The sequence below is a fragment of the Ananas comosus genome, linkage group 10, assembly GCF_001540865.1.
Source record: "Ananas comosus cultivar F153 linkage group 10, ASM154086v1, whole genome shotgun sequence".
NCBI lineage: Eukaryota > Viridiplantae > Streptophyta > Magnoliopsida > Poales > Bromeliaceae > Ananas > Ananas comosus.
Window position 1 is genome coordinate 3,739,536 of NC_033630.1, and position 143,809 is coordinate 3,883,344.

At 34.8% G+C, this 143,809-nt stretch overlaps 12 protein-coding genes across 17 annotated transcripts; 4 read left to right on the forward strand and 8 right to left on the reverse strand.

Annotated features, from left to right (window-relative positions):
- LOC109716141 lies at positions 1,572-12,208 on the forward strand. 2 transcript variants are annotated; one of them, XM_020241462.1, is made up of 12 exons: positions 1,572-1,713; positions 2,090-2,322; positions 2,448-2,502; positions 4,637-4,694; positions 4,885-4,979; positions 5,114-5,217; positions 5,818-5,946; positions 6,321-7,734; positions 9,080-9,336; positions 10,295-10,418; positions 11,372-11,602; positions 11,896-12,208. In XM_020241462.1, exons 2-12 carry the CDS (start codon positions 2,216-2,218, stop codon positions 12,028-12,030), a joined length of 2,709 nt encoding a protein of 902 aa, XP_020097051.1. In that variant the 5' UTR covers positions 1,572-1,713; positions 2,090-2,215; the 3' UTR covers positions 12,031-12,208. The 2 variants fall into 2 exon arrangements, with proteins under 2 accessions (XP_020097051.1, XP_020097052.1); XM_020241463.1 differs by lacking the exons at positions 1,572-1,713; positions 2,090-2,322 and having other exon boundaries at positions 2,449-2,502; positions 4,627-4,694.
- Positions 13,153-17,766, reverse strand: LOC109716671 (eukaryotic translation initiation factor 3 subunit L-like). Its single transcript, XM_020242217.1, has 7 exons — positions 17,193-17,766; positions 15,827-16,158; positions 14,652-14,991; positions 14,267-14,415; positions 13,970-14,063; positions 13,571-13,642; positions 13,153-13,448 (listed from the first exon to the last, which is right to left on the reverse strand). The coding sequence occupies exons 1-7, from the start codon at positions 17,559-17,561 to the stop codon at positions 13,404-13,406; spliced, it is 1,401 nt and encodes a 466-aa protein (XP_020097806.1). The 5' UTR covers positions 17,562-17,766; the 3' UTR covers positions 13,153-13,403.
- Positions 18,736-22,490, reverse strand: LOC109716806. Its single transcript, XM_020242384.1, is given in 4 exon segments — positions 18,736-19,436; positions 20,578-20,658; positions 22,003-22,241; positions 22,243-22,490. Coding segments are annotated over 4 exon segments (840 nt in total). The 5' UTR covers positions 22,344-22,490; the 3' UTR covers positions 18,736-19,017.
- On the forward strand, positions 28,745-35,867 carry LOC109716810 (target of Myb protein 1-like). The gene is made up of 10 exons (XM_020242386.1): positions 28,745-29,052; positions 30,057-30,135; positions 30,586-30,687; positions 30,775-30,888; positions 31,530-31,690; positions 32,225-32,306; positions 32,667-32,752; positions 32,925-33,110; positions 33,823-34,367; positions 35,024-35,867. The coding sequence occupies exons 1-10, from the start codon at positions 28,952-28,954 to the stop codon at positions 35,575-35,577; spliced, it is 2,010 nt and encodes a 669-aa protein (XP_020097975.1). The 5' UTR covers positions 28,745-28,951; the 3' UTR covers positions 35,578-35,867.
- On the forward strand, positions 53,443-64,083 carry LOC109716412 (peroxisomal fatty acid beta-oxidation multifunctional protein). Its single transcript, XM_020241841.1, has 18 exons — positions 53,443-53,717; positions 54,599-54,670; positions 55,167-55,229; positions 55,324-55,380; positions 55,471-55,538; positions 55,619-55,700; positions 55,789-55,844; positions 56,545-56,847; positions 57,319-57,405; positions 57,521-57,695; positions 57,980-58,101; positions 58,586-58,749; positions 59,806-60,060; positions 60,676-60,797; positions 60,877-60,998; positions 61,112-61,260; positions 61,753-61,891; positions 63,703-64,083. The coding sequence occupies exons 1-18, from the start codon at positions 53,624-53,626 to the stop codon at positions 63,748-63,750; spliced, it is 2,178 nt and encodes a 725-aa protein (XP_020097430.1). The 5' UTR covers positions 53,443-53,623; the 3' UTR covers positions 63,751-64,083.
- Positions 72,893-80,045, forward strand: LOC109716712. Of its 3 annotated transcripts, none has more exons than XM_020242261.1 (5): positions 72,893-73,083; positions 74,224-74,403; positions 75,518-75,954; positions 76,053-77,194; positions 77,988-80,045. In XM_020242261.1, the coding sequence occupies exons 2-5, from the start codon at positions 74,252-74,254 to the stop codon at positions 79,506-79,508; spliced, it is 3,252 nt and encodes a 1,083-aa protein (XP_020097850.1). In that variant the 5' UTR covers positions 72,893-73,083; positions 74,224-74,251; the 3' UTR covers positions 79,509-80,045. The 3 variants fall into 3 exon arrangements, with proteins under 3 accessions (XP_020097850.1, XP_020097849.1, XP_020097851.1); XM_020242260.1 differs by having other exon boundaries at positions 74,229-74,403; XM_020242262.1 differs by lacking the exon at positions 72,893-73,083 and adding an exon at positions 73,108-73,122.
- On the reverse strand, positions 80,260-83,422 carry LOC109716714 (cyclin-dependent kinase F-1). Its single transcript, XM_020242263.1, has 2 exons — positions 82,806-83,422; positions 80,260-81,396 (listed from the first exon to the last, which is right to left on the reverse strand). Exons 1-2 carry the CDS (start codon positions 83,301-83,303, stop codon positions 80,473-80,475), a joined length of 1,422 nt encoding a protein of 473 aa, XP_020097852.1. The 5' UTR covers positions 83,304-83,422; the 3' UTR covers positions 80,260-80,472.
- On the reverse strand, positions 85,555-97,169 carry LOC109716642 (putative E3 ubiquitin-protein ligase LIN-1). Its single transcript, XM_020242180.1, has 17 exons — positions 97,008-97,169; positions 95,973-96,884; positions 95,049-95,384; positions 94,850-94,932; positions 93,447-94,598; positions 93,154-93,298; positions 92,753-93,007; positions 91,356-91,662; positions 90,900-91,024; positions 90,644-90,760; positions 89,793-89,924; positions 89,591-89,713; positions 89,395-89,505; positions 88,564-88,710; positions 87,709-87,954; positions 87,003-87,087; positions 85,555-85,968 (listed from the first exon to the last, which is right to left on the reverse strand). The coding sequence occupies exons 1-16, from the start codon at positions 97,167-97,169 to the stop codon at positions 87,070-87,072; spliced, it is 4,371 nt and encodes a 1,456-aa protein (XP_020097769.1). The 3' UTR covers positions 85,555-85,968; positions 87,003-87,069.
- On the reverse strand, positions 98,315-103,005 carry LOC109716458 (probable inactive nicotinamidase At3g16190). 3 transcript variants are annotated; one of them, XM_020241920.1, is made up of 7 exons: positions 102,757-103,005; positions 101,941-102,006; positions 101,710-101,823; positions 100,607-100,838; positions 99,797-99,913; positions 99,618-99,680; positions 98,315-98,705 (listed from the first exon to the last, which is right to left on the reverse strand). In XM_020241920.1, exons 1-7 carry the CDS (start codon positions 102,970-102,972, stop codon positions 98,632-98,634), a joined length of 882 nt encoding a protein of 293 aa, XP_020097509.1. In that variant the 5' UTR covers positions 102,973-103,005; the 3' UTR covers positions 98,315-98,631. The 3 variants fall into 3 exon arrangements, with proteins under 3 accessions (XP_020097509.1, XP_020097511.1, XP_020097510.1); XM_020241922.1 differs by lacking the exon at positions 101,710-101,823; XM_020241921.1 differs by lacking the exon at positions 99,618-99,680.
- Positions 105,495-117,026, reverse strand: LOC109716793 (bark storage protein A-like). The gene is made up of 5 exons (XM_020242370.1): positions 116,782-117,026; positions 111,567-111,634; positions 110,999-111,154; positions 109,992-110,240; positions 105,495-105,944 (listed from the first exon to the last, which is right to left on the reverse strand). Exons 1-5 carry the CDS (start codon positions 117,023-117,025, stop codon positions 105,603-105,605), a joined length of 1,059 nt encoding a protein of 352 aa, XP_020097959.1. The 5' UTR covers position 117,026; the 3' UTR covers positions 105,495-105,602.
- Positions 122,372-128,507, reverse strand: LOC109716792 (bark storage protein A-like). The gene is made up of 5 exons (XM_020242369.1): positions 128,077-128,507; positions 125,715-125,782; positions 124,579-124,734; positions 123,916-124,164; positions 122,372-122,839 (listed from the first exon to the last, which is right to left on the reverse strand). Exons 1-5 carry the CDS (start codon positions 128,318-128,320, stop codon positions 122,498-122,500), a joined length of 1,059 nt encoding a protein of 352 aa, XP_020097958.1. The 5' UTR covers positions 128,321-128,507; the 3' UTR covers positions 122,372-122,497.
- Positions 132,435-142,938, reverse strand: LOC109716336 (probable tocopherol cyclase, chloroplastic). Its single transcript, XM_020241715.1, has 10 exons — positions 142,500-142,938; positions 141,071-141,315; positions 139,463-139,542; positions 138,005-138,081; positions 136,565-136,734; positions 135,754-135,851; positions 134,039-134,146; positions 133,588-133,704; positions 133,115-133,264; positions 132,435-132,859 (listed from the first exon to the last, which is right to left on the reverse strand). Exons 1-10 carry the CDS (start codon positions 142,709-142,711, stop codon positions 132,686-132,688), a joined length of 1,431 nt encoding a protein of 476 aa, XP_020097304.1. The 5' UTR covers positions 142,712-142,938; the 3' UTR covers positions 132,435-132,685.

Consider the following 143,809-nt stretch of genomic DNA (forward strand, 5'->3'; position numbering starts at 1 on the left):
CACGGTGATTCAATCATCGTATTTATTTAAATATAATGATTCAATTATCATGTTCAATTTAAAATGCCACCTAGGCACTCGCGTGACAAAGAAAGGACTATTTATGTAAATATAAATTTATTAGAACTATTTATAAAAATAAATTGAGCGGGTTAAATACAAAAAAAAAAGCTCCATATTACTTTTTTTTTTTTTTGAGAAATAGGTAGCAAGCTACCTGCTTCATTTATTAAGTAAAATGAATTAGGCATACATGATGGAAGCAACTAGGGCCGCCTGACCGAGCCGACAAAGCAGAAAAGCAGGAAATGTGAAAAACAGGACCGTAAAACGGGAAGCGTAAAACCAAATAAAACAAAACAGAACTAAACAAAACAGAGGGAAGCGAGGAAAACAAGGATAAAAGGCGTAGTGAAAGAGAGTAAAGTTTTAGCTCAGATTCCGATAACGTCAGTCCAGTCTTTGATGAGAGCGCCTACTCGTTCCAGAGCCCGGGAGGCGTCGGGAGACCCATCGCCAAAGATGAAAAGCTCCATATTACACTTCGGAAGAGCATAAGTAATATTGCTTTTTAAAAAATATTATAATATAAGAAATTTTAGGGAACTTAAAACAAAATTATGATTTTTCTACAAAAAAAAATGTGATTGAGAATCATAAGGAACAAATCATCCCTATTAGTCTCTGTAAATAATATAAATTTTCAATTTCCTTTTAGACAGAATTTAATTCATCAAATATTCAAATTTTCAAGGGAAAAAAATAAAATAATTTTATTTTCATTGAATCAAGCACCAAAGAGAATTAAATATTTTTCATGAAAAAAAGGTTTTTCTTTTCTTTTTTGTTTTCCCAATTCCTCCTCGTTGAAATTTTGTTCTTAAAACCGAAATTTCCATTAATTGGAGGCAATAATTCGCATTTAATACCCATAATAATAATAATAACACCATCACATGAATACACGATAAGTGAAAAAAAAAGGTAAAAAATGTATAGAGACCCCCCTCAACTATATGGCATTGTAAATAGATCCTTCAACAAGTTTGTTTAAAATATTTTATTGAAACCCCTATCAAATTTATTGGCAATTTCATCAAATTCGATGAGTTTAATCACCTTTTAGCAAATAAACTAGGTCAATTAATGGTTAGTAGTCAATAAAGTCGTTAAATTTGGTAAAATCAAAATTTTAAACATTGAAAATGAGGGGGCTAGTTTAGAAGTTTCTATAAGTGAGGGGGGTTCTTCATAAAACTACTACCTGAAAAAAAATTTAAAAAAAAAAAAAGAAATTCCACACAGCCGGTCACCTCACCCACCCTTTGACCGGCTACAGCCGGTGGGCAGCCGTTGGGATTCAAATTGCCGAAGCGGAACAGGTGGACGAAAACGCCCCTGGAAAGGAACGGGTAGGATTAGATCATCAACCGCGGGCGCACATTCTCCTCCGTCCGATCTCAACGTTACTCGTCCTGCGCTTTAAAGCGTAGGGTTCGAAACCTCCTCGTCTCCGCCCTTTTTAAGTTCGAAAAAAGAAAATAAAAAGAAGAGGACGAGGACCAAAATAAAACCTTTGCATCTTCACACAGATCTCTCTCTCTCTCTCTCTCTCTCTCTCTCTCTCTCTCTAGATCTCGATCTCGAGGATCTCAGATGCGATATCGATTGATCGAAGGAACTACGTTTGATTCCATCTGTTTCATTCGGACGGTGAGGCTCGATTTCTTTTTCTCTTTTTTTTTTTTGGGGGAATTTTTGAAAATTTGACTTGAATTCTGAAGCGAGCCCTCGCGAATTAGGGTTTTGGGTCGCATTTGAGCTTGTTATGCTTCGATGTTGGTGAAATAGGTGATTGGGATTCCTATTTGCGTGTTCTTGGTTTCTCGATCCAGTTTTTTTTTTTTCTTTAATTGGTAATTTGCTCAAATTGAGTTCCTGTAGTGGTTTTTTGTATTGGATTTGAATGATTTATCTCATATAAATTGCGAAATCGCTTTTTTTTTTTTTTGGAAGAAAAAAAAAATGTTCTTGCTGTGGGCTAATTTAAAACAATCTTCTTTTTCTTTATGTGGCTTTATTTCTCCAGTTTATGATTTTTCCTGCGTTGGAGGAATCTCTTGTTGCCCGCTGGGGCAGTAGATGATGGTTTGGGAATTCTCTTCTGCGGAGTTCTTCTGCAGAGTGGGGATTGGAACCTCGGTCTTCACTCGCCATGGCGAGCGACAAGGGGAAGGGCTCTAAGAGAGGCGAAGCCTCTTCTTCTTCGACGGCTGCTCATGGAGGGAGTGGCCAAGAAGTTTCGAGAAAACGGCCGTTGGGGTAATTCTCTTTGGAAGCTCTTCGATTTTATGTTTGCCGAATAAATGTTGCTTATGCTGGATCGAAAGAAATAAGAAATGGACAAACTGTGGTTTTGATGTTTATGTTCTTTTTATTTTTTGTAGGAGGACAACCGGTCCGACCCGTCGCTCGACCAAGGGGCAGTGGACGCCTGAAGAGGTAAAATTTAGATGCTTATGTACCAGAATGTAATCTCTGTTTCATACTGGCGAATGCACGTCTTCCGTAATTTTCTTGATTATTGGATTATAATGTGAAATTTTACTTAGACAATGTCCATTATGCTGTTTGCACAGCCTCACCCTCTCTACTGGGGTGGCTTTGTGGCTGTTTTTTGACTCAAAGCATGCATGACAAGGGCATTTAGGGCACGCCTTAAGCATCAGATTCTGTGACTATGAATTCTGTCCTAGTATTGAACTTAGAATAGTTGAATTTAACAGTTGCTAGAAGGATGTAATTAGGTTGATCAAATTGATCCAAAAAATGATTCCAAAATTTTGAAGAAGATTTTTAAGTCAAGGACACCTTATACGATTCATCACTTAGTTGTTATCACAATTGACATAGCAAAGGTAATTATGGAGAAGTATTTGCGCTATCTTGTGTTTCTGGTTGACACTTGTAAGGTTTAGTTAAGGATCCAAGATTTTCTCCACATCTGACGCCTAGTTTGCCAATTTTAAATGTATGACACAGAAGTGACGGGATGCAAAAAGGATCAGATGCTTCTATTTTGGGTGAAAAATCTGCTTTCGAACTTCTGTGGATCCTCACTATGCCACTTAATTCTCGAGTGCTTTCTTATTCTCCTGGCCCCGTTTGGATCGCGGGATAAGCGGGGATAACGAAAGTTATCCCCGCTATTCCGCCAAACAGGGTGAAATTTGGCCGGGATATTTTATCCTGGTCAAACCTTGCTATTCCCGGTTATCCCGGAATAGCAAGGGATTTGCTATTCCACCATTTTGATGGAATAGTGCTATTCCAATGTTTAATTTCAAACTTAATTAAACTTATAAATTTAATTAAACTAAATTATATAAATATAATATGGTATATATTATAATACATTATTTTTATTATAAAATTATTAATTGTACTATATTAATACATATTATTTATATTTAAATATTATAATAAAATGTATAATAAATTATATTTAAATATTATAATAAATTCTTTTTATTAAATTTAAATTTAAGTAGAATTTTTAAAAAATTTATAAATTTATTATAATAAATTATTTTTATTAATTGTTCCCACCACTATTCTTATTTTAAAATTTTAAAAATTAAAAATTTAAATTTTTAAAATTTATAATTTATAATCTCAAAATTAAAGTTTAAAATTTAAATTATAAATTTTAAATTTTAAATTTAAATTTTGATATTTTAAATTTTTGAAATTTAAAATTTGATATTTTATATTTTTTTAAATTTAAATATGATCTTAAATTTAAAGTTTGAAATTTAAAATTTAAAATTTTGAATTTAAAATTTGAGATTTTAAATTTCAAAGTTAAAATTTTAAATTTAGAAATATAAATTAAAAAATTTAAAAATTCAAATTCAAATATAATAAGTGGATAATATCATTATTTTTTATTTACAAAACTCATTATCTTTCTTATTCCATCTTACCTAACCAAACGTTATTTTTTTTATTCCAGGAATAACCCAATTTTCATCCAAACACAAAATTGATCTAATCCTCGTTTATACCTCAATTTATACCTATCCCTGGAATAGCCATTTTTTCCTTATCCTCGAACCAAACGATACGAAAAGTAATTTGAACAATAAAGTCAAGCTTTTTACTATCAAGTCTAGCTCGTTAATAGTAATATTCTAAAGTATAAACCACTGCTGGATTCAACTTATATTTTCTGGAAGAATCTCCTTGTTGAGGGAAAATCCTAGCATACACAGTTGTGTGGATAATTAATTTTCATATAATTGTGATGGAAGTTAATTCATCGGAATCTAGCCTCTTAAAGATAAATGGATAGGTCAACTCTTTTCATTCAGAGATGCAGTACATTGTTGAGATGACTTCATTTCTTCATGTCATCTGTGCCAATATGTGGATCTTTCTTTTATTTTATTCAGCTATTTAGGTGTTCTGTGGTGATTTATACTGCTTGCAAGATGCCTGTGTTGATATATTCTACTTAAATTAGCTTTTACCTCTCCTTTTCGTCCTCGGTTATTTGTTTCCTGCAATTTTATCCATGATCTTCATCATATATTGAGTTATATTCCTTAGTCTCATGTATTTTAGATAAATGCAGGATGCTGTACTGTGTAGAGCTGTTCAGCGTTTCAAAGGGAAAAATTGGAAAAAGATAGGTATTTGCTCTTAATTGATGCAGTTGTGTGAACAATTGGAATTTTGACCCAGCTAATATTGATTGATTTTTTACTCTATAGTTATATAATTTTTTCTCACTCACCTAAATGTCTTATTTGATGTATATATGATTTTTTGGAGATTGGTAAGTGTGCTTGTCATTGCTGATGTATCTTTCCTGCATTCCAGCTGAGTGTTTTCCCGATAGAACGGATGTTCAGTGCTTGCACAGGTGGCAGAAGGTTCTGAATCCTGATCTTGTGAAAGGACCATGGTCGAAAGAAGTAAGAAACCTAGGCTATGGCACTTGTACTTGTCAATTTATTATGCTTGTTTTACTTCTTAAGTATCAGTAATATCCCTTGGATAAATCGGATTTTTTAGTCTAATACTTATTTATTTAATTTTATCTTTATAGGAAGATGATATTATTGTTGAAATGGTCAATAAATATGGGCCAAAGAAGTGGTCAACAATCGCACAAGCATTACCAGGACGAATTGGAAAACAATGCAGAGAAAGGTACCAGTGTAGACTAGAAAGGCCTGGCAAGGCCTAGCTTTAAAACTACAGAATTCTTGCAATTTTTTCGGTTAAGCGAATTTTATCATTTCATCAATTCCTCTCCTAATCATTAAGGTTTCTTTGTAGAGAATTTCTACTTGTGACTGTATCGGATAAACAAGTGGTAAATGGTATTTAACTGGACAAATTTGCATGCCATAAGTAAATTATACAAGTATAATACATGAAAACAAGTAAAGCAACCAGGCATTAATTCATCTTCAATATTTGAGTCTTGGAGAATCCCTTGTTGTTTGTCATCTTAATAAATTATTATTCCTTTATAAAAAATACATATTCTTCACCTTTATTGCTCATGACTGTTCTTACATATCTAGGATTCTAGTTAATGCTTCTCGTCTGCTGGATTAGACTGTAATATGCATTGACATTTGTCTTTTAATGCTCTTGTCAAACAATGTCAATCCTCACTCCCTCACTCACTCACTCTCTCTCTCTCTCTCTCTCTCTCTCTATGTTCATGTGTGTGTATGTGTGTGGCTTTGTCTTTTGACATTGAATTTTCATGACACTCATCATGAAAAATAAATTTTATAGGTGGCATAATCATCTTAACCCTGCCATAAACAAGGAGGCATGGACTCAGGACGAAGAGATAGCATTGATTCATGCTCATTCAATCTATGGAAACAAGTGGGCGGAGCTAACAAAATTTTTACCTGGAAGGTGAGGGACCTGGATCTTGCAAACTGCTTGCTAATGAAATGAAAAATCTTTTTGTTATTTCGGAAACTCGTCATTTTTTTCGGGGCAAGTGAAATTTGTTTATTGCTCAACATTAACTCGTGAAATAAGTGCAATTCAGTTGTAAGTCAAGTTTAGCGAGAATATAAATATTACTTGTACCACCGACCACAATGATGTTGAGGAGATATGCTGCCTACTGTTATGTTTATTCTCTAACTAAACTTAACCTACATCGGAATTTCACTTACAACAATCCAAACACCTACTAAGCTTCTGTGATTTTCTAATGCTATTTAATTACATCTGCAATGACTATTGAAAAGTGAAATACCATTGTGCTTTGCACCCATCAGGACAGACAATGCAATTAAAAATCACTGGAACAGCTCAGTAAAGAAGAAAGTGGATTCATACCGTGCAATGGGTTTACTCTCACAGTTCCATGGCCTGCCTCATCCAGAAAACTCGCCCCATTTTATGTCGTTATCTGCTTTGGCTCGGCAGAATAGTGAAGATAGTGGGTTCAAAGACAGGCAAGAAGTTGAAGATTCGTCGGAGTGTAGCCAAGTCTCGTCGATGTTGATGGGTTACTCTCAAACCGATTCTAAAATGGATTTTATAGATCAAATGTGTGATGATTTACAACTAGGTGAGGATGTCAATGAGAACAATACACATATGGATGTTGACATGGCTGCAGATGAACTTCCTGATTATGAATCTTTAGGAGATGAAACCCACACGTCATTGGAGTTACCCGAAGCATCTCACTGTTCCCCTCTCCACTTTGAAAATTATGAAGTTGATTCTACGTTGTTCCCAAATGCTGTTGAACTGAATATGCCTATTCCTGAAGCTGATTTCCCCAGTGAAAGTATTGTTAAATCAGACACATGGCAAGATTCCATGCAAGGTCATATCACTGCAACAAATGTGGTAAATGTTGACATTTTATCAGGTCGGAATTGCCAAACCAATGCATACCAGGTATATGCAGTAAGTTCATCTAGCATGGTGGACATTTCATATTGCCAGAGCTTGATGAATTTAGTACCCCCATCCTTTATTTGTCCTAGCGAAGGTAACTTAGTGAATGACATTAAGACAATTGGTATACCTGTTGGGCCGGAAAATTCAGAGATTATTTGTGTGCCTGCTGACATCGGCCTGGAAAGTGACGCTCCAAGACAGACCTTCATGGAAATGATGGCATGCGGATCTCCCAATAGCTTTGGAAAAACTACACCATTAAATAAAAAGCAAGTTGTGTCAACTGAGGAACAACGGGATGGTGGGTCATTATTCTATGAACCCCCCCGTTTTCCAGGCTTGGATATTCCCTTCGTCAGCTGCGATCTTGCTTTTTCGGGTGATCTTCAGCAGGACTACAGTCCCCTTGGGATTCGAAAATTGATGATGCCATCTACTTACAGCTTGTGGGATTCTCCACCTAAGGATGGAAGTCCTGATGCTTTTCTTAAGAGTGCTGCTAAAAGCTTTGTATGCACACCATCGATTATGAAGAAACGGCAGCGTGAACTATTGTCACCATTGGCAGATAAAAAATCTAGCACAACAAATGGTGAAGCCTTTGATTCTGGACCTTCCTCATGCTCTGCTGATGGGGATGTTCCTTCTTCAGAATACCATAAAAGGAAATCTGAATTATCTTCCATAGAAAAGGGTAACTTGGGTGATGTTTCTGTTTCTGGACATGAAAAAGGACCCAATACTGCTGAGCAAGATGGTAATGCTACAGATAAGGAAGTAAGTACTTCACAACAACCATCCCTTTAGTTTAAGACTTGAAGAGTAGTTACTTGCTAATTTGTATTATACACATTCAAATGACAGAATTTTGCTGTGTCCTTTATTCACTACTTGATTTGAATTAGATATTAGCGGCCATGATAAAAAGGTGGCACAAAAAAAGTCTGTTTTGTCAATTTGAAGCTTTCTCTTTCTAGGATCTACCCAGGCATGAGAAGGCTTTTATAGCTTAACAAAGCTCGAAATTAGTTTTCTTCCCTCTTGTTTGCAAAATCAGAATTTGGTATTCCTATCATTTGTTAGTGCTTACTTTAGCTGACAGGCAAAGTTCCCAGATTGAGCTTGATGATACTGTTTCGTAGCTCATGTTTGCCAAGGTCTGTAGGTTAAATATTTAGCAAGTGATGTAATTTGTAATGTATTCTGGTCTCTTCATCTCTCAATTCAATTTGTTCCACATAGCAAATACCCCTGTTAATCTACCATTTAAAATGTGCCGCAACAACACTGTTGTTTGACTTGACTTTGTTAAGAAACAAAACTCTTGAGGGTGAAAGTCAAACAAGGGCCAAACTTAAGGGGGGAATTTGTTAAAATTGAAACTCTAAAGATGAAATGAACATGGGTTAATCGCACAGATAGCCCCCCAAAATTTTACAAATGTTTCACTTTACTCCCTATTCTTTTGAAATAAACATTATACCCACTTAACTTCTATAAATGGATCAAATTGACCCATACCCTCTTATCTTTCAAAAACTCCAGCGACGAAAAATTGTCACACAGAACTCTGGGGACTAAATCTGTAATTAACCTTGTTAGCACATTTAAACAGTATTCTAGAGTTACTCTTGTGCATACACAAACCGACACGCATGAACTTCAGAAACAAACACGTGAACTTACACAGACTAACTATGGCATTCGAGTTGACGATCTGTACCTTCAGCCAAGTTCGTGAATTTTCTAATGGTGTTAAGCTAAATATTAAATGGTTTTTTCAGTACTATTTATCTGTTATCTTATTTTTATTTTAAAATTTCTAATTTAATCATTTCATCTGATCTTATTCTCATTTATTTTCTGCCACTGCCTTTTGCTTGATTTTGTTTTGAGGGTTAAGGGGCTCTGATGTTTGACAATTTCGATATTGGATCTCCTTCTTGTTATCTGATTTCAATTTGCTTAATAGCTTATTAATATGCTTTAATCAAATTTCTTTTGGCATTTGAATAGGTTGTCTAGTAGGCATTGGATATGAAGTTACACCAACAACTTGATTTTATCCTCCGTAATTTTTACATTATTGACAATTTTACCTCTCACACGATCTTTTATGCAGCAAACAATTGGGATCCTCATCGAACGTAACTTGAATGATTTATTGTTTTCTCCCGGACATGTCGGACAATATTTGAAAGAACAAACTTCAAGAAGTTCTAACAGCAACTCCAACAAAGTACAATCTAATGATAATGACTGTGGGGACCAATCTTCCTTACCTTCTACTTCAGCACATGGCACATCAGCGAACTCAATAGATATCCTAGTTGAGAAGCGTCGCCCATCCATCAATGTAGATTTTGAGAGCTTGAACATGTAAGTTTATTATTGACAATACATTTTGCCATGTTGCTTGCAAATTTTTATATTTTTGTTCTGTATCCTTTTGTCATGTTTATGTTGATGCAATGCATACTAAAAGCTTGCTGTAGTGCACATCTTAAATTTTACAAACGATTGTCAGTACGTCCTCATTGATACAGGTCTGGTAGTTTTCTGACTGGTATTTAAATTGATTGGCATTCTCACAAGGACTGAATTGTTTCTAACATGATTTTCTGACTATGACATTATTTTGTTTACTGTTTAACAAGATATTGACTAAAGATGATAGTTTACAACTTCAGGACAATCACAGAAGCCCACTACTCATATTTTCATACTATTGATATGATCACCAGTGTTAGCTAATTCTCTTATATAGCACTTTCACATTTACCTCTATATTGGTCTCTGTATTCTTTTTTCTTTTATTACCTCAGCAAGGCTTCAATATGTACTAGATGCACTTTTGTTTAATTGCATGATCTTTAATTAGTGCATCTTTCGATAAAAGAATGTTTTGGTGGACAAATTAGTACCTAGAAAAATGGATCACTTTATTATTATAATGCTTTGTTTTGTTGGTACCCTTACTATATCTGCCATTGTTACTGCATTAGTTTTACCTCCTATATTACGCAATTTTCTTGCTTTGAATTATTTCAGAATTTATTTTGTAATTTTCTTGCTTCTGCAAGCATAACCTCCTATGCGGTCTTTCTGATTCACATGCTTTGCTTTTTTTTTCAAAAAGAAAATCAAATTGTAGTCATTCACATCGCCAACTGTGGCACAGTTTTACGAAGAGAAGAACCTAGGGTTAGCTTTCTGCAAGCTATCCAGAAAGAGAATACCAATGAAATCTAACAAGTTCTGATTTTAATACGTTGATCAGTGCATGTCAATCTTTGTGCCGTTTAATTTTTTCTTGGTTTTTCCCCCTTTGTAACAGATTCGCTGATACTCCAGGCATCAAAAGAGGGATAGAATCTCCTTCAGCATGGAAATCACCCTGGTTTGTGAACTCTCTTCTTCCAGTTCAAGGACACAGGATCGACACAGATGTACTGTACCAGGTAAACAATAATGTGTTTCCCTTTTATCTGTACGGTCAAGTGTGCTCTTTTCCAGAATCTAAGTTATTTCTTAGGATCTTCATTCTAAGAGTTAGAGAAGTATCTTCATTCTGGAACCATGCCACATGGACAACAAAGGAAAAAGAAAAAGAAAAATCCATTTGACATTATTAATGCCTTCTCTTTCCCCACAATTGTTCTTAAGATCGCTATATTCTTAGGATTAATCATTTGGAGATTCATTTTCCCCACAATAGTTCTGAAGATTCATTTGGAAATTATGTGGGGAGAAGGTCTCAAGCATTAAAATTGTTTGTCTAGCCCGTGCGGCGCTCTCCTTTCTTCGCGAAGTGAGCAAGCCTACCTCTCTACTTGCTAAGTCAGGACCTACTCGTCCTAAGACTAAGTACAAGAGAGAGAGAAAGAGTTTGAGGAATGTTGTATATTGATAAAAGTTGAGAATACAACTGATTTCCTAATGAGAGGGAGTGGAGGCCACATCCTCATATAGGCCACTCGCCACCCAGACTACAAATAAAAAGACGCCAAGTGGTGCATAACTACTAGGCAAAAGAGGGATGCTACGAGCTCCCAAGAGATTACATTTATTGCCCACCTAGAAACTCTAAGGGGCTCTTGACCCTTCGGCATCGGCGCCATCAATCTTGAGATCCACGTAGAAGCTTCTAGAACGTCCTAGCAAAACCTCCGACAGAACACTCCTTCGGAGATTGGGCCACTGTCAAGGAGAAGTTAGCGGAAAACATTTTGTCTGTGACAGCATGGTCGAGGCCGAACAAGTTGCTTATACTAGTAGGCTAGTTTGGGGCCTTACTTTTTATCATTTAATACAGCATCTTTTAAAGGCCTTTTTGGGAGTTTGTTTCCTACGTTATTTCATGTACTGACATTTTTGCTGTTTCCTTTTTTTTTTTTTCTATTTTCTTTTCTAGGACATGGGGTTGTTTGTGAGCCCTGGAGATAGAACTTATGATGCCATTGGACTGATGAAACAGTTAAGCGAGCAGACCGCTGCTCTTGTGGCCGAGGCCCATGAGGTATTGGCAAGTGGAAACCGTGAAGCCTCTTTGGACGGAAGAAACTCTGACAAGGAAAATCTTCAGAACGAAAATATCGAGCCAGAGAACAAAATTGAAACTCATCAGATGCCGCCAAACGTGATGGTACGTAAAGTGGATATACATCCTTGATGTTATATTAGTTAGTCAAATCTAACTTCTGCACTGTTAGATCTCTTTCGGGTATTTAATCTGCGAAATTCGTTCCATGACACGCCACCTTAAAAGTTTTGAAGTCTGTAAGTTGCAAATCGAAGAGAAAATTACCCTTCCATTACAACCTGTTAAGTCCTGTTACCAATCTGCGAAACATTGGCATGAAAATACGTTCGTAAACTTAAAAAGCCATGTTATTCTGATCTTTCTTTTTTCTCTTTTCATATTTTTCCTGCTGGCAGGCGGAGGCACGGGTTCTTGATTTCAGCGGGTGTGCCACACCTGTGAGACGTGCAGAAACTGAGAAAACAGATTGGGTGGGAACGTCGATAAGCTCCTCGAGCCCATCCTCCTATCTTATGAAGAATTGCAGGTAGCTTGTGATGTGGGGAAATAAAGCAGCAAAAAAAAGAATTTTGTTTTTGATTTGATATCGTCTTTACTTGCGCATAAGATGCCTCTTGTTGTGCCAGTGTTGTATGATTTATGTTTATTCTGCTGTTTCCTCGATCCCTTTCGGCATTGCCGTCGAGTGAAAGCCAAGCTCTTTGTTAGTAGGAAGATGTCTTTCTCCCAAGGGGTTTTGATGAAAAAGTTTCGCAATTCAGGTATGCATAATACTCCTAATTCTGAGCCCTAGCCCTTTGATTTAATATGATATTTACATACTTTGAGTTTTCTCTTCCGTATTTGAAAATGTTCTGAAGTGTTTTTTCCTCACCATTTTATAGAATTCGACAGAAACTCAGCAAAATGCCTTAGTACTTTTAAAGGTATCAAAAATAGTTGTGTATATGAATAATGCATTTTCAAAAGAGAAAAAAAAAAANCCCATCACTCACCTCTCAACCATCCCTGCCAAAAAAAAAAAAAAATATATCGCATTACCGTTAAACTAATTTCTTCAATAAGCTAAAAAATTAGGATAACTGTCTATTTTTGTGATCTGAGAAAACTAGTTTTCTTTTGTAAAAATCCAAATTCAACAGAGATTCTAAATTTGTAGATCTATTGGAGACTCTTGTAGATTGCAAGGTTTAAACGTTTCTTGATTAAATGAAAATAAAACCACGAAAACTTGTTAAACCATGGAATGGCAAAATAAAAATGAACTAAACTATAGTAGTGCAATTTAAAGTTTACCCTGAATTAAAATAGGCCAAAATGCGGTTTTTTCTGTAGCTTTGTCGAATATTTCAGTAACAAGAAGCGAATTAAAAGATTTTCCCCTGAACAAAATATTCAACCCCTTAAAGGTCAAGATTGAGTACTACCACAATTTCATTTGCAGCTCCTCTTGATAAATACTCCAAAACCTATACAAGCATTTGATAATGGAAACATCATCAAACATCAAATAGCCTCATTCACCGAGCATCATAAAGCCAAAGCCTCATTCAACGGCGACGAATGGAAAAAAACACCGAGCATCAAATAGCCTCATTCAAACATCATCAGGGTTCCAAATTTGAGGATGAAATGACTATTAGGAGTCATCATGACAATACGAGCTGTAAATAACAATAAACCTTCTTCGATAAATTGATTGGATTCAAATACATGAAAGAGACAGCATAAGGAAGCTCATCTGGCTACAGGCACAAAACCAAAAAAGTGCAAAGCAATAGGTAAATCAAAATAACTATCACTCATTATCCATGCAGAAGGGTGCAAAAGCATCTCAAAAAGGGTAATAAAAAAGCTGGAATTGCTCTACCCTACACATGCTGACGTTCGGGGACTGGCAGAGTCAGTCTAGCTTTACTCTGTCCAACTCGCCGATCATTTCCTCAAACTGCAGAAGTAATAATGGAAAAACACAAGGGGTCAGATTGCAAACTAATGGACTAGTAACACTGCATAGTTGGCACTTGGCAGTTCTGTAACAGTTTGTAAAATAAGAGTTGTTCAATGGACCTTCAAAATCTGACGCAAAAAGTAGTCGCCATAACGCTTCGTTGTCTTGGACTCAACAACATGGATAATATCCTGCAATCAAAATGATATTAGGAGCAAAATGGTTACAAATCGTGCAAATAAGCCATTAAAGTATTAGGAGTCGAAGCATGGGAGACAAATTCAGAGCACCAATAGAATGCAATTTTCGCCATTTCTAATGTAACTATACTATAGAATTACAGTTCAATTACTATAAATAGCTACAGGGAAGTCATAATATCTCTACAAGCTAATTAATACATATGGCCGAAGTACCAAACTGTATGGCATTTATTTGCAAGTAAATGACTTGTTAACTAAAAAGAGCAGAGCCGAAATATTAGTTCCGTAAATATGGCAAACCCAGAAAGATGTTACCTCATTAATGTAGAAATCCACATCTGCATTCGAGGTGATATTCCCCTTGCTATCAACAGCATGCATTTTGTGCTTGTATGTCATCAGAATAGTCCTGTTGAAACATGACATCTTAATAAGTTACCACAAAATTATTTAACATCAAGGTAATTACACATTGTATTGATTAACAATAAAGTGGAACATGAACTGTCCGTTTTGATCTTCAGTCACACTTAATTCAAACGAAAATTTAAACGAATTATATACTAATTAGCAATTAGTAAGAAGAAAAATAAGATAAAGAACCTTACTGACCTTAAAGTGGATTCATCCACTTCCATATACTGAGCAAGCTTTCCAATTGATATGGTCGAATATAATTTAAGAAAACTGCGAACACCAGAAAGAAGCTGCTGTTGCTTCACTTCATAAAGAAACAATTTCAACTGTAGCCTATAAGCGTCCTGCATCATAGAGAGGATAACTGTGCATAACTGTGCTGGTCCTTTACATTACTGATTTTCCAACGTTGCTAGAATTACAAAACTAGTTCATAACAAATGGTAATTTTCTACTAATTACTAAAGAAATCTAACAGTACATAGTTTCCTGTACTGGCTCCTACAACAATATAGTTTATAACAATATACATGAAGAGGTAAAGAAACAGCCACCTTCCTCATATAAGGTGGACCAATACCTGGTTATAGTTTGTAAGAGGCTCATCTAGAACTGGAGCAGCAGGAGTAATGAATTTGGGGCAAGCATATGAAAAGAGCTCATCATACACAGCATAGGCTTCATCATCATATCTCTGCATCTTTGTCATCTTGTCATTGTACTTCTCTTTCAGCTGGGAGCTAACATTCTCCTCAATAAGTTTTGTTTGTGGGCACAAGGAAAGGCAAATAGCCAACAACGCATACATCTGCTCATTTTTCTTTAATATTTGATCGTACTGTGGGGACTTCTGATGGTACTGCTTATACTTCAAAATATATAGAAGAATCTTATTGAATTCACGTATGGCATCAACGTACCTTAGTACAAAAACAAACCAAAGATTAGAAAGGACTCTTTCACAATGGCAACTAGGCTTCTGAAAAACAAAAGAACATTGCAAGAAACGATAAACTTCAAGGTGTTATTGCTTTAGCAAAATGATTCTTGAAGGAACAAAAAACAGAAGCGAAACTGGATCAGCAGCAAGATATATAAAGAAATAAGAAAGCCTGTCAAAAAAATGAAGTGGCTGGGCGAAAAAGGTGTCGTAAAAGATCACCACGATATGAACAAAGCAGATAAACATAAGAACCCAAGAAAAGGACTTCCATGTTTGAGCAATAAGCATGAGCATCGTAAAGAATTCCTAGTGATTGAGATCAAAGTAACAACTCTTACAGGAAGGTTCATAAAAAATTACTAATGTTTAAGCAAAGAGTTGATCGTCTTGGTTTATTTCTAGTGGAACTATCAACTTTTCACAGGTGTCTTCTATTTTACATTTAGTTGGTTACCAAAAAGTATTTGCACATTTCAGCTTACCAAAGAAAATACCTTAATCTAATACTCCCAATAACAAGACTTCAGATTGTTTAAACAGCAGTAAGCTATATGTAACTGGCGGATCATATATCTTAACCTGTCTGACTCCATAAATAACAAACAAGAAGCATGATTCAACATAAATTCTATAGTTTGGAGTATGTTAAAGACTGAAAAGGAACTGGAATCAGAAGCAAAGACAATGATAAAATACTATAATGTATGCGGTACTTATGGAATAAAAATACAAACACAAAAATTGCATAAATCATCAAGTCTAACAAGATGTAAAAGCCACAAAAATAAAGAAATTGCTCGACAGGTGCCTACCTTCGCAGCATTAGGCTAGCAAATCCATAGTGATATATCGTTGATATATGACTCCCGATCACAATGGTATAAACACCTTGTTGACTAATGTCAATAGGAGCCAAACACTTCAGCCCACTATGGTAGTCCCCAAGGAGACAATGCACTCTAAGCAGTCCAATCATGCTGTAGTACCCCAACATTTTCAAAACATTACTCCCACCTTCATAATCATATCCATCAGTAGCAGTGAATTGTTCCAGGCCCTCTTTCTCCCTTTCCAAGATTTGGATAATCGTGGATTTCTCTACAAGAGCTTGCAAGTAGTTGAGAACACCGTACACATTCCATGCCTACAAGGGTTGGACAAGAAATCATATAGCATGTAACATAACAGCAAGAACATATCATGCATATCATGTGAATTCATAAAAAACTTGAAAGAAGGAATCTTAGCCAGGCTGAATACATAACGATTTTGTCAAAAGTAAATAATTTAATGGTAGAGCAACTAGCGTGCAGTACAACAAATTGAACACACCAAGACATGCTTCAGCAATCAAAATGGACTAAAAGGACTAGATGTGGACTAGGACAATTTGTAACAAAACTATCCTTGAGAATTAAACACACAAGCAAATTACATATGTTAAGTAATATTTCGACAGTAATTGCTCATGCACCTAGTATGGTACTATGGTTACATATGTCAGTTATTGTTAAGCCATAATGCTTCTTCCAAGCAAATAAGCAATGTTCAGGGTCAGCAAAGATGTAAACATAAAAAACACCACATCAGCAAGAAAAGGCCCCACTATAACTATAAGAAAAACAAATAAAACATCTGTCTTAGCTAGAAATGCAGATAATTCAAGCAGGAATTCCTATGTCCTTCAATTCATAGATGTCCAACCTCTAAGATCCGGAACAGTCATCGCAGACTAAAAAGACAATCTAAATCTTCAATTCATAGATAGATCAACCTCTCTGATCCAGCAAAATTATGTAAGACTAAACGCACAGCCGGAACTCCAACTTGAGGCATAATCCACTCATCAATTAATAATGACTCATCAAATCCACACACGAATTACCCAAGAACAAAAAAAAACTAATCTATATATATCAACCATTAAGAGACGAACTGAAAGCAGGCTACTTTCTTGGGCAATCATCCTATATCCTTCAATTCGTGTATGTTCGAACTCTAATGAGATCCAGCACAAACATCGCAAACTTTACAGATAAATCAACCTCTCTGATCCAGCACAATCATTCAAAACCCCACCTTGAGGGGTAATATGAATCCGCCTACGATCGGAACAAGAACTTGAGGGAAAACAGAGAGATTACTAGCCCGAGGCCTCGGGCGGCGGCGAATTGGTACCTGATCGTACTGGCGGAGGAGCTGGAGCTCGTCGTCGGTGCGGTTCTTGAGCTTGGCGCGGTACTGGCAATAGGACTGGAACTGGTAGACGAACTCGTCGACCATGTCCCAGAGCCACTGGTTGGGGAGCTGCATGTTGACGACGCCGTGGAGGACGACGCCGAAGAGGCTGCAGTAGTTGTCCCAGGACTCGACGCGCTGGCGCGCGGTGGGGGAGAGGCGGGCGTAGAGGTGGCGGAACCACATCTCGCGGTAGAGGAGGCAGAAGACGTGGTCGTTGTCGACGTAGGGGGCGATGGCCTCGGCCGAGGGCCAGGGGCTCTCGCGGAACATGCGGTCCGTGAGCCGGTGGAAGCTCCCCTCGTACATCTGGTGGATCTCGTACACGTTCTTCTCGCGGATGTGGCGGTAGAGGTGGACGACGAAGGTCTTCACGGAGTCTGGGACGAGCCGCGAGGGTCGTCGTAGTCGTAGGAGGACGCCATGGACGGGACGGGGCGGGGGCGAGAGCTAGGGTTTTTCTTTTCTCTTTTTTAGGGTTTCGACGCGGTGTGCCGGGGGAAGAGAGAGAGAAAAGTGGGAACGGAAAGGAGATTAGGGTTTGTGTGGGAACGTTACTGGAGTGGATGGGATATTTTGTAAGTTAGTACCTCATTTTTTGAGTATTTAGCGAATGTGTTTGCTCGCTTCTTAGAAAGTTAGATGGAAGAGTGAAATTTGTGCATATATCCTTCGCATTGCTTATATTCGCACATAGACGCTTCTGCTGAACTGCTTCTGTAGAAAAAGAGCTTCGAGTTTTAAATCTTTTAATTTTTTTGTTTAAAATTTTTCTAGACTTTTACTTCATTTTATTTAAATTATTATTTCATAGCATTTAAAAACTATTATCTGCGTGCATCCACACCATCTATACATCACCCCTCCCATCCCCTTTCCACCAAATTATTAATTGTTAAGAAAACACAAAATATATTAAAACGGATGTGGATTGTGGACAACTAATGAAACTGCAAAAAAAAAAAAAATTTATACAATTTTTCACTAAAGTAACTAATATAATTTGATTCTAAAAACAATTAAAAAGTTAAAAATTCTCCATATACCTACGGGTCTCGTAACGGGTAACCCGGCCCGAAATTAACTGTGGCCCGGCCTAGCGTTTGCTAAGATAGCACCTAGGGCATGTTTATTTTTGCGGACCTCAGAGACTGAACTCGTGACTTCGAAAAGAACTATAAGCGGTGTCGGCATTTGTTGCAGTACCGAAATTGTGAGATTATCCAGACTCCCACCCAGAATTACATGAAAATCGGCCATTTGACTTCGATGGAGCATGAAAATCGGCCATTTGCAGGGCGAAGTCGAGTTCATGAAGCTCACAAATTCCAACTTTCCACTTTGGAGCAGTCTCTTAATCTGTTGTTCGTCTTTCCAACCTGACCGTAAACCTTCTCAAAGATAGCTTTAAGAAACTCAAAAGGTTAAGATAAAAAGAGTACAATTTGGATCCACATTATTGACCCAGATGCTTCTTATCACAGAACATCCTTCAGTCACTGCGAACTTTCACTCAGCTGTCAATTTTAGATTATAAGTTTGAAAACAGGGAAAGAAAACAAAGAAGAAAAAAAATGAGATCCCAACAAAATAAGAGATACACAAGACACAAGATACAGATTCACACTATGTTAGCGACCGATTTTCCACGCTTTCATCGTTTATATACAATATACATCGCCCGATCGACTGTCACACGAATAATAATCAAATGTACACCTTAAACACTCTACTGCAGCAACAGTTAGTTTGCCTCAGAATTGACTCACACTCTGTGATCGTTAAAAGTGTTCAAAATTGGATGGCCCTCCTCTAAATAATCATCCGGGCCCTCCTCTTCATCATCGGAGGAGAGAAGCGACGATCCCGCCCAGGCCTTGAACCCTTCGTTCACGCGCCTCGCCATCTCGGGGGTCACTTCGGCGGCCGAGCCAAACATCTCGAGCCCGAGGTTGTGGCCCGCGTAGTTGCCTTCGTCGAGAATGGCCGCAGCTTTCCTCTTAAGGAAGTTGGATGTGCCGCCATACAAGATCACTAGACCCCAGGAGACAATCTCGTAGCACCAGAAGAGAGGGATGGAGCAGCTGCTTCCTTGAGTCAGGAGAGTCGATCCAAGGAAAATCGCCATGAGACCAAAGATCACGGCGAACACAGTGTTGAGAATCGAGAGGCACCGCACCCCACCTGCAAAAAGTGTGTGGAATTGAATAGGTGAAGTGTAGTTAAGCAAAATGAGAAATTGACTACGGAACATAGAGGGCTGAGTTGTGTTATCAGGGTACATATTGATCTATTTTTTTTGTTCATATATTTGCAATTGGGCCTGGATTGTGCTATCAGATCCTTATCTTCTTTGTCAGTATTAGACTGAAATTGCCTCACATTTTTCAGCAAATGTAAAATCATAAGACAATTATCTCTCTTGATAACTGCAGACTGGAGTTAGTCAATAATCTTAGATCACGACTATAATATGTACATGCTCAACAACACACAACGTTTAGGGGCAAAAACAAATTAGTAAGTTCAACTTTTCCTGTTTCAGCTCATCCACCATCTAACATCTTAGACATGGCTTGTACGCATTTCCCGTTCAGCAGACATCACATGTCAATCAGCTATTCTAAATCTTTCATTTGATAACCTCCTTTCATAATCCAGCAGCTATAAGCCAAATTGTACACGGAGTAATCTTTTTCAGTTTTCCTATAAAATCTTGGTCTCATCATCTCCTCCACCAGTCCACAATGCACCATCTTACTGTAATAGAAGTTACTTTGTAAAATATAGGCGAAAATGTATGGAAACCCGTTCAACTATAGGCCATTTTGAAATGGGTACCCAACTTTTTTTAATTTCTTTATTGGTCGACACCCCTCAATTTTGACTTTTTGGAACTCAGTAATTTTAGCCAGGTAATTGGGTAATTTATCAAGTTGATAGGTGATTCATTCAAATTTAACGACCTTAATCACATTAAAGCAAATGAAACTAGAACACTCAACGGCTAATAGCTAATAAAGCCATCAAATAATCAAAATTTTCAGCTTCATTAACTAGGATAAGTTAAACTAAAAACTGTTAAAAGTTAAGGGGGATGTCATCAATAAAAATAATGTTGAGGGGCCTATTTCAAAATGTCCTATGGGCAAAGTCTCAGTAAATGCTCATCGAAATTATAAGAAAGCCATACATGGGGAAGGAAAAGGAAAAAAAAAAAAAGAAAAAAAGGAGAAGATCCAAGAACAACCAACAACCCAGATATGAGAAAACAGAGCATGTCACTGAACAATAGACAAAATTCTGGAAGGAAGCAAGAACCAACCTCCCTTAGATGCACATAAGTTGTTCTCTACTACTCGGAGGCATGGATGTCTTCTTGGAGCAGCCCAAGCAACAGTCAATCCTGCAGCATTACAAATATGCAATTATAATAGCAACAACTACACAATGGCCATCCATTCAAAATTTGCAGAAGTGTAAAATTAGTGACCTTCCACTTAAAATAGTGTTGGTCCAAAGAGTAAGGTGCTGTAAACCCAACATAACTCATACATATAAGCAAGCAACGCCAGCAGAAAATTTTAGTAAGATTATATGAAAAACTGTTGCCGGCAGAAACAATCTGAAAAAGGATGCATCAGATCAACAACTGGGTGGACCAGACGTCATGAAATCATTGTCTTGTACAGTGTGGACTTGCAAAAGAAGGTTAGTCGCCATAGATTACTTCTCCGAACAATATGAAGCTGACTAGAGAACAGGTTAAGGAAGCACACATACGAATTGACAAGTTCTACTAAGTGACAGCTTTATTACATTAGCTATCTAGATTGTAGTGCAAAAGTCTGACAAATGGAACATTCAGACAATAGAAAGCCTCACTATGTGATGCAGATACCAAGTAGCATACTACGATCGAACTAAAATATTAAAGCATTTCTTTCATTTCTGCTTCACAAAAACAACATAAGAATATTATAGAGTGCAGCAGGAATAATTATGAAGAAATAGGGGAAATATTAGACAGGAGAAAGGGAAGAAACATGTGGCAAACCAAGAAAAAAGGACTGAGGGCCAACAGTTCTAACGAAACAAATTTTCTTGAATAAAGAAATCGCTTGTGCGCTGCACAAGCCAAAAACTCATCTGCCCCATAAATCAAACTTGACTGGGTAAGTTGTTGTCCAGGCTCTTCTAAACACAAAGGAAAAAGAAAAGGTCGAATATAGCAATGCCAGCCACAGCTTTACCCATTCAACCAAAACATTTATCAAAAAGCCTCAATCGGAAAAGTATAAACGCCAGTAGATATCCTCGCAAGTGTTGAATTCGTGCTCCAAGTGAGTTCCTTGTATCACAAATTCAACACCTAAAACGATATCTACAATTTTTTCTACTTTTCCGATTGAGGCTTCCAACAAACAGTTTGGAAGCTCTTTAGATGTCCAAACAAACTGTCCAACATGTTACTTCCGAACCATTTTCATGAGAATTTTCGGAATAGACTAAATATCATATTGTGTCCTTAGAACGAACATTAAAATTCTGCGACTTCCGTTATTTTGATTAAACACCGATGTCGATCAGAGCTTCAAAAAAGAGAAAGTTTCGCTAATGATGATTCACTCTACTGCGCCTTCATATTTTCTAATTTTCTATAGAATATATTGTCTCATATTTCACAGAATTAAGAACTCTACTAATCCAAGAGCACAAACAAGAGTACAGAAGCAAAATGGCGGCTCACCGGCGAAGAGGAACAAGGCGGAGGCGAGGAAGACGACGGCCGAGGGAACGAACACGACCATCCAGTAGAACTCCGCCGCCTCCTCCTCCGTCATGTAGAACGCGCCGTGGAACGGGTACATGTCCGGGTCCCGCGTCGCGTTCGCCGGGAGCGCCTCGAGCATCCGCCGATCATGGCAGAACGGCCGCCGGCTCGGATCGCCGGGGAAGACGATGCCGAGGCTCACGGCGGCGGCAGCGAGGACGCCGCGCGCGGGCCCACGCCCTCTCCTCCTCCCGGAGCGCGTCGTACTCGTGCTTCGGCATGAACGCCTGGCGAAGCGCGTCGCCGATGAGCGCCATTGGCGACAAGGCCGGAGAAGAAGCGATCTTCGGATCGGGTAGGGGAATTCGAGAGGGGATCGTGGACGGGAGCTTCGAATGGGCGGAGGAAACCCTAGTTTGGAGGAAGCGAAACCATGGGAGGCATCTCGGAGCATGCGATTTCGAGGGTTTCGGGCTCCGGTTTGATATAAAACCCTAACCCTAGTTTTTTCGCGATCGCGGGGAGGACGAAGATCGTTGGGTGGGTAAGGTATCGGGGCTTCAGTTAATTACAAAACTGTTTGTATATATATGTAAAAGATAAATTTTTTATATAAAAAAAAACCACTAGTATTAGTAATTAATTAACTTAATAAATACATGTCTAAGTTAATAGGAAATTTTGTAAGGAGATTAGTGATAAGATATTATGAACACCATTGAGGTTTATAGGGTGAGATTTTCGCGATTTATAAAGTTCTATGCGCATTAATAAAATATTAGACAAGTTTATAAGACTATAATTAAAATAAGGCCAATTTGCATAAAAAATTCACTTATTTTGGGCTTTTGCAAAATCGGGCCACCTTTTTTATTTTTGCAAATTTGGTCCCTTTTTTTAGCAAACTGACGAAAATACCCTTATACATTTTTCTCTCTCCTCTTTTTTTCTCTCATTCTTTTTTTCTTTCTCTTCCCAGAGAACGGCGGAGACAGAGCGGAGGCGACCTGCTTCGATTTTGTCCGGCGCATTCTTACCCTCGCTCGCACATCTCCTACCTTCCTCGCCTCCGACCCCGCCGAGACTGTGCCGCGACTCTTTCTTTTTTTTCCTCTCCGACTCTCCTCCACCGTCTCCGATGACGACGCCTCTCTCGTCCTTCCCCGTCCTTCTCGTCCTCTCTCTCTCCCTCCTCCTCTGCCGCCTCCGACAACGACGCAACTTTGCAGGCGCAGACGTCGACGCCGATACCATGGAGGTCACTGCGGCGCTGCAGCCTCAGAGCGGGGGGTCCTTAGTGGCGTCGTCGCTGGCGCCGTGGCCGTTGGCAGAGAGGGATGACAAAAAAAAAATTATAGAAGAAGCAAGAAAAAAAATAAAAATAAAAAATTATAAAAAAAAAGGATGAAGATGAAATTGTATCGTTAACTGCAAAAAAAATTATAAGTTGCACTACTTAAGATGTAAACTGCAGCTTTAAGATGAAAAATTACACTCTTTAAACAAAAATTATATTCTTTGGGAGATATTTACACTGTTTTTTCTCTTATTGCACTCTTTCAGATGTACACTGCATCAATTAAGATGAAAGTTACACACTTTAAACGAAAGTTGTACTCTTTAAGAGATATTTATACTGTTTCTCCACTTCTTGCACTCTTTGAGATGTAAACTGCACCCCTTCAAGAGGTATTTATACTGTTTCTCCTCTTGTTGCACTATTTCTTCTCTTGTTGCACTATTTCTCTTCTTGTTACACTGCTTTTTATCTTAAACTGCACTCTTTAAGAGGAGAAACAGTGTAACAAGAGGAAAAATGGTGCAACAAAGAAAAAACAGTGCAAAAAGAGGAGAAACAGTATAAATATCTCTTAAAGGGGTGCAGTTTATATCTCAAATAGTGCAAGAAGAGAAGAAACAGTGTAAATATCTTTCAAAGAGTGTAATTTTTATTTAAAGAATGTAATTTTCTTATTAATGGATGCAGTTTATATTTGAAAGAGTGCAATAAGTAGGGATGCAAACGGAGCAGATCTAGGAGCGGGAGCCCCGCCCCGCCTCCCGCCCCGACTAGCAAAATCCCGCCCCGCCTCCCGCCCCGAATCCGTGACGGGTTAAAAAATACATCCCATAATCCGCCCCGTCTCGTAACCCGCCTCCTGCCGATGCCCCGAACCCGCCCCGCCAACTAATATTTTTTATAAAATTATAATATTATTAATATTTTATAAATTATAAATTAATAATTTTTAATAATATTATATATATATAATTTAACAATATTAATTATAAAAATAAAAAATACCAATCACAATTCAAAACAAAATTCAAAAGTTTCAAATACATTAGAAATGAGAATACTAACTTATTTGTATTTTGAACTTTTTTTATAAATACATTATTTTTTAAGAATATTTTTTAAAATATAAATGATTTTCGAGACGGATTCGGGGTGGATTCGGGGCCGATCATGGCGGAGCGGAATCGGGGCGGATTCGGGGCGGGTCAAAATTTCTCCCGTTTCCTGCCCCGACTCCGTCCCGGATCGTAAAATTTACCTCGTTTTCTGCTCCGAATCCGTTTATTTTCTCCTATTTACTGTCCCCGTTGGGGCGGGAGCTCTACCAACCCGGATCCGTTTGCATCCCTAGCAATAAGAGGAGAAACAATGTAAATATCTCCCAAAGAATGTAATTTTCGTTTAAAGAGTGTAATTTTCATCTTAAAGCTGCAGTTTACATCTTAAGTAGTACAACTTTATAATTTTTTTTGTAGTTAACGATGCAATTTCATCTTCATCCTTCTTTTTCTATAATTTTTTATCTTTATTTTTTTTTCTTGCTTCTTCTATAGTTTTTTTTTGTCACTCCTCTCTGCCAACAGTCACGGCGCCGGCGATAACGCCGCTAAGGACCCCCCGCTCCGAGGCTGCAGTGCCGCAGTGACCTGCATAGTGTCGGCGTCGGCGAAGATGCGTCGTCGTCGGAGGCGGCAGAGGAGAAGGGAGAGGGAGAGGACGAGAAGGGCGGGGAAGGGTGAGAGAGGCGTCGTCGTCGGAGAGGAAAAAAAAAAATCCTCCGCGGCGCCGTTGTCGACGGAGAAGTGTCGTCGTCGAAGGCGGCGGAAGAGGTGAAGGAGGAGGGAGAGGGAAAGGGTGAGAAAGGCGAGAGAGTGTGAGATAGTCGTCGTCGTCGGAGGCGGTGGAGGAGGGTCGGAGAGGGGAAACAAAAAAAGTTGCAGCGCGGCCTCGGCGGTGTCAGAGGCGAGGAAGGCGGGGGGGTGTGCGGGCGAGGGTAAGGACGCGTCGGACAAAACCAAAGCAGGCCGCCTTCGCCTCAACCTCCGCCTCCGCCTCGGTCTCTGCCGCTCTCTGGAAAGAGAAAGAAAAAAAGAACGAGAAAAAAAAAGAGGAGAGAGAAAAAAGGTATAAGGGTATTTTGGTTAGTTTGCTGAAAAAGCGGACCGAATCTGCAAAAACGAAAAAGGTGGCCCGGTTTTGCAAAAGCCCAAAATAAGTGGATTTTTTATGCAAATTGGCCTTAAAATAATTAGAAGAAACTTAATTAAAAAAATAGAAGAAGAAATGTTAGGCGTGACTGTCAGAGGTATTTAGTGATCGTTTAGTTAGATGTAATTATAAATGTAGTGTAGTTAGAAATACATGTACTTGAAAATGAAACAGTTACAACTACATGCATCCTATTTGGTTGGATGTAGTAGAAAGCGCTGCAAATATAAATAATTTGTTTGGTTGCATGTAGTTGAGAAATAATTTTTAAAATTTTATCATTTTATATATATGATGGTGAGATTAACTCCAATGTAAAAAAGAAAAATAATTTTTGTTTAAAAAATAATTGACCAGGTAAGCATACTTTTTATTTAAAGTTATTCTCTCCAACTGCTGCAGTTGGAACTACGGCCAATTTGGGCGTAGTTCAAACTACTGCAATTGGACCTGCTCCTGCATTTTCTACTGTAGGGACTAAAGTAAAAATCGTGCAAATGTTGGACAAATAGTGCAATTAACCCTCAATTTAAAAAAAACACAAACATGTAGGTCCCACAAAACCCCACAAATAAGGAGAGAGTTTCATTTGGTTGCCAAATTATATATTTATAAATTCCCAAACCGAGTCCCGGATGAAGCAATATATCCTTGCCTATGGGCCAATAGACTCGCGGATCTAATAATATAATTTAGAAAATATGAAGCAAGTAGACTCGAACTTAGGACCTTATATATCGATCATTAAGTCTTTTGCCATTTGCGTTAAAACTAGTCGGTATTAAAAAAAAGGGCTTGATGATTGATATCCGAGTTTCCAAGTTTGTAAACTAGTTGTTTTATATTTTCAAATAGTTTTATTTCTGAAAAATAATAAAGCAGGTATCATAATATTTTTTTTATATACGAATTAGGCTACTATACTATTATAATACAAAACGCTTGATGCTATTAGGTTTTTGGCTCTTTGAGGGATGTGCGGTAAGAATGATAGTGGTACCCTAGGGTTGAGCAGGTGATTGGTTGAATAATATGATTTAACGGATGAAATTGGTCAAAGGGATAGCTCTAACATCAAAAAACTTGATAGCACTAAGCGCTTGATATTGTCAATAGCATAGTAGCTGGACTCTTCTAAATAAGCAAACGGCTCATATATGCCACAAAAAACTATCAATTTTGTAATCTTTTGATCACTATGTATATATTTTTAAACTTTATTGAAATTTAGTTTCTAGACATTTTAAATACTCTAAATCAACTGTAATGGCCCTGATCATCAATTCGAAATCCCTATCATCTAAAACAACTTACGAGAAGGAAGGCCTCCGTCCTCCTAAAAGGATAGAAGCTGGATTCCATATATATATATAGAGAGAGAGAGAGAGTACATCTCTGTGTTTTCGAAAGTACGGAGGCCTCTGTGTTTATAAGTTGTTTTCGATGATAGGATATCCGATTTGCCGATCGGCTCCATTAGACATAATCTACGCTATTGAAGTTATCTAAAAACCAAATTTCATAATTTTTCAACATCATTTATCATGCGATCAAAAGGTCTAAAAAATGACTCTTTTAATGGTTGATGTGGCATGTTTTTAAGTTCAACGGTGTAGATCAATCCAAATTATATAAAATTTTAACCATAACAAGATCAATACCTTTGATTTGAAATTTGAGTCTTTTATCACTATTTTTTATGAGATTTTTATTTTCAGCTGTTCATTTTTAGGTTATTCGTCCACTAGGCAAATGAAGTCAAAATATTATGAAATTTAGTTTCTAGATAGTTCCAATAGTGTAGATCATGTCTAACAAAACCGATCACTAAATTAGATGTCTCATGATCGAAAATAACTTATAAGTACCTAGATCTCCGTACTTTCGAAAGTATAGGAACCTAGCACTATATATATATATATAGAGTCCGGCTATGGTGCTTGTAAAAGTACCAAGTATTTGGTGCTTGTAAATTTTTTGCCGTTAGATCTACGCCTTTGATTATTTTCACCCGTTAGATTATACTATTCAACCAACCACCCACTTAACCCTAGAGGGCCCACATCATCTTAACCGCACATTCCTTAATCCAAGGGCTAAAAACTTACAAGCACCAATGACTTGGTATTTTTAAAAGCATAGGAGCTCAATTCTATATATATATATATATATATATATTATTGATAGCATGTATAAAATCTTCAATAGTTGTTGCTTCTATGATGGCCATTGAAAATTTTTATATTCTACTTATCAATTCCTTGTATACTAAGAAACATTTCAAAAATATGCCTTGACCATATTAGTGCCTATTCTATTACCTAATACCAATGATGTATTTCCCAAAGAACATATTCATCCTATTACTTTTCAAAGCACACCAGTTGACCAAATTGGCTCCTAATTTATTTCCACTTAAATCAATCCTTCACAAAGTGAAATGTAGCAAAGAACTACAAGAAAAATTCGTAAAGAATCATTGCTCAAGAAATAATAATAAATCCTAGAACAATTTGTTGTGTCTTTTTTTTCAATTTAAATAAGACTGCAACTCATTTGACGGTTGGTGCTAGATGAAGATAAGAATTCAATTGATGGCGTATGAATATTTCCACATTTTTCATAAGATAAAAAAAATATTACATGCAAAGTGGCTCCTAAAATATTATCTTGTTTAAATTTATTCTTTTCAATAGTTTGCAATTGCAGCTGTTAAACGTAATTTCAGTTACTGTAGTTGAGCCACCTTATATATTTTCAAATATAGTAATTAAAAGAAAATGCGTCGAGCCAAATATTACATCTGGATTCGCATATAGTTGTAAGGTTTCGTCATGCAAAATAGTGAAAAAAAATTATGAAAATACTTCATATACGCTCCCATGATTTACCGTCTTTTTACTTTAAAATTATATAAAATTTAACTGTATACGTACCATAATATTTTATTTTCGTTTTTTGTTTTAATATATTCGTTCATGGGAGATGTCCCACCAGTGCTTTTATCCGGATTGCTCTTGGTACAACGAGTAACAATTTTAACAAAAAAAAAAAATTAAAATAACAGAATACTTAAGTAATACAATAAAAAAAATACAGAGGACTAAAGTGTGAAAACGGTAAACGACGGGGGGCATATGGAGTTTACCCAAAAATCAACGACTATATAAACCCCTATAAGAAGTTGGACAATACAAAAACTCCGAAGACTCTCTTTGCTCCCTCTCTCTTCTCTCTCTCTCTCTCTCTCTCTCTCACACGCGAAGGAACGAAAATGGAAAGAGGATTCGAATTCGAGCACCTCCTCCCCACGCCCTGCTAATTCTCTAGGGTTTCTCCTCCGATCCTGGGTTAAATCGTCGAGCTTGTAGCGCTCGAGAAGCTTCTCTAGCTAAGGCCTTCGCTCTGGGCGGCGCTATGGCGGGGTCGTTGGTGGAGAGGGCGACGAGCGACACGCTGATCGGGCCCGATTGGGCGATGAACATCGAGATATGCGACATCATCAATCGCGATCCTGCGTATGTGATTTTACTCTTCGACTCCTTTTTTTTTGGGTGATCTTTTTCCCCCTTATTTTGGTGATTTTTGGTGATGTTTTGGGCTTTGTTAGTCGTTTCCTTGTTGGTTAAGCACGAATTTCTCCTGTTTTTGTAAGATTTTTTGTGATGAATACGTGAACTTGGGTTACTGATTGGTCAACGTCGTTCAAAATTTGAATTTTGATATGAGAAGATGAGAATGGATTCTTTTTCGTTTTGTGAATTTTTTTGTTCTGATTTTGGCGATTTGTTTAGCTTTATTACTCGTTTGGTTGTCGCATAATTGAGAATTTCCCTTTTTTTTTAATATTTTTTCGGTGATAAATGCGTGAACTTGGGTTGCTGATTGGTCAGCGCAGTTCAAAATTTGATTTTTTTGATAGTAAAAAAAAAAAACTGCTTGTTATTTGAATATCTTGTGCTAAGAAAAGAAGAGCTCCAAAAGGAGGAATGTTTTTCTTTTTCTTTTTCGTTTGTGGGGAATGATCATCAGAATTCAGAAGGGTTTAATTCGTCATGAGATTGGAGACTGAACCTGTTTTGAAGTGTAGTTACTTGCTGAAGAATATGTATGAAACAAAACAAAGCCTATAAAATTTAGCTGTAGCTGAACCTATTATAGTATCTGGGAATTAGGTCTTATACTATATACAACGTCCCAACAGCCCACTATTGTACAAAATAGTTACTCAGCAAAAGACTTTTATCCGTGTTGCTTAAAAAGCTTAAGCCCAAGTTATGGAACCTATTGTACTAGTCTACACATATACACATGACTAGTGAGTTTGTTGCACGTATCCGGTGTCGGATTATTGGGGCGTGACAGCTTGCATGAAGGGGTTGGTGTGAATCATTTCGTTCATTTCTTCCTATTTTTGATGCAGAAGGATCTCATTTGCTGGCGCTTGAACTTGCTATGATGCTATGGCATGTATAAATTTGACTAGCGGTGTTATATAGTGTTTGTTTGCATTATGTTTCAGGCAAGCGAAAGATGTTGTAAAAGCAATCAAAAAGCGTATCGGGCATAAGAATCCGAAGGTTCAGCTTCTTGCTCTTACAGTAAGTATTCAAATTTGTGTACTTTTTACATTTTTTACATTTAATTTATCTTCAGTTTATATAAACTGTGTGCCTGGGAGGCTCTTGGAAACTAGATCAGCAAACGCATGTGCAATCAACTACAAAATCATGATATTAGGTCATGATTTCTGCCAACTTGGAGAATTTGGAATTCATGTTCTGTGTACAAACACTATTGTAAATGAATCCCTTATATAAGATGTGGGCGCCATTTTTACTGATAAATGGTTGTTAGACAAATGCTCTTAGAATTTTCCGGGACTGTACTTTAATTCTTGACACTTGCTTAACAATAAGGCAAAGTTAGTGTAATTTGTTTTTCTGAATTATTTTGAGAGTTTCTTTTGTCCCTTTTACTATCCCATGCAGACCTCTAATTTTTATCATTCTTATACTAACCTACGCTTTATGTGTTTTACTCTATTCCAGCTGCTGGAGTCGCTGATTAAGAATTGTGGGGACGTAGTCCATGTGTTTGTCGCTAAGAAAGATGTGCTGCATCAGTTGGTCAAGATAGTGAAGAAAAAAAAGGTTCTAATTGTTTTAAATTTTACCTCTACTGTTTCTTGCTCGATATATTCTGAAGATCATGATTCTCAACCATTTTTCATGATATAGTCTAACTATCATGTCAAGGAGAAGATACTAACATTGATAGATACCTGGCAAGAAGCTTTTGGTGGCCCAAGTGCAAGATATCCACAATACTATGCGGCATACCAAGAATTGTTGGTACAATTTTGGACTTTCATTTTCTCAACTATGGTGCATGCATACATGGTTTGTCTTGCCAATTGTTGGGTTGGCTCTGCACTTAGTTGTGTAAAAATGTTTTGAGCTGTTAGCACGATCACAACATTCTCTGCTTCTTGAAATTTTGGTTGGTTGAATAATTCTATGAATAATTAGATTGTACATGGATGTTGATAGAGTAATGAATTAGCTATTTATCTTTCAAATAATTCAAGAATTTCATAAATGATTCATTTCTATAGAGATTATTTATTAATTTATTAATCTTTTTTTACTTTGAAAATTTAGGGAAGAACTGAGTATAATTTTAAAATTCTATATATTTTTTATGTTGTACTGTTATGTTTTTATAACTGGTTTACTATCCTTCTATCAAATTGCTGAACTTACTACTGATCCAAAAGATGTTTGGCCGTGCGGAATTTTATGATTTTTTATTGACGGTAAAGACAGTTTTGAGTATATAACACTTGCTGAAGATGAGGAGAAAAGATGCTTTTATTTGAAGTGTAGGAAAAACTTTAAACATGATAAATTTGCCTTGGTATTCAAACAAATTGGACAAATACATTCTTAACAAATTGGACAAATACATTCTTAATTTTTGCTTTCCTCATCAGCGCGCGGGAGCTGTATTTCCCAAGAGAACCGAGAGGTCCACGTCTATATTTACTCCTCCACAGACACAGCCTCTAAGAACCTATCCTCCATCCGTGCGCAGTGCTGATTATGAACAGGAAGCACCTGAGACTTCTGATGGATCTACCTTTCCTGCTTTAAGGTTCGTTCTCTGCTTCTTTTCCTTCTGTTTAAATTCTCACTCAATTGCTTGGTAAATATTTGATTGTCAAACTATGTTGAATGCTTAGCTCTGAAAAGACTACTATAAATGTGATAGACACTACCGAACTCATCTGTAGCCCCATGTTTACTGGGTTGGATGTTGGGAGATTGCATATGAATATCTTTTCAAACGAAGTCTCAGAACATAATGGAAAACTAGCAATTGTAAAGGTTATAGCTATGGTCTTTCATTAACTCAATTTAGTTAGATTTCCGTAATATGAAATACAAATTGCAATAATTGGGAATCATTAATGGTGAAGTGCTTATCTCATGTAAATTTCATATATTTTGAGATAGTTTTATGAACTTGCACTGATAACTATGTGTTACTAGTGTGGTTGTTTGTTTTGCTCATTAACAACTTAGAAGCAGATAGTGATTCTCTTGTCTTTATCTGTAATCCATATTTTTATTCTAATCTGAATACCTTCATGATTGTCTCAAATCACTATCATGTTCGTTTTCTCAGCCATATTGAGATTGAAAATGCCCGTGGTATCATGGATATTCTTGCAGAGATGCTGAATGCTATAGATCCTGGTAACAGAGCGGTATGGTTTCACCATTTTGGTTGATTCTCTTTTCAGTTTTTACTATAAATTAAAGAGTTCTAGTGCCTTCTAGCAGTCATATGGCAACTGCCAGCAAATGTGCTAAACCTCGCAAAAGTTGAGCTCATTCTTTTCATCTAGATATGTTATCTGGCAATAATGAGTGAATACTAGTTCAAAGTATGTGAGCATCATCAGTATGTAATTTAGTGTGCTTACATATAGTGTTTAATGCTCTGGATTTTCACCTATATCTTTGGCTTTACTAAGATCAATCCAGTTCCTACCTGCACTGTGTTTTGTTGCAGTATAAGTTTGGTTTGAATTATTAATCCGTGTTGGCGCTGACGTGCTATGCAGGGAGTCAGACAAGAGATAATTGTTGATCTTGTAAATCAATGTCGCACTTACAAGAAGAGAGTAGTACAACTCGTGAATGAGACCTCGTGAGTGCTCTTAGCGTTTCTTTTCTGTTTCAATTGGCATAAATTAAGAGATAAATGGATCATTGGAAGATAACGCTCTTTATGGATGTTTGCTCATTTGAACTCCATTGGAAGATTGCACTATTTGTCATCTGTTTACTTTGCTTAATTATTGATTTTCTATTTGTTACAGGGATGAAAGACTGCTTTCCCAGGGACTTGCTTTAAATGATGATTTGCAGCGTGTGCTAGCAACACATGATGCTATTGCTGCAGGAATTGCAGTTCGTGTGGAGAAACCAAAGCCTTCTCAGGCAATTGTTAATGTAGATTATTCTGTAGTCGCGAAACAGGATGCAAACAAAGAGCTGGTTAAGAGGTTGCTATTATTCTTTCAATCATTCATTTTTTGCTAGATGGACGTCATACGGCGAAATTGAGTAATATGCAAACTGATTTAGGAAGAGGAGGAAAAGATGACCATCTCTTCACCCCAAATATGAACTATTATTTGAAGGCTAAAGAATATTCTTTATTTAAAATATAACAGGTTATACCATGTTCATCAAATATTTGTCTTACGTTCCTTCCACATTTGTTAAATCATCAAGAAATTCTTTCTATTGAAATATCCAGTATCTGCGTTCCTGCCTTGCCCTAACAGCATTGTTTCACCCTTGTTTTTAATCAGCTAGTTTGCTGTCAAATAATGTGCGCCAAGCCATACTAACATTCAAAATTTTCATGTTGAAAACTTTAAACTAAAACCATTATTGGCACATCTTCATGGATGAACTATTTGGATGCTAGATCTCCTGCAGATCTAAGTTTGACATTTCTGAAAGTTTTTTCGTTCAAATAATCATATAGATAAAATTTTGGTTTTTGTTGTTTTCAACTTTTTTTTCATGCTGTTTCTTCTAGTTGGGCTTTTTTTTTTAATCTCATTTACTAATTATTAGGAATATTTAAACTGAATTTTTCACAAATTAGTTCATTAGACAGAAATTTTTTTCTATTGCGTGTATCTAACTCATCCTCTTTGTTTTGTCTTTTTTTTTTTTTTTTTTTTTTTTCCCTTCGTAATATAGCTCTGGTGCAAGTGCAAGCACGAGCATAAACACAAGCAATCAACCTCCTCTTCAGCAATTATTACTACCCGCCCCTCCTGCAGAATCCTCTGGTTCAGCAACTGCTCCTGTAATGTTTGATACCACTATGGATCTTCTTAGTGGTGAAGACTATAATGCACCTGCACCTGAAAATTCACTAGCCCTCGTCCCTGTAAATGGTCCTCTGGCTGCTTCTACTTCCACTTCTACTCCCAGTCAAAACTTAGCTCTCGCTGATTCGTTTCCCCAAAGCAAGACCAGCAACAACAATAACAATTACATTCGGGCCAATTCTATCAACTCTTTGGGTTCAAATCCTACTTTTAAGGCATCGCGGGCATATTTTCCTCCTCAGCATCCGCCGCAGCCTCGGCAGAAATCACAGCCCGTGGTTTATCAGGACGGGGGAACTTCGAACTGGGTGACATTTAATGATCAAGCATCCCAACTGAAACTTGCAAGTTCTGCATCAAATGGTCAACTTGCCCAAGGAGTGAATCCGCAGCAGCAAACACTACATTATGGTATGCCTTTCGGCCCTTTACGTTGTACATGCTATTGTTGCCAATGTTATATATGAAGTGGATTTCTGAAACCGTTATTACATTAGCAAACCATTGATTTAGATTGCTGAGGTTAATTACGATTTGAGAACTTGTTGTAAACGCTGTTTGCGTTCATAGAAACGACGGGCGTCGTTTCGTTTCTGACTGCTATCGAAAACATCTCCAGCTAAATCTTTATGCAACAACTTTTGCCTTGATAAAATGGTTATTGCCCAATTTGGTCCCACCGAATCGTTTCTGGTGGAGAGTCCATTTGGTCTATCTTCTGGAATAGCTTTTCTTTTCTGATAAGCATCCTACTGTTGCTCGGCAAACCAAACAAAAAATTCCTGATTTTTTTTTTTCTGCGCATGAACTTCAAATAAGCTTCTATGCCCCAAAAGTAGAGGCTCCTTTTTGAAGCTTCTGCTTCTCCTGCAGAAGTTGCTATTGTAAGGATTTTAGTTGAAAAACCAGTTGCTGCTGCTTCGAAAAGCTCAATTCGCACAAAACTTTTACAAAATCTCCACGAAGTGACTGGTCCCAGGACTAGAACCTGCATCCTGTGTTTCCAAGCTTTGAATTTCCACCATCACACCAAGCAATGACCTCTAACAGCAATCTATTTTACACAGGTAGAGATGATCAAGGCAACGCCCTTCCCCCACCACCCTGGGAAGCTCAGCCATCGGACCATCCAGGAGGTATGCAGCTTCAACCGATGCCGAACATTCTGCCCGGAGGTATGCAATCTCAACCCATCCAAGTTGGGCCGATAGCGCCCACAGGCCAGCTTGCACTTCTCCAGCCTCAGCCAATGCAAAATGCCCAACTCGTCGGCATCTACTCTACAGTATACTCTCAACAAATGATAGGAACACAGTTGGTGGGTGTTCACCAACAACCCATGTATGTATACCCACAGCAACAGGAAACTCAGATCTACAATCAAATAGTGCCAGTGTATGCAACCTATGCGAATCCAAATGAGCTTTCTAGGAGAATGAAATCACTTTCTATGAAACATAATGCTTCATACGGACCCATGAAGCCCACTCCGTCTTCCTCGACTTCCACAAAGCAATCCGATGAGCCCGCCAAGCCCAGAGATAATCTGTTTGGTGATCTTCTCACCTTTGCTAAATCGAAGCAAAATAAACCCCCTGCCGGTACACTTAAGAGCTTGTAGATTTACTGCACGCATACTATTCTTCTTCTCTTTTCCTCCTATATCTGTATATCATTGTTTGTTCTTGATCTTGTCTATAAACAATTCCACTTTACATAGTGTTTATATAGAGTTCTACGTCTTTTATATCGTGACAAAGTGCTTCTTACAGGTCTTACTAGCTGTTCTGTACATATTTGTATTGTCAGTGTCCGGTTTTGTTTCAGAATATTCGAAATGGCTTGATTTAGCTGTAAATATACATCAATATGATTGATCAATAAAGAGCTGGATCGATCTATGAAGCTTCATTTGCGTGCGTGTGATTCTGATTTTGGTTGTGTATAAGATGTTGCAGCTTTATTTTTGTTTTGTTTTTTCTTTTCTTTTCTTTTTTTATCTCTTCACTGAACTTTGGTTTTCACAGTAATTCATGTACTCCATCAGTGAATTTTTGTTTCATATAGTTTTTTCTTATTTCCTAACAGACCTACCATACACTGATGTCAAATTATTCACAGAGAAATTGAGAAATTATTGAGCTAGTGAAGGTTTGTGTGGGCCTGCACTTCGCGCATTTCAGAGTACCAATGAGCCCTAATCTTGTTGTCTAGGGCCTTTATTTCGTACCCAAATGTTCTAGATTCAAAAACCAAAAGCCACAAATTTAAGTATTCACTGGCACGGGCTATATTTATTATATCGTATCGTACCAACGAGATATTGGCATGATACAATCCCATGCCGATGGGACAGCTCAAATTTTTTTTCTTTAAATTAGTAAGTATTTTTTTTTCAACGAAGTTCAAAAGATTTAATTAAAAGATATAATAAGTAATTAATAAGTATTTTATATCATTATGTGTTGATACACACGTATTTTTTTATAGCCGGCACACATAGTCACAGATTTGACTCGCATCGTACCGTATCATGCCTATAAGTTTCAGTCCGATTCCATGCCACAACACTTAAATTCTTGCCGAAAAACGTGCTGATGCATCCACGGGACTTCACATAGAAGAAAAAGAAAAAGAAAAGTTTAATTATGCCACTCAATACTCTATATTATTATTATTTTATATATTGTATTATTGTTTTATTCGAAAGGCATCAGAAAAGAAAAACCCTTCAACTCAGCCATATTTTTACTGATAAAAGATGTTTTTACCGAAATAATAAGATCCCTCCAACTATAGCATATTTGTAAAAGGCCCCTCAACATTTTTTTTTTTTGCTTTTCTTTTTTGCCTTTTGTTTTTTTTTTCTTTTTGTTTTATTTTTTGGGGTACCCAAAGCATTCTAGGTACCCTACAACCCNTTTTTTTTTTTTTTTCTTGGCACTTCCTCAGTACCTGATTTTTAAAACTTCTAATTTGTTAAATTGAAAATTTTACACAATCAGATTATGGAACCATTGATGAATGCAAAAAATTTCTAATTTAATTAACTATAATTATTTAAATTAAGAGAAAAAAAATATATAAAAGACTCCACAAATTATTCCCTAAAAAGAGTACGAAAGACTTATGACTTTGACTTAGAAAGGTTCAAACTACCAAAAATTCAACTTTGCAAACTACGGTTTCTAATTATATGTAATTTGAAGAATTGACGAAAAGAATTTTCTTTTAGGGAAAACTTCAAAAGCCCCCCTTGTGGTTTCACAGTTTCTTACTTTGCCCCCCTGTGGTTTAAAATGTATTAATTTGTCCCCCCTGTGGTTTCGTTTTTCTCTTTTTCTTATCAATTTCATTATTTTTTTTCTTAAATCAGTGATAAAGTTAAAATTAAAGGGTACTAAAGTGAATATTTGATAAATCTAGATGGGTATCTGAAGTTTTTTGTATATAATTTAATAAAATGTTAACAAAAAAGCTACCCAAAAGATACAAACAAAACCACATGGGGGCAATTTGATACATTTTAAACCACAGGGGGGCAAAGTGAGAAACTACGAAACCACAGGGGGGATTTTGAAGTTTTTCCTTTCTTTTATTATCACTATTGGTTAGCTTATATAATGTATTAATGATAACATATTCTAAACTCGGTCCAAACTCAATCACACGCATAAATGTCACACTTCCGACAGTAATTTGAAGAATCGACGAAGCCCAAGACCAAATCCAATCCCGCATATAAATTAGAATTGCCTGGAATGACCCGGCAGTAATAACTAATAACCGGTGGCGGATCTAGAAATTCTCTTATGAGATCAATATATAAGGAAGAAAAAATATACAAAAAAAATAAAAAAATGAACTAATTGTTAGCGTTGTGTAAAAAAGTAAACTAGCCATTACTATTCTTTCTGGCTACAATCTTTTTATTAGAATTTTTTTAACATTTTGCTATTGCTGAGAGTAAAAAAAAAGAGTTAACGGGTTATCGGGCCAGCTATAGCATTCTTTCTAATACGGAAATTTTGTTGGACCGATGCATAGACATCCGCCGCTAATAATAACTTAGTTAGGCTTTAAATTATTAGCTACCCCCGGACCCGGGGGGTGGGGTTAGCTAACGCCACCCGAAGCCAGGAATAGGGGTGGGATTAAGTTAATCTCATCTCTATTTTATTTTTAAATATAAATTTTAATTTTAATTTTAAAATTAATATTTATTTTTTAAAATTTAAAATTTAAAATTATTATTTTTAATTGTTTAAATTTTATATTTGATATTTTATATTTGTAACTTTAAGTTTTTAAATTTGAGATTTAAAAATATATATTTTAATTTTAAATTTTAAATTTTAAATTTTAAATTTTAAATTATTTAAATTTTAAATTTAAATTGAAATATAATAATTGGGGCAATATAATTATTTTTTATTTATAACCTCCTTATTCCACTTACTCCAACCAAACACTATTTTACTTATACCTATTTGGAATAAATCCAATTCTCAACCAAACATAAAATTATTCTAACTCCACCTTAACCCTGAACATAACCCTACTAACTAGTTTTTACTTAACCCCGAACCAAGCCTTAGAATGTGTGACCTCTTATAATCTCAATTGGAACCACCTTTCTATCGAATGTGGAACTATTAAAATATTACAGCAATTAATCATAAAAAATTAAAAAAAGGAAAAGCAATGATGCCAACGAAAAATAAGGGCGTGTTTGGTTTGAAGTCGAAGTCGGAATCAGAATCGGAATCAAAATAAGCTGGAATCGAAATCGAAATCGGAATCGGAATCGGAATGACTCATTACCTAATTCTGTTTGGTTCATTACCTGAATCGGAATCGGAATAAATCATTTCCATTGTCGGTGTTTGGTTCAGATGGATATAAAAACGTAATCAAATTAATACACTAACATTATCTTTATAATATATTAATTTAAATTTAAATTAAATATTAAATATTAAAAATTTACATCAAAATTTTGAAATAATGTCAAAATTTTAAATCTATTTTTTTTAAAAGAAATTAAACTTTGAAGTTGAGTGGATAATTCAAAATATAAAACTAAATTTTGATTTATTCAAATTCAAACTTGAAATAAAATTTGAATAAACTTTATATAAATTAAAATTTAATTTAAATTCAAATTCATAAGTTAGATTCGAAATATTTGATTAAATTTTAATTTTTAATTTAAGTTCAAATTAAAATTTTAAATTATATATTTAATTTTTAAATTTTAACTCATATTTTAATTAAAAAAGTTGAAAAAATAAATTTAATCCGAATAAATATCCATTCCGTCCGGATTCAACTTCCAATCCGGCCTTCTAGGCCGGATTGAAAAAAGGAGTGATTGAGCGATTTCCATTCCACTCGGGAATCGGAATCGGAATGGGACTCTCACATACCAAACACCCACATACCAAACACCCACAGACGGGTTCACTCATTCTAATTCCGATTTCATGGTGAAAAAGAAGCGAACCAAATACGCCCTAAGAGTCAAAGTTTTCAATTTCCTTGAAACAATAGGATTCTTTTTTTCTTTTTTTTTTTTTCAAAAAAGAAACATTTAGGTTCAAACTATCACACATTTGACTCCAATTTCCTTTTTTTTCCCTAAAAAAAAGCGTAAGTTCGTACTAAGATGATGAAGCCACGTTTTTTTGCTCTTTATTTATTTTGCTTTGAAGTGTACTTAGACACCCTTAGCTATAGGGCATTACAAACAGGACCTTCAACTTCATACTAATCTCTTCACGCTCCTTAATTTTTAATTTTTTTTTCTTTTATTTGAACTATTTTGGTTATTAACCATTATTAGTATTTTAATCTTAGTAGCTGAAAAATAATTAGTTTGCTGGTATTCTTAAATAAATTTCAGTGAATCTCTAATTTAATATACTAAAACCACTTAATCATAGAAGTTAAAGATGTATCAATAAAAATAAGAAAAAAAAGTTGGTGGGGAGATTTAGGCTTCATTTGGGATTGCGAAGAGATTGCGTTACGTGTGGTGAGAAAGTACGTTGGAAAAATAACATGTTTGTTTCCGTACATAATATTACGTTCCGCATATCGCGATGAGTCGGTTACGATATATTTTCTACAGTGCCACCGGAGAACGCAGAAGCATATCCCTGTATGCTTTTTCCTCAACTCCATTTTATCTAATGGCGTTAGATAGATCTCAATACCAAACTAAACCTTAATAATCCAATCTTTAAAAATTTAATTTTTTATTCAAAATTTTAATTTATTCAATTTAAATAGCTCGTATTGTTCTTCTAATATAAAATTTAGATTAATCACTTACTTTATGAAAATTATAGTCATATAAATTTTGTAAAATATCCTAATCAAGTAAGTAAAAAATATATGGCATGTCTGTACTTTTGAAATATAAGAGTCATTAAATGATTTAAATTAAATGAGTTAAAATATTAGGTAGAATATTAAAAGTTCTAGATCAAAATGAGTTTTAGTTCAAGTAAGTTTTATATATTTTCATTTAGGGGCCGTTGCTTATATATTTCTGAAAAGTTTTCGACTTTTCAATTTATTCCTCCTAGAAGGTTAATATTGAAAATACTCTTTCTACGTTCCAACACTCTGTTATTTCTTTAGAGTTACTATTTTGCCCTTTCAAATGTACCCTTCCACCATCATTAATTTTTCTATTTGCCCTTAAAAGTCAGGGGCCAAAAAAGTGTTTTGACTTTTAGTCTTTTTCAATATACCCCTCTACCATCACCAATATTTTTTATTTACCCTTAAGTTAAGGGCAAAATTGGCATTTTAATTTTTTTTAACTGTGGTAGATGTTTAACTCACGTTAACCCAAGTTAATTTAACATGAGATAACTGCGGGGGTATTTTGCAATAACGATGGAACATATGAGGAGTATTTTAGAAAGAAAAAAAAAAGTAGAAGTAAATCAGATATTTTTAAACGTACGAGGAGTATATAGGCAATTATCTCTTTTATTTAACTTTATTTTTATTTTTTATTTTCATTTTTTTGATATCTCCCGTATAGTTATGGTTTCAAAACCTATATAATAGATATTCGATTTCGATATAATTATTGCGGTCTCATCGGCAAACACGAAATATATTAATATAGTGTTCCTGAAAATTAGCTGTCGAAATAACTACAGTACTAATAACTGGTCGATATATATATAGAGTATTAGAATGAGTCGGAATCGTTTTGGCGCGAAACAGTTACCCTTTTTTTTCAACCCCTTTTAGTCTAACAAAATTAAGATAGCTTTCTATGGTAGGAAACGAAGTAACGCTTCCACGTAGTACGTAAAATTAAAATTGATGCTCACTGACAGTATGCCTCCAACTGCTTTCTGCATCCGATCTCCGAGTTCGTGGGTCTTCCTCAAATTTTCATTTTGCAATTCGACGATGCGAGAACTTCTGTTTCAGATTCATAAATTATGTGGTGTTTCTGATTAATTAAATTATGCTTATGGGATTCGCCAATCCTATCATAATTATTGAGAAAATATTTTTTTGTCAAAAAAATTTAATTGACTGAATAGAAATAATGCGTTATAATTGCTATATAATAGATTTTTTTCATGCCTAAACTATATAAAATTTTTCTGTCAAAATCTGATTTTTTACTCTCCCTCGTCATTTAAAAATCTACACTTTGCCTCTTGTAAAATGAAAAATGTTCATTTCATCCCCTACCGTTAGTAATCCGTTAGAGTTTCGTTTATAAATTATTATTATATATTTTTAATGCCAAAAATATTTTCAGCGTTCTCTCCTGTGAACATGATGAGGGGCAAAATGGTGAGTGACAAAATGGTCATTTTATCATCACAGTTCATACCGTATCTTTCTGTAAATATTTTTAATTTTATAAAAAGAAAAAGTGTAGTTTTTTAAATGATAGGGGGAGAAAGTAAAAAATCGGATTTTGACTGAAAAATTTTATATGATTTAGCCCTTTTCTCAATGTACCGCACATGACTTCATAATGAGCCTTTGAAAAGTGTGCTTATGAATAGATTTTTTTGGTTTGTAAATTAAAAAAAATCCTATTACTTATGATGCGAGATTTTGGTACAGTAATTCAAGCATATAATTAATGAAAAATGTGAAACGTACTTTAATAATAATAATAATAATAATAGTAATAATAATAATAAAGTCTTAATTTTTTATTTGAGTAATGCCATCTATACATTTTTTTAATTATTATTGTAGAATATAAATCTTGCACCCTAGTGCTTATTCAAAAATTATTATTTTCCTACGGGTCTTATCAATTATTTTTTTAATAGTAAAAATCTAGAAAGAGTTTGTATATCCTTCACGGATAGATGTTTACATCGATAGATGTAAGATGTAAACCCTAGTAATATATTGTAATGTAGGTTTTTTTATTTTATTTTAGTCTCAAAAGATCCATCTATCTATGGAGATCCTGCCCTGATCCGCCACGAATATAAGACAGTAAATGAGAGCCAAAAATATGAAAAAAAAAAAATCCGCCTTGCATCGATCAGATTTGCTAAGAAATAGAGCGGCGGTCGGAAGATCCTTTTCTTCTTTGATCTGTCTCAATCATAATAAAATTTAGTATTAGAATTTCTGAAAAACACTACTCAACCAAATTGGGCCAAAAATTCTGTTGAGTTCGGTAACTCTTTCAATTGATACCAGAAATCTTTAAATGGACATAATTTTTCGCTTGAGTATCTGATTTTAGTGTGTAACCCTAATTCGAAAAATATTTTTTGAGATCTATGCTTAAAATTACGCAAACATTCCAACCAAGTTTGGGACACAAATTCAATTCTTTCATGCCTTTGTTTTTACATTTTTTAAATTATTTCTGAAAAGTTATGTATTTTTTCTACTTTTAGCTCGATTATTTGAATATTTCTAATCTAATTACTTTAGAGACATATTAGAATTTATAATCTTCGTCTAATAGGATTCGGATATCACCTCTATATATATATAAGTATGATGTTTGATTAATATAATTAGATTTCTGAGATTTGAATAATAGCATTTCATCTTTGTGGAAGAATTGGCTTTCTGTGTATCATTTTTTTCCGTCCTTATACTTCTTCTCTCTCAACGAGATTTAAATCTGCGTCAACCGTTTCGTTCAATCTTTTATAAAAATAAACTCAATTGAAAATGCGAAGTAATTAGCTTTCGAATTTAAAATCTTGAATACTGACAATAAAGTCTTGGTCGCTGATCGCAAATTGTGATACTCGTTTTTGTAACCTTTTGAAGAAATTAGTGAGCAATTTCTAATCCTTTTTGCTCCAACCACCAAATTGTGGAGTCAAAGTCAAAGTCAAAGTAAATTCTTATGTATCTTTCTATGTATATGTTTCATGTGGTCATATCTCTGAACTTTTCAATTGAAATGAACAAGCAACTCCTAAGAAACCCATAAGAGGGATGTAACTAAAGTGCTTTCTTAGTCAAAAAACGATGACCTTTTTAATTATTTTACTTTTTTTGGGTATCATTTATGGGGAATTAATTATGTTGATTTGGTTTGGAAATTCCCAATTGAACTTCTGACTTGGACCAAATAAAGTGTGTCCCATACTTTTCTTAGCATTTATATTGTTCATTGCTTTACTTTTTCCTAGCATTTATATTGCTTATTCCTTCATTTGTCCACTACTGTGACTATTCATTTTTTTTTTATTTTTGGGTAAAGTTCATTGCTGTTTTACAAATATGCACCTAAACTTTTAATTGGGAACTATATTTTCTAAATTTTATAAGATAGTTCCAGAGCATCTGCTCACTGTATAATTGAATCTGGTAACTAAACAATCGAGTCTACTTGTTGCGTAACATAATCAACTACCGACCATCCCTAAAGCAAGTGGCAAAGGGTTTGGTAGTTGATATTCGAGACCCAAGTTCGAATCTTTATTGATTCATATTTGCAGCTAAATTTATTTCTAAATAAAATAAACGAAGCGGGTAGCGTGCTATCTATCTCTCTCTCAAAAAAAAAAAACTACCAACCGTCCCTAGCGCAAGTCGCAAAGGGCGTGGTGGTTGGTATTCGAGACCCCAAAATCGAATCCTAGTTGATTCATATTTTCAACTAAGTTTATTTTTAAATGAAATAAACAAACCGATTATCATGCTACCTATCACTCAAAATAATAATAATAATAATAATCAACTCACTGCGTGATAGAATTTGTTCATTGTTTAATACAAAACAGTTTACTATACAGAAGGATCTACTCATTGTGTAACATAATTATTTTACGGCTAAATTACATAAAACCATCCTTTCAAAGCCCTATTTTTCACTTTTCCTCCCTATCATTTAAAAGCCTACACTTTGACCATTTGTAAAATGAAAAATGTTCGCTTCGCCCCCTTGCCATTAGTAAACCGTTAGGGTTTCATTTATAAAATATTATTATATATTTTTTTATGCCTAAAATACCCTCAGCCTTCTTTCTTATGAACATGGTGAGGGGCAAAATGGTCATTTTATCATCACAGTTCACGCCGTACTTCCCTGTGAACATTTTTTATTTTACAAGGGGGCAAAGTGTAGGTTTTAAAATGACAGGAGGAAAAGTAAAAAATCGGGTTTTGACAGGAGGGTTTTCTGTAATTTAGCCTTATTTTACAATGCAATTCATATTGTTTACTATTTAATTTAAATAGTTTAATAGTTTCAAAAGTATTTCAAATTTGAACTATTTTTGCGATTATAAAATGTATTTCTACTAAAAGAACAAATTTGATCCAACAATAATTCACATAAGGAACGATCTTTCCGGTCGTCTCAGTTTGGCCTTGCTTTTATAATTACTTATTTGCGTCAAAATTTACCGTCAAGTATCTCGGAAAATTCTAAAACTTTTTTCTGTAATATAAAGCCAAAGTAAACACGTACGAATAATGTCAAACATAGAAATAAAAATTCAAAAGAGCCTATGACAAATTGAATAAAACAAAAAAAAATTGGTGGATCACTTGGGCCCATTCATAAATTTCTGCTTGATAAAAAAGCATGGCTTCTAGATATCTAAAAGTTCTTATCCCCGACTTAGGCCCCGTTTGAATATCCCTAAAAACATAGTATAGTTAAACTATGCTACACCGGTAGAAAAATAATTCTATAAAGCATTTGGAAGAAAAAAAAATGGCGTAATTTTTAAAGTATAGTTATACTATACTCCAAAAAATAGAGTAAAATTACAATTCACCTTAACCAAAGAAAAAAAATTTCACCATTTTGGGCTCCCTTACTCTAAAGATGTATCTAAGTTCTAAATATTAAGTTTCAACATAACATTTTAAATTTCAATTTAAATTTTATATTTCAAATTTTAAAATTTTAAAATTTAATTTTAATTATTAAAATTTATAATATTATAAATTATAATTATAAATTTCTAATTTCTAATTTTGAATTCAAATTTAATTTAAAATTTAAATTTAAACTAAAAATTTAAAATTTACAAATTACAAATTTAAAACTTGTAAATTTGTAAATTGAAATTTTAATTTTAATTTTAATTTTCAATTTCAAAATTTAAAATTTAAATTTTAAAATTCAAAAATTCAAATTTTAAATTTTAAAATTTAAATATATAAATTTATAAATTTATTTTTTAAATTTTAAATTTCAAATTTAAATATAGATTTTAATCTTAAATTTCAAATTTTAAATATTTAAATTTTTAATTTAATTTTTAAATTTGAATTTTAATTTTAAATTTAAATTTTTAAATTTTTAAAATTTTGAAATTTGAAATTTGAAATTTGAAATTTCAAATTCAAAATATAAATATTGAAATTTAACATTCGAATTTGAAATTTGAAATTTGAAATTTAAAATTTGAATTTCAATTCGAATGTTAAGATTCACATTTTATATTTTGAATTTCAAATTATAAATTATCCAAATTCGGAATGTTAAATTTATTTTTATTTTGCATTTCAAATTTAACAAATAAAATTATAAATTACTTTTTAAAATTTAAAATTTAAAATTTTATTTTTAAATTTTGAATTTTAATTTTTTAAAATTTTAATTTAAAATTTCGAATTTTAAATTTTGAATTTTAAAATTTTGAAATTTAATTGTTATAAATCATGTTGAATTATATAATATGTATCCAAACAGTTTAAAAATGAAGCTGTGAAATTTTTTTATTGTTATAGAATTCCGTATTTCATTTAGACAAAAATCATAGAATAAAAATTTCATAGAGTTTTTTAACTATGTATCCAAGTCTACAACAACATAATAAAAATTAGGGAAACATTCAAATACCCCCCTCGTGGTTTCACTTTTTTTCACTTTAGTCCCCTGTAGTTTAAAGTGTATCAAGTTAGTACCCTATAGTTTTGCACTTTTTCACTTTAGTACCCTGTGGTTTAAAGTGTATCAAGTTAGTACTCTATGGTTTTATTTTTATATCAAGTTAGTACAATGTGGTTTTATTTTTGTATCAAATTAATACCCTGTAGTTTTTAAACCACAGGATACTAAAGTGAGAAAGTGCGAAACCATAGGGTACTAACTTGATACACTTTAAACCACAGGGTACTAAAGTGAGAAAGTGCGAAACCACATGATACTAACTTGATACACTTTAAACCACAGGGTACTAAAGTGAGAAAGTGCGAAACCACACGGTACTAACTTGATGTACTTTAAACCACGGGGTACTAAAGTGAGAAAGTGCGAAACCACAAGGAGGGTTTTTGAAGTTTTCCTTAAAAATTATACCTTAATTTTTAATATTATTTTGAATCAACCCATTTCATTATCTGATGTTAAGTTTATTGACAAAAAGATGATGTATAAATATTAAATTAATATTTTTGGACAAGGAACTTGGTACTAAAATATTTCTTTCCAACTGAAAAAAACAATACTATTAAAAGAAGCTTAATTAGTTTAAAAGTTTTGTAATCTATTTTGTTAAATGATAAACTCTAATTCAGATCATTTAATGCATTACGAGTTAAAAAAAAATCTTACCCAGTATGCAGATTATTTTTCCTGAGAAACTGGGCCAATTTGATATATTTATAAAAGTTTAGAGCATCAAGTTTGTTTAAGGGAAAACTTCAAATACCAGGTTTCACACTTTCTCACTTTAGTATCATGTGGTTTAAAGTGTATCAATTTAGTGTCCTGTGATTTCATTTTTATTTTTTTATTATCGATTCCACTAATTTTTTTCGTTAAATCAATGACAAAATTAAAATTAAAGGATACTAAAGTGAATATTCGATAAACCTAGATGGGGTATCTGAAGTTTTTTGTATATAATTTAACGAAATATTAACAGAAAAGCTGACGAAAAGATAAAAATGAAATCAGATGAAATATTAACAGAAAAGCTGACGAAAAGATAAAAATGAAATCAGATGGTACTAACTTGATACATTTTAAACCACACGGTACTAAAGTAAGAAAGCGCGTAACCACATGGGTGATTTTTGAAGTTTACCTTTTATTTAAAACGCGTAACCACATGGGTGATTTTTGAAGTTTACCTTTTATTTAAATGGTTAATTACATGTAGCAGCTCTTTGTAAACATACCGAATAGCTAGCAAATATATCTCTATAAAGTTTAATTTTTTATATTTATTCTTGTAAAAATTTTAAATTTTCAAATATATCCATATTGTTAGGATCCGTAAGAAAAATATAGTTAATCATAGATAAAATACTTAATTCTGATTAGTGAATAAAATCCCATGTGCGACTTATGACTTCACTCATGAAGCACGACATGCGAAGAATTTGATAAAGTTTAAAAAATTTAGCTGGAAAAAAATTAACAGTTTAGAAAATTATTTATAAAAGTACCAAAATTTAAGCAAGGAAATTAGAGTACAAATAAACAAGGGAATTAGAGTACAAATTATAAAAGATTATGAACTTTAATATATCTTTATAAAAGTACCAAAAAGATTATAAAAGATTATTTATAAAGTACCAAAATTTAACAGTTTAGAAAATTATTTATAAAAGTACCAAACTTTAATATATCTTTGAATGGAATTAGAGTACAAATAAACTAGGGAAATTTCAAAGTATTATTAAATAGCTTATTTAAAAGATTATGAACTTTTTCCTTGAGAGCTATATACTTAAGCTCTTGAAGATTATTTGTTAAATAGAAGGAAATATAAAATATCATTCTCCACAAGTCTAAGATTTTGGAGAATTAATAACGGTTATTTTATTTAATTTAACATAGTATCGAAGCAGCAGATCCTGAGTTCGAGTTATGCCAGATTTCTAACATAATTGATTTTCTTTCATAAACAAGTGTAGACAATGACCTACCAAAAAGCCTCGAGCTCAGATATTAGGAAAAGTGTTAAATATAAAAAAATATATAAGTATTAAAAAAATTTCGAGTCCAGAAAAAGAGTGGTAAATATAAAAATATAAAACGAGGTTAGACAGAAGAGAAAGTGTTAAATATAAAATATAAAATATAAAAATATTTATAAAAGCACCAAAATATTTATTAGAGGAGTTTATGTACTCACTTGATTCATTTGGTTGTGGCTAAATTATAGAAAACTTTTCTGTAAATATCCACTTTTTCACTTTTACTCTTCGACTTTTAAAAATCTATATTTTGCTTTTTTTAAACTTCAGAAATATTTTTAGTGATGTACAGCGTTATAAGAGAGGGCAAAACAATCAAATTATTCTAATTTTTTTTATGATAAAAATATAAATTTTTAATATATTTCTGTCATTTTTTAAGTTATTTTTTATATAAATGATAAGAAATTGACGGAATAGTAATGAAATCCTAACGGAGGGGGACTAAATGTAACAACTTAAAATATTAAGCATGTAAAATNTGATTCATTTGGTTGTGGCTAAATTATAGAAAACTTCTCTGTAAATATCCACTTTTTCACTTTTACTCTCCGACTTTTAAAAATCTATATTTTGCTTTTTTAAAACTTCAGAAATATTTTAGTGATGTACAGCGTTACAAGAGAGGGCAAAACAATCAAATTATTCTAAATTTTTTTTATGATAAAAATATAAATTTTTAATATATTTCTGTCATTTTTTAAGTTATTTTTTATATAAATGATAAGAAATTGACGGAATAGTAATGAAATCCTAACGGAGGGGGACTAAATGTAACAACTTAAAATATTAAGCATGTAAAATTTAATTTTTTAAAAATAAAAAAAATAAAAAAATATTTATAAGGCGGTTTTCTCTAATTTAGCCTTTGATTTTTCAATTTCCTCGTGGACCAAGTGAGTACATTAAAAATCGTCTTCGTTCCCCACTTGTTTTAATTAGCGGAGTTTTATTTTTTAATAATTACTAGTGTAGTGACTCGCGCGATGCTGTGGACAGATACTTTGGTTAATCGTAAAGAATATGAAAAATTTCTTATAGCATTACTTAGTATGTATATATTTATTTATACAGCGGTCAATAGCATAATTATCTATATTTGTGTATACCAATTTTACTATTCTTTTATTTCTTATATATTCATATTGTATAAAGTAGGAGAAACAAATTATTATTTTTTATAAGCATCGCGCGTAGGCGGACTTACAAATTCAGAGTCCAATGGTTGCAGAACAACTGAAGTTAAAGAATTTCTGAGTACAAAAGATCAAAATTATTTTTTTAAAATATGTATACGGTAGATAATTCGAAATAAACAAACCAGTGAAATTAGAGGAACGATTGCGGCAAAATAAAATCAGATGAAGAACCAACGAAATCAATAAAATCAGAGGAATTGTTGCAGCCAAGTTGAATCGAAGGTCTTCTTAGAGGAATAGATGACTATGGAAATACAGCAAAAGGCGATGGATGTCTTAATATATAGGCATTTAGATGAAGGGGTTTTCTTAGAGGAATAGATAACCGTGAAAGTACAGCAAAAGACGATAGATGTCTTAATATACATACATTTAGAAGAAGGGAAAAAGGCATAGAATAATTCTTTGTAATAAATATAGACAAATCGAAGCGGTGAAATCGAAGCAGTGAAGGGACGCAATAGATGGGAACGAAGTGGCGGCAATGTACCCAGTCAATTTTTCATTTAGAGGAAACACGCTTAGAATGAAGTGACAATAAATGAATTGAACCGGTTTAATGGTAGGGGCAATAAACGAAGTAAACCGGTCTAACATTGAGAAGAGGAACCGGTGGTTCAATTACTCTGGGAGGGAAGACAGAGCGGCAATGTACCCGGTCAATTTTTCGTCTAGAGGAAACACGTTCAGAACGAAGCGACAATAAATGAATTGAATCGGTTTAATGGTAGGGGCAACAAACGAAGCGAACCGGTCTAATAATGAGAAGAGGAACCGGTGGTTCAATTACTCTGAGGAGGGAAGGAGTGGCAATATACTCGGTCAATTTTTCGTCTAGAGGAAACACGCTCGGAACGAATTGGCAATAAATAAATTAAACCGGTTTAATGGCAAGGGCAAAAAACGAAGCGAATCGATCTAACAATGAGAAGAGAAACCAGTGGTTCAATTAAAAAATAGAAAAAAATATATAATATTAACAGATGTGTCCACGCCGCTATAAAGCAAGAAAAACTTACCAAGTGGACTCCCCATATGGAAATATTATATATATATATATATATATATATATATATATATATATATATAAAATATATATATATATATATAGTATATATATATTATATATATAACTAGGCTACTCTGCCTTATTAATTAGCACAAGTCGATTGAGTGCTACCAAGTTTTGGCAATTGATTAAGAGATGTGTTGGTTAGGATAATGTGGGCCCCCTAGGGTTGAGTGGGCAGTTGGTTGAATAGTATGATCTAAATGGTGTGAAAATGATCAAAATGATAGATCTAACGGCGGAAATTTGGTAGCACCAAATATTTCGTGCTATTAATAGTATAAGTGCCGACTCATATATAATATATTATATATATAGAGTAGGGTCTAAAATACTTGTAAAAGTTCATGGGGTTGATACTTGTGCATTTTTAGCCCTTTGGATGGAAGATGTGAGGTTTGAGATGATGGTGTGTAGTGGAATAGTGTTTAATCCAAAGGTATTAATAATCAAAAAGTAGATCCAATGGCTAAAACCTAATAGCACCATGATGGTGAACTTGAAAAGTATCATAGCTTCAACTCGTATATATATATATATATATATATTATATATATATATATATATATATATTATATATATATAGAAGTGAGGCTACTATGCTATCGGAAGCACGGAGCCTTCCGGCTTCCAGCTCGTTTTCGATGTTGCGACTTTCAAATTGTCGATCGCTCCGTTAAACTTGATCTAGGAGTTGGAGTACCTAGAAAATAAATTTTATTATTTTTCGATATCATTTGCGCTAGTGATCAAATGGGCTCAAAATCAATAAATTTCAATGGCCGTAGTGAGCCGTTTGCAAGTTTAACGGTGTAGAAATATCCAAATCACTTGAAATTTTGATAGAAATTCTTATACTATATAAAACGAATTAATATCTTTGATTTAAAATTTTAATGTCATATTATTACATTTTGTAAGATTTTTAATTTTAGCCGTTGATTTTGAGCCCCTTTTCACTAGGCAATGATATCGTAAAATCATAAAAATTTATTTTCTAGCTACTTCAAAAACTGCTAGATCAAGTTTAACGGAGCCGAGCGACGATCGAAAGTCGCAACATCGAAAATAAGCTGGAAGCACGGAAGGCTCCGTGCTTCCCTAGCATAGTAGCCTCACTCTATATTATATATTATATATATATATTATATATATATATATATATATATATAGTTGAGCTATGATACTTTTACAAGTATCACCATATAGGTGCTATTAGGTTTTAAGCCATTGGATCTACTTTTTGATTATTAATAACCCTTGGATTAAACACTATTCCACCTACCACACATCTCACCTCACATCTCTCCATCCAAGGGCTAAAAACACACAAGTATCACCCCCATGATACTTTTACAAGTATCCTAGCCCTACTATATATATATATATATATATATATATATATATATATATATATATATATTATATATATATATATATTATATATATATATATATAAATATATTTCATGTGTCAATAATCGTGTGGTCTATGAGGTTTGTCACTTTCCTCGTGGACCACGTGAGAACGCCCATGGTGGACTCGTGAGCCGCTATGATTTTTTCATTTTCTCCTTTTAACAAACTTTCACATTGAAAACGGCTTTAGCACGCATTTGTTGTAATGTTCAAATTAAAATAGATTTAAAATAAATTAGAATTTAAATAAAAATTACTTTTTTATTATTATCGTTTATTTCTGTAGTTGTGAAACTGGAGTAAAAATATAATCAGGAATTTTTGATTAATTATAAATAGTAGCGAGAAACGATAGTTTAGTAATATTTTTGAGACCAGGAAATTATACAAGATAGCAAAAATAAATAAATCTTAAATGTAATATATAAATTAATAAAAATATTTAACAGTGTTTTTATTAAAAAAAGATAATATAAATAAAAATAACATTAAACTACAATACAAAAAAAAGAAAGACAATTTCAAACCTAACACTCCGAAACTTTAATATATAAAATTGACAATTTTTAACGATCGGTATGAAATACTTGCTAGTTTAACGGTGTAAAAGAATCGAAATCAGTTAAATTTTTGATAGAAAATTCTATTCACTACTTAAATAAAGATCAGTAACTCCGATCTTAAATTAAAGTATCCAATCATTCATTTTGAGGACGTCATTCGATTTTGACCATTCATTTTATGCCCGCTTGATGGACTTTATTATGATTTCGAAAAATTACAAAATTTATTTTTTAGAAGTTTCAAATATTCTAGATCATATTTAACAGAATGGATTGTCGATTCGACAGCTCTATCATCGAAAATAACTTATGAGTACGAATGGTCCAATACTCATAAGAGTATAGTAACCCTACTCTCTCTCTATATATATAAGTAGACTGTAATATTATTAATAGGACCAATGACTTAGTGCTATTAAGTTTTCTGCCTTTAGATTAAAATATGTACGGTTAGGATGATGTGGGCCTTCTAGAGTTGAGTTGGTTGTTAGTTGAATAGTATAATCGAACGGATGAAAATAATAACAAAAGTAAATCTAACGGCATAAAACTTAATAGCATCAAATGCTTTGTGCTATGAATAGTATCCCAGCCGGACTATATATATATATATATATATATATATATATATATATATATATATATATATATATATATATATATATATATATATATATATGAATTATATTAAATATTTTGAAAAATCTAATAATTGCCACGTGGGAAAGCGACATTTGATTGTAAACTTGTGATGAGGTACAGCGTACCGCGGTTCCTCGGTTTCTATTAATTATTATTAATAATGAGGTGATAACCTTTTACTACTCACTACTTGCGTGGGGAATCATCATCGTCTTCGTCTACAAAATCGTTATACTACTTTATTATTACTACACGTACACGTTTCCCCCACCCCAACTGAGGAAGGGAACCGATCTCGCTCTCTCGCTCTCGCGCTCGCGGAGGAAAACCCTAGATTTTTGATCCGTTGAGCATGGCCGGGATCCGCGTCTCCATGGACGTCGGAGGCGACGGGGTCGCCGTGATCACCATCTCCAACCCCCCCGTGAATGCGCTGCATCCCGCGAGTAATCACGATCTATTTCTCTCTTTAGTTTTTATTTTTATTTTTTATTTTTTTTGGTGTTCTTATTTAATGTATGTGGCTTAATTGGAGTTGAGAACCCGTGATTTGTGATCTGTAGGGTTTTTTTTTTCTTTATTTGAAAATTATTTATTTTATTTTATTTTATTTTTTTCATGGGAAATGAGCTCGAGAGCATACTGAATTATAGTTTTTATCTAAGTAATCAATTTATTGCAAAATTTCTCATCTAAGTAATCAACTTGAGCTCTTTTCCCATGAACTTCCCTCTCTCTCTCTTTTTATTTTGGTGTTCATATTTAATGTTTGTAGCTAATTGGAGCGGAGAATCTGTGTACAATGATCCGTAGTTTTTTTTTTTTTTTCAATTTTTTTTTCCTGATTTTGTTCATGGGGAAAGAGCCCGAGAGCCTACTGAAGTACAAAAATCTTAAAATTTTCAACTAATTAATCAATCGATTGTATAATTACTCAACTTGACCCTTCTCTGTTGTTGCTGTCAACGCGTTATTCTCAGGTGACAGAAAAATTATAATTTTTTTTAAAAAATTTTCTAAGTTTATTTAAGGATTTGTAATATGGCTCTGTTGAGGTGATCTATTAACCTGGCAGAAGTTTCAGGTGGTGATTTGATATATTTTCACTCCAAGTTGACAGTTTGCTGACACTGTTTAGAGCTCTTGACAAAGTTCATAATAGGTGGTTGGTTCATTGATTGTTTTTTGGTGGTACATTTAAATGTTTTAAACTTAGGATTGTAACAATCGGCCCAGAGTTGCAGGCCTTTTTTTTCTCTTTTTTTTTTTTTTAAAAAAATCTGTTTTTAATGTTATGTTCCTGATTGATGGCTTCTGGTGGATGTAGTTATCTCTGGATTGAAGGAGAAGTATGCTGAAGCAATGAACAGAGGCGATGTCAAAGCCATCGTGCTAACCGGTGAGCTCTCGAGTTTCTGATTTGTTTTCCTGCTCTTTAATTTGGGGATGTTACGGCTTTGAAGTGAAGATTAGTTATGGAGAGGATTTTGAAGTTAGTGGTAGCTAGGAATTAGAAAAAAAAAAGAGGCGATATTTTATTATTCAGATAAAAGTAGAGAGTAGCCAACATGTATCCTATTTTGGCCCTTAACAGCTTTCTTTGGTATGCTTATCGGTTGATTGGCCCAAGCTGAGTACGCTAATTGATATAACATATTCGGTTTATCACTCTTACGTCTAGGAGGGCATCTGATGTTTCGCCTAACCTTGCAAAGTATGATCTAGTTCAGTATTTGAGTTTCTACTCTCAGACGAGACTTTGTGATTATTCTCTTGTTATCCCTTGGTCTGTTGCATCTTTGGCAGGTTCAAGGAAAAAACTAGTGAACTGTTATGTTTTGTCTCGGTCTTTCTTATAATTGCATCTGATTTTATTTTCACTTCCTCCTATAAAGGTGACAATGGCAAGTTTTCTGGAGGATTTGATATCAATGTTTTTGCCCAGATACATAAGACTGGTATGCTATCTTTAATCAGCTGCATTATTGGCCCATTGTTAGAAGTTAATCCTTGATTATGTTCTGCCTTTACTCATGCATCTGTGGCTTGCAGGAGATCTCTCGAGTCTTCCGGATGTATCTGTTGAACTCGTGGTGAACATAATGGAAGGTGTCTTTTGATGTCTTTTGTCATTACTGTTTAACATTATCATTTTAATACGATGAGAACACATTTTTATATACATGCCTCCCTTTGCAGATGCTAGGAAGCCTTCTGTTGCAGCCATTCAGGGTCTCGCTCTGGGTGGTGGCCTGGAATTAGCAATGGTTTGTTACCAGTTTCAGTTTAAAATCTCATTTTTGCAGCGAAATTCTTATAACTTCTGTAAATCCTTTGATCTCACCAGGGTTGCCATGCTCGCATATCTACCCCAGAAGCTCAACTTGGCTTGCCAGAATTGACTCTTGGAGTTATTCCTGGATTTGGAGGTAATGATGATTCAGACTTCTGTGGTCTGCTCACCTTTCTCTGTGAAATTCTTTGCCCAGTCTCACAAAGAACTTGGTTACTTTAAAGGTACCCAGCGTTTGCCAAGGCTCGTGGGGTTGAAAAAAGCCATAGAGATGATGCTGGTGAGTCTTATTTATGCTAACCACAAGATCATATAACTTATATTTCTTTGCATTCATGAAGTCATCTAATATTTATTTTCATTCTGGAAGGTTTTATTGTGATTCTCTTATATGAGTCTGACAAATAATTGAAGGTGCTTTTTTCCTTTGGTAGTTTTTAGTAGTATAGGATTAGTATTTGGTGGAAGAATTCTAGTTCATTGCTTGCAACTTGTAAGATAGTGAGTACTGATGAAAGAACAGGCTGTATATAGGATCTCTTTTTCATTCTATCCTCCTGAAATACTATCATCTCAGATTAGAGCTTCTAATGGTGATTTTTTGTATGTCTAGTTCTAGTTAGGAATCTGACATATCCCAAGGCGTCTAGTGGAATATTGGAGATATATTTACAACTATACTGACTCTACCTCCATCTGATCACTACCTTAGAATTTACTTTTAGGTTATGAGGCAAACTATTAACTACAACAGTGTCAAACCATCACTAATTGTACGCACAGATAGATTGCCATGTATTGTACCTATATAAATATGTTTTGTCCATATGTACATGCTACATTTCTATATAGAACTATTTGATACTTCGATTTATCTCGTTAGAGTTGTTTCCATCAAATGAATTGTTAAGTTATAGTTTTCTTGTCATGACAAGAAGTTTTAAGTTGACGATAGGATGTAAAATGGACTTTTGATGCAGCAATCAAAGTCGATCACGGCTACAGAAGGGAAAGAATACGGCCTTATAGATGCCCTTGTCTCTCCAAAAGAGTTGATTGAGATATCACGACAGTGGGCTTTAGATATTGCAGAGCGCCGAAAACCTTGGATTAGTTCTCTCCGTCGAACAGACAGACTTGGGTCTCTTTCTGAAGCACGTCAGATCTTGCAAGCTGCGAGGCAGCAGGCTAAGAGGATAGCTCCTAATATGCCCCAACACCAAGTCTGTCTCGATGCAATCGAAGAGGGTGTTAACTTCGGAGGATATGCTGGTGTTCTGAAGGTACGCATGCATCTCCTATATGTTGTATACTACTAGTGCAGCATTAGTCACTGGACATCTGAATCCAGTGCTGGCCTGTTTGTTTTTTTGATTCATTATACTCTTATTTATAGTCATTCAAGTGTATGTCTACTTTCTAATATTTCAAAGTTTTACTTTTTTCAATATGTTCTCAATTGCCTTACTTTGTTTTTGGAGTATAATGCAAAATGTTGATGGTTTTTTCCTGAAGTGCAATAAGTTTGAAAAGTGATGCATAACATACTAACATACATAATGAGATTGTCAGTTCTGATGATATGATAAGTTTGTGAGTTATTTTTTGTTATATGAGCAATTATTGAGATCCAAAAGATACATGCCACTTGTAATAGCATGCTTTAGGTTATCAGTCTTTGGTCCTGTTTATAAGGTTTTCGTACTCTAGTTGCTCATTACGTGCATTTAACAAAGTTGATTTTCTAATGTCAGGAAGCAAAGCTTTTCAAGGAGTTGGTGCTGTCAAGCACTTCAAAGGGGCTTGTTCATGTCTTTTTCGCACAACGTGCTACTTCAAAGGTTTTGCATGTCATCTGTTTGTATTTAAATGATGCGAACTAAATTTTCTATTTTTGCCAAATTTTGCTCTCATTCCTTTTAAGTTTTAACTGTATCATTGATTGGTTATGGACAGGTACCAAATGTTACTGATGTTGGTCTGAAACCAAGGCAGATAAAAAAAGTTGCTGTGATTGGTGGCGGTCTAATGGGTTCTGGAATAGCGACTGCTCTTATTCTAAGTAATATTCCTGTTGTGCTTAAGGAGGTTGACACCAAGTTTCTACAGAGAGGACAGAAACTAATAGCAGGTGTCACTCATAGTTCTTTTTTAGATTGTTTTTCTTGACAACTCTCTTTTATCTGTATAATTTTTCTTGACAAAAGCAAATTATTCATAAAATAATAAGTAAAATTTATGTCATATTTGTTCTATGAACCTATGGTTCTGTAAGATTCAGGAAAATTTAGTACAATAATAGAATTGTTCTTTATAGTTAAGATTTTAAATAATAGAATTGTTCTTTATAGTTAATATTCTACAGTATTTAAAATTTCATTATTCTGAGAAATTTCATCATTATATTCGTGACAGCAAATCTAGAAGGCTTAGTGAAGAAAGGCTCTTTGACACAGGATAAGATGAAGAAAGCCTTATCACTTCTCGAAGGTGTCTTGGATTACTCGGAATTCAGGAATGTTGATATGGTTATAGAGGTCATTCTTGCAACTTTTCTTAACATTTTGTTGTGCTAGTGATAATGCAGCATAGTCATAGAAGCTCATTCACGGTAGATGTGTGTTAGAAAATTCGTTGTCATTCAAAATGTATAAGAATCAAGTTGTTTTTGGTTCATGTTTGAACGCTAGGATTTTGGCTAAAGGTGAAAAGCTTACCGCACATTATTGTGAGTTGATATGTTGAAAACACCATGTGAGGGGTTTTATAAATTTCCAGGCCCTGTGAGGGGATCAAGATAGTGAACATAGTTTTAACAGAACTTCATGCTCACACTGTCGCAAATTGCCAGAAATCTCTGCAGGAGAGGGCATCTATAAATTCTGATTTTACAAATTAATTTCGCAAAAAATTGATGGGTTTTTTCTGCAACATTTTTTGTTCTTTTTCTATTTCGATATGTTGAGGAGATATTTGCCATATTTGTAAAAGAATTCTAAATGGTGCTATCTCATTTTATAGGCTGTCATTGAAAAGATTCCGTTGAAGCAGTCAATATTTGCTGATATTGAAAAAGCCTGTCCTCCCCACTGCATTCTGGCCACCAACACTTCGACCATTGATCTAAATATTGTTGGAGAGCGAACGCATTCCCAAGATCGGATTATTGGGGCTCATTTTTTCAGGTCAGGTTGCATGTTTTGTATCAGTTACAGTCCATAACTTCGCATAACTATTTTGAGCTTAATATTGTTGACTACCATTTTCTAGTTACAAATGCCAATTTTGATTTGTGGTGCGTGCACCATCAAATTGCATTCAAAGAATCGCACTTCTCTATGTAATCTAATAAGAGGCGAGAGATGATGCGGCTATGTTTGCATAAAAGTGAAATTAATTTACGTAATGGTATACATGATGGTGCTTGTCATGCTTGTTTTCAAATTTATGTTATTGCAATTTGTTTGTTTTTCTTTTTTTTATATGTTGCATAAGTAAAACTAATTTAGGGTCACTCATTTTTTTCTATAATGACTAAAGAGTACAGCAGGAAAAATGACAGAAAAAAAGGATACTTGCTTGTTATACTTGAAGTAGGACTTTTACTATGACATTGGTGTTAAGAATATGTTAGCACTAGTATCTTGTCGGAGGCATTTTCTTTATCCATAAGTCTGCCGTTTCCTGTAACTATGTTTGCACCTTTTTTTTTTTCTCTTTTTGTGTCTATAACTTGTCTCTGAACAACAGAGCATTATATATGTAATCATATTGTGCTTTACCATATTGCTGTATCCATTTTTAATTGAAATACTTTTCTTCTTCTTAATGCTAGATTTCCTCACTTATAAGAGGATGATACATGTTTTACAAACATGTTTAACATGGCTCCTGGACTGTATGTATTGTCCATTAACTGCAACTTTTTAGAGGGACAAATTGTTAGTTTTCATATAAGAGTGAAAACTTGCCGTCATGTGCAAGAGAATACTCACCAAGTTCATTATTTTTAATTGTTTGTTTCTTGGTACTTTATGTTCTTCTCTTTTAAATAGGAAACCACAAGGTATTGAGTTTCCATATGCAGTCCCTCTCTTCCACTATGACGTCATCAGGATTCATGAAGCTTAATTCTCCTTTGAATTCCATATACTAAATTTACTGCTAACTAAAGATCCAATTAAACCTTGAACTTTTCTGCTCCCTCTGGGTTTAACAGTCTGATGCACTTTCATTGACAGTCCTGCTCATGTAATGCCTCTACTGGAAATTGTCCGGATGGAGAAAACATCGCCGCAAGTAATCCTGGATCTCATGAATGTTGGGAAGATCATAAAGAAGGTCCCTGTTGTAGTTGGAAACTGTACAGGCTTTGCAGTCAATCGCACTTTCTTCCCATACTCCCAAGGAGCACATCTCCTAGTTCATCTGGGTGTGGATGTGTTCAGAGTTGATCGCGTAATAAGCAAGTTTGGCATGCCAATGGGTCCCTTCCAGTAAACCCTCTTTTTCTATCTCTATTTTTTTTTTGAAAGTATTCTAGACGGAAAGTGCAAATAATAATCGAAGTATTCTATGGTAAATGAAAGGATACAATAACTATTCCAGCTATTTTTGTTATTGGAAAGGTCAGGAAACATGTTACAAGAAAACAATGTTTCACTTTGTCTCTGTCTAAAACTGTATCATACCCCAGATTTCAGCATTAAACTATCTCATCAGAAAAATTTGTTCGATACTATAGCCGGTTTTTTTCACCTTTATTCTATTTTTTATTTACATAAATGCATGAGGAATGATATTAGGTGTAACCATTTCTTTAATTTGGGTTTTTTATATGGAAGATGTCTTTGGCTTGCTTGAGTTTTGCCGTCACCTATGACAGTTGAACTTAAAAGCTGACAAGTAATGCATATGCTAACCCAGCAGTATTTCCCTCCATCTTTACTATTGGACTTCAAGCTTGTAACAGCTACCTCCACTTCGCTGCAATGTTTTCTTGCAAATGCCGACCATATTTTAGTGTAGTTTTATGTGTCACTTGTACATTGTTAATTTTCTTATTTCATGTCAATGTTTCTGCTATACTAAACTGCTACTGACCGTTTCAGACTCCAAGATGTGGCTGGTTATGGAGTGGCTTTGGCAGTAAAAGATATATATGATTCTGCTTTTAAGGGTCGGCTATTTAAATCTGGCCTAGTTGAATTGATGGTTGAAAATGGAAGACAAGGTGTAAAAGCTAATCTCAACTTCTTTAAGTAATTTAAGATTTTTTAATCTTTTTATTGAACTTCTTGTAATGTTGACAGGCAAGAGCAATGGTAAAGGTTACTACATATATGAAAAAGGTAGCAAACCGCGACCCGATCCTAGTGTACATTCGATTATCGAAGAATCTAGAAGACGAACCAACATCATGCCTGGTGGAAAGGTCCCTCTTTCATCTTCTGTGTAGCTTCGAATCAGCAAGTTTTTACAATTTTGTTTTCCTCTATATTATTCATTGGGCGTTGCTTGATGCGATCCCTTTTTTGTTATTTTTAGCCCATTAATGTCAGCGACCAGGACATTTTGGAGATGATTTTCTTCCCAGTTGTTAATGAGGCATGCAGGGTCATGGATGAGAATATTGTAGTTCGAGCATCGGATCTTGATATTGCATCTGTTCTTGGAATGGGTTTCCCTAGATACAGGTAAGACCGTTAAACAAGGCCTGCTTTATTTAAGAGGTGGTTTTTATAGGGGAAAGTTGTACTTCCATAGTATGTTGAGCAAGCTTTAGGTGCATACCTACTGTCTTACACAAACAAGTTTTTCTCTCAAAAAGAAATTTGTTTTTCCATTAATTCACATTTTTGCTCCAATAGTCTGATTGGATCTCAATTTCTCTTTTAGGCTTACAAACTGCATCAAAACTGACATTAGATTTTACTAATAAAGTTGCCTTAAATGTTCAAATTTTCACCATATGCTTATTATAAGATCAAGAAAAAAAAAAGATTGTGTTTTTCCGATCTGCTGGTTATAAGGTCAAGGAAAAAAGATCGTGTTATTCTGCTGTATCATTTTCAAGTTGTCTCATTTAAGTTTTGATATACCTATACAATGATTGTATTTTGGAGTTCTCTTCAGATATCAAGTTTGATCGACATCACTCTGAGTGACTGTTTTGTTTTTGATGGAAGGGGTGGCCTTGTTTTTTGGGCTGAGACTGTTGGAGCACCATATATATATTCACGGCTAAACAAATGGGCTGAGCTTTATGGTGGGTTCTTCAAACCATCACCATATTTGGAAGAAAGAGCCAAAAATGGCCTGCCATTGGTATGAAACCCATCATCCTCTAGTTTCTCTTTGTTTTACTTCATTCTGATTTGATTTTTTTTTTCTTTTTAACTTTTTTGGCATTACATCATTTTGAGTTGTCCTTGGTTCAAAATATTTGTTGATAAGTAACTTCGGAAAAGTGATGAGTAATGTTTCTTAAAAAGTTTTTGCTGATTCCATGTTTTTTTTTTTCGTTTTGATAGTTTTTTATGTTTTTTGAGTTGTAACCAGATAGCAAATAGATTAGATTCTTGTTGAATCTTAGGTCAACCGCAAAAATTGGCAAGCATTCCTCTGGGTTCTTGAGGCTGCGTTTGGTTCGGGTATAAGTAAGAACTGCTAGTTCTAGGGATAGGTACAAGTTCAGGTATAAGCAGGAATTAGACCAATTTTGCGTTTGGATGAAAATTGGGTTGTTCCTGGGAATAAGGTAAAAAGTGTTTGGATGATTAGATTGGAACAAGAGGAATAAACGTTATAATTTGCAATTAAAATTATATTATATAATTAATTAACATAAAAATATTACTTAAAAATAAATAAAAAATTAATTATTAATAATTAATTATAAATAATAATTAATAATAATAATTAATTATAAATAATAAATTAATAATAACAATTATCTAATTAATAATAATTATTATTATTACTAATTATTAATAAATAATAATAATTATTAATTATTCTTATTAATTAATTATAAATAATAAATTATTAATAATATTGATTATCTAATTATTAATAATAATTAATATTAATATTTATTAATAAATAATAATAATTATTATTAATAATTAATTATAAATAATAAATTAATAATAACATCGATTATCTAATTATTAAGAATAATAATTATTAATTAATTATTAATAAATAATAATATTAATTATTAATTATTAATTATAAATAATATATTAATAATAATATCGATTATCATTAAGAATAATAATTATTAATAATTATTAATAAAAAATTAATAAATATTATTAATTATTAATAATTAATTATAAATAATAAATTAATAATAATTATTATCTAATTATTAATAAGTAATTATAAATAATAAATTATTTAATTATTTAATTATTAAAATAATAAATAATAATTTAAATATATTAATTAGATTAATTAATAATTTACTGCCATTAAAATTAAATTTAGATTTTAATTAATCTTGTTCTCATCAAGGAACAAGCTTGTTCCAGGAAACGGGTGGAACAGCAGTTCCAGCCTTATTCCAGCTAGTTCCAGATTCCCGGGAACTACTGTTCCCGGGAGCCAAACATAGCGTTTGGGAACAAAGGGGGGAACAAGGGCTTATTCCCCCCCTTGTTCCCCAACCAAACGGTACCTGAGAGATTTGGCCCAACAAAGTGTTGTGCTCATTTACTAAAAGAATCTCTCGCACACTAAATTCCAAAAAAATCCATAAAATTGTCAGGCTTTCTTTTCATAGGTGGGGACAAGTAAACTTAGAAAAGTCAAAATGAAATCTTTGTTTCAGTTAGTATGGAAGTCCATCTCGAGATAAACTACCATAAACTTGATTAATATTATTGTCCTCGTTAATAGCATTTTGATTAGGAGAAATTGAAACATTACTCTTATCTTTAAGTGCCATTTATTCTTGTTATACTAAGGACACCAAATTGTTGCTCTGGGTGTAGAAATCGTAATCTAAATACGATTTCTCCATTTGACTCGCTTGCGATGTGGGAACTGACATTATCTTTACATGTGTTATACCTTCCCGTTTATTTATAGACCCTTGAAATCATACTCTTATTTCATCTTTTTCATTGCAGAGCTTGCCGAGTACATCTTCATCGCAAGCGTCAAGGGCGCGCTTGTAAGCGATTCTTCCCCAGTTGCCAGAGATTCCAAGAGCCTTCCCCTATCAGTGTCCTCAGCTCCTTTCATAATAGCTGTCGTATTACTACGAAGAATCCGCCTTTTTTCTTTTTATCTTTTTGATTAAGGATCATAAACAATAATCATCAATATTCTGAATAATAAGCTCTTCAATAAGTTCTCTTATCTGAAGCTTGTAAAACGTATGTAAATTTTAACTGATGTTCAAGTAGCTACTGAGTCCCATGTTTAATCTCCCTCTGAGAGTTCATGTTGCTTTGTGTGTACTGTGGCTATTTTCTCAATATGCTGATTACTACAACTTAAGTATCTAACCTCCATTCTCGAAATTTGTCTTATCTATGGAAGTATCCTCTATTCGGGGATTATGAGACTTGGATTTGAATCCTGCATACTCAAATTTGGTTCGATTCTGAGTGTGAAATATAGAAGAGCGTCCTAATAAATAAAAAGAATTCTCTTGTGCATAGATATGTTAAGTTGCTTGCCCCTAATTCGTTGAAAGGAGCTTTGCATAATACTATTTTAAAAATTTGTATTTAATCAAATAATTTTTTTAAAGATTTATTTGACTGAATAATTTTATGTTGTCCAACTCAATGCCAGGGTGGAGCAAAAAGTGAAAGATATTTCTCTTTCCATCCTGGTGCTGAGTTGGACAGAATAAATTAGTTAAAAAAATGACAATTAATGGACAAAATAAAATTAGTTAAAAAAAAAATACAATGGCAATTAATCGAATGGGTTGGATTACTTTCATAAAGAGGTTTTCCATTATTTCATAATCTCTCTACAGCTCAATTAATTGTAAGTTTGTACCTAAAGATAAGGATGCAGATGGATCCGGGTTGATGAAGTTTTCATTCCAAATCCGCTCCGAATGAGGCGGTAAGTCAGATTCAATACTAAGGAAAAAAAATGATCTGTTCCAAATCTGTCATGATCTGTTAAAGGTCTGCTCCTAACCTGATATGCACTGAATGGAATAATAAATAGGGTTAAAAACTAAGATAAAAATCAATCCGTTCCGAATCCGTCCAATCTGCCAAAAAAATAGGGTGGAAGGTGGAGGACCCTTCTCACCTTCAGATTTGCCCCGTTTGCATTCCTATATTGGCCCAACTTTAATCAAATAACTAGATTTGTTAATTTATTATTTAAGCAATTTTGTACTGAATAAACCTAAAATTAGAACTATTTATGCGATAATGACGGCTTAATTTGAAGGAACAAAACTAGATTATTAGAATTAGAGTGAACATTGGTTATGAAAAGGTAAATTCAATTTGACCCTTGTGGTTCAACACATTTTTACTTTGCCATTTCGTAGGTCAAAAAGTTTTACATAATTACTCAGTAGTTTTATTTTTATTTAACAAAAAAAAATCTATGGCCAATAGGATAGTATAGTGATTTTTTTTTTTTAAATCATAAGGTGATATCCTATTTAACAATATATATCCTTACAACAAAATAAAAATAAAATAACATATTACTTAAGTAAAATTTTTTAAACCACAAAAGCTTGCAAGTAAAAAGTGCTATACCACAAGATAGTTAAGTATAAATTTTTAAACTACGATGAGATGATAAAGTAAAATTGTATAGAGTTAATAAAAAAAAAAAGATTGAAGTCCTAAAGAGGAGTGGAGTTAATTTGGACTAAGCACTAAATATGCCAAAGTTCCTTTTTTTATAAAAAAAATATTTGTGCTTTTTTGAAAAAAAAAAAATATACCAAAGTTTACTTAAAAACATGTGAACAATTTGAATAGGTTACGGCAAACTTAGTTAATTGATGCATTAATAATCAGTAGGCTAATCAATTTATGTGGCATTGACTATGTCTCGCTACATCAATAAATGGTAGCAACCATTTTTCACAATTTAAAAAGCACAATTATTTGACTTGGAAATGTAAAGCACTCGAATTTCAAATTCGGGATTTCGGATATCAATTATTAAGAAAAAAAACTTCGGTGGAGAGTTCTCTACCAAAGTCTCACTGAGGAATCCCTGATTCGCTGTTACGTGTCACTTTTATATAAGCTCTATCCAAAAGTCTAATCTTTCTTTCAGAGTTCAATCTTTTTTTGTTTGAATATTAATATTAAAAAATATCCAACAAAGGAGGCAAAATTAGGGATGTCAATGGGTCGAATTTTCAAAAATCCGAACCCGAATCCGAATCTGAAAGATTTTAAAATCCATATCAAAACCCAAGTCTGACCAAAAATTCAAAATCCGAAGCCGAGGCCGAACCCAAAAATCCGAACCCGAAATAATTATTTCTCTTTACAATATTTCAAAATATATTACATTAAATCTAAATTTTTAAAGTATAAATTCAAATATAACATCAAACATATATATCTTATACATAATGTAAAATACTAAAATAATTTTGGGTTTGGGTTCGGATTCGGGTTCAGAGCGGGTACAATCAAAATCTATATCCGAATCCAAATCCATTGGGTTTTCATTTTTAATATCCATATTCGAAACTATATCCATTTAGTATCAGATAAATCCACTAAGTTCAGATTCAGGTTCAAATAAAATTTCAGGTATCCGTATCTATTGACATCCCGTGGTATCATATTAGGGGCTCTTCAATAAAGCGCATTGCCACTGAAATTTTATCCACGTACCTGTTAGATCCTTTTCCATCTGCAATAGAAATGATCGCCTAGAAAATAGCTTTGTCATTAATGGTAAGATTTGATACAAATTAAATGTGAGCTCCCTTCATTACTAACTAGATTTTTTTTTCTGTTTTTTCTTTCTGTTTTTCGTGATAAATGTTATGAAGTGAATAAATAAATAGAGGATGGAGGTATATATGCTCATCTTAAAAGTACAAAAAATAATTTTTTTTAAAGCATCATTTTGAGACGAAATTATCTTATCGTTTTTTATTAGATTTATTACTAGTTTACTACCTCACGTAACACATGCATTATGATTAGCTTGAAATATAAGTAATGTATTATAATTGTCAAAACTAGATTATATTTCACAGCAATATAAGAACTACGTACACTTGTGGAAAACACCCTCTTCTTACAGTTCAGAATTAATTGAGTGGTTTTTATATACAGGGGCGATCATTATTTGACATTGATTGTATTCAAACACGAGTTATTATTGTATTTTGTTTTTTGTTTTTTTTTTTTTACTCTCTTAATAAATTGCACAATGAATTAATCACTCTATAAATATCAAAAAAAAATTGTCATTTTAGTTACAATGATGCACTCATGAGATATTGTACCCATCTAGAATAAAATATATTTTCTTTTTTAAATTTAAATATACAATTTCTCTTTTATATATATATATGGTTGTTTAGATAACCATTCTTGATCCCTTTTATTTTCTTTTTTCTTTTTAAGCATCATTTGAAAATCCTGTACATGTTGATTACAACTCAACATGAAACAACAAATATGAAAGAGTGATACTCCGTGTACTTCACAAATGAACCGAGAATGTTTTTATTTATTAGTTTACATGGGATATGTACGTAGCTTTGATTTAAGAATTGATGTAGTATCACGTGTCATGTTTGAAATTTAATAAAATAAAAATACAAATCTTAAATGCTCTCATATGCATGGTACAGTACGTTCTTTTGTAGTTTTATTTTAAATTTTTTTAAATTCTCTCGTTAAACGGGCGGAGTAATTACGTACGTACTATACTTTATAAATTATAGAATGAGAAAATATAAATTACATGGTGATTAAAATGCTATATTTTATTATATATAGTTTATAAAATGTGAAATTTTGAAGTTTAAGTTTGAAAACGAAAAGTTAAATGTATTAGAGACGTTTGAACTCTCGCCCTTTAGTCGGTTGCTATCTAAACTTTAAATTTCTATAGTTAATTATTTAAGTTTAGATTTAATTAATTTAAAAATAACTAATATTAATCAAATAATTAGACAACAATAAAAGATGCTCATCATTAGTATAAAATAGCTAGTGCTATCTCTATACCTATAGACTAGAATTAAGATTTACACTTCACTCATCCAAAAAAAAAACTATTTTTTTGCTAGTTTTATTTACTACTTTTTAATACTAAAAATCTAAATGAGTTTTGTAAACCTTGAATAAAAGAGACGTAAAATTTATTCCGATGTATAAGTGTATTTAAAATTGAACAACGTACTAAAAATGGATGATCGAATTTTTCAATTTAAAATCGAAGTTATTGATCTTTATCTAGTAAATAAAATTTTCTACCAAAAATTCAATCGATTTCGATTTTCGTACACCGTTGAACTAGTAAGTATATCAAACCGGCCATTAAAAATTGTTAATTTTGAAGTCTTTTAATTGTAAGATAAATAATATCAAAAAAATATAAAATTTGATTTTTAGAAGTTTTAAATGCTTTAGATAATGTTTAACGGTATGGAGCGTCGATTCGGAAGCTCTATCATAAAAAATGACTTACAAATGCGAAGGTGATCGTACTCATAAGAGTATAGTAACTGGGCTCAATATCTCTCTCTCTCTCTCTCTCTCTCTCTCTCTCTCTCTCTCTCTCTCTCTCTCTATATATATATATATATAGAGTGAGGCTACTATGCTATCGGAAGTATGGAGCCTTCCGTGCTTCTAGCTCGTTTTCGATGTTGTGACTTTCGAATCATCGATCGGCTCCGTTAAACTTGATCTAGATTATTTGAAGTACCTAGAAAATAAATTTTATGATTTTACGATATCATTTGCCTAGTGAACGAAGGGGCTCAAAATCAACGGCTGAAAATAAAAATCTTACAAAAGTTAATAATATGACATTAAAATTTTAAATCAAAGATATTGATCTTATTTTATATAGTATAAAGAATTTTCTATCAAAATTTCACGTAATTTGGATATTTCTACACCGTTAAACTTGCAAACGGCTCACTACGGCCATTGAAATTTGTTGATTTTGAGCCCATTCGATTACTAGGCAAATGATATCGAAAAATAATAAAATTTATTTTCTAGGTACTCCAAATACTCTAGATCAAGTTTAACGGAGCCGATCGACGATTCGAAAGTCGCAACATCGAAAACGAGCTGGAAGCACAGAAGGCTCCGTGCTTCCAATAGCATAGTAGCCTCACTCTATATATATATATATAGTTGAGCAGGAATACTATCGGTAGCAAACAGGCTCCGTTGCCACCCATTTGTTTTCGATGTTGGAGCCTTCAAATCGAAGATTGGCACTGTTAAACATGATCTATACCACTTGAAGTATGTAAAAACCAAATTTCAAATTTTTTCGACATCATTGACCTAATGATCAAAGGGTTTTAAAATTTGTAATTTTAATGATAGATATGAGGTATTTTCTCGTTTAACGATATAAAGTTATCCAAATTAATTGCATTTTGGTTAGAAAATTCTTTAAACTATTTAAAACAAGATTTATAATCTTGATCGTGATTAAAAAATTTCTATCATCACTTTTTAGAAGATATTCATTTTCAACCGTTCATTTTTACGCCCACTTGATGGACAAGAGAATAATATCGAAAAACCATGAAATTTGATTTCTAGATACTTCAAGTGATATTGATCATGTTCAACGGTGCCGATCGTTGATTTGGAGGCCAAAAACAAATGGGTGGCAACGGAGCCCGTTTGCTACTGATAGTATTCCAGCTCAACTATATATATATATATATAGAGTTGGACTGGGCTACTATTAGTAGTAAAATTTCATTGTTGCTACAAGTTTTTTAGCCTTTGGATCAATTCTTTTCATCATTTCTAACCATTGGATTAAATACTATAACCCAGTGGGGACCACTCAACCCTAGGGGGACCACTCAACTCTAACTAACTAATATCATCCCAACCCTACAATTTTTCATCCAAGGGTTAAAAACTTGACAGCAAAAAGAGGGTTTTACTATTAATAGTATTCTAGTCTAATTCTCTCTCTCTCTCTCTCTCTCTCTCTCTCTCTATATATATATATATATATATAGACTAAAGCTATTATATTTTTATAAGTATAAATTTTTTTGTACTCATAAGTTTTCAGCCATTGGATGAAGACATATACGGTTAGAATGATAATGGTCCCCTATGGTTGAGTGGATGATATAAGTATAGTAGCCGGACTCTCTCTCTCTCTCTATATATATATACACTTTATTATAGGTTTTACATCTTACACCTTATGATCGTAGGATTTAAAAATCTCTTTAGATTTTTATAATAAAAAAAAAAATCAATATGAACAATGAGTAAATTCGGACTATAGAGAATCTGAGGTGTAAGATTTATATATAATCTTACACCTATATTATACATATTTAGAGTTCGGCTTGTATGCTTTCAAAAGCACAAAAGCCTTCATACTTGTAAGTTGTTTCGATAATAAGACTTTCAACACGGAAAATTGCGACCACCTTTTCTCCAACTGTATCTTCACTCGTTATCTCCTACTCACCATGGAGGGGCAGTTTTCTTCGACCGATGCTCTAGGGGACGTGCGAGATCTCTGGACCTTAACTGCCGACACCACCGACGCTGCTCTGAGATCTAAACGTCTTTCTCGCCTAGCTAGAATCTGGTGAGTCGTCTGGACGGAAAGAAATAATTTTATTTTCCGGGCACTACCCCACAACGTTCTCCGCTCTTCCGACAGGTTGAGAATCTTGTTGGACGAGTGGTCTGCGTACATCTGATTTTTTTTTTTTTTTTTTTTTTTTTTTTTTTTTTTTTTGGCCTTTTGCCATCCGGAAGCCCTAGCTGCTTCCACCCTGTTTCGCCTAGTTCACCTTTACTTAATGGATGAAGCGGGTAGCAATGCTACCTTTTCTCGAAAAAAAATAAGACTTTCGAATTGAGGATCGGTTCAGTTAGACTTGATATAGAATATTTAAAATATCTAGAAAATAAATCTCATAATTTTTCGACATCATATATTTAGCAAATTGAGACAGCTCAAAATCATCAGCTGAAAATAAAAATCTCATTAAAAGTAATAGTATAACACTAAAATTTTAGATCAAAAATAATAATTTTATTTTATATTAATATAAATACTTTTCTATCAAAATTTTACGTAATTTACATATGTTTATATGTTAAACTTGTAAACAGCTCATCTTGACCAATTAAAATTATTGATTTTCAGCCTATTTGTTGATCATCAGCTCAATAATACTGAAAAGTTATAAAATTTATTTTTGGATATTTGAAACACTCTAGATCAGATTTAACGGATCCGATTGTTGATTCGAAAATCTTCGTACTTTCGAAATTATTCTATCATGATTTTAATTTTTAGATACTTCGAATACTCTAATAAATCAGTTCTGGCACGGTCGATCGTAGATTAAAAAATTCTCATCATAAAACTAACTTAAAAACACAAAGCCACCGTTTGGTTGGAGGTTAAGGGGTGGAATAACCCCTTAACCCCCAATTTATACCCAAACACCACTCTTAGCCACCGTTTGGTTGGGGGTTAAGGGGTGGAATAACCCCTTAACCCCCAATTTATACCCAAACACCACTCTTTTGGGGTGGGGTTAGTAAACCCCACCCCAAACCGGGTTAGTGGGGTTTACTAACCCCACTCCCCCTCCCAACTTTAACCCCGCACGTATCCCGAGCCCTCACCTTTTTCTTCTTTATCAATCATTAACCCCACTCCCCCTCCCAACTTTAATCCCGCACGCATCCCGAGCTCTCACCTTTTTCTTCTTTATCAATCATTATCTTTTTATCCCACCTACTCCAACCAAACACTTTTTTTCACTATCCTATACTAACTCCAACCTCCAACCAAACACAAAAAAATTTTAACACCATTTTAACCATGAACTTAACCCTATCCCTGGAATAGCTACTTTTTCTTAACCCCGAACCAAACGGGGGCAAAGGGTTCAGTGCTTCAGAAATCATTCTAGCATTAGCTCAAATAGATATTACACAATGAATCCGGCTATGACGTTTTTAAAAGCACCAAGCAGTTAGTGCTTGTAAAAAACTTTCTACCGTTAAATCTACTCTACGATTATTATCATCCGTTATATCATACTATTTAACGAGCCGGTCACTCGCACATTTCTTAATCCGAGAGTCAAAAACCTACCAACCAACGCCAAATTCACTACACAATTACTTCACAGTAAAAAAGAAAAAAGAAAAAGAAAAAGAAAAAGAAAGATATTTACACAGGAAGTACAAGTTAGCCATAGCCCACTGGGGAAAAGAAAGAGACCACTTTTGCACTTTTAAATAATAGCACCCAATTCGCCACCCAACATTATTTTTGTCCTTTTTCTCCTCGTACGGACACCTTTTCTCTCTGTGTAACACACCCCACCCCCACCCCAAAGACCATGGTCGAGTGCTCGGGTTAGGGTTAGGGTTAGGGTTGAGTTAGGGTTAGGGTTAGGGTTAGGGTTAGGGTTTTCTTTTGGTGGTGGTGGTGGTGGTGGGTATGTGTGTGTGTGTGTGTGTGTGCGTGCGCGCGTGTGCGGGGGTAATGTGGATCATATGAAGAGGGTGGAGGCATCTGATTCGTTTCCTCTCTCTCTCTCTCTCTCTCTCTCTCTTCATCTTTAATTTTATTTTTTATTTTTTAAATTTTTTTCAAGTGTATGGATGATGACGTGGCACCAGGAGGGTTTCTCCAACCAAAAACATTCATGTCCACACACCCACACCCAAAATGCATTTAATATTTTATTTTTATTACTATTATTAAGGTAAAATGTACGGGTAGCCCCTCTACCTTACGTATATTGCTATTTGGTGCTTTTATTTTCTTTTTAATATGAAAAAGTTTTAGCCATTTCGACGTTGTCGTTAAAGTGTTTCAGTGATAGTATTCGAGCTTCTAGTATTCTGAGTGAAAGTTTTACAACCGTAAAGTTTGCAAGATAAAATTAAATATAAATAATTTTTTTAAAAAATAATAAAAAACGAAGCACGCGTTGTACGCATAGAAAAGATTTAGAAATAAATAAAATATTTTGTTAAAACGAAGAGGTACTGAATCGTAATATTGCGATAATGCAGGGACTCCAGATGCAAATTGTATTACTTTTACTCCCCCATTCACCTCTCTCTCTCTCTCTCTCTCTCTCTCTCTTCTTACTAAACCCTAAAGTAGAAAAAAGCATAATTCCTCTCACCTTTTAATCCCCCAATTCCCCTCGATTCGCTTCTCCTCTCCTCGCGAAGCTCGTCTCATCCATTTCCTCGCGGCGTAATCTATCTCTCGATGGTCTCCTTGGCGTTCTCCGTGGAGTAAATGGTCTGCAACTTCTCCCGCGAAAGGTGACCCCTTTTCCCCCCCATTTTTGGGCTCGATTAAAGGTGTTTTTCCCACCTTTTGGTTGGTTTTCTGTGTTTAATCTTGTTTTTTATTTGATCGATCGAATCGGGGATCTTTTTTTCCCTCTTAAAATGGCGATTTTTGATGGGTTTTTGCTCCCCCTTTTATGTATATTTCTCTCTGGGATGCTCTCTTAGAAAAGCTGGGTTTGTTGTTGGTGGTGATTGGTCTATTGCTTGGTTGCGAAAAATTAGGGGTTTGGGTGATTAATTTGTTGTAATTCTATGCGTGAGGCAAAGTTTTCATTTTTTTTTTGTTTTTTTTTTTTCTGGGTTAATGGTTTTTAAACTAATTATTCCTTGGGTTTTCCTTAATTACTGCTGTGCAGTATATACAATAGGACAAATTAATGTATGCTAGGTTCGCTGTGAAGTAGCTTTTAAACCATTAATTTTGGATCTTGGTTGTTATTTTATGAATCTTTGGAGACTTTTAGTGGTGGGTTGGTAACTTAGGAGATGGGTTAGCTTATGAGGAGCTTATATGTTATATGTTTTCTTCAAGTTTCATTCATGGAGTTAATGGAGCCATGGATTCTTATCACCCATGTGATCTTATGAAATCATATTTTTGCACTCTGAGAATTTTCTCTTCTTATATTTCATGTGGCAGATTATGTTTTCTGCTTATAACTACTCAAGTCATTCACTTAGTTGTTCACCTTGATATATAGTTTGGTGCCATTGCAAATGAAACTCCATGCTTTTGCTGTTATTCGTAGCTCTTTCGATTACTAGAAGTTACATTGTATTCACCTACTGCATTATAAGAATTTTTTTTTAATTTTTTCCCCCCCTTTTGTAAGCAAGTATTAACTCCTTTTCCGTTGATCTTTTTCATCCACAGTCGAAAACATTGGAACAGCTAAATTGAGCATTCTTTTCTTTCTTCTGTGCAAGAACGCTAATATTAATTGCTCTTACATTTGGGTATAATTTGAATGCCATATATGTATCACTTGATTGTACTACACTGTTGCATGAAGCTGATGGTTTGACTAGTTTAGCTGAGCTGTTCACTTTTACATTTAATTTTTCTTATTATTACAAGACGATCCTTTCCTTATTGGGTGTGCTAAATAGTGTAGAGTAATATGCTAGTTTCTTGGGAATGGAAGTGGGTTTAGTGGAGGCGAGAAACAATGGAAAGGAACATGTGTTAGTTTCCTTATCAAGTCCTACAGCAGTTGAGGTGAGACCTGTTGATCTTACCGCCGCTGACGGTGAACAACATGAAGAACCATGCGGTCATTTTTCTATTAGGTAAGTCTTCTGTCCGTGCCAAATCTTTGGAAAACAAGTATGAAGCTGCAAATTATATATTATATCATTTAAAAGTACATGGTTTAGCGTATGTGATTGCAGACGTATATATGCATGTTATGCAAGCATATATGTCTGGAGGTGCATGTTTGTTCTGAATGGGGTCATGCCTAATTGTTTATATGTTATTTCCTATTTGTATAGCTCTTTACAGTTCTATTGAGTCTTGCACAAATAGTTGCTTAGGGACACACCAATACACACTTAATTTTATGCAGTAGTGTATATATACGAGATATATATGTAAATGATTACTAATATGTGTGCGTACGTAGAGAGGTAGATACATGAACAGATTCTATCCGTTTGTGTACATACATATGCATGGTGCATGTACGTACGCATGTATATGATGTGTATATGTAAGTATGTATGCATGTATGCATGCATGTACGTATGCATATATATATATATATCTTGATATGTATGGTCAAATATTTTTAGCATTAAATAAGTAACTGTATATGTACATGTGCTGACATCCAAATGTTCATGTACACCAAATGTTGATATTCCAGCATCATAATAACATAGATATTAACATTACTGGTGCACAGAAACATGTACTTATAAAAGATACACATACATACATTACTTGTGGACAGAAACATGCAACATACTTGCATGAGTGAGTGTGCGTATGTAGAAGATAATGTTTTAAGTATGCAAAGGGGATTGTACATACTAATATGCATGACCAAATCATAATCTGAATGTACACCAAATGTTGACTTTCACATTGAGCATCATAATACATCTACACACAGACATATTTTTGTAAGTATATATATTTTTCTGATGCGTATGAGCGATAATATCAATAATGTAAATAATATATTAGTACCTATGTTATCTGTATTATCTCCTTTCTGAAGAAGACTGAAAAGATAGATAGCCCCATATATACGAAGTATTTTAAAATTTGGGAATATTTTTCTGGTCAGAGTACTTAAGGGGCATGCAGTCTATGAATTAGTAATATGTTATATCAGCAACTATGGAGGAAACCATAGATTTCTCATTCTATGATGGGTTGTCTTTGTCATGAACACAGAGGGTATGTTGCTCAGATTCGCAAGAGGGAAGCGAAAACATGTTCTCCGTTTAGTATGTTCTATGAGCTACAATCAGATGAAAATGCCAGCATGTTGCCTTCATTACCTGTGAGAAATTTTAGACGATGGGATTGCAAAAGCTGCTTAAGCAGAGAAAGTGCTTCTGCACAGCAAGCAGCAGATGGAGCATTTTCTGCAAGACGGAGTGCTAAAGTTGATTGTTCTTCCACTTCCTTCTTTGGGAAAACTGTTGTGCCATTTCATGCAGGTGGTAGTAAGTTGCTTTCTTGCTCTCAACAGCTTTCGAAAGAGAAAATTGTTGGAAGTTTGGTTGATAGGGATAGCTCAAATAATGGAAGTAGCAGTAAATGCTGCCATTCAGTGTCTTCTGGCCGAAGAGAAGTTACTTGTGTCTTCACAGGCCCAACTGTAGAAGGTGACTTGAATATTATTTAATGACCACCTTAATTACATCATTATTTTAATCTAATAAGTTCATTCTTATGAGTTATGACTTCTCTTTCTTCATCACAGGCAATCTAGTGTCAGTAGGCAGCGACCGCTACAAAGGGGTCCAGAATCAACCAAGTGAGAAGTTCATTATTGTGGCAAAAGGTGAAGCATGTAAAGCATCGGTAGAAGGAAAAAGAAATGAAGATCCAACTCTGAATGCTCCAGAGACTTATTTTGATGAAGATATTCTGAAGTCAAAACCAAAGGAAGCCGAAAAAGATCATAAAGTCGTTGTTGACCTCGATTTAACCAATAACGATCTTAATTATACAACACCAAAGGAGACTGACGATCAATTACTTTGCAAATTCAGCAAAACGAAAGAGCATTGTCTTTCTCCAGTGGAAGAATCTGAAAAGCAACTTGGATTAGATAATGGCATGCCAAATCTACATCCCAAGGAGGTATATGAACAGGAAACACCAGCAAAAGATGTCGGTTTACCTGAATGTACACTACAAGCCGAAAATGACACTGATGAAGTTGATGCGTCAGATACAAAACTTCATCGCAAAAAGGCTAAGAAGGTACGGCTATTAACTGACATCATAAATAATGAAAAATTGAGCACTTCTAGAAAGGTTCCTAAGTTTTGCCATGACACTGAAGCTGATCAGAGTGAAGGTAGCGTTACCATAAAACTGCATGTATCCAAATGGAAAGATCAAAATGTTAATGGCACAATTGATCATGCTTCTACAAATGTTCAAGGGAAACCTTTCAAGAGGAAGAAGAAATATAAATCTCTTGAAATTGAAGATGATGGTTCTTCTCTTATGTATTGGTTTAAAAGAGCTAGTAAAAAATTAAAAGCTCACAAGAAGGAAGCAAAAAGTAGAAAGATTGATGCTCTTATTGTCAACTCAAAACCTACTGGGCATTCAGGTGCTGAAAATGATGTTTATCTTAATCCTAAAAGAGGAGAAGCTGAAAAGTTGAAGCAAAAAGTTATTGTGCGTGATTTGCGGAATCTGATGCCTCGTTCACACTGTGGGTCCCAGAGGGACATTCTAGCAAAAAGAAAAACAAAACTGGCCATTCGTAGGAGCTCAGATGGTATCCAAAACTTTAAGAACAATGCCAATAAAACAAAGTTGGGTAGGAAGACTAAGAAGGTATGCCAAGATACTAATAAGGAATCTTCCCACCTGAATTTGTCAAAGGTACTGCTCTCTTGTTGCAAACGTTTATAAATCAAAGTATCAGCTGTGCTCCATGTTCCATCTTTTTTATGCTGATTCGTTTAGTTATCAAATGTTTTATCTGTCACACTATTGTGAGATTTTTGCATGGCATTACTAAAGAATGAAAAAAGAAATAAAAACTACATTGGAACATTGTTTCTACCCTTTTTCTGTCTTTATTGACCATAAAGAACTCTTTGTTAATGCTTTTTGTGTTATGGGATGATTGTCATTTTGATTGTCAGGGTTAAGTACATTTATGCCTATGTATTTGATTTAGGAAAATACTCATGTAGAGGCATTTATATGAAATGTGAATATCTCAAAGATTGACACTTTCGGAACCTGAAGTGTTCTGGTGCAGTTTTTATTTTTGCTCAAAAACATAAAGTATTATTCTTCTTAAGTATTTGACAAAAAGCGAAGAAAGGAAAAACTATTTACACTGACCCTAAAAAACATTTGCATTTTCTTTCTAAACACAAGTATCTTTCTTGTTAGGTTAAAGTCAAAATAGTTCAAAGAGACAAACTTTGCAAAACTTACTACTCTAGGCAATATTTTCCAACTTTGTAGTTGGAATTAAAAAAAGTTCCTATGTAATTCCCAATTATGGTAACTGTTTTTGACATAATACGTAATTACCAGATTAATATGGGCTCACTGCTATATGTGCTTTCTATGATGCTGTTGTCCAGAATTATCTGCTCGTTTTATGAATGCATTCTTATAGACTAAATTTCTCTTTTTTTATCTAATGAGCTCATTTCAGGCTTCATTAGACAAATGTCGGCTCAAGAATGTAAGCTATCCACTTCAGGAAACAGTTAATAAGAAGCAAAGAGTCGAATCAACATCAAAGAAGAAAACTCTAGATGACATCCCTATGGATATTGTTGAACTCTTGGCCAAAAATCAGCATGAGAGACACCTGGCTAACGGCAAAGCAGCTTTTGAAACCAATGCTACTTCATCAACAATGCCGCAAGTTACGAAGAATAGTTATGTCCCAAATATCACTGAGGTCGATGAAAACAAGGCATCACCTGGAGTCGACATTGACATTTTCCTGAAAAACACCGTGCAGAGTAATTCACCAACTGCTGTTTGGACTCCTGGGATACTAGATTTCGATTATTCCCATGGTGTTGGAAATCAGGGCACAAATTTTAGCAGGAATGAATTAATGAGCAGTACTATGGGCATTTATTCTTCAACCTGTCCCAATGACAAATGCCTTCCACAATGTAGTACTTGGAACCAAATCGGTATTCAGAACCCACAATCCAGTCACAGTAATATGGAATTTTCAGCTCAGGTGAATACTTCCAATGGTGAGTCATCTGTGCCACTACATAGCATTCTTTGTGGACCCAAAGCTCTAGAGCTCGATACAAGTTTCAATCATATGAAGCCGTTGATGAATGATTTCTTATGCCCAACAAATTCAATGAGCCACAGTTATGCCCAACTGCAGCATAAGAAAGAGGAGGCTCGATTCGCTGTTCAAAAAAGGCCGTTCTCACTATTATCTTCTAATCTCGAGGAAGGGAATGTATGCAAACCAAAAATGGTGAGACCACCAGATTTGTACACAAATGAGTCTATACCAGCAATGCATCTTCTTAGGCTGATGGATTGGACTAAATGTTCTCGCTCGGACTTTTCTCCTTATGGACCATCAAATGAAAACCAAATAGAACTTCTCCACAGACCTCCTCAGTATAGCAATCAGTGCAGAGGATTAATTAGCGCGGAATATGGGTTTGAATTTTACGACCATAATCAGAATCAGCAAAATTTCCACAAACCGTTCAGACCGCTTCCTCGAGTTGGCGTGCTCGGGTCTTTGCTGCAGAAGGAAATATCTAATTGTTCCGATAATTGTGGAACACAAACAGCGTGTAGAATCGGACAATTTTATACGAAGGCACAGAAAAATTCCGAAGGCCTGCGCCCGGTAGCTTATTCACCTTTTACTCCGAACCCCCAAATTCCTTTTTCCGGACATGAGGATTCGGAACAGAGGTTTGGCTTGGTAGATTCTATTGCACATGTCGGATGTTCTTCCAGAAGGGATAATATCGCTGATATCGGCATCAGCAACCAGAGAAGAGCATTTCAGCCCCTGAAAAGCTTCAGCACAACGGAAATTTGCGTTATAAACAGAAATCCTGCGGACTTCACCACAGTCGATGAAAACAATGAGTATATGCGAGGCAGTGGCAGCACCAGGCCTAGACATACAATTCCCTCTGGAAACTCGCATTTTGCATTTCAACATCGACGATAGACTACAGAGATGATGAAACCAGAGAGCTAGCGAAAGAAAATATGTTACGGCATGCCTCTATCTCAGTATCAAGATCTCTTTTTTCACTGGAACTGCTTCAAATCTTTTTGAAGGCTTGTGCAGGTAAAAATGGTGATGTTCCTCTTCTTTCGTTCTCGAACTGTAGAGTGGTTTCTGAGCTGCATGTAATATCTGAATACATACGACGATGAAGAGAATTCTTGTCGACTGGGAATCGCATGTTAGAGGCCTTCGCCAAGAAAAAGGAGGGGCAGTGAAGAATGTATTGATTTGCTTTAGTCAACAGCAAGTGTATGTATGTGTTCCAATTGTCAGTGGTTTGTACTCTCTAGCTGCTTAACTTTTTTCTTTCTTGGTTTTGTGCAAATGAAATAAAACTGGAATTCATAACCCAATCTCAGGTATACAGAGAATATTTAAGATTGTGATCATAAGCATAGATTGGTCTTTTGTATCATGGCTTGTCGTGGTGGATGTATTATGAGAAAAGGCTCTTAAAGTTTGATTTTTTTTTTTTATTTCTTTTTTTCAGCATTATGTGTAGACAAAGCATTATGCTATCGTTAATTTTATCGTGTATTTTGTTTTTGTTCCAGTGAGGTTGTAATTCATGTCATTTAGATAACTAAGTGAATACATCTCATTCGAGGTACTGAAAAAGAAAAAAAAAAAATCAATATGCCACGCTAGGCAACTAAGTTTTCGATGGTTATCTTTAACAACACGAACAATCAGGAAAACAAATTGTTATATTAACAAATTCAGATTATTTTTATACCTGGAACTCCTTTTCCTGATGCCAATTTTCTGTCCAAATAATACAAGCCAGTAGTATTCGTCCTCGCAACGATCATAAGCGACGAAAAAAGGCGACAAACTACTTCGGTTCATATTGCACGAAATACAATTTAGAGAAAGATAAATAGCAATATAAAACTTCGTTTCATTCGAAGCGAATGGAGAAGCCTTTCTCATTTGTAGTGACACCCATGGTGCCAAACTCATCCAGGTCGGAATCCGACCCCAAATCCCTAAAATCACCCCATTCCTCTGGAGAGCTCTCATCTTGCTCATCCCTAGCAGGAACTCTCAATTGTTCCACAGGTACAGGTAAAGGCTCTTCAGTGAAATACTGATCCGAAAGCAGCTCCCCTGCAGTAGCTCTACTTGCAGGATCAAAGCAAAGAAGCCTTTTGACAATATTGACTTCCTTGGCGGATCGATTTGGTAGGCATGCCTCCAAACCGGTTGGATTCTCAACCTTGGTAAAGGTAATCTTGCCGTAATCTGGCAGTTTCGAGCAACTAGGGCAGGACTCTGCGTCAAAGTCCCCCAGAACACTGATGATTCTACTGAGCTGGTCGAGATCTGAAGACCCAGGAAAAAGCGGCTCCAAACTGAGAAGCTCGGCAAAGATGCAGCCTAAAGACCAAAGATCGACTTCAAGCCCGTAATTTGTGGACCCATAAAGAAGTTCGGGAGCTCTGAACCATCGAGTCCCAACGCATGATGTTAAGGCTCCCAAATCTTCTTCCTCTCCTCCTACGATACCCTCTTCCGCCTCCTCACAGGAGTAATAAGAGCCCTGAAAGCGGTCTTCCTCAATGTCCCCCGTACTGCATGTGGCGAGACATGATGCGTCACCATCTTGCAGACTCATCGCCTTATCGGTGTCATACTGTGTGAATTTCGCCCTGACACCATCAAGCTCACGCAGGTAGTCATCTTCACTGAGAAGTCGAGGCTCTTTGACGCTTTCTGTTTCATCAGCAGCATACTGTTGAGGAATCCATGGCTCATTTTGCGAACCTTGTTCATAAGGGCTGATGTCTGGGGTGGCAAAACTTGGCTCTTGAAGCATCCTCGCCTGGAAAGAAGTACCGGTGTTAAATAATTAAGCATGATTAGTTAAACAATAAGGAAAGGTTATCTATTTGCAGGCAAAAGTAAGGAACCAAAAAAACAGTAAATCGAAGTGGTTACTTTTCTGACGCAGATACTGCAAAATCTGTGCCACTGTGCTTACTGACTAAAACAGAAAACATAGGAAGCAAAGTGCTTTGAACCACAGAATAATAAGATGCAAATGTGCTACATCACAAAAGGGTTTTTTTGAAGTTTTCCCAAGAAAGAGAAGTATAAATTCCTACCAAAAAAATAAAGCAATCAACAGAGTCGAACTCAAGCTTCATAATTTTTAAAAAACAAAGAGAGAAAAAAAACATGAACCGGATTGAAACTGATTGATTGCTAGTAATGTAGTCCCAACACTACAGAAACTCTACTTAATCTAGTCAAAAGGTTATTAAGAAGTTTCTTTACTGCCTCTTTCCGCTTATCATTGTCAAATAAAAAAAAGGATATTTTGCTGTCCCAAAAGGCCTTACTTTCAGCAATCAAAGAGTAGCTCCTGTTGCTCTACAGTCCTTACGATCTTCACAACAACAACAACAACAACAACAACAACAAAAATCACGTCCTTCCAAGTCTGAAATCAAGAAAAAAAAATCTCCACGATGGACAAAACACAACTATTTCCATGCATCAAGAGGCTACCTACTTGCATAGACATCTTATAACATTTGAAGCTAATACTCACTAGCATGAACTCGTGAAGGTTTTTTTAACGGCTTCTTCAGATAAACTAGAAAGAAAAGAACAAAGAATACTCTCTCTTTTCTTAAAAGAGTAAAAGAGAGACCAAATTTATCCCTCTCCTAGCAGATTCATTTTCATCATTAGCTCACAAACACACATCATCAAATGTTCCTAAGTGCATAGCTGATAAGGATCATGAAATAGGCAATAAGTAGTGCCACAAAGAAGCGCTTTCTATCTCCTTCAATCAAAAATATGGTAGGAAAAAGTTTATTGGTTAAACTATTAGACGAATTCTGACCTGATTAGTAAAGAAAAAGATTTCGGTAGCCAAATTACGAGCTCCATAAGAGTACAAGTATTCACAATTAACTAATTAGCCCTACTCATATTGAGGGAGTAATTTGGCCACCGAACTCTTTTCGGTACCAATTATCAACTCTAAAATCACCAGGAAGCAATTTGCCCTACTATTAGCCAAAACCAGAGATTCAAAACTGAACATTTGTAACTCTTCAACCACATACACAAACTAAAGAAACCAAGAGAGCTCTTGCGCGAAAATTCGGCCAAATCGTGTCTTCACCAACCAAACCTAAAAATCCGAACTTTGCATCAGTGAGCCCATAAAACCTAATAAATTCATAGAATAGATAGAGAAATTTTATAGTTCAAAACCTGCCCGAAATCCGCGAGCTTGACGACGCCGCCGGCGGAGATGAGCAAATTGGAAGGTTTGAGGTCGCGGTGCATCACGGCGTTGCGGTGGCACGCGTCGACGGCGCGGAGGATCTGGAGCATCCACTGCTTGGCGTCGGCGGCGGGGATCGGCTCCCCGCTCCGCCGCGCGGCGCCGATCACGGCGGCGAGGTCGGAGGGGAGGAGCTCGAGGACGAGGACGGCGTCGTCGTCGCCGTCGTCGCGCCAGAAGTGGTCGAGGAGGGGGACGACGTTGGGGACGCCGCGGAGGGCCCGGAGCGCGTCGATCTCGCGGAGGGCGCTCTGGGCGTCGTGGACCTCCTTCAGGGCTACGGCGAGGCCGTCGGAGCGGCGGCGGCCGCGGTAGACGTCGGCGTAGGCGCCGGAGCCGATGCGGCCGAGCACCTCGTAGCGCTCCGCAATCTCGGCGCGGCCGTAGATGCTCCAGCTCCGGGACGAGGGCGCCTCGATCGCCATTAATGGAGGAGGAGGAGGAGGGGATGGGGTTCGCGAACTAGGGTTCGGAGGAAGGGGAGCGAGCGAGCGAGCGTTCGTTGGAGCAGAGGAGAGCAAACACGAGGTTGAAGCAAGGATGGTTTCTGAATAACCCCTCAATAGCGCAGATAATTACGACGCTTGCCACTCCGGTGGATTTTTTTTTTTTTTTTTTTTTTTTTGAGAAGTTATCCATAAAGCAAAATGAATTAAGCGTACAAGATGGTGGCAGCTGAGGCCTCCGAGACCGAAAAAAGAAGTACAGAAAAAGTAAAATGTAAAAAACAAAATAAACAGAAAAGAAATAAAAGAAGAGAGGGAGAGCAGCAGAGGGAGAGAGCTAGCTCAAAGAAGTGAGTTCCAGTTGGAAGTCAAAAGTTTCATGCGTTCAATTGATCGGACGACGTTGGGGGAAATGCCCTGAAAAATAGTTGAATTTCTGTCGGTCCAGACGACCCACCAGATTGCCGTCAGGAGGGTTAAGCCTTTAGTTCTAGCCGTGGCGTCGTGAGTTTCAGTTACTTTGAACCAAAGTTCGCGGACGTCCCCCAGGGCATCAAGTGATACATCCAGGCTTTCCACGGAAATAACGCACAAAACACACAATGTTGGTCCAGGACCATGCCTCTTGTGAGCAACCTGTCTGCAGTGAGTAGTCTCTTTCGAAGTAACAGCCAGGTAAAGATTTTGATTTTGATTGGTATTTTCAATCCCCAAAAGTGCTGGTTCATCCGGTTTCGAATTCCACCGTAATTGAGGATTTGGTATAAGGATTTGACTATAAACAGTTGGTTGGTGGTCCATCGCCATTTGGGTAAATTAGGTCTGCTGCACAGATGGGTACGATGGAGCAAGTCTTTGAGTAGTGCCAGCTGTGATTGGCGTTGGGCTGATTGAGACACCTGGAAACCCCTGGTGATAAAGCGCCAACGCCATCCGTTTGCATTCCAGCACTTAGATACTTGAGCGTCTTTGTGCACAATAGTTGCATAGATTTCCGGAAACAAAGTGCTCAAGGGCGTTTCCCCTGTCCAGATGTCAGACCACAGCCTGATATTTCGCCCGTCACCAAGCTCGAAAGATAAACCACATTTAAAGACGTCACGACAACGAACCACACTCTTCCACCACTGCGAGTAAGGAACAAAGGTTCGACCCTTGTGTAGGGGCCTTCTCCTAGTGTAGTAAAGAGACCTAATAATTTTGCACCAAGGCAGATGCGGCTCATTAAAGAAGCAGCACCACCATTTGGATAAAAGCACCAAATTCATAGATTCAATATCCTTGATCCCTAGCCCACCTTCTTTCTTGCTCTTACAGATTGTTTTCCAGTTGACAAGACGTGCTCCTCCAGAAATGCTGTCACCTCCTTTCCAGAAGAAGGCTCTTCTAAGAGTTTCTATCCGATGTAGAACCCACTGCGGCGCTTTGAAAATAGATAGATAGAATAACGGTAGGTTAGTGAGGACCGAGTTGACTAGCATTATTCTACCCCCTTGAGAGAGGAGTTGGCGGATTAAACTCTCATTTCAAGGTGGAGTACATATTTTATATCTTTCTATTCAAGGATTTTTTTTTATTTATTATATCAATTTTTTTCCTTTTTTATTTTACTATAGTAGATTATATTTTGGTTCTCAATCTATAAATCGTGTGACATTTGGTCCTCCTATTTTGAATTCTTCGGTTAACTTCATCAAAATAGCAAGGCACTTCTACTTGCGCAGAGAAAAAATCAGTGAATACTGAATACTTAGGTAATTGAGAATGAAGAACACAAGGGATATAGTTTTTATTTTTATATAACAAATCTCATAGCGAAATTAAATGCGACGGAACAAATCTTACCGGCAGAATAGTTTCAATGATGTGTTGATTTTCTTTGTCGCAGCGGTCTTCGATGACGGCTTTCTTCGCTTGCGTCAGCTTAAGAGCAAATTGCTGAGATTTCAGATGAGAAGCAAAACAGTAAGCACCAAAAACACACTTTTTTTTTTTTCCTACTTTGGACAAGAAAAAAAAAAGTGTCAGAAATATATGTTCATCATACATTCAAGACCAAGTGAACCATGTGTAGAATAATGAGTGGTTCAATCACTGCTAGCAACCAGATTGTTGGTCCATTCCATTGGTTCTGATCTACACTCACTAAATTATCTGTAACAAAAGAATGCAGAATCCAGAGATGGCTTATCCATTTAAGCCATCATAAAACTGAGCAGCAGAGAAGTACTAGTTCCACAATCTAGGTAAAGGTTTTCCAATTTGAAAATCCATATATAGATCATCACAATCTTATATCATTCAATTCCCCAGAAAAAAACTTCTACTTGTGTATGTTATACTGTTTTCCAATCCCCCGTATACGTGAAAAACCCAAAATCAAATGATTTCTTATTTACAGGCACTTTAGGTCGTAGACCATAATTGGTCTCTAATTTTTTCACATGATATATCAGAATTTATCCACTGCAGCTTCTTCGGATAGAGTTGTTCTGAATATCTTGTAGCTTGCCCTGCTGCTTCCACTTGTAGTTTCCTCAGTTTTGTGCTCCAATAACATGCGAAAGCTAAGGCTCAAGTATAATTTGGTCCAAATTCCAGCTGAGGATTGCACTATTCATCTCTTCTGCCCCTTCTGCGCGCTCTGCGAAGAATATAGAGAGCTTCAGAACAGATGCAATGATTCCTCCCTTGGTCAGTAACTTACTTCGTACTCAAATTTTAGTGACTTACATTCTCCTTTTCTGAATATGTTTGGTTCATGATTCGAATCCGAATCAGAAACAAATTCAGAATGGGTTGGAGTTGTATTGGGAACGATCAGTTCAATGGAAGTTTGTTTGGTTTCGAATCATTTCATTTCACCTTGAAATGAGATGCAACTCCGAGCTTTTCGGCTAGAGTCGAAGTCCGGGGAATGGGAGTCAGAATGTGATTCCTTCCAACCGAACAATCGTTTTGAAAGGCGAAGACTCAAAATTTGAAACTTTTCCAATCAAACAAGCCCTTAAATGTCTCTAAACCAAGGAAATGAGTTTATTTTCAAACTGTAGGGTGGATGGGATACCTTGCTTAACAAGAACAAAAGAATCAAACAAGTACTGTTCCCCCAAAGAAGCAATCAATGAACATGTGAACTTTTATGTATTCTACATCAACTCTTCCCTCTTATACTTTATGTGCCTTTTTTTTTTGATCATGTAGAAGAGGGGGAATTTCACTCATGGAATGGTAATACTTACTAAATACCTTGTAATTTTCGACAAACACTTCTTTTTCCGCTTTATGTAGTAACCGTATGCTTGATTTTGTTTCATTTTGTATGTCTGTGTGTTTATTTTCCCTTTATATGCAATTGAATGTACTTGAAATTAACCTTACTGTTGCCACTGTGGATTATTTCCGAGTTTTTTTTTTATTTTGAATAGAAAAGTTGTGGCAACTTCTTTTTGGTTTTTCTTTTCCCCTCTAATTCTTGTGTTCGCGACAACTGAAACAATGACTATTTTTGTTCAACAAAAAGAATATTTTTTTAAAAAAATATAGAGAGAATGATTTTATTTTTACTGATATACACGATATTTGTTATTTTATAACAGAAAACCACAGGACTCAATAAAGAAAAATACAATAAATGAATAAATATTTCCTTTTTATTCTTTCACATGAAGATAATACCTCTAGTTTACATTCCATAATCTACTTGGAGTATGGTGAATTTCTACCGTCGACATCCTTCTTTCATTCAAGCAAATCCCCAAGCCTGGAGGCAAAAAAAAAAAAGGGCAACAATAAGGCGGACAATCAACTAAAAAGTGCGGCACAATGAAAGAATCAAAGTGCCCTTCAAAAACTAAAATATGCACAAATTACTAAGTTGATTTAATAATTTACAAAAATATGCGACGTGGATTGTAACAAACAGAATAGTACTACTCATATACTCTCACAGCTCAATGTATGCGCCAGAAAAGTACTTTACGAGTGCAAAGAATCCAAGAAAAATGGTTGAGCATGCCACAAGAAATAGCTTGGTTTCGTTGAAAAAAATACTGAGGTATCACAATCTGATTTAAAGAACTGCAATGTTACCTAATGTGTTATGTATAACAGCCGCAAAGTTACACGGATTTAAGGAATTGCGGCAAGATAACTTAGAATGAGAAGACTAAGCATAACCTTAGGCGAGTAAAAAGATTGGAAGACCACGGAAACTGCAAGGCTTGATTAGTCGGTTGTATCTTATAAGATCAAACTATATTTTTCTTGTTTTTTTTTTTAAAGATAAAAATTGGAGGTCCCTAAATCGACTTGTGTGAAAGTGTAGTCCATAAAATGAGTGCGAGAAGAAACGAAATGTTGAATAATTATATCAATTACGTACCTGGATTTTTCCATCGGATGTTCCTACGACCAAAACTTCTCCATCAGCATCAAGTGCCATGCATTGGACCCGAGAGTTGGTGCCGATCTGAAGTGCTCCTATCTTAGTAAGCTTCTCCTTCGACCAGATCTCTACAACACCCACCTTACTGCCCAAGTATATTAATTCGGCGCTGATAACCATTGACCGCACTTCCATCATTGATGGTATAGATCCAACGAGATTGTAATTCGAAGTGCTCCATATCTGAAACAGAAATAAGTTTCAAAGATGAACTCCAAACTTAAATAAGTAGGAAAAGATTCAAGTGGAAGAAACAAATTAAGGAGTCATAGGGAATTCGCCATATGAACATTACCACTAAAAGAAAAAAAAAATTAATGAGTCAGGGTCAATTGCCTAGTTGTTAGTAATTAAAAAGACATGCTGTCAGGTTCTAATCTTAAGAGCAGCCCTTTCCATGCAAAAACCCTGAATGTGAGGATAATTTCGAAATACTCCCGCCAGTTACCCTCTTTTGATGGGCCACAATAGGGTAACGGCTTTTATGTACTCTAGCAATGAAGAATAGTATAGAAATGTGACTGGATTTGTTGTTCATTTCTGTTGATCAAGTTTCTAAAAAAATCTGACATTTAAAAAAAAAAAATTATTCAATCGTATTAATCTCATCTTCAGTCTACATTGATGTTGAACCTGCCGATAATTCAGACAGCAGATCTAGGTGGAGGTGTTTATCCACATATATTTTTAAGGAAATAAATAATAAAAATTGTTTGTTCACTTTCAAAATAATAAGAATAATAATAACTGTTTATTAATTTCATTGCCTTTTGTTTCAGGTAAACAGACTACCTTAACTGCTCCTCCATCTGCAGAAGTGCTGCCTGAATACAGCAATCCATCATGAACTTGCACTGCATATATGGGACTTGCTTTTCCCAGCAGCCTCTTATTTCCTGATTGGACTGTAGCTAATGTTCCACTAGCCAAATCGATTTCCTGAAATTAGCCATCTCTTAGTAAAAGAAGGACGCAAGATGCATCCGTACCAGGATTATACATAACAGAAAAAAGGGAAAAAAATCTCCAGAATTTAGAAGTTCTCTTCTTTAGAAATGTATATTGCAGTATGCTTAAATGACTACGAGATGGAAGAGGAAGAAATCTCTGAAAGTCATCTTATCAAGTTCACTTTTGACAAAGGACGATATAATTCGGTGTTTTTGGTTTTGGTTTGTTTTCCTCAAAGCTTTACACGATCAAAGGTACCTAGATTGAACTCATTTTTCTTTTGCTACTGTTGATTATTTTGCACGCTTACCTTTCAGAAAACAATTAAAGAAACCAACATTTGAGTTACTACACGTTTTCGCTTTCAATAGTCAAACAAAAACCATGATATAGAGTTTGCAAATCATCCCACGCTAGGCAATATTAAAGAATATCATAAAATCATCTGCATTTAATTGCATAGAACTTGACAATTAATAGAAAAGAAAGTATAAGTAACTAAGGCCAAAAACTCTTAAATTTTTTATTTGACTATTGGAGTAAAGAATATGGATGAAGAAACTAAACGATTTTTACATACAAATTTTTATGCCAATAAAAATGCTTGTATGCGTGTTTGTGGGCACACCCATTTATCTATAAAATGGAAAACTGCCAGTCGTAAAAGCACACCTGGATACTGCTATCATTACATCCACAGTAAAGCTTCCCCTGGACTTGAACTAAAGACCTTACATGCTTGTTTGGGTTAAGAAGCTTGGAATTCCCATTCCAGGGCAGTAACTGAAAAAGAAAATAAATGTCATTGTGAACAAGAAACTGAGAAACAAGTGGTTGGAAAAGATAAACTAACGGCATCCAAAAGCACCTTAACACCAGCTCCTTGTGGAGTGAAGCAAGCAATGGTATTTGAGACAATTAAATTATGAACTTGCTCTTTTGTGTCATGCACTTCAACACAATGAAGATCTCTATCTCGAATGGCCCATACCTGTTCACACACCATTACTTCATATTTACAAACATATTAGCACACTACTATAGCAGCAGACAACATTAGAACCATATACCCTTATAAATTTGTCAAGAGAGCCACTGTACAATCTCTCCCCCGAGTTTGATATTGCCAAACTGGTGACTGCTTTTGAATGTTCACGAAATTCATTGACAGGATGGAGGAGGCGGTCGCTGCCTTCCCAAACCTATTGTGTTACAAATAATACATATCAGGTCTAGAAATCTTGGCAAAATGATTGCTAACTGTTTCTGCATGTTCAGATCTTAAATCAAAAGAAATATATATATATATATATATATATATATATATATATACACACACACATATATCATGGCATAACATTCTTATGAAAGTTTATTCTCAAAAAAACATTCTTGTGAAAGATGATTACGGAATTTCTCATTTCTTAAGATGTTGATGTTCATCTTAGCCTCATGGCCCTCACCTAGAACTTCTGCTTCTGCAGATTGGCTTCTGTAATATTATGCTGCATCTCCTTCCACCATATGTGGCTTTTTAGCGCACACTGAACAAAGTTACCATTATGTTCAACAAGTATCGTATTGAGATACTTAATAGCAGCAAGTTAAAGAGGCCGAGCTAATCATATGGTGATATGACTCCAGGAAGGAGGCTATTGATCTGTCATTTGTATTTTCTTAATGCTATATAATGTCTAAGCCTGTATTTGCACTTAAAATAACAATATCTATGTTTCAATCTGGATCCTGATTCAAGCTTGCTACACAAGCTAGATAATTTCAGATACTGGTGCAAAATCAATCTTGCTTATAGAACCCATTTTCCAAGCCACTAGATTCTTCAAAACCAATGATGTATATTCATATTATTATTGCATAAATGCATTATCGAGCACTAGAAAATCCAAAAGCATTTATTTACCTTTATTGTCCCATCTGAGTGTCCAGAAAAAATCAAATGTTTGTGGTAAATTATTGACAACACTTCTCCATTTGTAGCGCAATCTACTTGAACCAACTCTTTATGACTCCACATATCCTACAGCCAGAAAAATATAAATGTTACTAATCTTTCGGCAAAATTCGAACATCCAGGCTTTTTAAGAAAAAATAATAATAATGTATCCTGCCACCAGGAAAATATATTTTACAGTTCTTTGTGTAAAGGTCAGACTCACAACGCTGGATTCTTGGCCATCTGAGAGAAGCTTTAACATGTCATATGCTAAGACTGAGGATTTCTTCAGCTCTCTTAAAGTTTTCACTACATCCTTGATGTGGAGAGTCACATCATGCATTCCCTCTGTTCATAATAGAATGACAAGCAGCATTAGAAAGAACAATTTGTTTGTTGTTACAGCCAAAAGTAGTCTTTGTGATCATCGGATCTAGATAAACAAATATAAGAGTATAGGCACATATGATTAATGTTAAATCTCAACAGTTTAATTAATAGATCAAGTAAAAGGGTAAATAACACCATTAGTCAATAAATTACCACAAAATTCTAGTTAAGTCACCAAAATTTAAATTCTTGGCAGAGTGACGATGTCACAGCTGATTCCATAGTATTATCATGCTTCTCTTATTCGGCTTATTTGCTAAAAAAGGATATTGCATCTATGAGAACGTACCAGGGTCATGCATAAAGTTTCTCAGAGCTAGCATGGCGAAAACTCTTTCATCAGTATGCCTTGCTGACTTCAGAATCGATATGAATTGCCTTAACAAGCAAACTCTCGCAGCTCCTCGAACCCCAGTATCAGGAAGAAAAGAGAGCATGTGGATGAGCCAGGTTGCAGATATAAGACATGCTGAGAACAACTCCAAATCTCGGCTCTTCAGACCTTCAGCTAAAGCTTCAAATAGCAATCCAAATTCATGGCTCGCTAGGGAGTATGCTATTTTCCTTTCCCATTCATTAGCAGCCTTCTCTTCTTCCTGTATTCAACAATTGAAGCTCAACAAAAAACAATAAAGGAAAATGAAGTAACACATTGTCAAAATAGATGACTGGTACATCAAGTAAGAAGGATGATTTGATACGAGAAGGGAAATGAATTTAATCATAACAGTAGTAAGGGTAACCAAGCAGCCCACCCTAAACTTTAGGTAGGATCGATGAGAGAATTTTAGATTAGGTGGGTTTGGAGATGTGAAATTTTCATCCTCCTTCCAGGAGGAGCATTGGTTAGGGCTGGCACCAAACTTACTCACAGATAACCTGATATTGTTCCAACCTTAACTCAAAAGTTTTGAAAATCCATATTCACAAGGTTTTTGTTCTCCTTTTTTTTCACATACTTGTGCTTTATGAAGATTTCACATTTAACCCTACAAATTCATGAATAATTAGGGATCTTATGCATGATAGTCTAGAATTATTCATCTTCAAATGAACTTAGCATACATGTTTTCAATTGCCACATAAAAGTAAAATATATGCGATTTTAAATTCTCAGTTGAATTCGGTCAAACCGACCACTCCGAACCCGACAGAAAACCTAATCAAATGGGTCATTGATCGAATGTATGATAATGTTGGGCTAAGGTCTGGGAACCCCCATCCAGTCTAGGGTTGAATGGTTACATATTAGGTAGGTTGGAAGTGGATCTACCAGCCGAACCCATCAGATTTTCTGTCCTAAGAAAGTAAGAATGATCCAAGAAAGAGATATGTTTCTGCACTCGATCTAGGGTTGAAGTTTCATTATTTGCGATCAAATACGATTGGTCTTTAAGCAACCTACCCCAACTGAAAAGCAGTCTTAAAATATCCAACAAAAACAAGTAAATTTCTGTAGTGGCACGGAGTGTCGCAAAATGCATATCCTCTAAAGATCTACTCACCGAATGATTACATGTTATGAGAGTTTAAGATAAAACTCTCACTAAGTATAAACCTTTTTATGGCAGAGTACCAACTCTCCAACAAAGAATAGCTATCTAATACATTCTCAAAAGAAAGGAATAGCTATCTAATTGACCAAGTTTCTATTTGTTTGTTTGTAATGGCATCATCATAACTTACCAAATTATCCTCCGAGTCTTCTAGAGCGTTACCCATCTGCTCTGCTCGCATTAGTGCTCTGTATCTTTTATTCATCCGTGCATGCTTTAACAGAAAAGCTCGAGCAAGACTTCTCCCGGAGGCTGAGAATCTGCCTTGGAGAGCCAATATTGTCTCAGCAGCCAAAAGTTGGATCCTGGGGAAATCACACTTGAGGCATGAAATAAGAGCGTCTATTGCTTCTTCACGGTATATACTCATTTTCCTTGGTTCAACCTGATAAGTAGATCCGTTAATTAAGAATAAGACATATGAACATCATGCTACTTATAATACACCCTAATATAGCTATTAACGGTGCTTAATTAGCAACAATCAATGAGAAAAATGAAACTGGGAAAAGAAGACATCGAAAGATTAACCAAAAGATCAAGCTGAAGAAGTAGTCCCGCAATAATGGGCAACTGCTCCTGAAGAGCCGTCTGCAGATACACAAGAAGTGTGTGCATCATACTAAAGGCGCCACCATCTTTAATGATTCGAAGAAGGCGCTCAATACATGACCTCCTGAAAAATGCAACGCATGAAAGGAATCAAGCTATTATTCAACCCAGGAACCAAAAGAAAGCATTGCATATAAGCTAACATTGAAACATAGGCATAACAGTCAAAATCCAACAAAGAGAAGATTTTAAATAAGGGATTGTAGATATACCTACTTAGCTTCACTAATTCATAAAGGAACTGAACAATCTCAAACTGTTCCACATCACTCACTACCAAAAAGCTTTCCAGAACAGGCACCAACACGACTTTCTCAGCGATAACATTCCTACAGTGCCCATCCTCCTCCATGCCTCTCAGCAAGATTCCTACTGCAGCAGTCCTTTCCTCCACCAGTTCAGATTCCAAGCTCGCGATGACACTTTCAATCACTCTTTCAGAAATCATAGAAGAAACAATTAAAGACGCATTCTTATGATCTTCTCTAAGAATCTGACCCAAAAGGAAAACTGAAGCAGTCTTCGGCTTAACACACATTTGAAACTGATCATCTTCTCTCTTTTTGATAGCCATCAAGAGAGCCTCAGCCATATCCATTTCAATAAGCCGTTCCAAAGAAGGGCTTAGCAGGTAAATTAGTACAACTGCTTCGATCAACCCCTTCTTGAAGAGAGCAACCATGCAATCCACATCTGAATCAACCCTCGTAAGTGTCTGAACGACAAGTTTGTCCTTAGATGCTAGCTCAGAAAGTAGGAACACCGCCACTCGTAGAACCTGGGGATTGACGGAATTGAACAAGATTTCGACAAAGCCATTAACAACTGCTGGTTTCGACAGTGCTGTGAGAACCCTGGCTTCACCACTGGCTTCTCTGAGAAGCCATTCAATCTGGAGGACGGCCATTTCAGACTCACTCAAATCTTCAGACGTACAAAGACGTGATAGTGCAAGAGAAAGATCACCACTCCTGCGATCAAAAGAGGCTTGGCTTATCACACTTGTTGGAGAAGGTGCATGGCCCAGCTGATTAGTATCGGAAGCACTTTTCGGAGGGGGAGTTTCCATTCTTGCTGGGGTCGAGTAAGGGTGCTGATCTTGCCAGCTAGCGATGAGCCGTTTAAGGACATAGTTCGTTTTCGGTAGCTGGGTGCTGTGCAGCTGTTGCCGAGTGATAGGGCATGTAGAGTTGCCACGCTCTAGCCATTCTAGGATCGCTTTCCGCTCATAGGTCTGACCAGTTTCAAGCGTCACAGGATCATTGAATAGTTGACTTGTTATTGGGCACACAAAGTCCTTGGGAGGAGTTTGTCTACCAGAAGCGAGTATCTTATCTGAATCGACCATCGGAGGACTTGGTGGGCTGCAAAAAGAGAAGAAAACATTTTTTTTTTTTAAAAAGAATATACTTAACTATCTCTTCTCTAAAAAACAACAATTGCAAATTAGTAGCAAAACAATTGCATCTAAACAATACAGTCATAACAGAATTGCAGCAGAAGCATGAACAGAATCATCCATCTCTCTCTAAGAAAGATCTTGTCTAGAAATAATACTTCAAATAAGGGCTTTCTATAAAACCAAATAAAGTAATATCATAAGGAGATTGCGTACCATGCGGGCTCAGCAAACCCTTGCATTTTTATTTGGAAGTGAATTCTCTTGTTCTGCAACAAAGCTGTAGGAGTGTTTCTTTCCTAAAAGACAAGCAACATAGTATTATCAGCTTTTAAAAAAATAATTATATTCATAGATAGATCAGTCAAGAACAACTAGAGAGAATGTTTTATTTCTTGTCATCCACAAAAAATACCTCCATATCAGCCTCAATTTCTGAAGAGTCCTCTGAGTAGTTTTCATCAAACGAGACAGATGGGCTGCGATGAGATACAAAGTTTGCTTCAGAACTCCTATCGGCATTAGACGTCTGCCTGGCGAAGAGATGGGGATACAGGGGTGGAGATTTTGCGAGACTTCTTTGGCTTCTAAGGTTCGCTGAATAATTGTCACCGTTAGAAGGTTCCCTGAATAGGAGATGCGGAGAAACCCTCTGAGGATACAAGGATGGATATTTTGCGACATTTCTTAGCTTTCCGGTGGTTTGCCTACTGAAGGATTCAATCGATTGATCTGCTTCAGCCCATATCGGCTGCAAAAATTGTAAATGCTTGGAATTATAACATGAAAACCAAAAATTACAGTAATGAAACAGAGAAAAAAGTACAGGTATTCCTCATTTTTCCTTTAGAAGGATATTAATGCGAAGAAGTTGAAGGGCATTAGCAGAGCACAGCAGCTAGCTCAACAGACAAACAATTTTATTTGGAAAAAAAAGCACTTATTAAGGACGAAAATGTAACGATTATAAGCTGTTAGGCGAATCGAAATGTAAAATTTACATCATCTATATTGTCAGAGAGAAATTGGATTTGACAGATTAGGAGTATGATAACCATAAGCGGAAAATTATGATGTGTTAATTAGTTAAATTTATCACAATTTTTCTTTTCGCGGGAGAACTAAATTGATTGTAAATTGAGCGAATAAGCACGGCCAATAAGAGAACGACCTACAGAAATATGAGATATGCGGTCGATTGAAACAGGAATACTGCAAGGTGGAAATTTTTTTAGCTTTCGAGAGTTCAAACGGTTCAGTGAGTCTACTGCACATGTCACTAAAATAATAAGTAATCAAATAAGAAACAAGTATGAAATGAGGAGTCGAGGTTGATTACATTATAGCGCCCGTTCCTTAACCCAATCTCACTTCTCATTTCTTCACCAACCTCCTCTTTGTCATCATCATCATCATCACCATCATCATCATCAACAACTTCCACTATTGCCTCCTTAATCTCCTTCGTTTCGCCGCTAATCCTCGTCCAAATGAGCTCCGGCGGGCCCTGCGTGTCGCTAGGTTGATCGCCAGATTCTAGAATCTTCTTGAGGCACTGTGCGTAAACCCTAGAATTGGCATCAAGCACCTCCTCATACCCCCTTTCTAGATCCTTCAATTCTGCCGCCTGCTCCCCACTCATCCTCGACAGCACCGCCGCCGCCGCCATCGCCGCCGACCTCCCCTCGTCCTCCTCCGCCCCCGCCGATCGTCCGGCGGCGGCGCTGGGGGATGAGAGGATGCGGGCCCGCTGGTCCGCGAAGCGGCGGGTTATGGGGAGGAGGTGGGGGACGAAGAGGTCCTCGAAGAGGGCGGGGGCGACCTCGTGGCGCGCGAGGGCGGGGTCGAGGGCGAAGAGGTCGAGGAGGGCGGCGGCGGCGGCGGCGGGGCGGCGGCGCGAGGCGGCGGCGAGGGCGAGGAGGAGGGCGGAGAGGGGGGTGGCGGCGGGGAGGGAGAGGAGGAGCTTCTCGGCGGCGCGGAGGGCGGCGGGGGAGGGTCGGCTCGGTGTGGCCGCGCCGCCGCCGCCGCCGCCGCCGCGATCGCCGGAGTCTAGGGCTTGGGAGAGGAGGGAGAGGGCCTGGAGCAGCGGCGCCGCCGCAGCCTCGGCGGAGGCGGAGGAGGAGGAGGAGGAAGAGGGGAATCGGCGGCCGCGCGGCGGAGAGGATGCGCGGCGGAGGTCGGGATTGGAGAGGGCGTCGTCGAGGAACGCGGAGGCATGGCGGAGTATGGCCGCCGACGTGGGTGTGGGCGGCTGTCATTTCACGCGGGAGGCGAATCCGTGCGGCGCAACTAGTAGTACGTACTACGTACTACGTGGTGGTGTCGGAGTTTCGTTCGGTTAAAATTACGAAATCGCCACTGCGCGAGGAGCGACTTTTTCCCCTCTTTTAGGGAGCCGGAACGGAGGGTATATTGGTAAATATGCTGCTGGATTAGTAGATTTAAAATTCCGCGCGTAAGGTTTGACGACGCGGGAGGCCGTTCGAGGGCGGCAACGGCCGGCACCGCGGCAACGCGACACGTGGCGGGCCGACATTGATTTGGAGCCGTACTATTTTTTAGGTCTCTAATCCAATGAGTGTCCGCCACGTAACCACCCCTTGACGTGGCAACCGTTTGGTGGTTAACTGCTTGTCGGGAACGAGACCCGACCGGCCGAAGAAGTTTAGACGTGACGTTCCTTTGCCACTTGCCAGTGATGACTATTTCATAAATACTATTTCTAATGTAAAATATTAGAAAAAACTTCAATAACTGCTCATGTGATTTCTTACTTTTTCATTTTAGTATTCTATAGTTTAAAATGTATCAAGTTAGTATCCTTTGATTTCGTATTTTTTCACTTTAGTACCCTGTGATTTAAAGTGTATCAAGTTAGTGCTCTATAATTTTATTTTTGTATCAACTTAGTACTCTATAGTTTTATTTTTGTATCAAGTTAGTACCCTTTGATTTTTAAACCACAGAGTACTAAAGTAAGAAAGTGCAAAACCACAGATTACTAACTTGATACACTTTAAACCATAGAATACTAAAGTGAAAAAATGCAAAACTTGAGGGTACTAACTTGATACACTTTAAAGCACAGGTACTAAAATGAGAAAAAGTGAAACCATAAGAGGGGTATTTGAAGTTTTCCCTATTATCCTTCTATATATATATATANTGATAATTTTATAAATACTATTTCTAATGTAAAATATTTTTAGTACTACATAAAAAGGTTTTGGGTTTAGGCTAAAGATTTAGAGGGGTATTTGTGATAGGTAAATATATTTAGAAAAATATTTATGATATCTTATAATTTGAACTTAACATCTATAATATTTTGGAAATTTCCCCCAAGAAATATGTAAAGCTGAAATTGCACCAGTTACATCAACTCTTGTTTGATTACATATAATTAAAATGCATTTATAATTTCTGTTATTTTTTTCTTTTCCGTATAACGATCTCAGATTACCCCTACGTCAAAATTTTCTTTTTTCCTTAATTGAAAAATATCAACTCTCTCTCTAACTACGGTAATTGAAACTATATCGGATTTAAATATTGATCCATATATAGGAATTGAGTCTCTTTCGGAATTTCCAACTCCAGTAGTCAAAAGAAAAATATCTGAACTTTTATACAGTTATATTTGTAATAACACAGCAACTGTATGCAATCAAACAACCCCACAGGCAAAAACTTGAGCTTTCGACGTTCAGAAGCTCAATTCTACTTCTCAAACAAGATAAAAAAAATGTCCACATTTTAAATCTTCAAGCAGATATGTAGCTTCTTTTTCTAAAGAACTGGGAAACATCAGTTTCTATCAACTACATTCTAATAAAACAACCTAAAATATTTAATACATAGAATACTGACAACATGCAAATTAAAAGACTTCAAAATGACACATATTATATTGAGATGATCTAACAACAGCACCTAATTTAGAAAAATTACACGGGCATACGAATAAACATTGCTGCTCTGATATCATCGGTTAGGAATTAAGGATCTGAGCTGCACCATTCCTGCAACGTGGGAGTCGCCACCCCTATATTTTTCATATCTCTCATGTTTGCTGTTTCAAAGAAGAAATAAAAAAGTAAATAGGAATGGAACTTTTGGATAAATCGGCTGCAGCAGAATGGCTACATTTTGACGTGGATTCTGAAACAGCTTCTCTTATTTCATGTAGGCATGAATTTGGCAAACGAAGAGTAGAAAGATTTTGTCATTGTGGGGAATCTAATATGAGCTTCTGTCCCAGAAGCAGAAACTCTAACCTACTTGAAACTTTTTTTTTTTTTTCTGGAGGAGAAAGTTACCAATGAGATCTGAGCGACTCTATTCGGACAACACTTCAACAGAAGCTTCGGGTGAGATAGAGAAGTAATAATTAACATCCACAAGAAAATTACAACGATGATGACGATGACGACATTTCTAAAACTTTCCTTGACATATGGGACCAGATAAAACGCAATTAATTAAGGATGATAGAGGTCCAAAAGTATTGGCTGACAAGCGTCAACTAAACGTTGATTCTCAAGAAGCGTAAAACTAAAGCTTACGATAAAGATGACAAGGGCAATTAACATATAGAAATAGTCTACATTCTCTGTTGAAAATTAGGGAAATTAGGGTTATATAATTAATAAGAAGCCTCAGAGAACCCTCAGAAAAAGTAAATTTATGCTGGTCATGTACAAAAAGAAGCAATTTTTTTTTTTTCCATTCTCATAGAGTTAATTAACACTACATTGAAAAATTTAAACTTCCCAAATTGACGCACTAAGAGCAGTCACATGAGAGGGTAAAGAAACTAAACAAAATTATCACTTACAGATTTAACCTTTAGGTTTTAGCAGTATATATATTTGATAGTTGCTCCATCTTCCTATTATCTATCTACTATTCTCAATCTTCAAATTTTGGTTTCCGTGATTTTATCTTTCTAGTTTCAACATTTCTGACAAAGCAAAAAACTAACCTAGCGTGGTATATTCCTGCAGTCTAAGCTGGAAGTTTATCTGGATGCACATTAAATTGGAGTCTTTTGGAAATCAAACAAAAAGAAACAAATCACAAAAATATAACACAAGTATCCACAGACAAAGAAATGGATTGAAATAAATATGTCAATAGCATAGCAAGAAAATATCCACTCACCAAAATGAATTTCAGGGGTAGCAGCAGCTGTTGCATCAGAAATAACAGAAACATGCTGATAATCCAATGAAACTGCATCAAAAACAGTTTGCCTAATACAATTCGGTGTTTGAACTCCTGGACAATGATAGATGTAGTCAACAAACAATAGAAATATGAAGTGCCTATGATAGACAAAGTAAAGAGAGAATATAATTTTGAATATTCATTCAAGAGAACCTAACAATTACTACAATGATCAGTCACCTCTGTCAGGAGGCACAAATTCTATTATAAATTGATTCTATCATTACTTCACAATGATGGATGTGATGTCAATAAAAATATATATCTTCTCAACAAGATGCTAATTTTAAAGGATTCTCACGTTAAGAGGTGATTATCATGGCATTTTGCAGACAGCCAGACACAGCAGAGGACCGCCAATTTGTTTATACGAATACTAGTAAGGGTTTTGTACGTTGCTATAATAAAGTTGTTCAAAATGACCTTTATAATGTTCTATGTGCACTCACAGCAACGTAAGGTGAAGCCGCATCTTGAAAGAAAATAAGACTGTATTCAAGAAAAAATGCATTCCAACTTTCCTACAACCAACATTCCAACTTACCTCTAACCACCGAATTTTTTTATTCCAGAGTTCTGAAGAAGTGAATGGTGGGAACTGACTGCCAATTTGTTTATACAAATACTGGCAAGGGTTTTGTACGTTGCTATAATAAAGTTGGTCAAATGATCTTTATAATGTTCTATGTGCACTCACAGCAATGTAAGGTGAAGGCGCATCAAGAAAAACTACATCCAACTTACCTACAACCACCAAGTTTTTTATTCCAGAGTTCTGAAGAAGTGAATGGAGGTGAGTTCCCAAGAACGCACTAAACCGCATCTTGACCAACTTATAGTCTCCTCCTTCAATTGAAAGTCCGTCAACTAGTTCTGCACCTTTGGAAGTCTTTGTTGCAGGTCCTTTTCCATCAGCGTAAAAGTGCCTACGGAAAAGTTCTACATCTCTTCCCCAACGGTCATGTTCACGAACAACCTACATTCTCAGTTCGTTCTTTCACTTCCATTGAGGATTAGTAATGTACGAAAGGTGACAAAGTATCAATCGTGGAACTAGTTGCAACTTTGTAAATGTTTAATGCAGTATTTTCAAGATGTAACACTGCATAAATGATAAATTAAGTTTAAACGAATATGCATAGGGAATCACCCTATGTTTTAGTATCATAAAGTAAAAAAAAAAGATATATGTTAATTGAGTGTACCTTAACAGATTGAGATTTCTCTTCATGTTGAGAATTGGTACTCAGTTTTTCTTTGTTAAATGTTGCAAAAGTGTATGTCTGTTTCTAATCTTACAAAAAAGTACAAACTATTGAACCTTTTGTGAAATTTCCCATATATTTTTTTTCAACATGAAGCAGCATCTATAATACTGAAGTGCCTATTAAATACATACAGTTTCTGTTTATGTTAAAAATTTAAAATTGGTACTCAAGTTAAGTTTTACCAAATCTTCACATCCTAGTCAAAGGAAAGCCTGCGTGGTGACAGTTCGGTTAATCTCGAGTATCAAGATACTAGCACTACAAAGGAGTTCAATGTATAAAGTGAATCTCTATATAAGTATCATACGAGATCCATGCATGTTAATATTAATGATGTTTTGTTTAATATTTTTATAAAAATAAATTGTCTTGTTTTACACGCATAGGAACAATGACCTTAACAAGCTTGTGCCATCACATGCCAATCAAATAGTACAACAGGATGTTAAAGGTGAAATTTGGACAAGAGAACAGGGAAAATCTAAGTTTCCCATAAAAAAACACAATCATGACAATATTGAGAACAATATTGTAAGTTCAGATATCAGTTTAGCAGACAATTTGAGGTTGTCAACTGACCCAAATCACAAAAATGCCGCGCTCTCTAGCAACAGAAACAGCCTGGATGACAGATGGTACTATAGCTAAACCGTCAGCCACATGCACCGAACAGTCTGGCAAGATAAAATCATTCTGGAAAGTGAAGAACCAACGCACATGCAAGATATTAACACAATGTGTACATAACAATGAATTCGTCAACCAATTCATCACGAGAACTGTTCTCTGAAAGGTTATTAATTCACATACCTGCATATCAATGACGAGCATCGCTGTCTCATTCCACTTTGTTGATCCCATGAAATCTCCAGAGATCTAGGCATGTAGATAAAACTCCATAAAATTATATATTTTCTCTACAATTATCTAACTCAGTAAGTATGAACAAAAGAGGATGAAATCCGACTCAAGTTTCACTTTAGTTCTCAAACTTTTAAGTTCATTTTAGCCTTGCCTTAGAGTAAAAGTTATTGCCCGCAATTGGTGCGTCCATACATCTGTGCATAGCGAATCCGTCGTCTCGCCACTCCAATCATCCTCATTTTTTTAACCCAATCACCCAACTCCAGGAGAGAATGGGATGCGATTCCATGCGTGGTAGGGATTGAAATAAAAGCTAGGATTAAGTGCAAATGGATGCATGGTGCATGAGGTTATGCATGCACTAGGTGCATTTTTTGTGTTTTTAAGGGAAAATTGCTTATATATCCCTACAAAGTTCAAATATTGCATATTACTCTTTACCTCCAAACTTTAACATATTATAAATTTTAGGGCAAGTTACACTTTTGGTCCTCAAAACGTGACATTTTGGTCATCAAACTTTTAATTTATTACAATTTTTTGCTTGAATTTTATGAATTACTAAAAACAAGTTCCACAGTCAAATTAAATTGGTTAAATATTAACAAATTATTGATATAGAAGTAATGTGAAAGTATTATGATCGATGATGCAATAATAATTAAAATGCAACATCGCTAATCACTTCTATTAGCGAAAGAACTAAATCACTACCATAAACCGAAAAAAAAAAAAAATCAGTACCATTAGCAAAGGACAAACCTTGGCCGCTTTGATCGAAGCGGAGCTTCTCTCAACGCCTCTAGGGCTAGGAGAAGTGGCCAACCTCGCTAGGTTTTCAAAGGCACCGCGTGAGATGGAGGAAAATGGAGCTCGCTTGGTCAATCGAGTGGTAATGGGAGCTCGGAAGAGGAGATTAGGGTTAGGGCTAGGGTTTCGATGAGGAAGGAGAAGGTTGGTGGAGAAGGGATGAGACATGAAAGGGTGGGGGGTGTGTGGTGGTGGTGGTGGTTAAGGGGGTCATCCCCCCTTTATATCCCAAAAAAAATTCCCACCCAGAGAGAGATAATTTTAAAATTCAAACTTATAATTTAAAATTATAAATTTTAAAGTTTAAATTTTAAATTTAATATTTTTAGTTTTTAAATTTTAAATTTGTTATTTTATATATTTGAAATTTAAATTTGGTCTTAAATTTAAAATTTGATATTTAAAATTATAATTTTAAATTTTAATCTCAAATTTTAAAATTTAAAAGTTAAAATTTTTAATTTTCAATTTAAAATTATAAGTTTAAAATTTAAAAATTTAAATTCAATTATTGGGATAATATCATTATTTTTTATTTATAACTAACAACTATTCCTCTTATTTTCAATAACCATTCAAACGTAATTTTTCTAGTTCCAGCTTATACTCATATTTTCATCCAAACAAAAAAATACTATTATTCTTACAAAAACCTATACTTATATTTATCCCCGATATAACCTGTTCCTACTAATTCTCAAACCAAATGGAGCCTAGGAGAACGGAGGGGTTATGCGATGGGCATGAGAATTGCAACTTATTTTCAAAAAAAAAAAAAAAACAAATCCATTTGAGTTTGTTTGAAGAGTTCTCGCAATTTTGCCCTTCTGGTTTTAAGAAATTGGCGTACGATGAGAATTTTTTTTTTCTTTTTTCTGGGAATAGCACGAAATATTTATTCTAATTATTAGGTCTTTCGTGCAAAAAAGTTATTATTTTTATATTTTTGTAAAAATAATTTTTTTTAATTTTACATATTCAGTCCAAATTTTAAAATATGGGCCAAAATACTCTTATATTTTAAAATCGGTGGTAATTCCATCTCTTCCCCTCTCGCCCGCTCCTCGTCTCTATCGGTTCTGTCTTATCTGTACTCGCTCCGAATCCTCATACTCTTATAATAGCAACGACAAAAGAGGATAGCGCTGCTTCCTCTCTACCAATGTCGCACCAGTCGGCTTTTCGCGGCGTAGCTTTCTCGTAAAACCCTTTTTGTGATTGTGCACTACAAATGCAAGTAGACCATATGGTTAATTGAATTTTGTGATACAATTCATTTGCTGCATTTCCAAGTCAGGTGACACCTAATACTGTATAGGACGTACGATAGGCAAATCGAATAGCAATAATAGTTCTTGTGGTGTATAAAGAAATGCTCTAGCACGTAATAAAATAGCAAAAATAATATTGTAAGAACCGAACTGATCGAACGAGTAACATGAGAGTTTTAAAGATTAGAAGTTCAACTGGATCGAACCAGGGTTAGAATGTATTATAACAAAGTCCATAATTGAATAAGTGTTGTACTTAAAGTGGCCTCACATTCGAGCCCTATAAATGGAGAAATTCTGCGCTGTCATGCTTGCACCTCGATCTGTCTCTTTCGCCCACCCTCATGGGCAGAAACAGGCAAATTCAGTATCCATTCAATTCATGGTATAAACCAACCAATGTGATTGATCGATTTTTTTTTTTTGAAATTTAAATAAAAACAATTCTGCACCTTGAATCATACCGGTTGTCGCACCAGCTTTCCGAGTAACCTAGTCTGACCGGCCGATTCGGTTCGACTCTTTAAACCATGAGCAGAACACTCTGTATTGCAGTGGATTTTAATATAAATAATGTTGTAAATAAATATGTTCACTACTTTTTAAACAGTTAAATAAAATCACTAAATCCTATACATGTAATGGTTAAAAACTTGGTAGCAAATACTACGCATGTGCTTTTAAAAGCACTCCAACTGTGTTCGAAGCTCGGTGCAGAATTTTATGCATTGAACTGGGCTGGCCAGTTTCGCTCGGTATCGATTTCTTCATGTTAGCGCTCTCAAAATTTATAGTTATTATTATGATGAGTTCAATAAGCATTTCCAGAAAATATATTGCTATACGAGAAATAATCATATTGATTATATATGAATTATATTGGAATACTTTTAATAACAACAAGTCATTGGCATCAATCCGAAAATTGAAAATGAAATCGAACCAGACCAAATAAGACAATGATTTTCAGTTTGGTTTGATTTTGAAAATAGCTAAAATTCAGCTTTTAGCTCAGTTTTAACATAATTTTTTGACCGAACCAAACCGAAAACCAAATATAAATATAATGCACACTTTTTATTTAAATAATTTATCAAAATTTAATATATATGATTAAATTTTAATCACATATCAATATATATATATATATATATATATTCAAAATTCTATACCTATAATCCAACTTGTTGTGTGTTACTTTTATAGGGATTCAATTTTAATTTTTAAATTATGAATTTAATATCTAAGAAAAATAACTACAAAATTGAACCAAACCGGTTTGGTTCAGATCAGTTTCGATTTGATTCAATTGGAGAGTCGCCTAAAGCCTGAACCAAACCGAATTGATTACACCCGCAAGCATGTTATTGTATTGTTTCATTCACAATGTTTCGGCCCGAAAATACATTAAAAATAAAATTCATGAAAAAGCAAATTATTAGTGAAAAGTAAACAAAAAAATCCTTCAAAAAACATAAAATTACATTATTCACACGTAAACATGCATGAATACTACAAACTTCAAACCTAACTCGTAAGGAGGGTTAAGAATTTGAGCACAACATCGACGGCGTTCTGCGCGGCGAGCGGTGCGAAGACGTCGGCCTCGTTCGACTGCGCGGAGCCGCCGCCGGCGAGGTCGGAGAGGGAGCGGATGGCAACGAAGGGCTTCTCGAGCTGGCGGCACACGAGCGCGACCGCCGCGCTCTCCATGTCGACCGGAGTCACGTCGAACTTCGACCGCAGGAACTGCCGGTATGCTGCGTTGTCGACGAAGGTGTTGGCGCTGCAGCCCCTGTCCACCCTCACCACCTTAGGGTTTCTGGGCAGGCATGTTGTGGAGTTGGCACACTTGGGGAGTTTCGTGCCCTAGAAAAATAAAAGAGAGAAAAAAAATATGGTTCTGAAAAAATAATATTGCTACGGGAATTAATTTTCAGTAATACCTGTAGAAGTGATGTGACAGTGTTGTGATTATGACTGTCAACGAGTCGAACATGAGTGAACTGGAAATGGCTCATGTTCGTTCACTTATTAAAAAAATTGAACGCAAGTTGATGAGCCGAAAAATCCAACTCATATTAACGAGCCGAAAACGAGCCCATCCCAACTCGTATTCAGTTCTTTTTATTAAACAAGCCAATTAATCTCGAGCTCATTTCAAGCAGAACATGAGCTGACTCAGGAACATTGAGTTGGATTGCCAGCCCTAGTTATTACTGCTTGCGCAATAATAATTAGCAACACTAATTTTACATAAGCAATATATTAATATTTAATCTACTAAATTTAGTTATGGAACTTAATTGCACCAGTTAAGAAAGTTCACGAGCCAAAAATTGTTACACATTAAAGTTTGATGACCAAAATATCACGCGTCTTATAGTTCAAGAAACCAAAGTGTTATTTAGGCTAATTTACGTTGAAATTTTAAAATAATGTTACATATACCATCCAAATTGGAAAACCAATTTACTTGAAATTTCAATGAATTTACTGTTAATTATATATAATATGGTCCTTGAAATTGTACCTAATTAGTTATAATTTTATACACATAGTTTCAATTATAACAATTTTGTTCTTATTTTGCTTACAAAAATGTGCCATGTAAATCTCAAAAACATTAAATTCATATCTAGCTAGTTATTAACCCATCAAATCGTGAGCATGCTGTAGTGTCCTTGGGGTTTAGCGGTCTGGGAGATTTCAGCATTGATCTGTGGTTTGTCGACACATCAAATGGGTGTCAGGACAAGTCGGAGTCGTTTTGGCGCGAATTGGACGCAAAACGGACTCTGCGCAGTGCGAGAGTGAAGTTTTGATACTGAAATCTGCAAAGTGCAGGATTTCAGTGTTGAGTATCGGCACCTGGGCGGAGTACCGGTACCCTAGAGGGATTCAAGAGTTGAATGCTTTCGGGTTTGCGCAGTTGATGCTGAGTACCGGTACTGTATCGGGCTAGTACCGATACCCAGCGCGCGAGTTTGCAGACAGAGGGCCGAGTACCGGTACCCAAGTTGAGTACTGATACTCCAAAAGGCTAATTGAGTTGGTAAGGGATATTTTGGGCTTTTTGTACATATAAGTACTAACCGACCCTGGCCTTCTCTCTTTGTGCCTGAGGGTGGAGAACACAGGTAGCTTCTCCTCTCTTTCTCTCTCTAGCTCTCTTGTCGTTTCTTTGTGATTTTGGAGAGCTGATCTTAGTTTTCGTCCGCTTGTCTTTGGAGGATTGCTCGCGCACCGTGGTTGAGTCCGGTTGAGGCCGTTGGAGGTTGAGCTAGCGCGAGGTTTCTCCTATCGACTTTTAACCGACGTTGGATAAGCGTTCAAGGTGGTTTAATGTTTATCGAAATCGTCGGATTTCTTTCTAAGTCATAGAGTTGTCAGCATGTAATTCTTGGTTTTGTTCATCATATTTAATAGCTCGAATTCATAGATTTGCATGTCTTTTATGAAATCTGAATTTGGAGCCTAATTTGATAATTTTAAAAGATTTGTTATATGTTGAACTGAGAACTTGACTTAAGAGAAAACTCGTTAAACCTACACTGTCACTTTTTCGAAATGTTAACAGATTTAGCTTCAGGAGCTAATTTCTTTATCATATCACCGTTCTTAGTGCGTTGTGCATACTCAGATTAGTGTAGGTTGACTTTACGCTCGCGCTAAGAGGCCGAGTTTGTTTTACAGTAGAGTTTGAACTGTTTCGTATAGTCGGGTGTCGTTGGGACTGACGGTATACCCAGATGTTTACATCTTGTCTCAAATTGTGCCGAGGGCACGTGAGCTTTGGTTGTTAGACCAGTTTGACCTATTTGCATTGACTATAGCCTGTGTGAGCCTGATTGAGCTCGACAGAGACACGCTTGTATACTCGGTTGGGTCGCTCCCGCGAGTGCCACTCCGGAGTGAAGCTTTACTTGCGTTGATGCGGTAGCAGTCCTGTTTGGACGGTTTACTTGGACCAGCCACCCTAGTGGATGGTGTGCGGTGTAGCTTGGATACAGGTCGGATGCGTCCGTTTGGGCAACCCTTGTGAGATTGGGTCAGTGTGATGCATGTCTATGTATACAGATCGCCTATGTTGGTTAGCGATAGTATAGTGGCATGTAGCTGTAGAGTTCTTTCCAACTTTCCTTACTATCTTTTGCATACCTTACTGTAGACTTAGTTGGTGGGCCGTTGAGGTCGGTGACGGTATCTACTGAGAACTACTCTGTTTTGCAGTAGTTTTCATACCCAGTTGTTGCCACCTTTTTGCAAAACCGTCCGTTGCTGCTGCTGTTGCTGATTCTGACCGTGGTAAGGGAATCACGAGCTAGATCCCTACCATCCTTGGTCGTTGTGCTAGAGGAGTACCCTGTAGAGATAGTTTTGGATTTTATATGTACATACTATTATGCTTGTAGTACTCGCTGGAGCGAGTGATTTTATAGCTTGTGTATGTACAGTGGACTCTCTATATTTTTATATACATGTTTTAGTTATAGCAGCTCTTTACCTCTTGTGTAGCTATATTCTGTTTACAGGTACAGCTATCGCTTCGTATACACGAAAAATTTCTATGTATACGGCGGATCTGCTGGTGTGCCCGAAAAAATATAGTAATCCGGAGCGTGACACATGCACTTCCTACAAATACCAAGTAAAATAGAGAACAATAAAACAACAAAAAAAACCAAGTAAATAATTACCTCTAAGGGCATGTTTGGTTCATGATTGGAATAGGAATGGGAAATGAAATTAGATTGCTTTGGAATGGAAAATGGAATCACGAATCATGCAAAAATGTTTGGTTCATTATTGGAATGGAAATCGGAATGAAAATTTAAAATTTTTGAGAGAGGGTTTTGATTAAGAGAGAGGAAAGTAATAAAGGGAGAGAAGGTAGGTGTTGATGAAAGAGGATTTTGAATAGTTTACTTTGGAATGAGCCAATCCGGGATTCAAAGCCGGATTGGATCATAAATGAATTTAGCCATTTCCATTCCGGAGTGAAATGGAAATCGGAATCCGATTCCCCTATAAAACAAACGGCAACTATCGGAATCAATGAATTCTATTCCGATTCCATAGTCTAAAATAGGTGAACCAAACATGCCCTAATTGTTTTGAGGGTGTGTTTGGTTCGCATTATCCTGGCAGGATTACAGACAATACTGCCAAGATTATTGCGTTTGGTTCATCTAGCATGTAATCTAGTCAGTAATATAGCATTACAAATGGTGTGGGATTACACCGAAAATATTACCGAATGGAGGGTGGATATCTCATATTACTGATTGGCGGGTTATCTTGCATTATGTAAAATTACAAGTTTATCCCTCCGAACCCCTTAAACCCTTTTAATACGTCATTTTTTAAATTTTAATTTAATTTTTTTTAGATTGTCAAATTTTAAATTTAAATTTTCAATTTTCAATTTTTTTTTCAAATTTTAATTTTAATTTTTAATTTTTAATTTTCAAATTTTAAACTTTAAATTTTAAATTTTAAATTTTAAATTTTTAAATTTCAAGTTTCAAGTTTCATGTTTCAAGTTTTTGTGAGACCCGAGATAATCCTATATATAAGATATAATAGGACAAAACTCTTAACCCGGCTTAAGCANATGCCATCCAAACTGGAAAACCAATTTACTTGAAATTCTTTAATTTTATATAGTATGGTCCTTGAAATTAATTGTACCTAAATTATAATTTTATACACATAGTTTCAATTATAACAATTTAGTTCTTATTTTGCTTACAAAAATGTGCCACTTAAATCTCAAAAACATTAAATTCATATATATCTAGCTAGTTATTAACCCATCAAATCTCATGAGCATGCACTTCCTATAATTAAATACCAAGTAAAATAGAGAAAAATAAAATAAAATAACAAAAAAAAACCCAAGTAAATTATTACCTCTAATTGCTTTGAGAGTGCAAAGTATTTTTCATCAACAGGAACCCAAAATGCATGCTCTCTAACTTCTGGAACATCATTTACTGGAAAAATCTCCTCTGGTTGATACCAAACATTGTTCAGAAAATTTTCTGAAGATTTATCAATCTTATTTGTAGAATAATATGAAATATTGAGATAGCCGTATTTTCGTGTAAAATCTCCACCAGCCTCTAATGGGAGTTCATTTTGCGGTCCATTGCCGTATCGCTGTTTAAAAGTGAAAAAAAATGAAAGAAAACAGATATATAATTAAGGAGTCATTAGACTTAAAATTTACATAAGAAATGTAAATAGATGATTTTGCAGGGATATTGCTGAATGAAAGAGTGGTATTTTTTTGTATCATTTGAGAGAAAGCTCTTGTCAAGCTAATTAATGAAGGGTACAGTGCTTTTCGGCGAAGTGCTTTTGAGTAACATAATATTGATACCAAAGATTTAAGTGTCGCGGCATGGGTCGTGCCGGAAACATGCTGACATGGTACGGTACGATGCGTGCCGGACTGTACTGATGCGTGCCGATCACAAAAAATTCATGTGTGCCGACACATAATAACATGAAATATTTATTTTCTTTAACAACAAAATATTCTAACTGTTTACTATATATTTTTATCAAATTTTTTGAATTTTATTAAAAAAATTACTTACTAATTTAAATAATAGAAAATTTTGAGTTGTGCCATCGGTATAAGAACTGTATCGTGCCGATATTTTGTTGATACGGTACAATACGATAGACACGATTCGTACCGATGAGCACTTAAATTTTTTATTAATATAGTCACCTAAAACCTAAAAACTCTTATTTTAGATTTTCACCGTATTACGGATAATCAGATTTAGAGATGACTAGTAATCGCCGAAAGTAAAAATAGAAGCAGTGCCAAAAAGAGAATCATCATCTAGATCATAAAATCAGTGCCCATTTCTCTGTGGAGGAATTAAGAAATAATTAAATTTCACCTGCCAACTCCACAAGCCAGTGTGAGCCCAATACTGAGGAATAGTCACATCCCCAATCTGAAGCTCAGGATTAGCATTCCCTGCAATTCCAAAATGCACAACTCCTTTGATCTCAAATAGGCTAAGCAGTAGCTGAGTGGCTAATCCAGCATTAAGCTGCATCAAAAGTAGTAAAAGACTAATTAAACCCAAAAAGATGATCATTACTTCACCAACAGATCTATAATTATTCAATTAAGAGCCCCGTTTAGTATTGAGGCCTCTCTAATGATAATCGGTAAAAATGGAGTTGGTTTTTTGTATTTTTTGGCGAGACCTGTAAAAAATGTATTATAACCGGTTTATTGCAATATGCTCAACGTGAGATTATGTATAAAAATAAATATAATCTTTTCGTAATCCCCAAATAGAGAATAAATCATTAGCATTGGCAATTGGTAGAATCCAAAATTATATACTATTGGGATGTGACAAATTTATGGATTGTGAACTTAATTTTGTAAATTATAATAATGAAAAATTTTGGAAAATAAAAAGTATGGGCTAGCACGATTGCACTGATACATACCATGCTCAATCCTGTCATTACCATGATGAGCTTGTCCTTTCCTATTTTTCCCAAGTGGAATCTTCTTCCTTCAAATAAGAAATACACAAGAGTACCACACAAGTTACTGTTTAAACTTATTATATTTGACTAGAAATATTTTTGTCTGATATTACATTTTAAAAATTATCAATTTCAGAAAATATAATAGGAAAATGCAAAATGATGAATATGCTCTGTCGAAACAACAGACGAGGGTTACTCATAATGTCACAACTATATCACATCCTTTAGGCCTTGTTTGGTACATATTATAATACGGGGCAAGGGAGGATATCTCCTTCTATTCTCCTAAACACAATACAAAATGGAACATTTCTTTTGTTCTGGGCTTAACGGGTTATTTTTGAATAACCTGTTAAGCCGAGTTCTTCCTTGCACGGAGAACAAGCTAGAACAAAAAATTGTCCCCTCTTTTTTTTTTTTTTTTTTTTTTCCTATTATGCCCTTTTATTTTTTTTATACTTTATTTTAATTAATTTCAAATGAATGTTCAAATTTTTTGCTACTAAATTAATGTTTCTAGGTGATTTGTAAATATACTAAATTTGTGAAATAATCTGCTCTTCTATATTTAAAATTATATATTTATATTTAATTTTAATTAGTTTTAAATATAAAATTGGAAGTATATTTTTACTGCTATATTCAAAATTATACTATTATATATTAATTCTATTTCTATTCTCTTTCTCATATATTGACTTATATTATATTATTATATTCAAAGGCATAATTATCACTTTACTTAATTTTTATCAATCCAATACCTTATTTCAATATAAAATTCCAAACACAATATAGGAATATACTCTAGGAATAAACAAATAACATCCAAACGTAATTTAGAACTTATTCTAGCTTATTCTAGAATATCTCCGGTTCTCAAGAACAAAGTTATCCTTCAAAAAAATTTAGGCTACGTTTGGGATTGCGCAATTCGTTTGGGATTGCGGAGAGATTGCTGTTACGTGCGGTAAGAAAATACGTTGAAAAAATATCCTGTTTGTTTCTGTGTAATATTGCGTTTCGCATATGCGGTCCCACCGGAGAACGCAAAAGCATTTCCCTATATATTTTTTTCTCAACTCCATTTTATCTAATAGTATTAGATAGGTCTTAATACCAAACTAAGCCTTAGTTTTCGAGTCAAACACAGTCTTAATTATATGGCAAATTAGTTATACTTTTTTTTTTCGGACAAAATTATAATAAATTTTGTTTAAGAAAATTGACGGGATGGGTGAGTCCTGAGAAAATTTTTTAATTGATTAGGGACGGAGATGATGACACGGTGCAACCGTGCAATCCAACGGAAGCGGACGTTCCCGTCCATGTCCGCGTGGGTTTTTAGGAATTTTTTCCCCGCCCCTTAAACCGTTTGGTTCGGGGTTAAGAAAAAACTAGTTATTTAAAAAATAGGGTTAAGTTTAGGGTTAAGGTGGGGTTAAAGTATTTTTGTGTTTGGTTGGGGGTTGGAGTTAGTCCAGAATAACGAAAAATAGTGTTTGGTTGGAATAGATGGGATAAAAAGGATAGTAGATTATTATGAATAGAAAATTGTGTTTGGTTGGGGTTTGGTGGGGTTAGGTGGGGTTAGCTAACCTGGAATAACTCATTTGAGATGGGGTTAGCTAACCCCACCCATTTTTAGAAGTGATAGGGAATAAAATGGGGGTTAAGGGTTATTCCACCCCTTAACCCCTTAACCCCCAACCAAACGGAGGTATTCTCCTAAAAAACTCCCATCCCCACAGATTATTTTTTAAAATATAATGAATTAAATTTTTTATTTCTAATTTAATCAAATCTAATTTAATTTTAAATCAAATCAGTTTAAAATTTATTTAATTAATAAGTGTTTTTTTATTCATTGTCTAATTACTACGAATGGCATATTAAATTATTAAAATTTGCAACAATCAAATATTATTTAACTAAAATATTATGTAAAATTAAATATATCTAAAATGTTTAATTAAATTTAAAATATATTAAAAGCTTCAAAGTTACCATTTATATTTATAAATATATTAATAATATTATATTATTTTACGGGTATTAGAGATTTGACTGGGCGGGGAGTAGACCTAGCAAACAGGCATGTTGGGTTACCCGCGCCGCAGACGGGTCACTGTACCCAAGGGTCAAATGGGTACGGATAAAATTTATCCATAAATTTTTTGGATAGTCAATATCTTTACTCATACGCCACCCATAGGCGGGCAGGTGGATATGCAAGTTATCAACAGCATTTTATTTTTTCTTTTTTACTCCTATACTTTCCAAATATAAAACACATATATAAAATTTTTAAAAGTATAACCTAACTTCTTATTTGAAATATCACAATATACAATAAATTAACAATATAAAATCTTAAAACGCATACATTATATAATATAAAAGTGTTTTATAATCCTTGATTTTCATGATACAAAATTAATAAAATTTTCATCATTATAGAGTCAGTATTATAAAGATTATATATTTTTTAATTTAAAAAATATATATGCGGGTATCCGTGGGTACCCGCGGGTTGTCAAAAATATCCACTACTTAACGGATATCCACCAATTTTACCCATAATATTAATTTTCATAAAAAATATAATTTCATTTTATTTTTGATGATAGGGCATGTATATCAATAATTTGTATAATTAAATATGATATATAATATTTGAAGTTTCGAGAAATTAAATTTCCTAGTTTTGAATATCACCCACTTATTTATCAAAGCACCTCAAAAAACAAAAAAAATAATTTCAATGGCTGAGTATAAGATCTGTTTTTTCAAAGATGTGAAAGTTTTTGGATTACTTGAATTATTAGTTAAAAAAATAAACTTTTCATTATTTTTTTGAGAGGTAGGTAGCACGCTACCCGCTTCGTTTATTTTATTTAGAAATAAACTTATCTGAAAATGTGAATCAACTAGGATTCGAACTTAAGACCTCGGTCAGGTATATACCAACCACCAAGTCCTTTGCCACTTGCTCTAGGGACGGTCGGTAATAAACTTTTCATTATTAAAATTAGGATCAATACCCTTTATATTAAAGAGTCTCTATCATTTTCTTTTTCAAATGCTTATTACATTTTAATTATTTAATTTTTTTGGCAACTTGATCTACTAAAATATTATGTAAAAATTATAAAAATTGTTTGCTCAATAGATACTTCAAGGAATTCTCGGTCATGTTTGACCTCTGGATTATTCATTCAAATACTCCACTATTAAAATAAAGTACACCCGAAAGACACCGTAGTTCTAAAATAAAATATAATTATTGTACACCATAGAAATATAATTATAACATATTAAGGGGCTCTTTGGTATTGTCCGTCGTCTAATATTGTTTGATAAATAGAGCTGGAAATTTGAGATGAAAATATATGAGAATATATTTTTTCCGTTTTTTGATGGGCCTATAAAAAATATATTTTAACCGACTAATCATGAATATATATACAGTGTTATATAATTTACGATAATAAACAGGCAATTTCCATATCATATTTTTATATTGCATATAAAGCAATCCACTCGCAATCTGAAACGTAACCTAAAAATCTATCCATAAATTAATCATTTAGTTCTAAACAAAATAAGGCTATAAGCCTATGGTACATCTCACACAAATATATATATATATATATATATATAGAGTCCGGCTACTATGCTATCGGTAGCACGGAGCGCTCCGTGCTACCAAGTTGTTTTCGATGATGCGGCTTCCAAATCGACGATCGGCTCCGTTAGACTTGATCTACACTATTGAAAGTATTTGGAAACTAAATTTTAAATTTTTTCGACATCATTTGACTAGTAATCAAAAGATCTCAAAATTGACAATTTTAATGGCCGATGTGGTGTGTTTGTGAGTTTAACGGTGTAAAACAATTCAAATGCGATGAAAATGGTTTATTAGAAAATTTTTTCACTGTATTTAGAATAAGGATCGGTATCATGCGTATCTTGGGATTTAAAATCTTTTTATCACATTTTTTATGAGATTTTATTTTCAGACCGTTCAATTTGAGACTACTTGGTTGATAGGTAGATGCATAATCGAAAAATTATGAATTTAGTTTTCTAAATACTTTCAATAGGTGTGGATCAACTCTAACGGAGGCGACGTCGATTTGGGAAGCCACATCATCGAAAACAACTTGGCGTAGCACGCGGCGCTCCGCTCCGCGCTACCGGGATAGTATAGTAGCCGTAGCTCGTATATATAGTAGTATAGTGTATATAGTATGTTATATATAGTACTGCTAGTTATTATATATAGTATTATATATATGTTAATTAAGCTGGGAGGATATATTAGTAGTAAATACTCATGTTTACTATAAATGTTTAATCCGTTGGGGATGGAAAATTATTAGGAATTAGCGATGATAATAGTCACGTTAGCGTTGAATGGTCCCCCCCTAGGGGTTGCAGGGCTTCACTCTGGGTTTATGAGATTTAAGTCCAATGGGTTAAAGATAATAAAAAGAGTTGATCTAAAGGCTAAAAAATTGATAGCAATAATGAAATTTTGCTACTAATAGTAGCCCAGTCCAACTCTATATATATATATATATATATATATAAATAGATAACCCAAGTTAGAAAGAGAAACTCCTTATCATTTTCTTCTTCCTATCAAAGAAAAATATATATAGCAAAAATTTATTGTGGTCCAATTAAGAGGAAGCAAAGTATGACAAGCAATAGGACACTATGACTTCTAAGTTCATTCTAGCTTTTAATTCATAACATCACATCAGAAAATAAAAAAAAACACTTAACCAAGCGCTCAATAAACTGGATATAGTTAGCACAGTTAAATAAAAACTTGTTGATATTTAAGATCTTAAATTTTATATTAGTTGCTTTATATTTTTCACCAAACTCATTTCTAAAAAATAAATTAGCTTCAGCTTGCGATCTTTTTCTGAAAGAAAAAAAAATCTCTCAATAACAAGAGACTATATATATATATATATAGTACTTTTTAAAGGAAGAGACAATTCAAAAGAATCTAACCAAAATAGAACAAGATTAGCAGTTACATGAAAAATACTTTAGTAGGGAGCTTCTCAACAAAGTCTCGTGGAGGAGTTTCTGATCCGCTTAAATGCTCGGAAAACCAATGCATAAAAAAAAATAAATAATGAATTACCTCCAATGTCCAAGTATGGTAGCTTCTTGTTTTGCACAAAGCTTTTGGATTGAAGGAGAGGGCTCATCTCAAATGAGTTTGGCACCACCAAGCCCAAGAAGGGGCCTTGTTTGTTCACCTCCTCCACCATCTTCAATGTGCTTTTGGGAATTGCACCATGTGAAGTTGTGGCCATGATAAGAAGCACAAGAGCACTCAGAAGCAATAGAAGGGTGGTGAGATGTTTCATTATCCCACTCATCATCTTCTTCTTTTCTTTTTTTTTTATATTTTTTTGGGTTACTCCTTGCACTAAAATCTATCAAAATTGTTACAACAAATTAAGGAGAGAGAAAGAGATATGGATCAGAGGAAGGGAGAGGGCGAGAAGAGTTTATATATAGAAGAGAAAGAGTTTATTTTCAAGGGAGAGAGAAAGAGAGAGGTTTTGAATATTACAACTTGTTAGGTTCTATATGTTGTATAATAATAAATATGGATCATAAGGTAGCTAAAATAATCATAAGATATAAATAATAATATGGTATAGAATTTTTAAGAAAACTTTTTAAATTCGAAGTGCCTAGAAGATGAGATAGGAGTTTAGAAAACAATAATTATTTATACAAGAAGTACATGTACATTTTTTTAGAAAAAAATTACTTTAAAAATATTCATGCTTTTTGAAAGTCGAGGTAGCTTCATGATTTCACTTAAAATTCTCTGGTTTAATAGATATTAGATTAGATAAATAGCTTCATGATTTCACTTAAAGTGAAAAAATGTAAAATCATAAAATACTAACTCGATACACTTTAAATCAGATATTAAAATAAAAAAGGACGAAATTACGGGGGTATTTGAAGTTTCCCCCATTTAAAATTCCGCGTGTAATTAAGGTTTGACGACGCGGGAGGCCGTTCGAAGGCGACAACGGCCCGGCACCGCGGCAACGCGACACGTGGCACAGCGATGTTGATTTGAAGCCGGACCTCTAATCCAATGGGTATCCGCCACGTAACCACCGCTGACGCGATAACTTAACCGCTTAGTGGGAACGAGACCCACGGATCGAAAAATTTTAGAATGCACAAAGTTATAGTGACGTGGCGTTTTTAATCAATTGAATTTTTTTTTTTTTAACTTCATTCATTATATTATGATTAATAAAAAAATATTTTTTTATATTTTTTTCTTAAGGAGAGAAATAGATTTACTTCTTACTGGTGATATGGTATAATTATGATATTATAGACTTCCTGTCCATAGTTAGTTAATTCGGATTCGGCAAAAATTCGGTACGGATATAATTCGGATATAATTCGTTTTTTAATTTTTAAATTCGTTGAAAAATACGGTTAAAAAACGGGTTCGGTAATGATTCGGATACGTGATTTATACGGATATTATACGTTCACCAATTAAAAATTCGGAATCAAAAATTCGGCTATATAATAAATATATAATAATTAATATATTATATAATTACAAATTTATAAATAAAATATTATATAAATATTTCTATATAAAAATAAAATAATATATATAATAAATAATTATATTTTATAAATAAAAATTTGTAGTAATTAATATATAGTAGTAATAGTATACTATATTAATTATATATATATGTATATATGGAGGAGGGTGCGGGTCCACTGTGGGGAGGTGGACCTCCCCTCACCGCGCTTCCACGAGGCTGAATGCCTCGCTGGACCGCGCACATTCCCAACCTCCATAAAGCCCCGATAATTTTTACTGTTCATCTTTCCCATTTTGGAGACGACTCGGGCGAGGAGATGGGATCCGCCGCCGCGGCCCTTGCTCCCGGCGCCGGCGAGGGCGGCGGAGGACGACGACGACGCGAGCGGCGACGAGACCGGCGGCGACGCGAGCGGCGACAAGAGCGGCGACGATGCGACCCTCGGCCGCAAGTCGGCGACCGCGATCGCCGATTTTTTGGGCGAATTGTTCGCGAATCGCGATTAATTCGCGCATAATAATTTTTGACGAAAAAATCGCGTTTTTTTTCAAACCTTTGGGAAAAATACGAAATTCGCCGTTTAATTCGTATTTTAAAAAATACGCGTATAATTCGCGTATTAATCGCGAATTAACTAACTAGGTTCCTGTCACGAGCCAGGGTAGTTGCTCCTTTATTAATTAAAATAAAATGTTACACCTTTCCAAACGTACAGTTTTAAGGCTTGTTTGTGTTGACCAAGTTGGAGTTGAACTGCTCGAGTTATCGTAACCTAAGTTCGCCGGCATTTAAACGGAATTGTGAAGCTCGACTTTTATTGGGCCTATGCGGTCTGCAGGCACGAAGTCATCCTCACGAGACGGAGAAGGTACCGTTTAGTTTGGATATAAGCAAGAACTAGTTTTTACAGGAATAGGTACAAGTGTGGGGATAAGTAAAATAACGTTTGGATGAAAATTAGGTTGTTTCCGGAGATAAAAAAAATAACGTTTGGATAGATAATATGGAATAAGAAAAATAGTAGGTTATATATAAAAAATGAAGGTGTTGGTGGGGATAATTATACCAGCTTATTTTAGGGATCCGAGAACTACCATTCTCGGATAAAAAATTTGCGTTTGGATATAAAGAGAGGGATAAGTGATTATCCCTCCCCTTAATCCCCAATCCAAACACTGCCTTCGTGTATAGCACGATTACAATACACACCCCTTTATTGTGGGACCCATACCAACCCGCGTAAATCTCACCATAGTATTTCAACAGATGATACGATTGTATGTGCATGTAATTATGCTTAGTTAATTATTAATTTACTAATTTTTTTAGATATTTAATATTACAAAGTAATTTCAAGCTAAGCTCAAGCTCAAGCTCAGCATGCAAGCTGAGCTCGAACTAAAACAAGTCCGGCTGAAACTGGTTGTAAGACGGTAATTATAAAAATGGTACACCCTTTTAGGGTGTATGTGTAGCATTGCTCTTAACAGAAATAGGGTTAATTTTTTCCAATACCCTCCTCAAAAGTGATAATTTTATAAATACTATTTCTAATGTAAAATATTTTTAGTACTACATAAAAAGGTTTTGGGTTTAGGCTAAAGATTTAGAGGGGTATTTGTGATAGGTTTATATATTAGAGAAATATTAATGATATCTTATATTTTGAACTTAACATCTATAATATTTTGGAAATTGCTCTAAAGAAATATATAAAGCTGAAATTGCAACAGTTACATCTTCTCTTGTTTGATTACATATAGTTAAAAGCATTAAAAAAGAACAATAAAATCTTTGTTTCTTTGTTGCCTTTAGTTAAAATGCATTTATAATTTCTCTCATTTTATTTCTTTTACGTATAACGCTGTCAGGTTACCCTTACGTCGAAATTTTCTTATTTCCTTAATTGAAAAATATCCTCTCCCTCTCAGCCTCTCTCTAACTACTGTAGTTACAAACTATGTCAGATTTGGATATTATTCCATATATAGGAATTGAGTCTCTTTCGGAATTTCCAACTACAGTAAGTAGTTAAAGGAAAATATCTGAACTTTTGTACAGTTATATTTGTAATAACATAGCAACTGCATGCAATCAAGCAACCCTAAAGACAAAAACTCCGATTCAGTTCGATACTTTGAACCGCGAGAAGAATACTCTGTATTGCATGCAATGGATTTCAATACAAATAAGGTTGTGAAAAATGTTTAGGCCAAGATAAGGCCCGATTCGACGAGCACGGTTCGTGGCCGAAAAGGCTTTCTCTGGGCTGTGGGCCCGTGGCTAGGCCTAGAAATTGGGGAGAATAAGTTGTTCTTAGGTTTTATTGCTTGGTCAGATCCGAGCCAAACCTGATTTTAGGCTAGCAAATTTTTTGGCCAATCCAGCTTGAGTACTTTTAGAAGCATATGAATAGTTCATGTTCACTACTTTTTAAACAGTTAAATAAAATCGCTAAATCCTATACATTTAATGATTAAAAACTTGATAGCAGGTGCTACTCATGTGCTTCTAAAAGCACTCCAATTGTAATCGAAGCTCAGTGCAGAATTTTATGCGATGAACTGGGCTGGCCAGTTTCGCTCGATATCGATTTCTTCACGTTAGCGCTTTTAAAATTTTTAGTTATTATTATGATAAGTTCAATAAGCATTTTCAGAAAATATATTGCTATACGAGAAATAATCATATTGATTCTATGAATTAGACTGGAATACTTTTAAGGACGTATTTGGTTCGCTAAATATTAACACCGGAATCGGAATCGGAATGATCTATCCCGATTCTAGATGTTTGGTATGCCGTAATCTCATTCCGATTCCGTTTTCATTCCGGAATGGGAATGGGCTAATTCGGGTAGAAACGAATCCGGCCTCGTACTCCGGATTGAAAATTGAATCCCGACTTAATTATCTTATACTAAAATAACCTTCATCCATACGACTTTCTCTAATCTCTTTCTTATCTATTTTTTTTTATTCTCAAAAATCACATGGATTTGGACTTTCTCAAAAAAAAAAAACAAAGAAAAAGAAAAAATCATTCGTAGGAGGACGCTGCTCTACATTCGAAGTACCTTAAAATGATCGAAGGTTTAGCTAATCCAGACCTTTTCAAGTCAATTATTCGATTAAGTTTATGCGCTGATTGGTGTTATGTAACTATAACTATGATTTCTATCAATTTGACATCTGTTTTTTCTTTTTCTTTGTTTTTTTTTTTAAAAAAAAATTTGCTCNTATTATCATATAATTATTACAATAAAAATAATAATAAATAGTTTATTTTCATATTAAATAATATAAAATATAACTTTTTTTTACTTTTTATTCATTATTTTGTAATTTACTCATTTATATTTTAAATAGAGTATTCAAAATAGTTAAAAATAATTAAAATATATTATAAAGGGTAAAATTGGTATATTAATTTGATTCCGTTTCTTATAACTAACTGAGCCAAATACCGACAATGGTAATGCTTTATTTTAATTCCGATTCAGCTGGCGAACTAAACAGAATGAGGTAATGAGTCATTCCGATTCCGATTCTAGCTTATTTTCATTCCGTTTTCGATTTCAATTCCGACTGCGAACCAAACACACCCTTAATAGTACAAGTCATTGGCGCCAAACCGAAAATTGAAAATGAAATCCAACCGGACCAAGTAAGACAATTTAGCTCAGTTAGTATGATTTTCAGTTTGGTTTGATTTCGAAAATAGTTAAAATTCAGTTTTTGGCTCAATTTTAACATATTTTTTTGACGGAACAGAATAGAAATATAATGCACACTTTTTATTTAAATAATTTGTCAAAATTTTATATATATGATTAAAATTTTAATGACACATCAATATTGTTTTTCAAAATTCTATACCTATAATCCGACTTTTTGTGTGTGGGATTCAATTTTTAAATTATGAATTTAATATCTAAGAAAAATTAATTACAAAACCCAACCGAACCTGTTTGGTTTGGATCAGTTTCGAGTATAAATCGGTTCAATCCGATTCGGGAATCGCCTATAGCCCGAACCAAACCGAATTGATTACACCCGCAAGGATGTCATTGTATTGTTTCAACCACAAATTTAATGTTTTGGCCCGAAAATACATTAAAAAATAAAATTCATGATAAAGCAAATTATTATAGAAAATAAAATTACTAGTGAAAAGTAAACAAAAAAAAAATCCTTCAAAAAACAAGATTACATTATTCATATGCAAACATGCATGCTACTACAAACTTCAAACCTAACTCGTGAGGAGGGCTAAGAATTTGAGCACAACATCGACGGCGTTGTGCGCGGCAAGCGGCGCGAAGACGTCAGCCTCGTTCGACTGCGCGGAGCCACCGCCGGCGAGGTCGGACAGGGCGCGGATGGCGACGAAGGGAGTCTCGAGCTGGCGGCACACGAGCGCGACCGCCGCGCTCTCCATGTCGACCGGAGTCACGTTGAACTTCGACCGCAGGAACTTGCGGTATGCCGCGTTGTCGACGAAGGCGTTGGCGCTGCAGCCCCTCTCTACCCTCACCACCTTAGGGTTTCTGGGCAGGCATGTTGTGGAGTTGGCACACTTGGGGAGTTCCATGCCCTAGAAAAATAAAAGAGAGAAAAAAAAATGGCTATGAAAGAATAATATTGCTACGGGCATTAGTTTTCAATAATAGTTGTAGAAGTGATGTGAGCGTGTTGTGATTAGGGTTGTCAATGAGTCGAATATGAGCGAGCTGGAGATGGCTCGTGTTCGTTCATTTATTAAACGAGCCGAATGCGAGCTGACTCGTTATAATATCGAACTAAAAAATTCAACTCGTGTTAACGAGCCGAACATGAACTGGCTCACAAACAGCAAGTTAATTAGATTGCCAGCTTTATTACTGTATGAAAAGTAGAAAAAAAATTAAAAAATTTTAAAAAATTAAAATATGAACCTAATAACTAAAATTTACAAAATATTGGTTTCTTTTTATTTACATTTGAGTTGGCCTAAAATCCAAATCCAGTTGAACACGAGCAAACTGACCCCGACTCGTGTTCGGTTCGTTTATTAAACAAGCCAATCAATCTCGAGCTAATTTCAAGCCGAACACGAGCTGACTCGAAAATATCGAGCTGAATTGTGATTATGATAGCTTGCGCAACAATAATTAAAATGCAATACTATTTTCACATCAGCAATATATTAATATTTAACCCACTAGATTAATTAAGTTATAGAAATTAATTGCAACAATTAAGAAAGTTCACGTACCAAAAATTGCTACACATTAAAGTTTGAGAATCAAAACGTCACGCGTCTTATTTTCCAAGGATCAAAAGTGTTATGTAGCTTAAAATTTATATTGAAATTTCAAAATAATGGTACTTATACCATCCAAGCTGGAAAACCAATTTACTTGAAATTTCAATGAATTTAGTGTTAATTATATATAATATGTTCCTTGAAATTGTAACTAAGTTATAATTTTATACACACAGTTTAAATTGTAACAATTTATTTCTTATTTTGCTTACAAAATGTGCCATTTAAATCTCAAAAACATTAAATTCATATCTAGCTAGTCATTAACCCATCAAATCTCATGAGCATGAACTTCCTATAGTTAAATACCAAGTAAAATGGAGAAAAATAAAATAAAACAACAAAAAACCCAAGTAAATTATTACCTCTAATTGCTTGGAAAGTGCAAAGTATTTTTCATCAACAGGAACCCAAAATGCATGCTCTCTAACTTCTGGAACACCATTTACTGGAAAAATCTCCTCTGGTTGATACCAAACATTGTTCAGAAAATTTCCTGAAGATTTATCAATCTTATTTGTAGAATAATATGAAATATTGAGATAGCCGTATTTTCGCGTATAATCTCCGCCAGCCTCTAACGCGAGTTCATTTTGTGGTCCTTCGCCGTATCGCTGTTTAAAAAAGAAAAAAATTAATTAAAGTAAAAAAAGAAACATAAGGAGTCATTAGACTTAAAATTTACACAAAAAATGTAAATAGATGATTTTGCAGGGATATTGTTGAATGAAAGAGTGCTAATTTCTTTTGTAAAATTTGAGAGAAAGCTCTTGTCAAGCTAAATAATGAAGGGTACAGTGCTTTTCGTCAAAGCACAATATTAATATAGTCACCTAAAAACCAAAAACTCTTATTTTAGATTTTCACCGCATTACATTTACGTATGATCAGATTTAGAGATGACTAACAATAGTCAAAAGCAGATACAGAAGCGACGCCAAACAGACGCTAAGAAAAAATTCATGATCTTGATCACAAAATCAGTGCCCATTTCTCTATGGAGAAATTAAGAATTAGTTAAATTTCACCTGCCAATTCCACAAGCCAGTGTGAGCCCAATACTGAGGAATAGTCACATCCCCAATCTGAAGCTCAGGATTAGCATTCCCAGCAATTCCAAAATGCACAACTCCTTTGATCTCAAATAGGCTAAGCAGTAGCTGAGTGGCTAATCCAGCATTAACCTGCATCAAAAGTAGTAAAATTCCATTAAGTGATTAATTGAACTCAAAAGTTGATCATTACATTACCAACTGATCTGTAATTATTCAACACTACAACAGAATTAGATTATAGGGACACATGTTTGGGACACTTTTGTGTAAGTGTCACATTTATGCCTAAATTTTTTTAAAAATCTAGTAAAACCTAAATATAAAGCCTAATCCAACCAAAAATAAAAGGTTACTCTACTCAACCCACCCCACCCAATCCGTTTGGCCCGATTACAAATAAAAAAGAAAAAAATAAGAAAAATCGATTACCATCTTCCCTTCTCCCTTCACTCAATCTACTAAAATTTTAGACGAAGAGCCCTTCCCTCTCGTCCTCCTCCGCCACCGCAGCCAACGAGATAGAATTCCGGCGATTGCTAAATGCTTAAATAAGTATTGGTAAATTAACAGCACCCTTTTAAGTTATAGCGACACTCTTTAACTGTTACTATATACCTAGTGATCCCACATATAGCAACATTTTTCAAAAGTGTCGGTAATTTAGTCAGCAGCACTTTTTTTGACTTATACCGACATTTAAAAGTGTCGCTATAGACCATTTTTATTGTAGTGCAACTAAGGCCCCTGTTTAGTATTGAGGCCTGTCTAATGATAATCGGTAAAAATGAAATTAGGGGCTTCTGTACTTTTTAGTGAAACTGCAAAAAATATATTATAATCAGCTCATTGTGATATACTCAACGTAATATTATATATAAAAATAAACATAATATATTTTTATTGTATTTTTTTATTATACATAATGTAATTTTTTTGTAATTCTAAATAGAGCCGAACTCATCAACATTAGCATTTGGTGAAATCCAAAATTATATACTATATTGGGATGTGACAAATTTATTGATTGTGAACTTAATTTTGTAAACTATAATAATGAAAAAGTTTGGAAAATAAAAACTATGGGCTAGCACAGCTGTACTGGTACATACCATGCTCAATCCTGTCATTACCATGATGAGCTTGTCCTTTCCTACTTTTCCCAAGTGGAATCTTCTTCCTTCAAATAAGAATTATATACCCATATAAGTTACTGTTTAAATTTATTACATTTTAACTAGAAAGGTTTTTATCTGATATTGCATTTCAAAAATTATCAATTTTAGAAGGTATGGTAGAAAATTGCAAAATGACAAATATGCTCTGTGAATTAGCAGCGTCCTACCCACCGTCTCTAGCGCAAATGATAAAAGATTTGATAGTTGGTATCCGAGATCTTAAGTTCGAATTTTAGTTGATTCACATTTCCAGCTAAATTTATTTTTTTTTAAAAATAAACGAAACAGATAGCATGCCATCTTTTTCTCTAAAAAAAAATTAGCAGCATTCTCTCAACATATCATAGCAGGAGAATCATTGACAGGAACGGACGGCATCAGAAGGAGGTGATCCATATAATGTCACACCTATGTCACATCATTTATGTCGCAAATTAATCAAACTCCTTATTGTCACACAAAAAGCATAATAAATTTTTCGGTTATTGCCCTCCTAAAGTACTGTATGTTTACATATGCCCTTTCAATTTTTAAAATTTCATGATTAATCCTTCAAATGTCAAATATGTTTTATGAATGACCCTTCTCATTAACGTCACTAAACATCCGAATGTTACTATTTTATCCTTACTTTTGAGCATTTTTCATTAGAATTAATTGGTTAAAGATATAATAATTACTTTTACTTATAACCTTCTAAAATTAAAAAAATATTATTAATATCTTTATAAATATGGCTATCTCCATATTAGTCTTTAAAATATATAATTTCTTACAAACGTATTGTGACTAAAAATATATGTAATGTTAGTATAGATAGCTCAGTTTATTTTATTTTTGATGATAGGGCATTTATATCAATAATTCACATAATTAAATATTATTATATATAATATTTGAAGGTTTTAGAAATTAAATTTCGTAGTTTTGAATATCATCCTCTTATTTGTCAAAGCACCTCACAAAAAAAAAAACAAAAGAATAATTTCAATGGTGTTGAATATAAGACCTGTTTTTTTTTAAGATATGAAATTTTTTGGATTACTTGAGTTATTAGTTTTAAAAAAAAACTTTTCACTATTAAAATCAGGATCAATACCCTTTATCTTAAACTGAGAGACCCTATCATTTTCTTTTCCAAATGCTATTTAATTTTAAATATTTAATTTTTGTGGCAGCTTGATCTACTAAAATATTATATAACAATTATAAAAATTGTTTGCTTAATAGATACTTCTTTTTTTTTCTTTTTTTTTTAAGAAATACGTTGCAAGCTACCTACCTGCTCATTCATTGGGCGATACTTCAAGGAATTCTCTATCATGTTTGACCTATGGATTGTTCATTCAAATACTCCATTATTAAAAATAAAAATAAATTACACGCGAAAGGAACCATAGTTATAAAATAAAATACAATTATTGTACACCATATAAATATAATCATAAACATATTAAAGAACATGTTTGGTATTAACAGGCATATAATCTTGTTTGATAAATAGAGCTGAAAATATGAGATAAAAAATATCAGAATATGTTGTTTCGTGTTTTTCGATGGGCCTACAAAATATATATTTTAACCGGCTAATTAATTTGATATGTATGTATAGTGATATATAATATACGGTAATAAATAGAAAATTTTCTGTATCATACTTTTATATTGCATGTATATAAAGCACTCCACTGGCAATCTGGGACCTAAAAATCTATTCATCAATCATTTTGGTCTAAACGAAATAAGGTTATGTCACATCTCACACACAAAAAATAAAAAAAGCCAAGTTAGAAAGGGAAACTCCTTATTATTTCCTTCTTCCTATGAAAGAAAATATAGCAAAAATTTATTGTGGTCCAAAGAGGAAGCAAAGTATACCAAGCAACAGGACATTATGACTTCTAAGTTCATTCTATCTTATAATTCATAACATCAAGATCATGAAAACAAGAAACACTTAACCAAGCTCTAGATAATAAGCTGAGTATAGTTAGCGCAGTTGGATAAAAATTTATTTATTGATATTTAAGATCTCAAATTTTAAATTTAGTTGGTTTATATTTTTAGCTAAGCTCATTTCTAAAAAATAAATTAGCTTCAGCTTGCTATCTTTTTCTCAAAAAAAAAAAAAAAAAAATCCCACGATAACAAGGGACTATATAGTACTCTTTAAATGAAAATTAGAACAATATTAGTAGCTAGGGAGCTCCTCCTCAACAATTAACGTCTCATGGAGGAGTTTCTGATCCGCTTAAAAGCTCGGAAAACCAATGCATGAAAAGAATTAATGAATTACCCCCAATGTCCAAGTATGGTAGCTTCTTGTCTTTCACAAAGCTTTTGGATTGAAGGAGAGGGCTCATCTCGAATGAGTTTGGCACCACCAAGCCCAAGAAGGGGCCTTGTTTGTTCACCTCCTCCACCACCTTCAATGTGCTTTTGGGAATTGCACCATGTGAAGTTGTGGCCATGATAAGAAGAACAAGAGCACTCAGAAGCAATAGAAGGGTGGTGAGATGTTTTATTATGCCACTCATCATCTTCTTCTTTTTTTGTAACTCCTTGCACTAAAATCTATCTAATTAAAATGCTACAACAAATTAAGGAGAGAGAAAGAGATATGGATCAGAGGAAGGGAGAGGGGGAGAAGAGTTTATATATAGAAGAGAAAGAGTTTATTTTCAAGGGAGAGAGAAAGAGAGAGAGATTGAATAATAGAATTTGTGGTGTCAAATAATTAGTATACACTAGATATATATTGTTAGGTTTTATATATTGTATAATAAATATGGATCATAAGATATTGTTAAAACAATCATATGATATAAATAATAATATGGTATAGAATTTTTAAGATATTTTTTAAATTCAAAGTGCCTAGAAGTTGAGATAGGAGTTTAGATAACAATAATTATTTACACAAGAAGTAGACATATTTCTTCAGAAAAAAAAATTACTTTAAAAATATTCGTGCTTTTTTGAGGGTCGAGGTAGCTTCGTGATTTCACTTAAAATTCTCTGGTTTTATAGATATTAGATTAGATATATATAGATACAAAAAGATACTAGACAAAATTATATATCTTACACTTTCGATTCTAGAATTATATACTTTCTTGGATTTCTAATATTAAAAAAATAGACAAGACAAGTGTTGAATATGGGCTGTTAGATTTCCATTTTTTGAAGCCGTTCATCCATTCATACTTTATTGTCCACATTTATTTTTCTTTTTAATTGTGACATGCAATAACAAATCATTTGGAGAGCAGTATCAATATATATATATATATATATATAGAGAGAGAGAGAGAGAGAGAGAGAGTCCAGCTACTGTTATATATATATATATATATATATAGAGAGAGAGAGAGAGAGAGAGAGAGAGAGTCCAGCTACTATACTATCGGTAGTACAGGGCCTCCTGTGCTATCAAGTTGTTTTCGATGATGCGGCTTCCAAATCGACGATCGGCTCCGTTAGACTTGATCTACACTATTAAAAGTATTTTTTTGCTAAATTTCATAATTTTTTGATATCATTTACCTATCAAACAAATAGTCTAAAATTGAACGGTTGAAAATAAAATCTCATAAAAAATAATGATAAAAGATTTAAATTCAAGATCAGATATACTGATCTTACTCTAAATAGTGAAAAGAATTTTCTATAAAATTTTCATCGGATTTGGATTGTTTTACACCGTTAAACTCACAAACACACCACATCGGCCATTAAAATGGTCAATTTTGAGATCTTTTGATCACTAGCTAAATGATGTCGAAAAATTATGAAATTTAGTTTCCAAATACTTTTAATAGTGTAGATCAAGTCTAACGAAGCCGATTGTCGATTTGGAAGCCGCATCATCGAAAACAACTTGGTAGCACGGGAGGCCCCGTGCTACCGATAGTATAGCAGCCGGACTCATATATATATATATATAGAGAGAGAGAGAGAGAGAGCTAGGCTCCTATGCTTTCGAAAGTACGAGAGCCTCCGTACTTGTAAGTTGTTTTCAATAATGGGACATCCGATTCGGCGATCGGTTCCGTTAGACATGATCTATGCTGTTGGAACTACTTAGAAACCAAATTTCATAAATTTTTGACTTCGTTTGTCTAGTAAACGAGTAGCCTCAAAATGAACGGCTGAAAATGAAAATCGCATACAAAATAGTGATAAAGGACTCAAATTTCAAATCGGAAGTATTGGTCTTGCTATTGATGTTAAGTAGAATTTTCTATTAAATTTTCATCTAATTTGAATACTTCTACACCGTTGAACTTAAAAACATGTCACATCGGCCATTAGAATAGTCAAGTTTGAGACCTTTTGATCGCTTGGTAAATGATATCAAAAAATTATGAAATTTGATTTCTAAATAGTTCCAATAAGATAGATTATACTTAACGGAGCCGATCGTCGAATCGGATTTTCTATCATCGAAAACAACTTACAAGCACGGAGGTCTCCGTACTTTTGAAAGTACAGAAGACTTACTATATATATATATATATATAGTTTGAATTTGGTGCTATCGAATTTTCCACTGTTAGATTTAACCATTTGATTATTTTTACCTGTTAGATTATACTATTCAACCAACCACCCACTCAACCCTAGGGGGCTCACATCATACTAACCACACATTTCTTAATCCAATGGCTAAAAAACTAATAATACCAATAGCTTATATTGATAGTATTCTAAGCTATTGATATATATATATATAGAGTAGAGCTAGAATACTTGTATAAGTATCACCCAAGTGATACTTGTGTGTTTTTAGCCCTTGGATGGAGAGATGTGAGGTTGAGATGATGGTGGTAGGTGGTGGCAGGTGGTGGTAGGTGGAATAGTGTTTGATCCAAGGACTATTAGTAATCAAAAAGTAGATCCAATGGCTAAAAACACACAAGTATCACTTGGGTGATACTTGTAAAAGTATTCTAGCCCTACTCTATATATATATATATATCCCCTTTCTCTCTCCCTTTCCTCTCCCCTCAGGCCTCAAGGCCTCAACACAGAAGTTTCCCCCTCTCTCTCTTTTAAATCATTGACACTTGACTTAATTAATTAAAATGAATAATAAAAATTAGGAAACTAATTGCAAACTAAAAGATAAGAAAATAATATTTTAAAATTTGATTAAAAGCTAAAAGTTTTTAAAGGTATAAAAAAAACACCAACTCGGTAAATCAAACTAATTAGACGTATCAAACTGATAAATTACACAAATAAGTCTAGATTTATTCCATATAGATTTATTTAATTTCTCACTAAAACTCTACGGCCCTAATTTTGTTTACTCTATTTAAATTCTATGGCAGAGATTTATTATAAACTTAAACTTTAAATTGCATAGTCTAAATTTATTTCAGTCTTAAATTTAAATTATCCTATATTATGCAAACAAATTTAATTAATTTAATTATACAATTTTAGGTGAATACAACTTTATATATTCAGAAAAAGCAATTCTCCCTCTCGTTTTGCACGTGAGAGCGACCAAAAACAAAGAGGATATTTTTATGTGATCCACGAGGCCACTTCGGCCTCGTGGACCGCATGAGTGAACCTCCCTCACATTATAATATATATTATATATATATATATATATATATATATATATATATATATAAAATATATTATAATATATATTTATTTATTATATATAGTATTTTATTTTTATATATAGAGAGATTATTATATTATATTATATTTATTTATAAATTTATAATTATTTATTAAATATCCTAAATATATAACTCTTACAATTATGTAATAGTTTATATAATTTAAATATATTTAATCTATAAATAATAATAATAGTAATAATAATAATATATACAATATAGTAATATTATATATATAATAAATATAATAAAAAATATATTAAATAGTTTTTTATTTTTTTTTCAACTAAACAATCGTGATGAAAAATTATTTTTCTTTTCCTACGTACCAAACTACTACTAAAAACGTAAAATTTATTTCCTCCAAAAAATTTTCTACTAAAATTTTTTCACAGTTTTACGTGGAACCAAATGCACCTTTATCTGAATTCCCAACAGTTATATCACCTTAATTTTGTGTTAAATAAAAATTTTTTGTTAATCACGATAAAGAGTTTGATTTTACCCACTACACGTTTCTTCTAGAAATTGTTTTTTCGCCACGCACAATTAAGCTTTAAAATTTGATTACGTTTAGCCTAAAAACACTGCTCAGATTATATCTGAGCAAAAAGAATTCTATCATCAAAGCTGGCAAAGTTGTTGTTACCCGGAGCTTTTGATGATAAATAATTACGAGGTTTTATTTATATGCCCCTTACTATTTACTAAAAATTTTCAAATTAATCATTAGTATCCAAATATCCTCTAAAATTTAATTCTAGAGACGAAATGACTAGAATAATAAATAAAAACTTTAAAATTTTGAAAGATATATTACTAATTATTCCAATAATGGATAAATTGCACGTTTAGTCCTCAAACTATTCACTAAAATTAAATATAATTCAAAATTACAAAACGGTTTGCATAATTGAATTGAACTTCGAATTCTAAACTTGTGACTGAAGAACTCATTTAGCACTGAAATGTTACCTAACGTTATTAGATGAAACAAAATTAAAACTCTAAGTATATAAAAACATACTTCCTCGTATTCTATAATAGAACTATACAAATTAGGTATATCCGGCTTAAAGTAGTCCAATATATACACAATATAGTTCCTTAGAAAGGAAATAAAATATTTTTTCATTGCTATTTTTTTTTAATCAGACATAATAAATGAGTACTCTCAACAATTCCAACAGATTTGGATATACTGTTTTTGTCATAGATATGGCGAAGCAGTTAAAAGAGATTGGAGTACCTGGGCATGATTTTCTAAAGACCAGGAGGCTTGAAAATCGAAATGGGGAAGAAGCTTTCCACATCAACCGGAACGCGAAGAGCGCTGCTGATAATCTCAGGCGGCTGCGTCTTTCCGTCCCATTGCGAGAACCAGGGCCCCCCGCCGACTTCTAGCGCCGCCATATTGCTAGTCGCATCAAGTATCAGCTGCAAACAAAAAGGTTTCAGTTGCAATCTCATGCTTTCGTAAAATTCTTTGGTTAAGAACCAACGTTTAACCGCAATTGCGACCCGATTGTACAAAGTAAAGGATTGAGAATCAAACTACTAAAATTTAGATCCACTGAGATAATAACGCTTCTTTCCTCCGAGCTATTCGCGCAACTTAAAATTATGCATTGGTCCTGCGCTTTTTCAAAAAGTGAAAGAGTATCGATAAGTTACATTAAGTTATATACGTACCTTTCCCTTACTACCATCATTTCTTCTCTCCCATATTTGTAGCCTGAGGTCTCCAAAGCAAGTATCTTTGCATGCCGTCACAAGCCCAGCTTCCGTAGTTGGAGCTCGCAGCGGAGTGCCAGGTTCTTTTGCGGTGGCCTCTACTTCCACCTGATTTAGGAAAAAATACGGAACTGAATTACTCACAAAATCACGGAATCAGGACAAAGACTTGATTGGCTATATACATTTTGCACTCAGTTACAGTTACATCGAAAGCGATATTACTTAAAACTTTGCGGGAAATCGGAACAATCCAAAAGTTACTGCTCTATGAGGGATTCAAACAATATATGATGCCTTAACAAACTAAACAAACGAGTGATGAACATCTTGCTCAAACAAGGAAGCTTTTTCTTTTTTTTTTTGATCAGGACAAAAGAAACATCAAAAAGCAGGTGGCCTAAATTTTAAGGCCTAGGTGAGCTAATTACCACGTGTGTCTCATTCTCTCCAGACAACTGCCAGTGACCCCATAGAGCAATTTTCCAGCTTACAGTCCCATTCCATGGCACGAATTCGTAGAAAATCCCCTTGTGATGAACTCCAATCTGCATTAAGTGATGTTTTTTTATTTAGTTTATCCAATTAATTCATCAGAAAGTTTCAACCATACAAGAATCTGAAAACACGCCGGGGAAACAAGCAAAATAAATATTCCCCAGTAATTAGTAAGGTGCATTTTGTGTACATCTAATTAACCTGCTCATAAAGTTCATAACATTTGGAACTTCCCTTGCTTATGTTGAGCTATCATTCAGTTCTTAGTGTTTATCCTTCAGCGAAAATATGAAATTAAATGGGTAAACATCTTAGTTGGATAATAAGGATGGTACATACGAAGCTATGGTTAGTAAGCAAGGATATGAGTACTCATTACCATACCAAAGCGGCATTTTCATAGTTATCAGCCAATCCAGATAGTTTCCTTAAGCCACCGCCCACAGTTAGGGCAACTTCCCCTGATGCACCTTCAAAAACATTGCACTGAATCTGCAATGACAGAGAGGACAATTGTTCACTGATCGAATAAGCGACCAACAATGTACAAAATCATGAAATTTACAATTTCATCATAATTATAGAGCAAAATATCAGCACCAATGATACTCAAACCAATATCAGCATCCATTACAAAAATGAAATGTTTCTTAAGAGGCGATGAAGCATGAAATAGTAGTAAAAATGGGCTACTAAAAGATGTAAAAAAAAAATTAGATGTAAAAATTTTTAGACAATTAAAGTTAAAAAGCAGATCGTTTTGAAGCATGATTTTCAAATGAAAAAATTAGATGTAAAAAAATATATATATTTCTTCCCCTTAAATTCCAACTAGGTAATTAAAAAGTTTACATAGTTAATTATAACAATATACAAATTTAGATGTTAAATGATGAATTCGTAAAGCATAAATGGCCATCTATCTATAAACAATAATCCTTCTGAGCATGCATGGCAAGATAAAGTGATTGTTTGAATCATCAATACATGATGGTAATACATGTCCTAGTAAATACTTGCATAATAACAGTAACTATACTAAGCCCTTTTTTGGAATTCTTTAACATAAATTTAGATAGAATTACGAATCAAAATTCATTCAACACTATATTTGGAATGTTAATACATATGATTTGAATTTATTTGTCATGATTTTAATTAATTAGTTGAAAGAGGTAGGTTTGGAAAGTTTAACTAGTTAGCAGAAAGAGAAGCATTAGGAAAAATTTAATTAAGGTGAAAGATGCGGGTTTGGAAAGTTTATTTAGAAAGTTTAATTATGATAATCTTAATTTTGGAAAAGAGTAAAGATTTGCTAGCAGATGTCTTATTTTGGGCTAATTTCTTCTATGTCCTACCAAAGAGTTAATTTCATAGATGCCCTTCTAAATTGGAAAATATCTCTCGTGCCCTTGTATACATAAAAGAGCTTAAGTTTTAGGAGTATTGGTGATATTTCCAACTTTGTAGAGGCATCTGTTATATTTTGAAGTTATAGAGAGGTAGGTTTGAAACAAGAATTTAAATGCCGTGGCATGGGATCATGCCGGAAACTTGCCGGCACGGTGCGTGCCGAGCCGTGCCGATGTGTGCCGGTCAAAAAAATTCTTGTGTACCAACACATAATAGCATGAAATATTTATTTTCTTTAGCAACAAAATATTCTAACTATTTATTATGTTTTTTTATCACATCTTTTGAACTTTATTGAGAAAATTACTTATTAATTTAAAGAATAGAGGGTTTTGAGCTGTGCCATCGGCATGGAGTCTGTATCGTGCCGGTATCTTGTTGGCACGGTACGGCACGGTAGATATGGCCCGTGCCGACGGGCACTTAAAACCTTGGTTTGAAATTCCCCTTACTTTTATTGTTCCGTGAGAGAGAAATTTTTAATTCCCGCCAAAAGTGAATCGGTCAACAGACCCAAATTCGAAATGCATGCTTTTATTTGTTCCCTGGCAAATTTATAACTAGAAACATGCTTCACTAACTTGGACAGTGCAATAAGAACATAGTTTAGATCCAAAAGACATGGGAAATTTTGTGAAAGTCATCTGTTCAAACAATCATAGGTTTGAAGAAGTAGAGAAAGTCACCCAAAACCATTTTCGAGGAAAGCCTCCGCCCCAATTCTTTTCTGAATAGGAAGGAGCATCTTCGAATTCAAACCGTTCTCCATCCCATTCTATCCACCCTGATATGAAAATACAACACCATTCATTACTATATGTAAATAAAAACATCTGCTATCCATGTTCTGTGTTCATAATTTTAATAAATGGCAAAATGCCATCAAAGAAAAATAAAAAAAACTTGTACTTAGTTATATCTTCCAAGTGGAATTCCACGATCTACAGGAAAATACACAAGAGACACAGAAAGATTAAAATGAGGTTATATCCCAACAAAATATAGACTTGCACTATAACTAAATGAAATCACCAACGACTTAATAAGATGAACTTAGTTTTCCCAGACTTCACTCCCAAAACTAGTTAAATTAAGACTAAGCAACTAGAGATGCACCTGAAGTGAGATTCTATTGTTTGCAGGGAATCATTACAAGGATATTGATGCTAATCATCCAAGTGAAAAACAATGTTTCAAACTTCTGTAGGAAGATCCCTCCTCTTATAAGTGCACACATGCATTTATATATGTGGGGACATGTATAAATGCATTTATATATGTGGGGACATGTATAAATGCATTTATATATGTGGGGACATGTATAAATGCATTTATTTATGTGGAACACATATATATGTGGGACACATATATATATAAATGCATTTACATATGTGGGGATATATATATACATAATTACATGTACAAGCATAGTAAACAGGATGAACTATAAGATGCAGCTGGAATCAATGTCCGGCATCTAAAAGTTGTGAAAAGTACCTGTTGACAATCCATCTGCCATGCAAATTTGCCAGTGAGGTTCAAATATAGGAAAAGCTGCAAGCCAACCTGCTGTTGACTTCTGCTTCGACTTAACATCACCCCATCCATATACAGGACGCGTGCTGTATTCCCAGCGTGCAGTTTTCACAGTCTGCACATAATTTGACCTGCCACAAACATATAATTATCATATGATATTCATGCAATAAATTAGAAGATCTTAGCATCAAAAAACAAACAGAATTAAAGAATTTGCCATTTCATCATATGTAACTCCAACAGTACACAAGTACACCATATGATATTTCATTATAGGTAAGGCCCACATGTTTAACTTAACTCTGACAGAAACAAGAAAGGAAGCAGCTTGATGCATGATGCATTTGACATATACATGTACTTATGCATAAGACAGAGGTTAAACTTGGAAGTAATAAATATAAAAAATTTCTACAAATACTTCCAGATTATATAGATTCAATCAATAAATGTTATGATGAGTGAGGTCATGCCCTCAAAGAACGAATCACGCTTCTACATGTATCCAAAGAGTCAAAGAAGAAACATAGAGTACTTAGGAAGAAGTCATACCGATTAAGCAATAATTCTAACATTTTTACTCAGGAAAAGTTGCAGGTAGCGCACTCAATCTTATTAAAAAAATTTTGAGACTGGGCCCCAACCACATGGAACCATTTGTTGGGCTCCTTTCTTTATGGGCAAGGTTAATACAGCTTATCGGCTCTTACATGGACATTTCCACTTTTACAGTCGGATTCCACAACTTGAAACTCTGTTGCAATCCTAATTATTCTTTCCTTTCCATTACATTACTTCACTAAATTGGCCTGAAAGTCCGGCTGCGATGTAAGATAAATTTATCCTAGTCTATAAAGCCTCCCTATTTATTTTGTCAACAAAATTGATCATTTTGAGGAGTTGCTAAGTGGTAGCCACATGACTTCGAAAACCAAAACCAACATCTCAGGAACATCCACACAGACTAGAGATAAATAACATAATCATACAAAGTTTACCACAAAAGTTCACCAAATTTATTAGAATACACAATAAGCATATATAACATAAATAAATACCAAAATTAAAACCATCCAAAGAGCAACTCTTCTCAAAATCTCAAAAGGTGCTGGTCCTCAGCGTCGAGGAACATGTACTAGGGTGTATGTGCGACTCGTTCAGATAAGTAAATATTTAGTTTATTCACCACTCATAGAACTAGAGTTCCATGTGGATGAAGAAAGTTTGAGCTCATTGTTATAAGCAAACAGGAGGTCAACTGACTATTCTTTAAAAAGATTTGTGGAGAAAAGAGTAATATTTAAAAGCTGAACGTAATTATTCTTATTGCAAAGATGTTGCATCTATCATCACATAATTTTAGCAAAAAGCAACATTTTCAGAGTGCTGTTTACATGCCTCCCATCATCCCGAATGAAGCCCTGATGCCATAATGGGGTAACTTGGAAACCTTCTAAAACACGTTCACGAAATTCCTACATCAAACAGGAAAAATTCGAGAATTAATTTCCTAGCCTCAAAGAAGTACAGAAGTGGAAGTATTTAGAGATATTCAATATGGATAAACACAAGTACACATAAACATGTATAACACGTATAATGATAAATATGTATATGTCATGGATGCACTAAAGCCTATAATATTATATAGATGATAATGAACAGAGTGTTTGTTTTGAAATAGAATTTCCAGTAATAGAAGATCCTAACTGCATCAAAATGAATATGTAAAGGTACTATGACAACCGCTTGCAGCACTCTTGTTGCTAAAAATATAGAAGTACATGGCCAACAAAGGCCATCCTATTGGACGAAATGCACCGTCTTAAACAAAAACGAGGCTATGATCACCATTTGGCTGAAGGACACCCAGCTTTGCAATTAAGCAACTCTTAGTTTCAGAGTTTCAGATGCGATGATTAATTAAGGTGCTATATTAACTACATTACACATTTCTGTCAATAGAGTCAAACTGTATAATGAGGTTGTTTTAGAAAGTGGTTGAGTATTTATTGTGAGTCTTAGGAGTTCATTGTTTAACATATGGGTATGTCCAAAATTTTTAGCGTAATGCTTGCCTTCAAGAAACAGAATTTCTGATTAGAATAATTGTCAAAAGGACCCAACTTTAATGCAAAGTTGGTTCCAGGGATTAGACTATGGTGCATTTAGGGAGTTATTGCATAGCATGCAATGTAAATGCAGGAATGGAGAAAATGGGCTTCAAGACAGGAGGGATTCTGATTTTGCACCATCCATCTCCCCTATTTCCCACCATCATCTTCCTCCTCTCATTTTTTGAGATTTCAGTTTGACATCAGAGCCCTACGCTTAAAGCTACATCAAGACAATCACAAGGTTTACAATGGAAAAGCCAAGTTCTTCATTGAATTCATAATGTAGTGGAGGTCAAAATTTTATCTGAATGATAATCTGATCTTCTACAGAAAAGTGATGCAAATAAAAGAAATTACAGGAAGTAAAAAATGATGTGATTTCTAGGTAACCCAAAAAGAAAATGACAAATGCAACTAGTTTGACGCATAAGCAAAGATAAAGACATATTGCTTGCTCAAAAAGTACAAAAGAATATGAGGATGAAACATATGCATCTTTTCAGTCTTTTTACATGGAGTTAAGCACGAAGATAATAGACATAAATTGCACCACGGAAAGGCAATATGTTGATCATTTGGAAGTCCTTAGTTTTCTAGATCATATATACGAGAAAGGGAAATGCACGAAAGAAGTACATGAATACGATATAAACCTTAAACCCATAATGTATATACTAAAGTGACAACTAAATGAATACTGATCATTTTTGCATTAGGTCAGAAACTACATAGAACCGACCTGAGGAGGAACTTCCGAAGTTGGAGGACTGGAATCTCTCACAGGTAAGAAGGTGTTGCCCACCATTAGTTCATGCCTACCTATGTAATGACAGATTAACAAATTAAGAGGAAAGGGAAAATAATACAGATTTTTATAGCGTATTAACTTTAAAGTAGATAAAGCAACAACATAAAGTTCAGAACAGAATTTGCAAAAGAAAAAGGCCACTAAGATCATGGCAGGAAATAATAGGTTTCTTCACAACTGCACACTATTGCCAAGATCATGATTATATTGGTCTTAGAGTTGAGTAATACAAAATATAAAAGAATAATGAAAAATTTTTGTCTGAAGATGGTGGTGTTTGAAGACAAAAAAATACATCATATATATTAGATGACAACCTTCAACAACAAAATCATTTGTTGTTAGGGAACTCTTTAATTTTTGGTTATGCAATGCACAGAAAAGAGTAGCTTCTGTATTAAAATTTAAAGGAACCTCTTCACTATCGTCAAAGAGCTCTTCACTGTCATCAAAGAGGACACTTTTGATTGTACGGTGAATCAAATGTAGTACTTCACTATTTACTATTTGGTGCCTAGGAGTTTGGAAAATCACTTGAACTGAAACTTAAAATATTAAACAAAACAAAAGTTGACGGCCGTTAATCGGCTAATTCTGCTGTACAGAGACAAGTTTAAATAAATCTAACAGCAAGATCTTACAAAGTTTTAATATATTAATTCATCCTCAATACGTAAGTTCTTCTTCTCAATATTAGTTATAATCCTTCATACAGTTTAACGTGCAAGGTTTCTTCAAAAGTGGAGTCAAAATAGTATATTACAATAAACAAAAATTACAATATGACAGTCAATTAGGAAGTATGAGAAACAATAACCAAGCGAATGCCAACAATTCATTTATAAGATCTCAAAATCATATAATAGATTATTTACTTACTTTGGCACAAAACATCTCTCTGAAAATGCAAAAATAAGATATGTAACAATAATATACATGGATTGAAAGTTTTGACAAATCGTAAGCAGCAAAATCCATAAAGCAAGTATTTAATATCCACATTCAAGGTTGGATAGTGGCATTTCCACTCAAACAAAACTAGCAACGTCCTGAAGGATGCCCTATCAAGTTCTTCATCTGATCGTACTTATGAAGTTTAGAAGGATCTCTCCTCAACTTGGAGTGGGGACATTTGGGCATACACACACCCGGCCAAACCATGTGAACTCTTCTTTTTTTTTCCCTTTCCCATAATTCACTCTACTTTAACAATATAGTTCCTCAGATTTATCTTCCAGTAGCGGGAAGAAACATTTAGGGAAAAGTACACCAAACCTCCAAACACATTATCATGATTGCAAATCACCAAAAAAAATTTTAAAAGACCAAAAGAGAAAAAACAATGGTGGATAGGTTGTTCATATAAGTCCATCATTTCCTAAGTCCAGGCAGTGATATGCAATCACGCTTACATTCACGAAGGGCATGGCATATTTTTCCCATTTTTTTAACAAATTTGGAAGATACGGCAAAGACAGTCAAATATAAGACCAAAACCGAGTCCGTAGTAAAAGAGATTACTGCAAGAGAAGTGCTTACTTCCCCAGAAGTTCTTAGACTCCTCTGTGAACTGACAGATATACTTATCATCAGGCCCGAGAATTTGAGCTCCCACCCCAGTAAATCGATGCCCATGTAACATCCTATCGAGTACTCCCATCCCGTTGGGGAATGCAGGATTCTCCACCGAATACATGAAGCAGAAGCTCTGCCTGCACTGAGGGATCGAGACTTTGAAGTACCACCCCTCGAAAAAGGGCCGAACAGTCCCATCAAAATGATACCTGCCATAAGAAATTGGGGAATTGGTTCCAACTACAATCAGCTAACCAAGAGGTCTTTAACGTAATGTGTTATGAACACATTGCTGCTCAATCAGAAGCCCCTGAATGCAATTAACGCACAATCTCTTTTTGTTCAATAATCGTCAAACAAAAAGAGGAATTGCAAGATTAATAATTCAGCCCAATAAAAGAAAAAACTTTACAATGTGAATTGAGTAAAATTAGACAAATTTTAGTGTTTTAACACAATAGAAGGATGTAGCATCTATACTGCACGCCCATTTGGCTCTACTTCTGTTTCTGCGTTCAGCTGCAGTCCGAGGAGCTTTTGATTGCTGACACATAGACAAAGAAACGCGATTTTGAGGCCAAAAGGAAAAGCTTTAATTTGGAGCTTCTCAATTAGCTGAAGGAAAACTTGTTGCATGAATTTGATACGTTGCTTCTCCTGATAGAACTTCACAAACAGCACTACAACTTATATTAGAACCAAACACTCACCAAGTTAACAATTAAAAACATAAAAGGGTTTGCTTCGGGAGTTTGGCTACTATATTCTTATAAGTACAATTGCCTTTGTACTCATAAGTTGTTTTCAATGATAAAGCTTCCAAATCGACGACTCATACCGTTAAACATTATCTAGAATATCTAAAACTTTTAAAAATCAAATTTCATAATTTTTTGACATCATTTACCTTACAATCAAAAGACCTCAAAATTGACAATTTATAACGGCCGATATGAAATACTTGCTAGTTTAACTGCGTAAAAGAATTGAAATCGGTTGAATTTTTGATAAAAAAATTCTATTAACTATTTAGATAAAGATCAATAACTCCGATCTTAAATTAAAGTATCCGATCATCTATTTTTAGGATGTCATTCAATTTTGACCGTTCATTATATACCCATTTGATGGACTTTATTATAATTTCAAAAAATTACGAAATTCATTTTCTAAAAATTTTAAATAATCTAGATCATACTTAATGGTGTGGATCATCGATTCGAAATCTTCATCATTGAAAATAAGTTATGAATACGAAGTGATCTATACTCATAAAAATTAACAGCCCCACTCTACATTCGAAGCAAAATCTCAAATAGTGATCTCATACCCAACTAAAGCAAACACTTAACCATTCATAATCCCACGAAAGAGTCAGAATCAAGAGAACTACCCGCTGTGGGGTGTTCGAAGCTCCCGATCCCTCGGCGTGGGCACGTAAAGAGGCGCTTCCGCGCCAGGCGCGGCCGAGACCCCGGCGACCGCCCGATTCCCGGAGCGCCGCCCCACCGCGGCGGCGGCGGCGGCGGGGGCTTGGTGGCGGCTGCGGCGGCGAGGGAGCGGGCCGAGGGCGGCGGCGGCGGAGAAGGAGGCGGCGCCGATCATGACGGCGGGGGAATTAGGGTTAGGGATTCGTAGCGGCGGAAAGGGAAGGAGGGAGGAGGAGCGAACAGGTAGTTGGGATTAGGCGGCAACGTGGGCCACACTCGAAAGGGATTTCGTCGTTTGCTCTCCTCCTCTTTCTAGAATAAGAAGGCCTCGGTGGGGAGTAGAGAGTAGAGCTGGCGATCCAGCTTGCTTTTTCCCGAGCACGCAACCCAGCTCGTCCTATCCGAAATTACCTCAATAAAAATTTCATCTCGAAATTTGAACTAATCAATACACGAACGATTTTTTTTTTTTTTTCAGAGATAAATAGCATGCGATCCGCTTCGTTTATTTCATAAAAATAAATTTTCGGTTCAAAATTTTTTCAGGCCAACAAGAGTTTAGGTGTTTGACTTGAAAAAAAAAAATATATATATATAGAGAGAGAGAGAGAGCATTTGTACTCTGAACTTTCTACTCATTCATCAATTTTAATTCAATGAATTGAATAAAAAAGAGAAGAAAAATTAGGAACATATATATATTTATATATAGCCTGACTATAGTACTTTTAATAATATCAAGCACTAGTTGCTTATAAGTTTTTTACCAATAGATCTATTCTTTTGACTAATTCCACCCTCTTAATTGGTCTATTTCACAAACCACTCACGCAATCCTACAAGATCACTATTATTCTAATTCTATAAAATTTTATCAAAAGATCAAAAATCTACGAACACAAATGACTTGATACTTTTAAAAGTATAACGAGTTTTCCACCGTTAAATTTAACTCTTTGATTATTTTTATCTGTTAGATTATACTATTCAACCAACTACCCACTCGACCCTAGGGGACCCACATCATCCTAACCACACATTTTTCAATCCAAGAGCTAAAAAACTAATAACACCAATAATTTGATACTATTGATAGTATTCCAACATCATCCTAACCGCACATTTTTCAATCCAAGAGCCAAAAAACTAATAACACCACTAATTTGATACTATTGATAGTATTCCAATCTAGTTCTATATATATATATATATATATATATATATATATAGAGAGAGAGAGAGAGAGAGAGAGAGAGAGAGAGAGAGAGAGAGA

Bases quoted from the DNA above. Each gene is read 5' to 3' on its own strand.
- LOC109716412 (XM_020241841.1), top strand. From the start codon at position 53,624: ATGGCCGGGATCCGCGTCTCCATGGACGTCGGAGGCGACGGGGTCGCC. The intron at 60,061-60,675 runs GTAAACCCTCTT...TGACCGTTTCAG, and splicing joins ATGCCAATGGGTCCCTTCCA to ACTCCAAGATGTGGCTGGTT. The intron at 60,999-61,111 runs GTCCCTCTTTCA...TGTTATTTTTAG, and splicing joins ACATCATGCCTGGTGGAAAG to CCCATTAATGTCAGCGACCA.
- LOC109716793 (XM_020242370.1), bottom strand. From the start codon at position 117,025: ATGATGAGTGGGATAATGAAACATCTCACCACCCTTCTATTGCTTCTG. The intron at 111,155-111,566 runs GTATGTATCAGT...CTTTTGATGCAG, and splicing joins TAATGACAGGATTGAGCATG to CTTAATGCTGGATTAGCCAC. The intron at 110,241-110,998 runs GTGAAATTTAAT...ACTTTTAAACAG, and splicing joins CTGGCTTGTGGAGTTGGCAG to CGATACGGCAATGGACCGCA.
- LOC109716714 (XM_020242263.1), bottom strand. From the start codon at position 83,303: ATGGCGATCGAGGCGCCCTCGTCCCGGAGCTGGAGCATCTACGGCCGC. The intron at 81,397-82,805 runs GTTTTGAACTAT...ACTTCTTTCCAG, and splicing joins AGCTCGCGGATTTCGGGCAG to GCGAGGATGCTTCAAGAGCC.
- LOC109716712 (XM_020242261.1), top strand. From the start codon at position 74,252: ATGGAAGTGGGTTTAGTGGAGGCGAGAAACAATGGAAAGGAACATGTG. The intron at 75,955-76,052 runs GTGACTTGAATA...TCTTCATCACAG, and splicing joins CACAGGCCCAACTGTAGAAG to GCAATCTAGTGTCAGTAGGC. The intron at 77,195-77,987 runs GTACTGCTCTCT...AGCTCATTTCAG, and splicing joins CCCACCTGAATTTGTCAAAG to GCTTCATTAGACAAATGTCG.
- LOC109716792 (XM_020242369.1), bottom strand. From the start codon at position 128,320: ATGATGAGTGGCATAATAAAACATCTCACCACCCTTCTATTGCTTCTG. The intron at 124,165-124,578 runs GTGAAATTTAAC...TTTTTTAAACAG, and splicing joins CTGGCTTGTGGAATTGGCAG to CGATACGGCGAAGGACCACA. The intron at 122,840-123,915 runs GTAATAATTTAC...TTATTTTTCTAG, and splicing joins CACTTTCCAAGCAATTAGAG to GGCATGGAACTCCCCAAGTG.
- LOC109716458 (XM_020241920.1), bottom strand. From the start codon at position 102,972: ATGTCTCATCCCTTCTCCACCAACCTTCTCCTTCCTCATCGAAACCCT. The intron at 100,839-101,709 runs GTCAGTTGACAA...CTGAGAATGTAG, and splicing joins GCGGCATTTTTGTGATTTGG to GTTGTTCGTGAACATGACCG. The intron at 99,914-100,606 runs GTAAGTTGGATG...ATCATTGTCCAG, and splicing joins AAAAAACTTGGTGGTTGTAG to GAGTTCAAACACCGAATTGT.
- LOC109716141 (XM_020241462.1), top strand. From the start codon at position 2,216: ATGGCGAGCGACAAGGGGAAGGGCTCTAAGAGAGGCGAAGCCTCTTCT. The intron at 2,503-4,636 runs GTAAAATTTAGA...AGATAAATGCAG, and splicing joins GGCAGTGGACGCCTGAAGAG to GATGCTGTACTGTGTAGAGC. The intron at 4,695-4,884 runs GTATTTGCTCTT...CCTGCATTCCAG, and splicing joins GAAAAATTGGAAAAAGATAG to CTGAGTGTTTTCCCGATAGA.
- LOC109716671 (XM_020242217.1), bottom strand. From the start codon at position 17,561: ATGTACGAGGGGAGCTTCCACCGGCTCACGGACCGCATGTTCCGCGAG. The intron at 14,416-14,651 runs GTATTGGTCCAC...TCTATGATGCAG, and splicing joins CTCTTACAAACTATAACCAG to GACGCTTATAGGCTACAGTT. The intron at 13,449-13,570 runs GTCCATTGAACA...TTACTTCTGCAG, and splicing joins TTTTGCGTCAGATTTTGAAG to TTTGAGGAAATGATCGGCGA.
- LOC109716810 (XM_020242386.1), top strand. From the start codon at position 28,952: ATGGCGGGGTCGTTGGTGGAGAGGGCGACGAGCGACACGCTGATCGGG. The intron at 32,307-32,666 runs GTATGGTTTCAC...CGTGCTATGCAG, and splicing joins TAGATCCTGGTAACAGAGCG to GGAGTCAGACAAGAGATAAT. The intron at 33,111-33,822 runs GTTGCTATTATT...TTCGTAATATAG, and splicing joins AACAAAGAGCTGGTTAAGAG to CTCTGGTGCAAGTGCAAGCA.
- LOC109716642 (XM_020242180.1), bottom strand. From the start codon at position 97,169: ATGTCGGCCCGCCACGTGTCGCGTTGCCGCGGTGCCGGCCGTTGCCGC. The intron at 93,299-93,446 runs GTATATCTACAA...TGCATTTTTCAG, and splicing joins GAATTAGTGAAGCTAAGTAG to GAGGTCATGTATTGAGCGCC. The intron at 88,711-89,394 runs GTGTGCTTTTAC...GGCTAATTTCAG, and splicing joins GTAATGATAGCAGTATCCAG to GAAATCGATTTGGCTAGTGG.
- LOC109716336 (XM_020241715.1), bottom strand. From the start codon at position 142,711: ATGATCGGCGCCGCCTCCTTCTCCGCCGCCGCCGCCCTCGGCCCGCTC. The intron at 139,543-141,070 runs GTAAGCACTTCT...GTCATTACATAG, and splicing joins GTCTAAGAACTTCTGGGGAA to GTAGGCATGAACTAATGGTG. The intron at 133,705-134,038 runs GTATGGTAATGA...CACTTAATGCAG, and splicing joins ACTATGAAAATGCCGCTTTG to ATTGGAGTTCATCACAAGGG.